The 144,179-nt window shown below is 42.8% G+C and overlaps 2 protein-coding genes and 1 pseudogene across 2 annotated transcripts; 1 reads left to right on the top strand and 2 right to left on the bottom strand.

Annotated features, from left to right (window-relative positions):
- Positions 1-7,218: 7,218 nt before the first annotated feature.
- Positions 7,219-8,544, bottom strand: LOC147455329 (mavicyanin-like). Its single transcript, XM_086515235.1, has 2 exons — positions 8,237-8,544; positions 7,219-7,843 (listed from the first exon to the last, which is right to left on the bottom strand). Exons 1-2 carry the CDS (start codon positions 8,421-8,423, stop codon positions 7,422-7,424), a joined length of 609 nt encoding a protein of 202 aa, XP_086371361.1. The 5' UTR covers positions 8,424-8,544; the 3' UTR covers positions 7,219-7,421.
- A 9,581-nt stretch (positions 8,545-18,125) lies between these two features.
- LOC147455328 (uncharacterized) lies at positions 18,126-18,794 on the bottom strand (annotated as a pseudogene).
- Positions 18,795-78,915: 60,121 nt separating this feature from the next.
- Positions 78,916-130,595, top strand: LOC147455327 (Profilin family protein). Its single transcript, XM_086514134.1, has 5 exons — positions 78,916-79,130; positions 79,244-79,313; positions 129,820-129,929; positions 130,017-130,131; positions 130,280-130,595. The coding sequence occupies exons 1-5, from the start codon at positions 79,010-79,012 to the stop codon at positions 130,359-130,361; spliced, it is 498 nt and encodes a 165-aa protein (XP_086370260.1). The 5' UTR covers positions 78,916-79,009; the 3' UTR covers positions 130,362-130,595.
- The last annotated feature ends 13,584 nt before the right edge of the window (positions 130,596-144,179 follow it).

The following is a 144,179-nucleotide window of genomic DNA, read 5'->3' as shown; positions in this document are numbered from 1 at the left end:
ATCCTTTGCAATGAGCATCCTCTTTTGGAGCTTCGATGGTGGAAGCTCTACTGGAGTCTCATTACAGGCATTTCTCTTGGGCAAGAATGATAGCTATGTCCTTGCTCCCCACACTTAAAACATTTATGGTCCTTGCAAAACGCTTCAAGCTCTTTAGGAAAGAATTTGTTTTTGCCTTTGTAAACTCCCTTCTCCTTGGACCAATTGTTGTTGTTATTGTTATTGGAATTGCCTTGGGAAGAATTTTGGGCATTGGTTTTACCTTTGCATCACTTTTGTCTTTGTTTTCCATGGGCTTGACATTCTATCTAGCCCCTTGTTGAAAATTGGTACAGGAGGCAACCATAGTGTGGTGGATTACTTTGGTGATAGAACCAGGCCATTGGGAGTTGACATACTCGGCCATTTCTTCAGGTAATCTCGCACAAAATTGTGCTTTTGCTCGGTGGTCTATCTTTTGGAAGACAGTAGCCTTGAGATGTAAATCCCAAAACATGTCCACATATTTGTGAATAGAATCATGGGAGAGAAGCTTCAAACTACACCATTTGGTAAGTACTTTGTCCTTTGCATCGCTTGCAAGGAATTGTTTCATGATGGAAACTAGTAGAGTTTTCCATGTCTTTGGGGCTTCACCATTGCCACGAAGGTTAGCCCACCATTGGCGAGCTGGTTTTTGGAAGTGCATTGCTACATGGCATAGTTTGGAGGACTCCATGAAGCCCTCATCTCGAAAGGCCGTATCGAATTGCTGGATGAAGGCCAATACTTTGTGAGTGACACCAAAGGTGCCATCATAGGTAAGAAAAGAGATACTCTTTCTTGCCTCTTTGAACTTCTTGAGCTTTTGTGACCTTCGCCATGCATGGTATGATTTGTGATGTCCTCCCATCTTATATTCTCTAGGAGAATAGCCATAGCTTTCGTCGGAAGAGGAGGAAGGTGAAGAAGAAGGAGAAGAGGGTGACCTCTTTCTTTACCTTTTCTACCTTTGTTTCCTCTCTTCCCTTTTGGAGTGAGGAGGAGAGGAGCCACATCTTTAGAGGAACTTAGGGATTCAATACGTTCTTGTTCTTTGTATATATGGGAGAGAGTCTTATTTTGGGGGGTCTCATCAAGAGGCCTCCTAAACTCTCTCTCCTCTTGGACAGGAAGGGAAATCCCGTAAGCACGAAGTTATTGAGTAACTTCGGCTTGCAAAGCAGGGTTGCCCATATCTTGCTGCAACCTAGTAACAAGATAATTGACAAACATAAGGGCATCATCATTAGCACCTTTATGTGAAATCAAAGTTATCAATGTTCATTCTACTCTCTTGGTTATTGTTAGCCATGCTAATTATACTTATGTGTTTACTTAGTGTATTCTTTGGCAATTCAAAACCTTAGTTGCTACTCCTCTTACCCTTTGAAAATAAGCACTTAAGTATCTACACCCATGGATCGAATTGATTAATTATAGAGAGTAGTGGAGTGGGTCTAATATTACAAAATTGTTGAGGGCTAGCTCCTTTCGGACTTCTTATGGCTTAATAATGGTAAAGCTATAGGCAAGTCTAAAAAGATCCCATTATTAAGACCAAAGGTCTCGAGGTGTGTACTATGTCCCACATAGTGGCCTCAACAAAACTGATAATAGATCCCAATCCCACTTAACCTAATATAATTAACAAAATCAACCATTAATAAACTACTTAAGGACTTCTCTTCTTAAGCAAGAAAAGAGAAACCAATTGGTCTGATACCAATGTAATAGAAATGGCCTATGAACTTTTAGAATGGTGGAATTAAGAGAATTAGAGTGAGCATTTTTGTGAGATTACTTTGAGAACATAGAGGGTGAACTTAATTGATGGTAGCAACATAAACATAGTACTTTAATTAACTTGGCATGAACAATACTTCTGCAAGAGAGAGTATTAGAGAACATGACAATATTTGAGGATCAAATTTACTTGGAGCCGGTCCCCTCTCCAAAAGGCGTTTGTATTATAGATTCTCCCATCACGAGAAACTTGATACAATACAATCTTTGTGTTCCTTTTGTGACCTAGGTGATACAATGAAGATGGAAAGCTTCAGGCATCATGAGAATAACATAAACTTTGCAAAAAACATTAACTATCCCAAGCCTCAGTCCCAAGGCCTCAAACACCTTCAAAGGTGGAGAGAGCTAGCGGGGAATGAGGGTACGGAAGAGGAAAAATTATTCATAGGAGAAAGAAATATTTCCTCACTTATCATCACTCTTCTTGCTTAGCATAACATAATAGCATAGTAATGAAGATGAAGAAGATGGCAAGCTTAAGCATTGAAGCATGGCTCTTGGTTGGATTTGCATTCCATAGCCAAGAGTGTTGGTGTAGGCTCTCAACTTCTCAACAAGCTTGGAGAAGGAATCTCTTGCACTTTGTACTTCACACCATGAGAGAGTGTGTGTGTGTGTGGGAGAGTATACCCCCTCTCATGCTTGGTCCACCCCTCTCTCTCTCTTTTGTATTATTTAATTATATCATTTGGACATGTGTCCTTTTTTTTCTTTTTGAGAGAAAGAACTTAATTATTTATTTTTATGCATCTAAATTCTCATTGGTTCCCTTTTAAGCCTATCCAATAGGATTCAAGCACATCATGAGGGCCAAATGGGAAGAATCTTGCCATGTGTCTTTTATGCTTCTTAAGATATCATGTTTGAATTGAACACTTCAAAAACCTTAGTTATTTAAGCATGAAAATCTTTTATGTCTCTTGAGAGATCATGTTCGAATTAAACACTTCAAGAACCTTAGTCATTTCACGATGAGAAGCACCTCAATCTTGGGCAAGGTTCCCACAAACACCTTAAGCAACTTAGTTAGCAAGCACGACAAGCACCTCATGCTTGGGTAGGATTCCCATCTCAAGGTCAACCCTAGCTTACCTAAGGTCAAAGGACTTTTTAACACTAACTTTTGGAGGTCTTTAATGAAGATAACCCTAAGGTCTTTAAGCTTCATTAGGTAGCATTGCTCTATAGTAGACCATCTATCATTTGGACCTCTTTAACCTTGGCCCCATGTTGAGACAGATCCTTAAGCACATGTCTATATTTTAACCCTCGTTCCCATTAAATGATCAATTTAATATGAGAAAATCATTTGGGTTGGTTAGATATTAGATTTTATGACAACCGTCAATATATCTATATATTCCTTCACTCTCATGATCTGTAATCCAAACTCTCTCAACAAAATTGGTCTTTATCAACTGCAAGTTTGGAAGATCCTTTATGGATGGATGCTCATCTATCGTTGGGATCTCGAAGCTTCTATAAGCTAAGTATGAATCTAAAGTAGACATGATTTTTGGGCTTAATAGATCTAGCTCGATGTAAGAAGACTTATTCCAATGTGTTGAAGTTCTTTGGTTGGAAAAAAAGTCAAAACTATGTCCAAAACCACAATCGTTTTTTGACAATTCTGTCAAATTGTCACTTTTAGACACCACTAATTTTCGATGCATTTTTAAGTCTTAAACAACGTTTTTTTGAACGTTGACTAACAAGGATTGGTGCAAAGGGTCCTTAATTGTTCAAGGGTTGCACTAAACTTTGTAGAGCTACTCTAGAGCTTCGTTTTGTCAATCTGTTTTTCTAAATCCGATACAAGGAGCTCAGGTTATGGGCCAAAACAGTCTTCTATTGCATTCAACCTTCCTGTGGGTGAATTCTGGCTTTGGTCCACTTACACATGTTCAAATTGGTTTTGGAATGATATTTGGGATTCTAGGGTCAAAAGGAAGGCCTCTGACTGGTCAAAGTTCTTGTATGTCCTCAACCTGTGCTTGGAGACTTCATACGCATATGATGTCTCTTGACTTAGAATTCCTCCAAACTTTAAATGTAGACTATCCTTGATATACTCTAACCAGTCCAAGTCTCAGTTTATGATTCTGACACTTTTAGTCAGGTCTATCACTTCTTTTTCTACTTGGTTGCTTGCAACTTCCCAAGGTTAGCTAAGACAAAAGTGATCCAAGTTGAATGAAATTTGGTCTCTATGCCTATTTGATGATGGCAAATGCTTCTGTAAGCTCAAATGTAATTTTTGGCTTCTAATTTGGTACTTGAGACATCATATGCGTGTGATGTTTTTTGTGGCAAAATGAAGTAACTTTTATCCAAAGACTCTTTTTACTTAAGCAACTATCAACAACTTTCAGAATTCAATTTCAACACTTTTTGTGCAAGTTATGGTCAATATAAGCTCAAATGTGCTCCAAATGCAATGAAATTTGGGCTAGGGACTTCTTTGATGCTCTAGGACACTAGGGTACACTTAGATGTCTAATTTGACACAGATTTGGTCTCTAAGACATCATACGTGCATGATGTCTTTTGGTTCATATTTCACTTCTACTTCTTCCCAAGGTGCTCCTTGATGCATACAACAAGAATATGTGCTCACAAAAAATTTTGGATGTCAAAATTACTCAAAATCACAAATTTTCACCTTTACGTTCTTGAATTTGCAAAAATCTCCTTAAATTCAAAGATATGTATCCAAATGAGATGAAATTTTGCAGACAAGCTTAACACATCATTTTCAAACCTCTTGTGTGGTCAAAAATGCAATTGGACTTTCAAATCTTGACATGAGACATCATACGCTTATGATGTCTATGCCCAAACTTTGGTCTCTAGGCCTGTTTTGTGGTGCTAAATGCCCTGGTATGCTATGATGTCAGATTTGGTCCCTAAATTGCCATTAAGTTATCATACGTGTATGATGTCTAACTTGCCAAATTGAAGTGAAACTCACTCTAGAGGTCTCCCACCTCACAAGCAACTCACAATAGCTTTTAGGATTCAATTCCAACACTTTTTGTTCTAGATATGATCAATTCAAGCACTGACAAAGCTAACAATAACTTCTCTGCTTTCCATTCACAAAATTGACCATGGAATTGTGGAATAGATTGTTGTCTAAAAGACAAATTAGCCACTACAATAGAGTTTTCTATCAACGACTGTGAGAAAACATGTAATAAAAGATCACAAAATCTACAGATCATATTCAAGAAGATGTTAAATGCCATCAATGATGAGTGTATATAATATGAGTCAAGAAAAGCATGACTCCAAAAGTGCACCATTTCAAATTGTGATGTCTATTATCAATTTGAAATGGACATATATGGTTGTACCAAGCATGATATCCAAAATGTTAGCTTCAATTATCAATTAACTTATTTGCTTTCCATCCACAAAATTGGCCATGAAACTATGGAATAGATTGTTGTCTGGAAGAAACATTAATCACTATACTAGAGTTTTCTGTCAGAGATTGTGAGAAAACATGTAATAAAAGATCACAAAATCTACATATTATATTCAAAAAGATGGTAAATGCCATCAATTATAAGTGTATAATATGAGTCAAGAAAAGCATAGCTCCAAAACTGGACCATTCAAATTGTGATGCCTATAAAAATTTTGAAATGGACATATGTTGTACCAACCATGATATCCAAAAATTGTTAGCTATAGTTATCAATAACTGTTTTGCTTTCTATCCACAAAATTGATCGTGGCACTGTGGAATAGATTGTTGTCATTATAATAGAGGTTTGTTTTTATCAGATATTGTGAGAAAACATGTAAGAAAGTACACACGCAAAGAGTCTTTCACACACTCTTTGGTGGCTAATAAGCAAAGTAGTTCCCTTTGAATTCATAAACATAAGCTTCCGTTACCTTCCATGATAGAGTATCAAGCATGTCAACTATAGCTACTATATTGATCCTTTCTATCAATACCATAGACTAATCTCATCTAGCTCCTCATCGCCACTAAGTGACACAGAGCATTTATTTTGTGGTGTGGGGGGGGGATCAATGGCCACGGTTTGTGGATGAGATCTCGGAGCAGACTAAACCCTGACGATGCAAAAATCAAGGCAATACAGAGACTCTGGCGCCCCCATGACCTGTGATTCGAATCCACCACCTCGTGCCTTGGCTTTGTGATGCATGGTTAACCACCTCACCCATACACACGCTATGTAATTTCACCCGTTTTCATGAGGTGGTATTCTCAGTTAACATGCACTGTCTGAGTTTTTGGCGTTTGATTCGTGTCCAGGTTTATTTTTTAACTTACACCTATGGCTGCGATCTCCTCTGCTTTCATGTGTGGACTTCCGTAGATCCCTCATTCGCCTTCAACTAATGCTAGATGTTACTTAGTGATCCTTAATGTCTTATCTGGTTACAGATCGATTACTCTAGAAATTCTAGTTCTCAATCTTCCTAACCTACGTCATTTGGGGTTTTGGAGCACTTGAATGCTAGAGATCTTAAACATCTATGTGGGATTTTTAATTTTGTTTTGGTTCTAGCAAGATGTGAATGATTCACATCCCAAGAGACCTCAACGGTCTATGTGAGTTTGTTGCAAGTAACACAAGGTCTTCAATGAAGCCTCGGCCATGGGATCCACAGTGGGTATGCACGTAGACGCCAACAGCCTCTTAAGGTGGTTTGAGACGCTTGGCCGCAATCCGAGACACACTTTTTTTCGGACCGCCCATTCGCCTCGAGATTCCCACCGAGGACTCACATCGCACACACAGCGCCGACGAGCGGCCGCCATGGCCTTGCTTAAGGAAGACCTCCCTCACGCCTTCATATGCCTAATGGGGCTCATGATCCGCGTCATATACCTCAGTAGCTGCTTGCAAGACCCCGCATGTGGGGTTTCTTTGTGCCACGTGGCAGCCCGAAGCCCCTTGAGCCTCGAAGGCATTTGAAAAATTTGAAAAACATCTCCCTAAAAAACCCAACTTCCAGCCTCTTTGAACCTGTAGCACTTCCCTGCTCACATGCTCAATGAGCAGTCTCTTGAGCTTAGTGGGAAGAACTCCTTGCGGCTCCGGATCCCACCACTCAGACCCCGTGTTAGATAGTGCTTTGGGGGGGGGGGGGGGGGGGGCTAAGAAAGCAACTAAGAATTAATATGTGTTCCACTATCCCATAAATTATATTATAATAGTAATAATACTGCTTTCTTCAAGAAAGAATTCAGGGAATTTGACTATACATTTGGGAAAGGGAAAGCATCGAGCACAAGTTTACAAGAGGTGTTCAACTTTCAAGACATTACAGTACCCGATCAATAGGCGCAGACTCCAGAGAGAGAGAGAGAGAGAGAGAGAGAGAGAGTCTAGAGACCAACTTCACTAGGAAAGAAATAATTGCATGAAATTAATTAGAGGGGGCTCCTGAATGTATGGCTGTACAAGCTGTCAGCCGCCTTCTTGATCAGCTTCAAAAAATGACCAACAAAGTTTAATGTATAATGGATGTATCGCATGCTCTTCACACAAGAGAAAGTTCAGCAGATGCTTGTAAAATGGAGTGCGGGCTAGTGAACTTAACTATGATCATAGCAAAGAAGATAGAGAGATGAAAAAAGTGATCACAGCATAAGCTACATTGGATGCAAAGGTGGTGGATGGTGGTGCTGATGCGATTGCTGGTGGGATCGCCCCTGCCGGACTTGGCGCAGGCTGTAGGGAGGGGGACAATGTGGATGGTGCCAATGTGGGTGCAAATCCTCCAGAAGAAGGGGAGCTAGAGATGGAGCCACTAGGACTGGATTGCACCTTGGCTTGAAACTTTTGGCCCTCCTCACAATGTTCCCCTACTCCATCAATGAAGTAGTAATTTCCTACCTTTGCGAGCTCGATTGCGGTCGTCCCACTTGGATCCTCGTATTTGACCAATGGATTGCTCTTGTTGCAATATCTGAAATCACTCCTTGTCACCTCCAATACAGTGTGGGCCTTGGGCACATAGTTGAACTCTGCATTGAAAGGGTGGAAGTTAGCTCAAAGAGCATCAAGTGCAAGAAGAAGCAAGCAAAGTCACAATTTTGGACAAAATCCCCACAATGTGACTTACCTCAACTTGTGTGAGGGAGGCGCCGCATACCTAGCTAGGTACGATTGGCAAGGGGGGCGGGGGGGGGGGGGCCGTAGTCCCCTGCCGCCAATCGTACCTAGCTAGGTATGCAGTGCCTTTCGAGCAGAAGCTCATGATGTTATGCATTGTATGAAAAACACTGAGAAAGACTCCGTTTTCCTACATGAGAAAATTTCTAAATCTTCTTGTGAGTGTGTGTGTGTGTGTGTGTGTGTGTGTGTGTGAGAGAGAGAGAGAGAGAGGTGAATGCATGTATGCACAAAACCTCAGTTACCTAGCGTGTCTCCAACCTTGAAGAGAGTGTTGGCAGCCCAGTCGGTGTAGTTAACCTTGGCACGAGAAGGGGTAGTCCAGCCAGCAGGGCCGCCCACTGTGTAGACGGTAGCAAATGACAGCGGCACACAAGACAGGAAAGAGATGGAGAGCAGAGAGAGCAGCAGCAAGGAGGCCATTGTCGCCATAGCCCCCAAGAAATGCTTACAATAAACACATACAGCTGAAGAAGGCTTAATTAATAATTAATTAGATTAAGGTTCCACCCTCACCAATCTCATCTCATCATGAAAGAAAACTGAGCAGTGACCAGAGCTCAGAGAGGTAGCAATATATGTACCAATAGCCTGTTGGCTGCGCTACAGGACCGTTGCACCTGCTGTCCCTGAGGTAGCGCACCATAATGCTTACCTGTCAGGCCACGTCAATCGACTAGCCCATGAGCTGGAATCCCACTTTGGCACCTGGCTCCTTACGTGTCCCCTTCGGGGAATTCCCGGTTCCCGTTGCTGTCCACTGTCGCGCGGCATGACCGTTAGTTTTGTGATAGGTAGCTCACTGTCGCCCGTGCTCTTCTGTCGACAGTCGTATGTGCGATTCCACGTGCCCCATCTTTTCTGTTTCCAAATTCCATGATTCATCGCCTCCAAGAATGAGTGTTCCGGAGAAATGATTTTTGCAACCATATATAATCACTTTTTGGTTTGCCCAAAGGGCTGAGGGGCTTCAGGCTTTAGAGGCGACTTGTCTTTTTTGCTGGCTAAAAATATAATTTATTTTATTTTTGGGTGTCCATGAGTGAAAGTGAAAGGTTTTTGAGTGAAAGTAGGTAGTGGCTACGTTCAAAGTTGACTCCACCTCCAGGATGTCCTTAGTTCTCTGTCGGGAAGTAGCCGGGTATGATCGTAAAGGGATAATGGAAGACTGCTCTAATTTTTGCATCTAATGGTCATTGTAATCTCTCATGGAAAAGCAGGTTTAGCCTGTCCCCATCTCCCCAGATACATGTAATGTTGTTTCTTTTTTAATACAAACCTCCTATCGTCTTTTATGAAAAAAGAACAAGGTGATGGATCACGGGGGCTGCCAATCGAAGGATTTGTGGAGGTGATTTTAGGATGTAAGAGGAGGGGAGGATTGGAATGTGTTTTTGGAGTTTAGTGGGAGTAGTAAGTAAATAATGGAGTGGTCTGATTAGAATGAAAAGTTAGTGCCTGTTGTTATGTTAGTGAAGGAATTTGTAGTCCAAATGTGATCCAAAGTTGAATCGTAGATTGTTGTGGTCTGAGTTATATGTTGTGTCATGTTGTGTGTGGAGAGAAGGTTAGAAAGTGCAAGGTATTCAGGTGTTTGGTATTTAGCATTGATGTTGAAGTCACCGAGTAAAATGGTAGGGGTGTGTTGGAGGTGAGGTGTGAGTAGTGTGGTCAATGTTTGTAGGAGCAAAGGAAGTGGAGTTGAGGGTCTGCGGTACAATGTTATCAGGATTATTGGTGGATTATGTGGCGTGCTGAGGAGTGCTGTAATGCATTCTATTTCGTTCGTGGAAATGATGGTGTGGTGTTATAGATGTATGTTTTTGTTTGATGTGAAGAGGGATACTCCCATGGGGCCAGTTGTTTCAGTGTGTGTGTGTGTAACCGTTTATGGCCACTGTGTTGGGATGTCGTAGTTTTGTTTCTTGGAGACAAAGAATGTGGGAGGCCATTAAGCTATTATCATGAATAAGGTTGTTGTAGTGTTTCTTTAGGGACACAATGTTAAGAGATTGTAATATCAAGTGATTGTTGGGCAAAGAGTGGAGGTTAAGCTGTGTAGGTTTCCAAGTGGCATGTGTTTTGAGGTGGTACGTAACTCAGTTAGAACTGTTTGGTCTACTTTAATATGGTTGGAAGTTAATTCTGCTAGGAGGTAAAGGTTGTTGGGATCTCTTATGCGGGAGAGGGCAGTGTACACAAGGCCGTGACTTCGAATGCTGGTTGGATCGAAAGCCAAGGTGTCTAGCGTCAAGCCTTGTGCACGGTGTATGGTTCTAGCAGTTGACAGGTTGAATTGGGAATTGTGTTCTAGTAATAGTGTTCAGGGAGTTCTTTCCTATTTGAAACTCACGTGTTATTTTTTGGATTGGTGTCCATTGCCTATCTATTGATGCAATGTATAGTTGCTAGTTTTCATACCTAGTTTTTTGGCCTACTTTAGTGGTTTGAAAGTGAATCCATATGGTTTGTGTCGTGGAGGTTTGTGTTATCGCTTTGAATATACCGTCAGCTCCATTGACTAGGCCATCTAGAATGTCAATATTTCCTGCACAAAGTTCTACAATTAGGCCTGGTTTCAAGTGAAGTTTTGTGTGAAGACCTGTTGTCAATTTTGGATCTATTGGTATTTGAATAGTTTTGCTACAATTTTTGGCCCTTGTGTCTTGTGCTTCAATAATGACTAAAACATGACTTGAAAAATGTAAGTATAACGTTATGGACATATTTAAGCAAGAATTGTACCATGATTTGAAAATCGTAAACATAACACAAGAAGAGTGTAAAACCATAAATGTAACATGATTTAATAACTCTAACCATATTCACAACATAAGTGCAAAACCATAACCATAGCCTGATTGCCATACCATAACCATAACATGCACTACAAGAGGTACTTCACATTAGCGACGCTCGCAGTGCGACGCTTAAAAGTGAAAACCCACGACGTCGCTATGGTCGTCGCTATGAGCGTCGCTAGTTTACTTGTAACTTAGCGACACTCATAGCGGTGCCAACAGGGGTTAAAAAATAATTGAGAGCGTCCGAAAACTCAGATCTCAGTTTTTAGCACTCAATCAAGCAAAGGCAACCCGCGCTCTCCCTCTCTCTCTCTCTTTCTTCTCCACACACACACACACATACATGAGGAGAGGAAGGAGAGCCAGGTATGCTCCTTCCCTCTCCTCTCTCTCATGTTCCCTTCCCCTCTTTCTCTCTCTCTCCCTCTCTCACTCTCACACACACACACACACACACACACATGCATAAACAAAGAATGCATACACACACATTGAGAGAGGAAAAGAGAGAGAGAGAGAGAGAGAGAGAGAGGAAGAAGAAGAAGAAGAGAGTTTTAACATCGTAGGAAACTATCCCAAGAGACCTTAAAGATCTAGTCGATGAGGAGTTGAACTCGAGACCTATTATTCAAGAGGGAAATGGCATAACCAATCTACCACACTTGGGTGATAGAAATGTTATACCATTTTCCTCTTTTTATTGGCGCACACATGCACCCACACACACATACACCCAAGAAGAAGAGAGTTTTAACGTTGTAGGAAACTATCCCAAGAGACCTTAAAGATCTAGCAACAAGGAGTTGAACTCAAGACCTATTATTCAAGAGGGAAATGGCATAACCAATCTACCACACTTGGGTGATAGAAAGGTTATACCATTTTCCTCTTTTTATTGGCACACACACAAACACCCACACACACACACACCCGAGAAGAAGAAAATTTTAACGTCGTAGGAAACTATCCCAAGAGACCTTAAAGATCTAGCCGACGAGGAGTTGAACTCAAGACCTATTATTCAAGAGGGAAATGGCATAACCAATCTACCACTTGTACCACCATAGTCCCGCTTTATAGTGGCACACCGAGAAAATCCTGTGCAAACATGTGTTCTTTGAACTCCTTGCGTATCTTTGGCAATGGATGATCATGTAAACTATCTTTGTTCCTATCATGGTCAACACATATATTCAAGAATTGAACCACTTTTTTACCAATTCGGCTCCGAACCCTGGCATAGGCCAAGCCATAATCTAGAACCTTGGTTTCCATCCACATAGTCATAACGTAGGGTTGTCCCAAAATCAATGGGGAGGAGAAATGCTCCTGTATAAAGAAATTTTTGCTCATCACAGACAATTCTCATGTTCATGTTTGCAAAAAAAACTTCTCATGTTTTTGAAGTATTATTTGAGAAATTTTATGAGGGATAGTGGTTTATGATTGGCCGCTTCCTTAGCACTCTCACTAGACAAGAAGCATGGAGTGACCAAGATTATAAGAGGATCAGGAAAAAGGCCTATAGCTATTTTCTAAGGATGGACATCTATGGAAACATCCTAAGTGTATAGGAGGAGTGCCATAGCGGGTTGTGTGCGACAAGGCAACTCAACAACAAATGATAAAAGAGTTTCATGGAAGCTTATGAGTTGGACACAGAGGAGTGTGGGCAACCTTTGTTAAGATCAAAGATCGATATTGGTGGAAAGGTATGTATAAATATGTGGCTCAATTTGTGGAGACATGATTGATATGCCAACAATATTCTAAAGTGCGACATCGGTTTGGATTGCATCCCACCTATCAACTAGATATGCACTACAAGTGGGTGGTGGATCTGATTACGATGCCAATAGGTGTGTGGCAAATGAGGCACATTGTTCTTGCCATGGAAGATCTTACTAACCAGATTAAAGGCGGAGCTTTGTGTACCAAAGCTACCAGTTCAGTATGCAAGTTCTTGTTTAAAGATGCTATTTCCAGGTATGGATCTGCTGGTAGAATTACTGATGATAGAGGAGAGTTCGATGAAGATGAAACTCGAGAGTTTTTTTGCTCGTATGGGCATTAAACTGGCTCTCACTAAAGCATACAATCCAGAAGGTAATGGGAAAAGTGAAAGAGGAAATCCGCCTATTGCTAAAACTTTAGCAAAAAAGTGTCAAGGGAATATTGGTGATTGGCTTAAACTCTTATCATTTGCTTTGTAAGTTGATCGCACTACACACAGTTTTGTGACAGGTTTTATGCCATTTGAGCTGATGTACGGGCCAAAACCCATTATGCCTACAAAGGAAGTGGTTATGATTTGGACCATAATGACATGGGAAGAGGGTATGTCTACAGAAGATTTGCTTGCTCTACATATTCGCCAACTTGAGAGGCGTCAAGAAGATATCAAACATGCTAAAGAGAAGCTTAAGGAGTCAAAGTTGAAGAATAAAGCAACATTTGATGGAAAGCACAGACTACGGCCTCATGCTATCAAAGATGGCAATTGAGTACTTGTTTATGATAGTAGCTTGGAGAATCAATAATCCAAACTTGATGGGACTGTGCTCAAGGTGCCTATTATAGGAAAACAGATCAAGTTGTTCGAGAAGCGAGAAGGCAAGATTGTTCTTGGTGATCTTGATTCAAATCAATCTCCAGAAGATAATGTTATGTATGCAATGGACAATGTGTCTGATGATGCTAATTAAGTGCAAATCGCACAACCTGAAGGTTGTGCAGGTTCAGAGGGGGTGGATCTTGTGCAGCTCTGCTTCCATGGAGAGAAAGTGAGCAGAGGGGTACATATTAAGCTTCTTTGAAGGCTATGTATTTAGTGATCAGTGGTCAGGGTCTGATAACAAGCCAATTTTAAGTTAAAAGAATGCCAATGCGACTTTAAAAGGCCAAAAGTTGTCTTGTGAATTCTAAGAGAGAGTATGCTTGAAGTAATCACAAATGTAATTTTATAGACTAGCATTGCAATATTTGAGGTGCTCTACACGCTTCTCTTTACGACTCCTCAATTGGAGCTACGGATAGAAAGTTATGCAAGTTTTAAGTTTGAGAGGTTTGCAGATCTGTACCGGATTGGGCAACTCCAAATGAGGGACCAGAGATGAAGAGAATGTGTGGGCTTGAAGTGTTTGTCTTATGGAGTGCATTGGCCTTTTTAGATCGGCAATCAGAGTTTTGGTTGCCAAGATACTGCGAGTTTAACTTTTATCGGGGCCAGTTCTGTACCAGATTGGTCACCTTGGTTAATGTGTTGTATGAAAGATTTGAAGCCCTGCCATTGTTTGTATGTGTTCTATGCGGTATGAGAATGCCACAAGAATTTACGGTTTGTCAATTGGAGGTCGAAAAGGTGAAATATTGCAGTTCAAAGTCTGCGACAGCAGCAAGTCAGTTAATGCCATATGATTTTTCCCAAAAAAAATTCACCTCAATTGGAGGGCTCGATAATGTCCAAGAGAAATAGGATCGGCATGGTTTGAAAGCGGGATAACCGAGCTTGTATTAAGAGTTTGCGATCGGGTCAGTGGAGTTCTGTGTGACAGGAGGAACAGGCAACAAAAGAAATTTTTTTAAAAGTGAATCTGAGGGTTTTGTGAGGCCTTGAAACTAGGGGTGCCATACTACTGCCACCGTGGTGAAGCTTTAACCCACATGTGAGGTGCTTAGCACGGATCCCATGGTATATATGTGCCAAGAAGCACTTCATTAGCCATCACCAAGCGGGCATGGAGCCTTGAGAGCCCTCGCTATGGAGGTTGCGCCCGTGGCAATACTGCCCGGTGGAATGATTGTTGTACTTGTCGATGATGATGCACGCGATAGTTGTTTGCACTGCCATGAGCTTAATTCCCGCTATTTTTGCAACAATGCCAGGATGGAGAATTTGATGACGTGGCAACCACCAGGGTTTTATCCCACGCCCTAAGAGGTTTTGATTCTTTTGAGGGCAATGTCCCCTCCCACCACAAGCGATATCGCTAGTGGTTGAGGAGAGGAGCAATCCACAGAGAGAGAGAGAGAGAGAGAGAGAGAGAGAGAGAGAGAGAGAGAGAGAGAGAGAGAGGATTCCACCCCTCCCTATAAGGGGCAGTTCCACATGCAATAACTTGGGTTGAAACGACAAGTGCCCCGTGCTTCTGGGGTTTACTAAAAAACGAGTAGATGGGCTATAAAACAAATTTTTTTGCCATTTTTCAAGGTTGTTGTTGAAGGTTTATTGAGCAGAGAGTTTTTTTCCCTTAGAGAGAGCAAGATTAGAGAGCTTTGGAAGGGAAAGAAGATCAGGAGGAGGAAGTTTTTGGGACATTGATACGGCGGCATTCCATATAGTCATTGAGATTGCATCGGCCCAATCGGCTTACACTTCTTCTACATATTTCCCTTGGATAATCTCTCTATTTATCTATAATAAACAAGGTTAACTCGTTGTAAGGGAATTTAAACTCCGTATTCTACAGCTTAATCACAGTATGGTGTTGATAACGGTGCCGCTTGGGCAACGTGCGTCTTATCTTGTTCATGTTAGTAAATCCATATGTTTTTCGTACATAATTTCATTTCAAAGTAACTATTGGTCTACTGTACGGTGTGATGCTTCTTCCTCTCCTCTCTTTTCCCACAGCTAGCAGCCCGACGCTGACCCGCGCACCTTCGAACCCTTAAGCCCCCGATACTGCTGGAGGTCTTCGGTTTTCCCACTAAAATTCTCAAAGGTTTTGGGCCTTGGAGGGTGCCCCCCCCCCTTGTCTCATCAGCATCTTGGCAAGCTTCAAGTCGACCTACTGGTGATTGGGGAAAAGGTGGCTCGACGCTCTAAACAAAATCCTCCTCCTCTGCACTAACAACCATACTCTGAAAAAGACTGAATTGGGTGACATGCACTCCTTCCTTTGCAATCTATGTCACTATGAGCTTCACCATCGGCAATTTATGTGATCATACTCTTGATCTTCTCTCACTCACAAAGAAGAGGCTCACTCCACCCTCCATTGCACAATGCACCTCGTGGCCCTATGGATTTCACAACCCCTCTCTACCATCTCAACCTGCTAGCATGAGGAGGCACTCAGAGGAGGAAAAATGTAGGCCAGCTACATAATCGCCCTTGGTCTCCCTCTCACACCGAGTCCGATGTTTTCTTGTTGCCTAATACATAGCCCGCCCCTCTCTTCCCAATGATTCTCCTATTAAAAATGGCTTCCTCCTTTTTGCTTTCAGATAGGGAGCAATAAATCTTGCTATTGTTGCCTTCCCTCCCTTACATACGTATTAAAAAAATCTTTTTTTCGGCCTCCAAGGGTACATGAAGGGGATACAAGTCCAAGCTCATAAAGCTACCTTCTTGGGACTTTTCCCATGCATTTGGACTAGATCCTCTCAGCATACAACATGAGCAGTGCCCTTACTTATAGTTGCAAATGGCTTTCAACGAGCTTCCCCAATGTAAACATTTACATGTATCCACGTCATGATGAACGCCATTCGACTCTAATGATCATGGGCTATTGAGGCATCTGAGGAAAACAAAGCCTTTTGTCAACAACTTCTTGGAGCATGAAAACAACCTAAAATAACTCGCGGTACAAGGCATGTACAATATGCACATAGGGTAATCCGGCCGGCCATAGATAGACCACCTAGATCAAAAGGATACATCCATATACTCATGACCTCTAGAAGCATCTAGTCAAAAACCTTTAGGGTTTTCTTGTTGTGATCATACCCCACATATCCTGCGATTAGTGCATTCCAAGCTATAGCATTATGAATAGATAGCTCACTGGACACCTCTTGATATTTAGCTAGCAATGGACTATTTACCATCGAGATTTGTAGAGAATCTTTTTGTGAGTCTTTATATGAGTTTCATATCCCTCTTCTAAGGCCTTTGAAGTTGCACATGCTTTCAACGCGGAAGCATATGTGTGAGCATTAGGATAAACTTTTTTAGCTCGCATCAGATTAAAACACATTGGAAATTTCATGCCAAGATCAAACTTTCAATATCTAGTAATCAATGCAGTCCAAGAGACTACATCTAGAACTTGAAGCTCGCTAAATGATCCTTGAGCATCTACAAAATAGACTCAGTTTCACATACATGTCAGCCCAAACATTACAGATGGTAGCACCTATGAACCAAAGGTTTTTCCTTCTAATCTTTGTAGGTAATTTTCAAGCTTGTTTTGTTAGTCCCAGGTTGCTACAAGCTCTCAATAGTACTTACATCTAACAACGTGCAAGCTGCCTTGATTGCGCCAGTGTTGAGCTATTGATGCTCCTTTCCTGGCTCAAAATCGTTATGGAAAACCTTTATCGTGCACAACTCACAGTTGACTGTACCATTGTAACCCTTTCTACCCTTTTGATAACTAAGTCAACAACTCTTTGGCATTCCACTGCACATTCCCTCATGAGCACCTGAAGACTCACTGTATATGATGATATGTGAGTTAATATGCCCGACTATCGTCATTCAACTATGTCATCCATATAGGCATGACCATAGACATGTTTCTTGCTTGATTTCTACAACCGTGCTTCTAGAATCATACATCTATATACATATGTACATAAGCGGCTCATCTAATTCAAGTACAGAGAGCAAAATCACTAAATTTGTGCGATAACTCACATTCTCATCCTCTTACTACCTGCTAGGATAGAATACTTGCTACGATCAAAAGGGAAACTATGATCTCCTCTCTTCAAGCCATAATTCACACAAATGCATCCACCAGAGTCAAACACAAAGGCAAGCAATCCCCTTGGCCTCAGAGCATGGTTGGGAGATCTTTATAGACCAATGATCCAAATGTTGTTTCATATGCATCAAGACCAATATCTAAATTGAGTTTCTCTATTTGCAAGCCCCGTTTATGAACATGAGAATCACATGGGTACACCCCATTTAGAAACGTCTTACCTAGTGACAAGTGATAATGACAAATATCTACCAACTCGTTTAACATTGCATCAACTTTATTCTCAAGTGCTGGCACATCCAGGGATCAGTCTTAGACGATCTCACCATATCAGAGCATGCATGATCAAATTCAGCAATCGATTCCACCTCATTGGCAAGCACGTTGCTTCTAAATTTACCATAAACTTACTAGCTAATAGATTGTCTCTTATCGTTGTCAGCACCCTTAGCTTCTTGGGGAAATAGTTCATTTGGCATCCCATAATTACATGCCTGATTAAATTTCCCTTGACGATTCAAAGTTTGGAATCTCTCAACAGCCTTGTCAAACGGCTACTCATATCTGCATCCATTTCCACAACAGGTAAAGCGTAGCCCCAATCAACATTATCATCACCAAATGTATCCATACAAGATTTTAGATGGATCTACATCATGACTATCAAAAACTTTGTATATAAGACTATGATGCCCATAACCTCGATCAAAAGCCTCCTCATCATGAGACAAAAGCTGCTCATCTACACACACCACCTGGCACTTAACGTATGCATCAGGAGCACTATCGCTTTGCTAAAAGTCATGAGCATCAATTGCAAGAAGTAAAGAACCTGTAAATTGACGAGCATTATGGAAAGAGTTCGAGACACTACACTCGACAACGGTTATTGCATCATCTTTCTTACATGAGCCTTCTTGCCAATCAAAGGACTCCAAAACCTGATTCCCTTCATTACCTTCATAAGGTTCATTTGAACATTCTAATCTGAAGTCTTTCATGTAATGAGAGAGGTCAAATATTGCAAAGTCATCACAAGAAGACTCCTCATCAGTAAATGTTCCATCAACCGAAATACAATCCATAGATTCTTCAGTGAAGAACGAGCTTGCACTACAATCATCAGATTCAAAATCATTGTAATAGCCACTCTTGAACAACTCATCGCCATCATTTGTCTGGCATGGAGCATCATCAACCATTTACAAATCCCTCTTTGCATGCAAATCTAATAGACGATGTGCATTATCATCATAGACATCCTCAAATTGGCTCTGCAACATTTTCAAGAACTCATCTTGTAGTGACAGAAAAGCATTGTCAATAGACCTTTCTACTGAATCTTGAGGCTTTGGAAACCTCCAATAATGCATCAGCAATGAAACCTTCGATGCAAACCAGCTATGCCGCCATTCCTCATAAAGCATATGCAAATGCATCATGGGACAAATACTGAGATGCATAATTTTCTTTCGCCATATTATTTCAAATTCCCAACTTCGTCATCTCCTGCTCAACCCACATTATCCATAGATTTATACATTCCTCATTTGTTCCACAAAAATATATACCATATTTTGCCAAGAACTTTGAACCCGCATAACGCTTCAACAACGCATGCTTCATCAACCCCCAACTATAATGGACATGCTCCAGAAGTTCAGCATAGAATTGTTAGGAACCCTTTCGCAATTTTTAATACATAAAATCGGCGGTCACCTCTTCATCAAAAATACCCTAATCATACATCTCATTTTCTGGAAAAAAACACCCAAGCTTGTACATTTTCATCTTCTCTTTCACAAAAAGTACATGAGCATCCTTATTCGCAACCATTCTTAACAAATTAGATCATCTTACAACTGCAAACAATTTTTGGGTGCACGGTGCACAACCAGCAAAACCTTCATCCCTAGAAGGATCGCCAAAAGATGATTGGGGAAAAGGCAGCCCAACATGAACACCCCAACATACACACCTTGAAGCTCTCTAAACAACATCCTCCTACTTACATCAACAACCATGCTCTTACAAAGATCGAACTAGGTGACATGCCCTCCTTCCTTTGCAATCTTTGTCACTATGAGCTACACACAAAGAGGCTCCCTTCACCCTCCATTGCACAACACACCTCGTGGCTCTGCCAATTTCACAACCCCTCTCTACCATCTCAACCCGCCAGCACAGGGAGGCACTCAGAGGAGGAAAAACGCAAGCCAGCTACATAACCTCCCTCATTCCGCCTCTCACACCGAGTCAGTTGTTTACCTTTGGCCAATTCATAGCCCGCCCCTCTCTTCCCGCTAAAAACGGCTTTCTCCTTTTCGTTTCAGATAGGGAGCAATAAATTTTGCTATTGTTGTTTTCTCTCCCTTACATACATATTAATAAAAACTTCTTTTGGGTTTCTAAAAGAAACCCTTAGTGTTATGTTGGGTTAGGGAGACTTTCATTGTTTTCAGTGCATGATGGAGACTTACCTTTCATTTCACACCCTGACATATCTTTACTTTTCTTGCATTCTATTGTTTTAGAATGCTAAACTGAAGCTTCACCTTGCATATTTTTAGTAAATTTTACACACACACACACACATATTTCTTTTTGCATTCTATTGTTTTAGAATGCTAAAGTGAAGCTTCACCTTGCATAATTCTAATAAATTCTATACACACACATATATTAATTAGCTCTTTTTATTTCACCTTTCATTTCACAACTTCACATGGCTTTACATTTCTTGCATTCTATAGCTTGATTCCAATCAGTGTTAACGTTCGAGAAAGTCTTTTTTATTAAGCGTTTGTTGATTGAGTTTCCTCTTCACAAAGAAAAAAATCGGAAATACAAGCAGAAATTTTGAGATTTGTAGAATTTTTGGACGAGTTTCTCACATATTTCATCAGTTTTTCTTCTGTTTACCATGGTTTGCAACTAGATAGTCTCGATTTTCAATCGGCTCAAGACTAAGCTGAGGCAATCCTTTCCCAAACACTGATACCAGTTTAATTCAACCTAACAATTTTATCACTTTCTTATTGTTTTAGAAAGCCATCGTGACCCTTTCACTTGTTCCAACCTCCAAGGGTACATGAAAGGGATACAAGTCCAAGCTAATAAAGCTACCTTCTTGGGACTTTTCTCATGCATTTGGACTAGATCCTCTCAACATACAGCATCAACAGTGCCCTTACTTATAGTGGTAGACGGCTTTTAATGAGCTTCCCTAATGTGAACATTTACCCGTACCCACATCATGATGAACGTCACTTGACTCTAATGATCATGGGCTACTAAAGCATCCGAGGAAAACAAAGCCTTCTATCACCTCACATCAAGTGCAACACCTATCCTTTACACTCTGTACACTAACTGCATGCCTTAGACATTACCCAAAAAGGCAAATTTTTATGGCGTCTTGCCAGCAAGACAAATCACCGATATACAACCACTCCTCTTGGCAACACTTCCCTGGACGCAAACAAACTTGACCAAATCATTGGCAAACTCTCCGCAAGCTATCGCATTGCCGAAATCACGGACGTAGCAGAGATTTGGTAATGACAAAATCTTGAAAGTTCAAAGACTTTCAAAGATTTTTAAGCAAGCACATATTCAAGCTTCACACGGTAGGAAGATTACGCCCCATGAAATTCAAAGCGGCGACATCTCAAGCGGAAGATTACGCTGAAAGTGGTGCATTTGTGCAATTGGGCTTGTAGATTGACAAAGTTACAGCTTTTTTTTCCAAAAATTGTTTACAACTTGAATACATAATTAGCATGGCTTACTATTGGTGTCTACGGTGCATACTACGTCTACAAGCTTTTCTGAATCAAGGTATTATTTTCTCTTACTAGCACTGTACAGAGTCACCATGGATTTCGATATCAATATGATTTTTGATTTCGAGCACCATACGCCCGATCTTCCCATTGGTGGCTCACGATCGGATACTCTCACGACGGGCACCCGCGAAGCTACAGGAGGAGATGAAGCTTACGAATTGCTTGATATGTCAAGAATTTTGAGCACTTCAAGCACGCATGTCTATGATGGAAAAGAATTTTTCATCTTCAAATGAAAATGTTAGTAAATTATCCACTTCACTGGTGCAATTTATGCAATAGCAAGACAAGGGCCCTATTTATACACACATGCATGAGCACGTAGCCGATCAGGGGCGGGGTCCTCCTGGTCAGAGACAAGGTCCCCCTCAAGATTCTCTGCAAGTCTAACTCTGAAAGGCAAGGGCTATAAATGGTGGATGTCTCTCAAGGAGAAGGACATCATACCATAGACTTGGGTAGCCTTTGAGGCTGTATTTAGAAAGGAATTTTTGCCCACAAATGAGGCATACAAAAATTGGTCGGCTTTGGACAAGTGTTCTATGCGACAACATAAATTATTGCTAGAATATATCTCACCCTATCGGGATGTTATCCTCAATTTGGAAGGTCTAGTGCGTGGATTTATCAGCAGTGTCTGACACCAGAGCTTAAGAAGAACGTCAAGACTCGAGACCCCAAAACACTCGAGGAGGCCAAAGTGCAAGCTCACATCCACGATGATCTAGATAATAAGACACCACAAAGTACTCACATGTCTGACACTCGAGGGGTGCACTATGTAATCATGTAAATGTATAACTTGAGTTTGATAGGAGGGCTTTTAAAATTCAAAAAATTTAGGCAATTTAACAGAGATACATTAAAATAAGGGGGTTTTATATTCAATTTTGGAGAAAATTCCTAAAATAAGGGGTCATTTTATTCATTCAGACGTGTTAAAAGAGGGGATTTTTTAATACTCCATGAATGCACTTATATAGGGGGGTACTGAATGGTGAACCCCCCAAGGTCTGACAGTATACATGGTAATACATGCACACAACATGGGTGCAGTAAAATAAAATTATTAGTAGCCAACTCAGAGGCGGCCAAGAAACCCAAGGGGTCTTGAGGGTCTCTCTACATAAGAATTTGAGAAGGCAAAAAAGAAAAAAATATGGTTTGAATACTTAAAAAGTGGCCATGGCAAAAAGGATCGTCCCGAGGGGAAATCTACTACCCAGGAGAAGGAGAAAGCAGTGCATGGTGCATCTATTACCTCTTGAGTCCTCCTCACATTTCTCAAAGGTGGAGGTAACACACATCGAGGTGGTGCATGAATGTTGTATAACAGCTTCCATGTGGCAGTAGACCTTCGATCTATGTGAGCTAGTGCATATGCACGGATCTATTCAAGGCCACAAGGTGGGCATCTTGGTAGATGATGATAATACTCACAATTTTACTAACTACGGGTTGGTGAAATGGCTCAAGTTGTCCAAACTCCAAGCTCCCATCATTACAAGGTAGCAATGATGAACGGCTATGATGTCAAAGTGTGGAACACTCAAGTGCAAGCTGTAAAATTGGAAATTCAAGGGTATACCACATCCTTGGATTTCTAGGTTATGAATATGGAGAGGGCAGATGTATGTGGTACTTGGTTGAGAATGGTTGCATAGAATAGGAACATCACTCAAGGGTAGGAACATCCCATTGCACACATGTGTTGTTGTTAGGAGAGAAGGATGTGCCTTCCTCACCACTGATATGTATAGTAGAGCTTATGAAGCTCACTTGTGATAATGAAATAGAAGAAGTTTCTTGTGTTACTCATTGTGTCATTTTCTTGATTTCAAATGCAATTGTTGACGCTCTTAGTCATATGCATGAGATCAACTCTCTTCTATTCATGGAAATTCAAAGTGAGTTTTTGGATTCTCTGAAGGGCAAATAGATGCGTAACAAAACATACTCCAAAGTGTGGAGCCGTGTGAAAATAAGGGATCCTTATCACTCCAATGCTGGTAGTGTTTTGTTAACATCCACACCCAGTTCTCCTCTATCACGTGATGCACTATAGAGATGGAAGAATTTTTCCATCAACAATGGGTACCTATTCCACAAGGGGAGAGTTCATGTACCAACAGACATGGACATTCGTTGCCAAATTCTTTATGAATGTCACGATATTCCAAGTGCAAGGTACCTAAGAATTAAAAAGACATGCTCTCATACGAAGATAGTTTTATTGGCAAGGTTTACATGGCTTTGTCCAAGACCATGTCTTGCATTGCCAAAAATGTCAAGTTAACAAAGCCGAGCGCCTGAAGCTAGGAGGTCTCTTACATCCATTGGAGATTCCTAATGGAAAATAGGAAAGCAACCACTGTACGAGGTCATGACTCAGTATGGGTGGTCATAGACCGGTTGACTAAACTATGCAAGTTTATTCTAGCCAAGTCAAATATTAAAGCTCAAAAATTACCTAAGTTATTTGTGGACAATCTCTACACGTTGTATGAATTGCCAAGTAACATTGCGAGTGATTGTCATCCCAAGTTTAACAGTCATTTTGGGAGGGTTGTGTTTAAGCGATTGGGTACACAAATCCCACAAACTCAATCCAAGTACAACAGATCATTCTGAAACAGATGGTCAAACTGAACAAGTTAAACAAGTGCTAGAGGATATGCTACGGGCATACAAAATCAAGAAACAATCAAATTGGAAAGAGTGTCTACCTCTTCTTGAGTTTGCTTACAATAGTGCTAAGCATGTTACGATTGGATTTAGTCCTTTCATGCTAATGTATGGTTTTCAACCCAAGTCATCGGTTAGGGTGAGTTTGGCAATTGAAAAACTTGAGCAGGTTAAGGATTTTATTCAAAACTATACAGATATGCTGAAACCCGCTCTTCAAAAAAATTTACAAGCACATGATCGTATAAGAAGTACGCTGATGAGAAACATCACAAGTTACCTTCACAAAAGGGGAAGAGGTATTTTTGTGTGTGCTAGAGCATTCAAAAAGCTTGAAGACTAGGCCAACACCTAAATTATCTTGGAGATACTGTGGGCCTTTCAAGATACTCAAGCAAGTGGGTGATAGAGCTTACAAACTCTTATTACCGCAACATTCTCATATTCATCTGATATTTCATGTATGCGGTTTACATAAATGCTTACATAGGGACGACAATGTCATTGAACAACAGAGTTTGGTTGATTTCATTGAACCTCCTACCCAATCGCATGAACTTGAATGCATTTTAGACTATCATGATTTATGTACGCATCATCATGTATGTCACCAAGCTTTAGTCAAGGGGAAAGATCGCCCTAAAGGAGGTGCCACTTGGGAAGACATTAGTTTTCTTAACTTAAAGAATTTTACCACTTTTGTTTTTAAGGACAAAAACACTTCGCTAAGGGGGGAGTAATTTCATGCCAAGGGGAATTTTGAAGGTCAAGGACAGCAAGGGCCAGCTGCCAATGTGAAGGGATCCTAGGCCAGGTGGCTATATAAAGGGAGTTTGGGTGGAGGATTCTTTTATGGTAGTTCCAAGGTCCTTATAAAGAGAATGGGCATTCATAACTTCTCCAAATTATGCAATTAATCCACTCAAAATCACTCTATTGCAAAAGAATTAATAGAGCCTAAATGTTTCTAATGTAAAAGGGGTATTACTCAACTAGGATGGATGGGGAGGTTAATTCACCTACTCTAGCATAGGAGAAACTTAGATGAAAATTCACATCTAATCCAATAAGTATCCAAAAAACTAGATTATGAATTATGTACTCTAGCACATTATGGATCTCATACCGCTTGAAAGAGTTATGGATATAAATTAGTGGAATTCATGCTTAAACATAATTCAAGATTAGATACTTGAGTAGACGTTTGATTATTCAATAGGGAGACAAAAAATCAGCTTATGGGCAAAGTGGAAATAGATTAATTCATAGCTTATTGAAAAGACAAACATAAGGCCCTTATACATAGTAAGCAGGCATTGAGAAGGTGAAGAGGAAAGGTAAGGTGTAGCCTCCAAGAGTAAAACTCATGGATACAAAGTCTGATTGTGTGTTGCATGTGAAGGAATAAGCAAGTGTTTACTCTACTAGGCAAAGGATAACAAAAAGATAGATACAATGCATTAATTCTAAGGATAGGAAGTATCCCATGGGTGTGATGAAACACAACCATAAAATACAAAACTAATTCAAAGAAGTTTTTTAGTGTCTGCTCAACTTGTATTTTCTTTGAGCTATAAAAAAGGGGGTAAAATTTCCCTCAGAGTCTTGCGTAGTATCTATAGATCATATACCTTTCTAAACATCAATGTGGTCTTACTACCTAGGAGTCTAGTGGGTGGATGCTAAAAAAGAAAGCTTCAAAAAGTGTTTTATTTATGCATTGAGGTGCCTATATATCATATATGCCTTGTGAAACCGGTTAAGAGGAGATAAGATCCCAAGATTTGATGAGTATATTACTAGTAGTGGAAGCTACTTTAACTTGGAAAGCTATACATAGCTTATCCCAAGGCAAAAGATCCCAAGATCCTTGAAAGTAAACAAAAGATAGATCCACTAGAGCCCATAAACCAAATGACCACACATTGTCTTTCAAAAACATATGCTTGATTAAGGCCATCCTCCTAACTTGGGTATCAAGATGTAGATTAAGAATGCACAAAATTCCTTAGTTCTTCAACATAGTTTTTATGGCATCCCATTCGATGAGTGTTAGGAAAAGGGCCCTAGGGGCTAAGTGTAGGAAGAGACGGCCCTAGGTTTTTACCAATGGCAAAGGGCCTATAAATAGGAGGGAGGTTTCTTCTATTGTAAGGTTTTGCTAGCATTAGGAAAAGGATGGGGTTTAGGAGGGCCTCTTTATTTTCTATGAGCTTATGGAGATGATTATCATTTTCACAAAAGTTGTACACCATGTGTGCAAGAATGGTGGATGTGTAAGAGATGTGTAAGAGTGGTCAAAGGATACACTTTCCCCCAAAAAAGGAGGTGGACAATTGTATGATTTTTGACCTTCCATAACTCCCACATATGATCTCTAATTTGAGCAAGATCATATATTTGCAATCTACGCATCGAGCTCTTTCCATAGATATGCTACATGATATGGTTTTACCCGCCATATTTTAAATTCCATTTGGGAGAAAATTTTGAATTGAAATAAACTAGTCGTTTTTCATGTTTAAATTCAAAAGCTATCCTTTGATTACTTTCTTAATACTAATGGTTTGACTTCCTTAAATTGCCAAATAACGAGGCCCTCCTAGACCCCATTCTCTTTCTAATGGTGGAGCTTAATGTGCAACCCCCCTCCGTGTAGGGTGGAGGCCTATGGAGGAAGATATGGGGAAGAGGAGTTATTGTGTTTAAGTCAATTCATGATTGTATCAAATAGAATATGAAGCCTCTTAGATACTAGTTTCTCTAAACAAGTTCCTCAAGAAAACAAGTGTTTTCATGATGTGCTACTTACACAAGGTTTTCATCTCTGTTGGTGCCTCACACTTTTTGTGGAAGCAAAAGTCACAATTGAATGTACCGAGATTAATCACAAGTCACATCACTAATAGTGCCCCATATTACTAGTTCATACACTTTTTGTGGAAGCAAAAGTCACAATTGAATGTACCAATAAATTACATTTCATTTAAGTATATCTTATTGAGAACAACAAGTTTTCGTTTTCCCATATGAAGGAGAGGAATAGAGTTCACTCACAATATTAGACACATTGTCTTTCCTAAATAAACATGATAGATCTCAGGTTTTAAGTTCATGAATGTACTTCCTTGGGAAAATGGAATTAGTGGGGAGGAACTCTTGCATGGCATACACTACAAGACATGCATAAGGCTTGTGACAGTCGTAGCGAAGAAAATACACAAAGATAATTTTATCCACGGCATCGCTAAGGCCGTCGCTATGAGCGTCGCAACAACACCATCGATATCGGCATCACTATAGGCATCTCTATTAGTGTTGCTATATAGCGATGCTTATAGCTACTGTGCAGGTTCCCAATATAGCAATGCTGGTAGCGATGCTACAAATCCCAAAATACCGACGCTCATAGTGAGCACGAGGATAAAACTTTTTGGTGGTAGGGCATTGCACAATGCCCTACCACCCAATCAATGTGCAATGTCCTGTCACCCAATCAACCATATTCAACATAATACATCCAAAAATGAGTTACAAAATTGAGAAAACTGAACAAAAGTGAATTGACGAGAGCATAGCGCAATGAGCAAATCATGGGCAAAAAAACTTGAACACGTTGATTGATTGAAAATTTTTTCAAAACTCACAATTTATGAGTGAATTGTATTGAGCACAACATAAAATTTACAGAACAACCTCAAGCTTAGGCTGAGCCTTGAGGTGCTAAAGATTACAAAATGGATGTTTATCACCTTTCATTGAGGCTAATCATATCCGCTAAACTATACTTCTAGTATTTTCCTTCTCGCAAGTTGACAACATCACCTGGGTAGCCCTAGATCAGTCTTCCAAGTCTTGCTTGCTTCCGAGCTTATATATCATCACTCTAATTTCTTGTATGATCTCTAAGAAGCTTGCTACATCAAGGTCTCCCTCAAACACACAGTAGTTCCTGGCCTGCCATATATGGTGAACGAAGAAGTACCTGACAATTTGAGTGCAAATAAGAAGAGCAAGGCTTCCCATCTTCTTGCCCCCAAGGAAAAGATCAATCTTGAAGAATCTGATCTGCCATGTCCTTTGGATCCACTTGCATATTTTCCTTGACAAGCCTCTGATTGCCCAACATTCCATGAAAAGGTGGGTCAAATCTTCACTAGCTATCCTGCAACCCAAACAACGATCGAACCCAATTCCTTTTCCTTGGATCTTTAGCCCAGCAGTAGAGCACCCCACGTAACCTTGCACAAAACATATTCATAGACTGTGGCCACTTTTGCTTCTAGACGTTCTTCATGACTTCTCCCAACGTTATTTTTGCCATTGTCTCTTCCATATTTTTGTTGAGGGGGCTAAACCACTTATTCTCTTACATTAATTCATGATAGATGCCTTTAGAATGGGGTTTCCAGAAAAGACTATTTCCGGGCCATCTCCAGATGTTCCACTCAAACCTGAATTCGCGGATTGGAACTACAACCTTATCCAACTCCTTTATCACTCTATTGACTAACAATATCTCATAGCCATTTAGTGCACAATTGCCATTATGAAAAAATGTAGAACTAAATTACATTGTTGTGAATCATTACAAAATTGACGTACACATGTTGGGGCATCCAAAGTTGGTCCGAGCTAGGAAGTGTGTTATGTGATTCTATGGGTGTATACAGGTGTATACATGTGTAGGACCAAGTGTTTAAGCAAGTGTGGAAGGCCTAGGCAGGGAAGTGATAGCGGAAGTGTATGTCTGATGGTTTTTTAAGAAAAAAAAGGCTCCACAAGGGGCCAGCTGGGTGAGCAAGTAAATATGTCCGAAGTGCTAAACTTATGCCTTGGAATGCAAAGTTCAAGATGTTGTAGAAGCCGGTCTAGACGGTTCCTCAAAGATATTGCAGTCCAAAGTTGGAGTCGTTTGCAAATCCCATACGAATAGGGAAGGTGATGAGAGGTGGCGAGAGCTAGAGTCAGTGAATAGATGCGCAGTGCTTGAATTGTGGAGCATCAAGGTCCTTTTGGATCACCAATTAGAGCTATGGAATGTAATTTACGGCTAGCTTGTTGGGGGCTAAGTGTGTGCCAAGTTTACCGTATTGGAAGTCGTGCCATCTGGTGGCTTTTGGGCCTTGCTAGAGCTTGTGAAGGTAGTACACATTATGTGGAGTTGGTGGGATTTAACAACTCATCAATTGGATGCCCGATCAATGAGATACGGCAAGTCAAAGTTGGCGACAGATGCTAGAGAAAGGGCGATGTGTGTGTTTTCCCACTTTTTGGCACCTTGGTTCGAGCTCTCAGGAGATTTGAAGTGAGGGAAGAATTAGGAAATTCTAAGTGGAAGTTGGGAGCTTTCCATTGGATATTACAGTTTGCGCACGGGGTTTCAAAGCAATAGATTGTAGAGCTTCCAAAGTGATAGTAAGAAAGCTTTTTATGTGTGTAAATTTGAGGTTGACGGGGAGCTTGGAGGGTAGATTTCTTGGGGGAGCTACGACATGGCTGTGTAATAAGCCCACATGTGTCTAAATTTGAGGTTGACAAGGAGCTTGGAGGGCATATTTCCTGGGAGCTACTATGTGGCTGCGGCCCACATGTGCATATATGAACCAAAAATTAGCCTAGAGTGGCTCCAGATAGTGGTGTACATTTGAGGGAGGGGAGCTCCCCTCGTGAGCTACGGAGCTTTGTCATTGAGCGTTGTGCACAGCACCTACAAATGGTAGCCTGGCAAAGAAGGTGGTGCCTTTTGGCATTGTGATGGTGATGAATGCCGGTGGACAGCACGTTGGCAATGGATGGCGTCCTTCGGTAGTGGCATATGGTTGATGACATGATGCCCGGTAAGCACCCATGCCCACAACCTCCTAAGGCCTTCTTTTTTGAATACACAAGGGTGAGGACACTAGCGACCTTGCTAGTGCCTCCCGCCGCTTGAAGTGTGCCAGCGAGAAGCCTCAAGAAGGGAGAAGCTGGGAGCAAAGGAGAGAGAATGTAGAGATGAGAGAGAGAGAGAGAGAGAGAGAGAATCCAGGGGATGGTCAAAGCACCATTAAAGGGGCAGTTCAAACAGGCAATAAAGGTGAGCAAAAGGCCAAATTCAAAGGTGGAAAAAGGAGGTAAAACAGGAAAACTAAAATAAATTTTGAAGATGCAAGGGGCACTAGCGACATCCCTAGTGCACCCCCCACTCAAAGCACAAGAAAAAGCACTTGAGTGAGAGCTTGCAAGCGGGAGCCGCCCTTCCAAATTTTCTCAAAGAAGATTCCAGGTGGACCAATTGAAGTGCAATTTCCAAAGTGAAGGGCCGCCCATATAAAATATCTTTATTTAATCATTTTTGGGCCTTTTTGGATGTTGTTTGAAGCCTGCAGAGAGCCAAGGGTGTGAATGAGTTTTTTCATGGGCTTCTTTGTGTAGAGGTGTGTGCCTACAAATCCAAAAGTGTGAGTTTTTTTGTTGAACGACCATGTGGGTGCTCCTTTTGATGTAGTCGAGATGTACATGGTGTCTATGAGCATGGTGAAGCTTCCATGGTATTTCTTGAGTGTTGTTTCTATTGTCCCCCTTCTCTACTTCTTCTTCTTTTGTGTGGTGTTGATGGTATAAGCAAGTGTGCTCCCGAGCCTTTTTTGTGTGCAAAATGGAAGTTGGAGAGTGGTTTTGTGTGCAGCAACAATGTACGACTTGAAATGAGCGTGAAACACATGTGGATAGCTATGGTGAGCACGTTTGTGCATCAGTGTGTGTGCAAGTAGCGGCGTATTTAGTAGAGTGTGTTCTTTTTTAGGGTGTTTTTTGAGAGGATGGGGGTGTTTTCAATGCCCTGAGCTATAGAGAGGCCTTGTCTTGCGTGTTGGGTGTGTTCCCCCACTCCCCCTCTCCAACTTCATCTCCTAATACATGCTATATAGAAGTAAGACTAGTGCTAGCTAGGGCTATTCTAACATTGGCTAATCTATCTTCTCATCGTGTGCAAACGACGTATCTAGCGCATTTTGCAAACAAGAAAATAAGAATTACTATAAGTATAAACATACAAATATAAAACAATCTAATAGCTTATTATTAAAATACAATAAATTTTAGAGTGCAATAAGTTAAGTAATTACCAAGCCGAGTCGAGAGCTTAGAATATCCATAAGGGCGTTTAAGCTCTTTCTGCCCACATACTCACGCTCATACGGTGTGGGATCGTCCAACCATTGACCACTGTTCAGGACATACAAAGAAAACGTTATGTTAAAATTTAAGATTACAAATACTCAAAACTACTAAACCTAGAGAGCAATGCAATAACAGGTACAAACGTGTCCTCAAATGTTGCCCATCTGTGACTCCCCAAGTGGTGTCAGCTCCCTACATCTACTCGCACTCTAGACTCTTGCCTTTGCTACCTCCACTTGTTGAGATTCTCACGCACTTCTCACTTTGCAATCTTCATAGTCATCCAAGCTAGCCTGCTTCACCCATGCTTTTTTGCTTTCTTCACTTCGGAGTGCTTGTGCGTATTAAGTTTTCATTGAAGTGCTCTTCCTGATTTGCCATGAGAAACTCATAAAGCATACTTATGACTCTATCTTTCAATTCATTGGGCACTTCATTCTAGGCATTTAATATGTAGTGCCAAAAAAACTGAGAGCATAGGCCGCGCATGCATGAAATCACCTTCTTGCCATCCTGAATGCTCATCCAAGATCAAGTAATCGGTGATGTCAATCGAGTACGACAAGCCCTCTTGCCTGTTGCGGCTGAACCTAGGTGTCATTGCAGGCATCTTGACAGGGTCTCGAGTGGCATCTCAATAGGAGTCACGGTGTCAGGAGTTTTTTGGAGCAAGGGATTGCGCATATGTACATATACATGCATGGTGCATCAAATAAATAATTGCCCATTTTTCAGAGCCAGGTGGTTACGTGGGGACCACATGTGTACAGGTAGGACATGGTGTACATAGTGCATCGATTTTCACTATTACCAGTACCAGTGTGTTTTTTCTACAATAAGGAGGATTTGGTAGCGCGTAAAACTTCTCGAGAAAGCTATCCGCGGGCCGACGACATGAGGTAAGCAGGTGCGTCAGATGGCATCGAGTGGCGTCAAGAGGTCGAATGGGGTCAATACTTGCACGTGGATAAGTACAGACACGACGTGGGTGTTTTCTTGTGATACTTATGCAGAAAGTTCATCATGAGGACCACTTTTTGGGGCCACTTCACATGGTTGTGGGATGCATTATTGGGAAAAACTGAGTGGCAGGTGTGCGGATGATGCAAAAAGGTGACAACTATGCACTGTGAGGTCAGTTTTTGGCCTGTTCGGGGTCCGTTTGAGGTCATCTAAAAGGCCACGGGTGCCCAACTAATAAAGCTAAGAGTGGGAACTGAAAAAACAGAGAGAAGACCAGAAAAAACGTGGAGAAGAGAGGAGGAACAGCCGCAAGTGTGTTTTTTGCTGTTTTTGGAGCATTTTTTGGCCCTAAACTGCTTATCCGATGTCGGATTTGAGCACTGTGACATTGTAGGGTGGGGTTTTTGGGCGTTCCGGACGCAATGGTGCTGTCCATTTTGCCAAATTCCTCACAGATTTTCTGCTATTTTTCTGTGTAATCTTCTCTATTGAGTGAAGCCTCTGCTTAACTTTGTGGCTGTATCTGGTGTATTTCCTCAATACTGTGTAACCTATTTGCCCCATTGGTGTTGGGCTGAGCTTCATTGAGTCTAAACAACAGCAATTTTCCTCCTTTGAGCTGAATTGAGAGTGTGTGTGTGTGTGTGTGAGTGTTGAGTGGGCAAGTGGGAAATCTCTCTCTTCTCACTCCGTCTGTGTGTTTCCTGCCTCGGCCAGGCTGGTTGTGTAAGCCGAGTGGTGCCCCATAATGTGTGTGTGTGTATCATTCCAAGAGTGTGTGTCGGGTCGTTATAGAGGCATTGTGTGTGTTTTCATCCCGCTCACATTCTTTTGGCGCCCCCACGGAGGATCTTCTTCGAGTACCTTCTGCTTCGAGCTTCAAGCTTCGAGATTCAGGCTGCAGGTTACAGGTTACAGGTTATAGGTACAGGTACAGGTGATTCACACAGGTACAGGTAGCTGGAGTACAGTGATATACTAGCAGTGATGTCACTTGCAGTTGTTGTGGGTATGCATCACGTGGCGCCTATTTGAGCGCATTGTCTGCTGGATTGTACGTTACTTGTGGAAACTGCCATTGTACGCATTTGTGGATCCATACTTGGTTGTATTTGGCAGTCCCAGCCATTTCTGAGACTTGGTCTGGAAGATAGTCATTTTTGAGACTTGGCTATACGCGATTTGCATTAGCCTTTGTGTGAGGGTCGATAGCGTGAGGTTTTTATTGAGCTGGGGGATTCTCAAATGTGGAGATCCTTTCGGTGATACAGGTAGCTGGAGCACCCTTTTCGTGACCTCACCATAGGCTATGTACTAGTGATTCCTAATTGATGCTCGGGTTCTATTGTTGACAGTTTATGCATACATATACAGTCTATATTTTGAGTTCTCACTGCTCTACTTCTGGGGAAACTCTGCCAAAATTTTTCCAAGTTATGATGGCTGGTTTTTTGGTATTTTGAGCCATTTATGCTGTTATGCTGCTGAAATTTTGGCAAAATCAGAGGTTGAGTCAGGTGTGCCTTCTTGGGAGCTTCATGGTTGGCTTTAATGGATGATCAAAATGGCCCTCAGTTCATTCCTTTTCATTTAACTCAAAGAATTCAGATTAATGTTCATGTGTCCAGGAAGATCTTTTTCCAGCAACGCATAGTCTTTATGTTCGGGCCAAGAAGATTGAGAGAGATCCTAGAATGTCCTTTGCCTGTTGTAATTCCGATGATCAACTATGAAAACTCATTTGATGTGCATGTGTTTGTCCTTATCTAAAGCTGAGCTCCATTGAAGTTTCTGGGGATTGGGTAGTGAAAAGTTTTGGGTTCTTGCACGTGTGTTCGAAGGGGTTCTCAAAGCATTAAACTTGGGTAGCCATGGCTTTCTCTTATCCGGAGTTTCATGGAAGAAGTGATGAAGATGTGGAAGACTTTTTGGAAAAGATGGAGGTTGCGTGCATTAGCAACCAGATTCATGACCCTACGCAGATGTTACGTCTTCTCCAATTTTTTTTGAAGAGTGATGCACGAGTCTGGTCCAAAACATTTGAAGAGAAGTTGTGTGCAACGGATCCACCTGTAAGATTGAGTTGGGACAATCTAAGGCATGGGTTGGAAGTGGAGTTTGTGAAGATAGAAGATCCTGACAAAGTGTGGCAAGAAGTACAAGGTTTGGTGCAAAAGGAAGGTGAGCCACTAGATGCGTACATACGTAAGTTCTCATTGGCATGGGAGCGGATGTGCAAGGCCTTAGCACCACAGGTACCCGCGCCTGACATGATGAAGAAGGACAGGTTCTTGGCTGGTCTTTGGGAGAATATACGTTGGAGAGTGGAGCTAAAGAAGCCTAGGACATATGAAGATGCACTAGAGGTAGCAAGGAACAAAGAGTGGAAGTTGAGGAAAATGAGCCAGTTAGGGGTGGAGTCTTTGCCCATGAGGTCTGAATTTCAGCCTATAGAGTCTTTACAAGGTCGCATGTCAGGGGTTCATCATGAACCAGTGGTTCCTGTTACTACTCAGGTTATGCCAGCAATGGTCACTACATCAGTGCAAGATGATGGGCTAAGGCAAGACATGAGGCAAATGGTAGATTTAATGAAGAATCTCAGCCTAAACATGCTAGGTCAAGTGGGAAATAATCGAGGTCGAGGGAGGTTTGCAAATCAGCCAGGAGGTGAAGAAAGGCCTAGAAATGGTGTTGGACAAAGCAATGGTAGGTTTTGGAGGCAGACGCCCACATGTTACAATTGTGGAGAGTTGGGTCACATCAGCCCGCAATGTGATAAGCCACCAAGGATGGGGGGAGACATGTATCCATTGCCAAAACAGGTGCTAACTAGGTCGCATAATTATGGCATCGAAATTAAGGGAGATGAAGGAACCAATGGATTAACCAAGGAGGAAAAGGAAAAGACAAAAGTGTTAAGTGTGGTTACCTTAGAGAAGGCATCAAAGCTAGAGGATACATTAGTGATGCCTATTGGGAAGAGGACAAGGAAGGAAAAAGTACCCCAGGTCCTAGTAAGAAGAAGGGAAAGAGTCATGAAGGTGAGGATGTCAAGGCCAAGAGGAAAAGGAGAGCTCGTCGAAAGTTTCATGTTTCAGATTTTCCACTAGGGGATGGGAAATTAAGCTATGACTTGAAGGAGGATCTAACAAGCAGGAAGGCAGATGTTACTTTTGGGCAACTTATAGAGATGGTGCCTAAGCTAAAGCGACAGTGGAAGAGGATGGTTAACCCAATGGAGAAAGAGCCAGAGAGAGGTTCAGTGAAGGTGTTGGCAATGGATGAGCTACCAGACATTTGCCCAATAGTAGATGAGTGGCATAAAAGGAAAAATTTGGGACAAGGTTATGTGGATGGTGGAGCCCAAATATGTGTCATTACACACTCAAGCGTTGAGAAGATGGATCTTACAGTGTCTGGGGTGTCAGGTTTTCGGATCAGATTGGCAAACCATCAGAAAGTAAAATGTTTGGGTGTTGTAAAGAGCTTAGAAGTGGAAGTATATGATGCAAAGGCAGTGGTTGATTTTCATGTGATGCCAGCAAGGTTGGGAGCATATCCTATTATACTGAGCAGACCATGGTTACATGCAGTGGGAGCTGTTCAAGATTGGCGACATGGTACGATTAGCCTCTATGGAAAGACAGGTACCAAGAAGCTTTATAATATGGACACAAGGAAACGATTAGAGGAGCTTTATGAAGATGAGGATGAGGCTAGTGATGAAGACTCTTCCACGGTGACAGATGAGGACAATGATAGTACTACCAGCAGTGATGAGGATGCTGGTGTTGCATTTCTTTTGATGGACAAAGAAATCCAAGAGTTTGTTTTAGTTGCATTTGCGAATGAGGTTGAAGATGAAAGTGAAGGGCCTTATGAAGTGATTGAAGGGTTGATCCAAACCAAGGTTGAGTTGTCAAAGAAGCAGGAATTGTTGACACAAATGATCAGTGGAGACCTCTCAGCTATGGAGAAGGATATATATTTGCACATGCTGGCTAGTTTTCCTGATTTGTTCATTACTTCATATGAAGAGATCAGAGGGTTCAAGGGCGAAGAGATGCATATAGAGCTGAAAGAAGGTGCTAAGCCAGTGCGGCAAAGGCTAAGAAGGATGGATCAAGAGCAAATGGAAGCCTTGCGAGAAGAGGTGGACAAGTTGTTGAAGGCAGGGTTCATAGTCCCTGTGGAGACCACAGAATGGGTGAGTCCAGTTGTAGTCAGTCCAAAGAAGGATGGGAAGTGGAGAATTTGTGTTGATTTTAAACCCTTAAATGCAGCCACTAAGAAGAACCCATATCCTCTTCCATTCATCGATCAGATCTTGGATTCAGTGGCAGGTTATGAGAGGTACAGTGTGTGTGATGGTTTTTCAGGCTATTTTCAATTGAAGATTGCTCTTAAAGACCGCAAAAAGACCACTTTTATTACACCATGGGGCTGCTATTGCTACACAGTATTGCCATTTGGGTTGTCAAATGGACCTTACTTCTATCAAGAGAGAGCAAATTGGGTGTTGGAACCATTCATTGGTAGTTGTGTTAAAGCTTTTATGGATGACTTTTGTGTTTATAGCAGTAGGGCTGAACACCATGAGAAGCTGCAGATGGTATTGGCTCGATATGATGAATGTGGAGGACAACTAAATCCAAAGAAATGTCATCTAGCACAGCCAAGGGTGAAGTTATTGGGCCATATGGTGTCAGAAAATGGCATTGAGGCTGATCCAGATAAGGTTAAGTCTATTATTCTTCTTCCATCACCTACGAGTACGAAGCAATTGGCAACTTTTATACACAAAGTGAAGTACATGGCACGGTTTATTCCATTGTCTTTGCAGCTTCTTTATCCATTACAGCAAGTGGAAAAGCATGATCCATTGCAATGGGATGACAAGTGTGAAGAAGTGTTTCAAGAGGTGAAAGATGTGTTAGGGGGGTTGTCAGCCATGTAGGCTCCTGATTGGGAGAAAGTGTTTTATGTAAATCCATCAGTAGGGGATGATGCCATTGGAGCCATGCTATTGCAAAAGGGGAAGGGCAGCCATTATATGAGGCCAGTGTATTGTGCAAGCCGAGTGAAGTTGGTAGCGGAGAGAAAGTTCTCGGAAGTAGAGCTAGTGATGGCCAGTGTAATATTTGCTTGTCGACGATTTCGTCATTACTTGCTACCACGGACTTTTGTTTTCTTGACGAGTTATGCCTTTTTGCCACAGTTAATTAATGGTACTAACATGTCAAATGTAGTGAAGAAATGGGTAATTGAGCTGCAAGAGTTTGAGTTCTCTTTTCTAGTGGAAGATAGTACAAGGGCTACCCTAGCTGATTTGTTGACCTACAAGGAGAATCCCTTATTGTTAAGGAAGAGGTGGTGAGAAAGGTAGTTGAAGAAGTGCCACAGATCAGCAATGCACATGTCTTGTTCTTTGATGGTTCATACAGAAAGAGCCATGATGCAGCTTCAAGGGGTATAGCACTTTATGATCCAGAGGGGAAGCTAGTATGCAAGAGACGGTTCAAATTGGATGCTCATAGTAACAATGAGGCTGAATATGCTACTCTGGAAGCCGGATTACACATTTGTTTGAAGCATGGGGTTCGAAGGTTGAGCATAAAAGGTGATGCCTTGTTAGTGGTGAAGCAAGTGCTGGGTGTGTGGAAGAGCAAGAACACCTCATTGAAGGAAATGTGCTTCAAAATTAAAGGCCTGTTAAAAAATTTTGAATCATGGAGCATTAGACACATTGAACGTGCTCTAAATGGAGAGGCACATGAAGCAGCTCAAGGCATGATTGGGGAGCTATTTGTGTTGAGGACCACTTTACCTCTTTATCATGGCCGGGAAAGTTTGGCTCAAGAAGAGGAGTTTTTGCTAACATGAATTATTCCAAAGGAGATTCAGAAGTCTAAGAAGTATGGTTTTGTGCGTAGAGCATACGAGTACAAATTGATTGGTGATGTCTTATACATGAAAGGGGTTGATCTCGTGTTGAGACGTGTACCTTGGCGAGAGGACCTTTATAGAGTGTTGGAAGAGAATCATGAAGGCGCATGTGGTGGACATTTTGCTCTAAAGATCACCTTGCATAACATTTTGCAAGAGGGGTATGTATGGCCTAGTTTGCACAAGGATGTTCACCATTGGTGTAGGTCTTGCAATAGGTGTCAAGCATTTGGGAAGAGAGTGTTGAAGCCATAGCTACGAAAAACCATTATGGCGTTTGATGTGTTTGAAAAGTGGGGGATTGATGCAATAGGCCCGTTACCTATCACAAGCAGGGGCAAAAGCTATATTTTGACGGCAGTGGACTATCTCTCTAGATGGGCAGAGGCTATAGCAGTAAAACAGATCACTGCAAAGGATGTAATTTGTGTATGATGAAATATGTTGCAAGTTTGGGGTGCCATTAGAGCTACTTTTAGATAAGGGGCCTGGCTTTAGAGCTAAACTGCTAGATTTTTTATGTGCAAAGATGAAGATTAGGCACCAGCATACCACTCCTTATTACCCACAGTGTAATGGCTTAAATGAAAGATTCAATGGTGAGTTGGTACAGATTCTTTCGAAAGTGATAGAGCACCAAGAAAATAATTGGGATTTGGAATTGCCTAGTGCATTATGGGCTTACCGTACTTCGGTGAAGACAGGTACATGGTTTACTCCATTTCATTTGGTGTATGGAAAAGAAGCACTATTGCCTGTGGAAGTAGAGTTGCCTACGGTCAAAATGTGAGAGAAGTTTTTTGGGCCGCCTAGTGATGCATTCGAAGAGAGGCTCTTACAGCTACAAGAGGTTCAGCTGGATAGGATGAGTGCATTGGAACATTATGGGCAGATGCAAGATAGGGCTTTGGCAAAGATAAATGAAAAGGTCAAAAGTAAGGGTATCAAGAAGCATGACTTGGTTTTGCACTACAGCAGTAAGCTGGACAACACCTTCCAAAAGAAGTTTCAAATTAAGTGGGAAGGCCCTTTCAAGGTAGTGGAGTGTTTTCCAAATGGCACATATCAGCTGGCTAACCTGGATGGTGTTCTACATAAGTCAAGGGTAAATGGATTGTGTCTTAAATTGTATCATGCTAGATTGATGATGGTGGAGCAAGATGAGCTATCTGTGGATCAAGCACTGTTGGTGAGGGATGAGGAGACCTATGATGCGGCGAGTCTCATATCTCTCTTTGCTGCTGCTGATCATGAATGATCTAGCAGGCTAGGGGATGGGCAAATTATGTCAGGAGTTTTTTGGAGCAAGGGATTGCGCATATGTACATATACATGCATGGTGCATCAAATAAAGAATTGCCCATTTTTCAGAGCCAGGTGGTTACGTGGGGCCCACATGTGTACAGGTAGGACAGGGTGTACATAGTGCATCGATTTTCACTATTACCAATACCAGTGTGTTTTTTCTACAATAAGGAGGAGTTGGTAGCGCATAAAACTTCTCAAGGAAGCTATCCGTGGGCCGACGACATGAGGTAAGCAGGTGCGTCAGATAGCATCGAGTGGCGTCAGGAGGTCGAATGGGGTCAATACTTGCACGTGGATAAGTACAGACACGACGTGGGTGTTTTCTTGTGATACTTATGCAGAAAGGTCATCATGAGGACCACTTTTTGGGGCCACTTCACGTGTTTGCGGGATGTATTATTGGGAAAAAACTGAGTGCCAGGTGTGCGGATGATACAAAAAGGTGACAACTATGCACTGTGAGATCAGTTTTTGGCCTGTTCGAGGTCCGTTTGAGGTCATCTAAAAGGCCACGGGTGCCCAACTAATAAAGCTAAGTGTATGGACTGAAAAATCAGAGAGAAGACCAGAAAAAATGTGGAGAAGAGAGGAGGAACAGCCGCAAGTGTGTTTTTTGCTATTTTTGGAGCATTTTTTGGCCCTAAACTACTCATCCGATGTCGGATTTGAGCACTGTGACATTGTAGGGTAGGGTTTTTGGGCGTTCCGGACGCAATGGAGCTGTCCATTTTGCCAAATTCCTCACAGATTTTTTGCTATTTTTCTGTGTAATCTTCTCCGGTGAGTGAAGCCTCTGCTTAACTTTGTGGTTGTATCTGGTGTATTTCCTCAATACTCTGTAACCTATTTGCCCCATTGGTGTTGGGCTGAGCTTCATTGAGTCTAAACAACAGCAATGTTCCTCCTTTGAGCTGAATTGAGAGTGTGTGTGTGTGAGTGTGTATGTGTGAGTGTTGAGTGGGCAAGTGGGAAATCTCTCTCTTCTCACTCCGTCTGTGTGTTTCCTGTCTCGGTCAGGCTGGTTGTGTAAGCCGAGTGGTGCCCCATAATGTGTGTGTGTATCATTCCAAGAGTGTGTGTCGGGTCATTATAGAGGCGCTGTGTGTGTTTTCATTCCGCTCACAACGGCTGCAAGTGTCTCCATGAGAGTCTTGGCTCCAAAGAGAGGACTGTCGAGTGGGGTGAGTCTTATAGGAGTAGCAAGTGATGTGTAGCCAGTAGTGGCCGGTGGGGTCGAACAAAAGCCGGAGTAGAGGGAAATGTTGTGGCCAGTGTGGGGGTGGGCAAAGAAGGGGGAGGTAAGGATCCTGGACGACTATGATGCAATGTAGAAGCGTCAGTGGAGCCTCCTCCAAAGCAGCACCACCTCCACCACTAGAGCATCGGTGCCTAGAGGAGTTTGTAGTCCGTCTACTCAACATCGAACTCTCAGAGCACGTTGATCGCTCTAAAGCAGAGAAGACTCCAAAGGAGTGGAATGACGTGCATGTGAGCCGGCGCCATGGTGAATGTCATACCACCTCCTCTGCTCGCGGTCCAAGGAAGCATAAAACTCATTTGGATCCATACCTACATTAAAAAACACATTTTGAAGTTAAAACATGTTAATGATCAAAGGAGAAGAAAATCCAAACAAGCTACAATTTGATTCACAATTTAAGTTTCACAAGTTCGGTATAGAGAAAATAGGGAAAAAAACTGCTCAAATACAATGTCTATGACAAAAGGGAATAATAATGCTCAGATACAATGTCTATGACTTTAAGAGGTCTCTCTCTCTCATCCTCGCATAACTCAACATAACTCCCTATGTCTATATAGAGCTCCTTGTCTAAGCAAATGTACTCTCTTTCATCTAGGAGGTCCTCCACATGCATCCCTCTTCAAAAGTAGTTTTGGGCTCGTCTAGCACCACATCCGTGGATTCTGCTTCTTTTTCCTCTTCAGTCTCCTCCATGGATTCCAAGGTGATTGGAAAATCGTAGCCCTTGTACACCCATGCATTGCGTGGAGCTACCTCTATAACATACCACCTGTTTGACTGCAACTTTGTAGGATGGAATATCACCTGTAAGAGCGACGTATCTTACATGAGTGGTTAAGACACACAAGTCCCCTAAAGTCAGATGGGGAAAAATTTACCAACTTACTTATTCACAATGCTCGGGTAGCACCACAAGATCTGCATCGGAGGACCATCATTGACTTGATTGTTCAAAATTTTCCATGACTCCACAATCTTGTGTAAAATGCTTTTTGTCGATTCGTTGCACCCTAAAATGCCGACCTTTACACGATGTTGTTGTGTATGCCTTATACTATAACCAACAAAGATAATGAGTGTTTGTGAATACAAAAAATATTTCACGGGTCTAAGATTATAAACATACCTTGGGGCTGCATCCTCGCGGGTACTCCTACTCCTTAGCCATCTGTTCGTTGTGCTGTTGTGTGCTTTTCAAGGCATTGTGCAACCATCTTAAGCTCATGAATGTTGGTAGGCACTCAAGACTCACTAAATAATGCACCAATGGTCATCTTCCCCGTCTCCTCTCAAGTCATGCCCTTTGTCACTCTTGCTTTGTATCCTCGTACTGTGAATCCACTTTTGCATCATTGGGTTGTGAAGCATGCAAAATCGATTAATTTGAGCCTCTAGATCCTTCATCATGTTATTTTCCCCACCAAGATTGCACATCACAATCCTAGATATGTACTCATCATTAATGGTGCACCAAAGCGTATCTCCTTCATGCTGAGAGAGCAACTCTCCAATGTACACAAGGGAATCTAAAACCAACCAACCCTCTGCTACCCTCTGGATGTGCCTTTTGACGCACATGTGTCTTGAATGTTTTCATGAATTGTTCAAAAAAGAACATCCACTTGGAATGCATTGTGCACGAGAAGATGATGTTGAATGGTCATCATGGTAGTAGAAAAGTGTGTCTCAAATATGCAAATGACCTCCGCAGCATTTTGTTTGGCGGATGGTATAGAACTTGCATCAATATCCTTCTGGGAGATCGATTGCACCAGTTTTGCAAGTTTGTAGATTGTTTGGTAGACGTCGGGGGACAAACAACCCTCAATGGCCACTGGTAAAATAAACTATAAAAGAAGTTTAGCGGTAATACTATGCACATCCTATTATGATCTATTTCACTTCAAACATACCCTAACACATTTTATGCCAGTCGTGTGACTTCAAACTAGTAAGCTTCCCTTCCTTTGTGGATGTTGTTCAGAGCGAGTGCATTACACCTGTGATCCTTTTCACTTTGTGTTTATGTTGTCCTATTAAGATCCATGGTGCTTTAAACAGCTTTTTTGATCCATCTTTTGCTGTATGCGGCCAATATTGCTCCATACACCAACATCCCTAAGGCCGATTCTGGATCCCAATGTATCTTTCTTGTCGATGAGATTGTCCACAACAGATTACCCACATTCTTGAATATGTGCATTGGATCTAGCAAGTGATTGATCTTGAATCTGGGCCAATATGGTAGCTCATACCATAGAGAGAATATCTTCATCCCTGTGGGTAGACTGTCTTCACACATCTCCTATTGCTCTAACCATGCTCGAGCAGACATCCTTGGCGGTTCTCTTCCCAAGAATCCCTCTTGTAACTCGTGATCCTCTGGAAGACGCGCTCAATGACCTTTGTAGATTTGCTTCTTGAGTGAGGGTGCCCGATGTGCATTAAGTCTGGGGCCACATGTGACACATGTGCTGTAACCGCTTGTCTAAAGCCTTGCACCCATATACACAACAATAAACTCACTAAAGCCCTGCACCCATACACATGACAATAAACCTGGCCAGAGAAGTTTGAGTTTCACCTGAGCATTCTGTTAGCCCGAGATAGTCATGCATCATCCACATTAGAATGCCTCCTCTCAAGGCATTGCGTCAACCTGCATGTCGGCTCATATCCACCACTTTTATGCACATCCACAATTGTTGTAGCTCTTCCATAGTGGACAAAGATACCCATCTATATTCTTCACTTAATATCACCCCGACATAATCAAGCTTAAATAATAGGTGTCCCTTCTTAATCATCAGCCACGCGGGAATGTTGTAGTTGACAATGACAATTGGCCATACATTGTAAGATGTCGATCTCTAACCAAATGGATTTATGACATCCATAGCCAAACCAAGGCACAAATTTCATGCTTTCCTAATAAAAGCTAGCCACGTGCCATTAATATGCTTCCATGCCGCATAATTTGTAGGGATCCGTAGCACACCATCCAAAGATCTACTCTCCTCATGCCTTGTTGCTAGCGCAGCCAGGCATTCAAAGAAATGCGTGATGTGAGGTAGCAGAGGAAAATGTTGTAGCACCTTCTAGGGCACTTTTTGTCCATGAAGATCTCTCAGAATCACATTTTGGACACTTTTGCAGGTCCATAAATTCCCCCTGCTGAAAAGAATGCAGTCATTAGGACAAACCTGAATGAAATTGTAATCTATTCCTAGGGTTTGCAAGATTTTTCTTGCATCCTCTCTAGAATGTGGCATCACATTATCAGTTGGCAATATGTGCTTCTGAGCAATCTACACAAAGAAAAACAATAAAATCCCTCATAATTTGGTACATTATACATGTGTAGTTTTTTTTGGTGAAGACACATTGCAAGAGATCACCTGAAAAGTTTTGTGATGCTAGTGTCACTCCATTCAAACTTTTCCTGCATGTTGAGAAGAACCAAGAGCGCCTTCAATCTAGACACTCGTGCTCCATCATACAATGGTGTATCAATCTCACGTTTCATGTCATCGTAGATGAGCCTTTTCAAATCCATGATTGTCTTGATCATTTCATTGATCTTGAGCTCAAACATAACTGGTTGGGGATCTGTTCTACATGGTCACCCTCTGAGCTCTGACGTAGCCAAGCTCCGTGCTTCGTCGCCACTAAGGGATCACCACCGTCGATCATCGTTGCTCTGATACCATCAGTTGAAAGAGTGTGTGGTGCACAAAATGCATGTGTGCAGGGTGTAGTGCAGGAAAGGGAAGAGGAGAAGAGTGCACTAATGTATGTGTGGAGCAAACCTCCAAGGATGTGGGGGGCTCCTTATTCTTTGGTATAGACAAGAATAAGGGTAAGTGGTTAGTGGGTGGTGGGTGGAACACTGGACATCCAGCCCCGGGCAAAGGCACAATGCCTTTACCCCAACAGGCTTGTTACCCACAGATGGTGTATAAGGCCTAGGAGACTGTGATACCGGATCCACCGCCCTACCACCCTATGTATAGACCGGCTCCTAGCCCTAGCCATAACATGGATCCCCAGTCCACACTACGAGCCCCTGGCTCACGTCCATGACCCCCTAGGCTTAGGATCCTTGTCCTGACATTACTTCCTCCTTGGAGAAGCGTTTTCGTCCTCGAAAACACAAGTGGTAATATCTTCGTAAGAACACTATTGGTTTCCGTGTTGGCATCCCATACACGAGCCAATTGATACTTGATACAGTGAGGAAGTTCAATGAAACCAAGAGCAACATCTTGATTTTCAACATTGTTGTCCTTTTGCAAGCACTTGGGTCTAAATGGTAACTCCATTTATAACTCACTTGAGTACTGTGAAGGAGGAACCACAACTAAGAGTTGTCCAAAGGCATTTGTCCAAAGGCATAACTAGTTTTCAGATCTTCTGAAGGTACTGGAATAATGCAAGAAAACCTTGGCGCAACTTTCCATGAAGTTGTGAGCCAGATTTCCAACTCGCGTGAGTATCTTAAAAAGCTCATAGCTACTAAGAAGTAGAATAGGGTGTGTCCTTATGTCAGACTTTTGAACATTTTGAAACACACAGAACTACATGTTTACCCCTAACAAAGGTTACCTGCGAACATTCTTTGTCAGTACACCTATTAAGTCCTTGACTTATGAAACTATGGAAACGGTATCCAACCCCAATGCAACAGGTGTTCAAAGTTGAAAACCTTACGTAAGCAAATTCTATAATAGGGAGAGAATTGCCCATTCAAAATGCGTTGTGCTAACGTATGCTCTTAGCAAATCCTTTAGCAAAAAATAGCAGCAATAAGAGTGAGGTGCTTTTCCCCAACCACTTACAGATAGTCTTCGTTGACTGATGATAAACTAGGACTCAACCATTGAGTATCCAACCATATATTTGATATGGAGTGGAGACAACTAACTAGGTTGAAAGTGGGTTGAACTGGAGTAAGCTCATAGAGTTTAGACCATCCAACCACAAATACCCATCCTGAGCCAATACCTTGTATGGCAAGGTGTAAACTCATACTAAATCTGCAAAGAGAGATTGCACGGGCAATGCAAAAGGGTGCAGAAGAATAAATTCCATGAGTTCGCATGCCACTCCAAATAAATTTGTGTTAACACTAGAGCCCATAACACCTAATGTGCATGCATTTAACACAAACATATCCGAACCGCAATTCCATGATGAGACTTTCCACGGTACATATGGGAAAGCCTGGCAACAAAAGTTAGACCATAATAGGATGTGACAACCTAGTCACACCTAGGTACCAACCATGAGACATTCTCATGAACGTAGCATATTTGGCTATATGTAGAAACGACCCTCCGTTAAGGTGGTTTCACAGCACTTGTAATAGGAACAAGTCTGCCCTTAGTACCCGACAATTTTTGGCCACTGAAATTGTTCCTGATATGGTGTGCTCCCAATGGTCTAATAAATGGATGCGACCAGCACGTAGGGATGTCGTCGCGACACATCATTAGGAATTAGGCACCAATGTCAATCCCAGAGACTCATATTCTCCACTTATGGAATATGTCTCAAGTAAGGATGTCTGTAAAAAGAACATCCTTCAAGTACGAGATGTACTTGTGTGTGGAGGTAACTACAAACACTCTGCAATGCGAGTGAGAGGGACCCTCATTATCATTGCTCCACATTGGCTAAACTGAACTCCTTGATTTCCTAGACCATGTTGTATCCCATGTGACAACATGTGTCAAATCGAACCCGACAAGTGGGTTCATAACAACATAATGTATATTGGACACTATGGCTCAAAATACTTTGTTCCGACATGTCCTTGGCATGGCTCAAAAATATTCAAGCAGATTTATATGACTTGAAGAAACCAAGCAAAGCATACTAAAAAATGGAGTAACACCAAATCAATAGATGCGTACCTAGAGATTTGAACTTAATGGTCACTTACCCGTATTCAAATGCAGAGGAGCACGTCGCCCACCTGAGAAAAAACCAAGCAACATTGCACTGGAAACCCTAGGTGTTGCCTTCGCAATTCAAACCCGTTGGTTAGAATCTATGTAGTCAAACCCCTTGGTAAGACCCTTTGTAGAAACTGCTCAACGAGCAAGTAATGGTAACCAACATAGTCAACCGTGTACAGAATGATTGGAATCAACTTAAAAAGTTGAATTTGTCTGCTACCCCGAGGTAGATGACGGGCTTCTTTTCTTGAAAGTAGAACTGGGATAGATCAAACTATGATCCTCAATGCCTATGGGGAGATTTAGCAATCACCCACCGGGTGTTACCCCAAAAGAGTATGTCCATAGACAATCCGTAGTTCTATAGAGGGAGTCGGAGAACCACACAAGTGAAAAGCCTAGCTCTTATGGACAACCATGCTATCTCAACTGATTGCGGCATTTATACTCCGTGGTAGAGATCAGCTAAGGGGAGTTTAAGGCTATCAAAACTCAAGCCGAGCATCGCACTGAAAACATGTAGTGCAAAATGACACTCTAAACATCCATAATGACAAGACTCTTGCTTGTCCATCAACGTCGATGTGTACTCCACTGGGTAGATCTGTTCGATCTTGAGAACATCACCCAAGGAATACCAAAAATTGGGTCTTACCCTAAATTTAACAATGGCTCTTAGCCAACGTGTGTGGCTCATAGCCCTCATGGCAATTAGTGTTCAAGTGTCGAACCGATGAAGACTAGTTTGGATGGCATCTTGCCCAATTTCTAGCTGAGAGTTAGAGCACCTTGGCGCAGGCTGACTCACCAGCGAATCATGTATCAAAAGCTTCGTAGAAAGTTTTCATTATTCTTAGAGAGAAAAAATAAAGAGAGAAAAGAAGAGCATGCTTGTTTGAGGAACTTTCCTTAAATATACATCTTGACCTACCTACCATGCAAGGGTCGTAATTGTATGAGAATGACTTAGCATTCGCACTTTGCCTATGAATGAAGTCCAAATGTTAGGTTCCTTTTAGTGTTGTTGTGTGTTGACAGCAACCAACAAGCATGTTAAACAATCCAGAACTTATCTTGTCCTTGACAAAGTGTTTGGTGTTATAGCGGAAGCATGTTTCATGGGGCGGTAGAATTGAATCCACCTAGCTAGCATGCCGTGCATACATAATTTTAAGCCCTTGGCAAAAGTGATGGTCTCAAACGTGAGAACCAAAACCAGCAATGCCTTGCACAGTCTAAACTCGTAGGGATTCAGTGAGGTGATATTCCCTATTTTGCCAGTTTTTTCAAACTTGTGTGCCACTGCCCTTGATGCCAAGTCATTGGGCAGTACCTTGGCAAAAGGGAGAAGCCGTGCTTCATGTAAAATTGTCAAAGCACATTGCTTTGCACAAAAGCAATAATTTCCAATCAAAGATGTAAACATGGAAAAATAAAAAATACGTAAAATTGGCTGACCAGGTCGGGGCCTGTAACCAGTTGGCCCGAGATTCTGTGGAAGAAAACTCGCTTAAAAATGGCGCATAGCCATATCTGTTGCACGAGTGGGAGCTGTCGTATGTACATATATGTTCCGTGTATCATATACGCTCGTTTGTCATGTAATGAAATAACTTGCAAGCATATTGCCAAGTCCATCCCAAGTTTGTATGCTCATAGCATAGGCCAAAGTGGGGAGTCGCAATGCAAGATGCATAAATAGAATCCTTGCTTCACATAAGTTCATCAAATGGATGAGACAAGAATGTAACCTGCGTGCTCATAGCTAACAGGTGCTCTTGGTGACACACATAGCAGAAAAAGATTGACCTTGTCAAAATGTCATAGGGAAACGTCTTGCCAAATTTTGCTACTGATTGAGAATCATAACATTGCCCGATAGTGAGAAAGATATCATCTACAGATGAGCTATCAAATGTCAGCGATTGTCCAATACTGCTTGTTCAAAGCAACCTTTGCTTGACAAGTTGGCATTATGAAAATTCATATGGTGGTCAACATTGCATTCAGCTCCTAGCTGTGGATGTCAATGTTTTTTCCATGATGCTTCATGTACCTATATTGCCAGCTCCCTACCAGGCTGTAGTGGCTTGGAAATGAGTATGTATCCAATGCATGGAGCCGTTCTCCCAGAAATCTTGCTTTCCTCTGGCTCGAGATAGCACAACGAGGAGAGATAAAAAATTAACAACCGACGTAAGACACAAATCGGTTTATTGGAGTGTCGCTATAGGGAGCCTTGCGCCTGAAATGTTTTTGATGGTAGACAGTTACTTGAAATAATACTTACCGATCAGCCTTGACAAATACCGTAATCGAATATGTCACAGGCCCTTCCTGAGTTGCCTTTGTATCAACATTCAACCTCCGACGAACGGGAGTTGTCGAAGTATTGTGTACTCAAGCCATGCTTGATGTTGATCCCTCAAATAAACAGTGGTTCTTTGCAAAGGAAGCAGTCAACAAGAGTTGAATGCGTATGAACTGTCACAAGTGTGCTTGTGCCTGCATGCAAGAGCTACATAGCATGTTTGAAAACGTCATCAAACCCAGAACAAAGGCTACTGCATACCTCGTTAATCATGCAATTTGACCTGTCAGTCAATGTGTCCATGGACCTCAAATTGCAGCTGAGCTGACGGAGAAGCCTTTCAGAACCTGTCGATCGATTGCAGCTCGCCCTTGACGACACCCTTGCTGAGTCTCAAGCCGTTAATGTACTATCTTGGCAAATTCAGAATTTTTTTTGCCATCATAGGAGTGTGCTACATCAGTCGTCGTTGTCTTGCCCTTATTCATTGCCTTGACAACTGCTTGCTCGCTTCGGTCCTCTGGATATGAGCTGCCGGCTGGTCTTGATTAGGTGTCGGCGTGGGCTACTGCCCTTATTTGGGGAGGGTGCACAATTTAGGGGACTCCTTATGCTTAAAATAGAAAGCCTAAATGCATGCAGCGATGGCGTTCTGGTTGCGGCAGTGTAGAGATGAAGAAAACGGTTGCAGCAGGCGCTCCTTTACATGGATGGCCACGGTGAAGAGACGTAAGTTTGTGAGCCGGTCATGGTGCTCCTCTTTGGAGCAAGCCCAAAGCCAAACTGTGCAGGCCAATCTCTCCTTATTGTGTGAGCAAGGAAAGGTTCCCACCGTCGCTGTTTCAGCCCTCCTCAAGGGACAATTCCTGTGTGACCCTCGAATCTTCCTCCTCGACTTGCTCTCCATGATGAGAGAGAGAGAGAGAGAGAGAGAGAGAGAGAGAGAGAGAGAGAGAGAGAGAGAGAGAGAGAGAGAGAGAGAGAGAGAGAATGCAAAACTCCATGCGAGACCTCCATCTCCCCTCTTACTTCTCCCACCTTGCTCTGATACCAGTGTAAGGCCTAGGAGATTGTGATATTGGATCCACCGCCCTACCACCCTATGAATAGACCGGCTCCTAGCCCTAGACATAATATGGATCCCCAGTCCACACTGGTCAAGTCCGAGCCCCTGGCTCAGGTCCCTGACCCCCTAGGCTTAGGATCCTTGTCCTGACATGGTGTCCTCATAGGACCAAATACATTGTCAAAGTGAGAACAATCTCGCACTAAAGGAAGAGCATTACTTTAGTCAAATAGGTGTAATGCCTCTAACTACTAAATTTGAGAGACAATCAACACAATGCAAAAAGTTAAAACTTTAATTAAAACCTAAATTAACCTTACACTTGAATTATCAAAAATCTAGTACATTGTCTCTATGGTCTTCGCTTGTTGAATTCAAACTACACACGCCCAAGCCTATACGTGCTCTTTCCTTGTTGCAAAATGTGACTTGTACTACCGGTACACTTGTATAATCCCTTAAATCTGATTCTAATCACAAACTCGACACATCCTTCTAATGAATCATCAACTTGTCCTCCAATTCCATCTTCCTCAAAGTCCCTACACTAAGTACTCCCTTCTCTTAGTCTCCCCTTCTGAGTTCCTTCCATTGAATGCCCCAATTACACTGTAAGTCATCTATTTACACCTCCTAAACTACCCTTCTTAATACCCTGACCTAGCTTTTCCTAGAGCGACATCCAAAAATGTACATCTTCTTTTGCTTTTAAATTCTACGTGGGAATATCAACTTGATGATGTGGAAAACAACCCTCTAACTTCATCCAAGCCACAAAACCTTGAGCTGAAAAGATGGGCCCTAGTTCCCCCATCTTTCTCATTTTTTTTCGTCTCCATACAAGCTATGTGCAACTTTTTGAGAATATTTATGCAGATGTCTTTTTTGCAAGTGGTTGAATAGATAGCATGTGAGGCTATTGGCATAGACAACACAGCAAATTAGGACCACAAATGTGATGACAACATGCATGGGCATGCATTGCCACAGATTCCTTGGTGCCAAAATAGGGAGCAAAAGTCACACTCGTGACTTTTATGGTGGTATTTTTTCTGAGAATACAGTTTTTTACTTGAAGGCCACCAATGTACCTCTCTAAAAATGGGTGTGTGTAGCCCTTGTGTGGCCTTGAGAGCAATCAAATCAATGAGCAAAATTGCGGCAAAAGACTTTATAAGATAAAGAGTGATTAAAAGCTTAATAGGATACACACACTCTACTCATGCCTTGGGTGGTTAATCTAATAAGAAGATTAATTAGCCAATAATAAGTTCTTAAATGGAAGGATGCAGAGCTTCTAAGGACAACTATGAGCACAAATACGATTAGATACGCACTCTCAAAGAGTTGATATGATGATTGTTGTAGCAATGCAAGGGCCAATTAGAGTAGTTATTATCCAAAAAAATGGACACACGCTAACTACGAACCTATTGAAAAAGTAATGGAGCTCTCAATAAGTCACTCATGAGGGTAGTGGCCCATGGACGTGCCCTCAATGAGGTACTTAAGAGCTAGTTAGAGGCCTATTAGAGGTGTGAATGATGATTGTCATGGCAAAGAGAGGATGAAAAACAATCTAGGATAGAGAGAGTCTAATTAGGATCAGTAGGGGTAATTAGGAAATGCTAATCACACTAGCATGGCTTTGATACTAGTTGAAAGGTTATGGTGGATAGCACAATGAGCCATTCACATTGGAAATGAACATTGTGATTGTGCATTCGCTTACATTGTGAATACAAAGGGTTTCTTTATACAAACTTGTCACATGGACCTTGCCTTCTACACATGCTTCACACATACACACAAGCTTCTTGTTGACACACACTTCTTGCCTTCATCAATGGCAAACACACATGGTGCACATGACTTCTAGACTAGGGGGGTTTTCCACGAGTGTGATGTGCTACAATGTCTGCACCCCAACAAATCCAAGCTTTGGAATAAAGTAGGCGCTCTAAGGCCCTCACTTTTTGTGAGGAAATCTTAAAATAGTCGTCCATGCGGGCAATGTCGCGGTTTTATCTCCAATGTCAATGCCCTAAGAGCCATTATGAAGAGAAGAAAAAATTATACTATTCTACTTTCTTAATATCTCTTATCTTATTATAATAGATCAAAGCTTTGAAATAACACCATGTTGTGCTTACCAAAATCAAAACCCATTATCACGTACTTATTATTTTCCTACTATTAATTCTTCTTTTGTATGCATTCTATTGTGCAAACCGTGTTCCTACAATCAAAATTAGAGACCACAATGAAACAAAGAAAGAAAGAAATAACTTACCTTCAAATATTGTTGCAATTCCACTCCGGTATCTATGCCATCCCTAAGGCAACCAAATCACCCAGAACGTCCCCTTCGACTTTGATACCACTGCATAAATTGGTAACGTGGTAACCTGCAAATACATGAAATAGTATATCATATGAGCAACATAATTGATCATCAGATATACCTAGCAAATCAAAGATACACAAGATTTGACGTGATACACAATTAGAGAGAGCATGAGAACCCATACATGTGCACCTCCTAGAATAAAATGCTACGCATGCACATTAGAAAAAAGAGTTGGAGGAGAGAAGAATGACACCAGATGGAGGAAAAGGCTACTCCCTCCCACATGGGTCCCTCAATGGACCCATGTGAGCCTATTTATAAGTTTATGAATTGTTACAAAAATAGAGAGAGAGAGAGAGAGAGAGTTTATAAAATAGAGGTCTCTATTAGCCTAATTTTGTGCATCTGACATCCATCGTCCGATCTTGAGACATAATCTAGGTTGGTTTCCACCTATCAGCCATACAAAAAGTGTATGTTAATGCACCATTAAAAAAAATACCATTACACAAACAATCCATTTTCCAATGTACTCATAGTGATGAGAGAGGAACCATTCTCTGAGTACAGACAATTTTTGTCCTAAAAGATTATCCGAAAACCATTTGTGGAAAAGAAGATATAGATAAATAATTCTTCTCGATCCCTAGAACATACATCTAGCAAGCATAAATCTAAACCATATGAAATGGTAACCAAAGTCTTATCAAACCTTTGATTGGATAAGAAGCATTATTTGCACATGTAACTTTGTTTCTCGCTGCTAGAGCTACATCCTCAATGAACAAAGCAAATTCTTCTTGGATACACCACTATCAAAGTACCAAATCATTTGTGTCTCATTGACACTATAAGCAAAAAATATGAACATGTTGGAATTAGGGTTGCAGAGAAACACACACAGCTTGGAGAAGACGAAGGAAGCTCAAGGCACATAATAGAGAGTTTATTACTTAGTGTGCAATGGAAAGATAGATAGCCCTAGAGTGATGGGCGTATATACAATGCACGGGGGAAAAACCTCCTAAAGAGGGAAAAAATGCCCCGGCGGTCCTAATCTGTTCACACACATCACTACCACATGTATATGGTAACAAATCCCCCCTGGAGTGATGCGGTGAACGAGAGCTGGCACATGAGTAAAGGGAAGTGCCATGCCCTGAGGACATGATCAATCCACAAAGGGGAGTAAGCCCAAAGCTTTGCGGAAAGCTTCAAGCTTCTCAAGAGACAATGCCTTTGTGAAAAGATCTGCAAGGTTATCCTGTGTTGGCACATAATCCAAGCTGATCTCTCCTGCTAAGAGCCTCTCCCTGACATAGTGGTAATGCACCTCAATGTGCTTTGTGCGAGCATGAAAAATTGGGTTCCTCGCAACTGCCAATGCGCTATGACTGTCAGTGTAGATAGTGTTGGCTGTGTCCTGTCCAACACCGAAATCAGCCATAAGGCGTCTGAGCCATACACTCTCAACCGTAGCTGTGAAGACTGCCTTGTACCCAGCCTCACAACTCGAAGTGGCCACAGTAGGTCGCTTCTTGCTCAACCATGATATACATGAACTGCCAAGCATGAAACAAAAACCACTTGTGGACACTCGCGTGTCAAAACAACCAGCCCAATCTGAGTCTAAAAAAGCATGTAAGTCTGGCGGCAATGATCCCCCCTTGGGATAAAACAAGCCAAGATGTAAAGTGCCACTAAGGTAGCGGAAAATCCTCTTCACAGCCTGCCAATGCTTAGACCCTGGGCTATGCATAAATCTGCTGACTTGTGAGACTACAAATTGAATATCTAGACTTGTGTTGCATACATAAATGAGGCAACCAACAGCAGTTTGGTAAAGAGTGACATCAGCAGGATCGCCAGCATCATGGAGACTCAACTTCAAACTTGTTTCCATGGGAGTGGCAATAGGTTTGCAATCCTCAAGTCCAAACTTACATAGCAATGTCTCTATGTAACTTTTCTGACACAAGGAAATACCACCATCACACTGCTTAAACTGTATACCCAAGTAATGATGCAACAACCCCAAATCTTTCATCTTGAAAGTAGCATTCAAATCAGCCTTAAATTCAGCAATATGTCTCTCATTTGGTCCAGTGATCAGCAAATCATCAACATAAAGAACCACAATGAGAAGGACATTACCGTCACGCTTTACATACAATGTGCTTTCTGTTGGACTGTTTATGAAAGCCTTGTTTGACCAAATGTGTGTCATCTTTCTCATACCAAGCACGAGGAGATTGCTTCAACCCATACAAAGACTTCTTACATTTGCACACTTTGTCCTCTTGTCCTTTTATGACAAAATCACGAGGCTGCGTTACATAAACTTCCTCAAATATGTCACCATTCAAGAAAGCAGTAACAATGTCTGATTGATGTACATCCCAACCAAAATGAGCTGCCAATGCACATAGAAAACGCACAGTAGTCATACAACAAGTGGGAGCAAAAGTATCTTCATAATCAATGCCTTTTTGTTGTGCATAACCTTTTGCAACAAGTCAAGCCTTATGGCGATCGATCTCACCATCCGGCTTGCGTTTCAACTTGTAAACCCACTTCGTACCAATGGCCTTTTTTCCAGGAGGCAAATCACATAAAGTCCATGTGTCATTTTCTATAAGTGCATCATATTCTGATTGCATGGCAGCCATCCAATTTTCTGAATTCTGTGCTTCATCAAAAGACAGAGGCTCCTCAACATCATGTAAGCTAGTGAGGCGGTCGGGGCGGGCAACAAGAAGAGTGGCCTCTAAGCACCCTTGTAGGCTCCCGTGCTGCTCAATTGGGTTGGGGTTGGAAAAAACAACAAACACACACACAAACCCGCAACCTAACCCTACACAAATTTGGGGCACCACCTAGTTTTGGATGCGAACTAGGACGCGTAAAGAGAGAGAGAGAGAGAGAGAGAGAGAGAGAGAGAGAGAGAGAGAGAGAGAGAGAGAGAGATAGTGCTCGGGTTGTTTTGAAATGTATCGGCAATGATCAAGCAAACACAATTATATATGTAAGAAAAAGAGAGAAGAGGGAGGGGATGCTTGTTGCATTAATACCTTCTTACAAATCTGTCATGACCGATCAAAGTGAGATTAGTATTTGTTCAACATAGCTTGAGTAAATTTCACCACGACACATCACAAGAAAAGCCACCCCAATCACTGTCTTAAGGCTAGGGGAGTCCTCTCCACCCTGTCGCCCTCTTACAATATGTGGGATTTATGGCTAAATTGATGACAACACCTAGACACAAGCTATCAAGAACTAAAAACATCACCAAGACACTTACACATCATTGTTGTCCATTACTTCACGTTGGAAGAGAGACAAAGTATCCAAGCTTAGTCCAAATCCACCCTCCTTGATTCAGCAAATGTTGGGCTTACACTAGCAGGAGGAATGATAGATTTTCCACTCTCAATTGAATGATCGCTCTCTCTCTTAGAATGGCATAGAGTTCCCATGCTAATCACACCTATTACAACACATGCACAAGCATACGACAATGAGCTTCCACTCAAGAGCTCCTTCTAGAGAGGTTGAGCTTGGCTTCTCAAGCTATAGCATAGTGCTCTTGCTTATGGCTCTCCCCTTTTTGTGCTAGCTACACCTTCCTTTTATAGCAATTTTGAGGGCTAGGGTTACTCCTCTAACCATGGTTGGGTTAGATTTTCAGCACTTATCTAATTTCTTTTGCTTGGAATTATCAAGAAGTTGGTGGGGATAGATGAAGAAGATAGAGAGGAGAGAAGTGGAGGTGATAGGAATTTTCATACTAAGTTAGTGTTAGTAAATTAGTAGAGTTAGTATTTTTATTGATTTACAAATGGAATTGGATATTTACAATGGGAGTATCCATGTAGGATACAAATAAGGAAGAAAAAACTCTTAATAGGTAAGAAACATGGATTTCTTACAATGTCGATGCTCCAAGTGTCTGGAGTAGGGTCAATTTTGACGCTTGTTGACGGTCCACTAGCTTTGACGGTACGTTTTTTCTCCACTCTTGACCTTCCTTAGGAGCCAAGGTAAGTGAACATGAGTAATCAATCACCATGATGCTGTCTTTCAAGAGAAGAGGCTGAATTTTGTGGTTTTTTTTATAAATATGGGTAATATGGAAGAGAAAAAATGAGACTAGGTGGTCAATTTTGGAATGGAAGTGTGTGTAGGAGACATAGTTCACCATGGTTTCTCTTATTCTTCAAGGCTGAGAAGAAGGTGAGTAGGGTGCAGAGAGGAGTGGTGAGAGAGGTGGGGATGATGAGTGGAGAGGTGTGTGTGAAAGAGGAAAATGGTAAAGTGGAAGAGGGAGTGTGGCTGCATAGCATGGGCAAACTGGGGTCCACCAATAAAATCCTATCTCATAGCTTGTAGCTCAAAAAAATATGAAAAAATTTGAGGTGAAAGTTCAGCTCACGAGCTACAACTTTTGTTTGTATCACCTTTCTTTTGAATACCTCCAAGAGTGAGCTCCCCATGGTGCATGCATGCATTCCACATACCCTTGACCTTATTTGGTAGGTCTATAATTGAAGATATTGTTGAGATTATGATATAAGTGAATAGTACAACTAAGAAAATCAAATATTGAGGGGTCTAAAAAAATATGTATATGTCAAATATAAATAATATAGGTGGAAAAAATATAAAGGGGTCAAAATAAATATCTCTCATTATAAGTCTACCATAAAAAGATGAATATTTTTTGTGTTCTAATTTATGAGAGTAAAAGAGAATAGATGTAGGAAGGAAAAATCACAATAGTGAAAAAATATACACATAAATAAAACTAGTTTTTTTGGATTTTTGTTGGGATGGAGTTACACCAAAAATAAGAGAAGCTTGCATGAAATTATTTTTATATGGAATAAAGAGTATGCAAAATGGTAAGAAAAAATATGGTAATGGTGAGTCAATGTACATAGCATAAATAACACACCATAGGTAGAAATATTTAAATAAATACCAAAATAATTATGAAAAATCCTTTTATTTAGGCCCTATATACAATGAAATATTTACACACAAATGGATCATAATATACTTGTTTTTTTTTTTTTTGGCTCAACTAGCCCAGTGACTAGCTAGCTGAGGGTTTTTAAGAAGATATGGGAAAAGTCCCCTAACTCACACACACCTATATACAGTGAAATGGTAGGGATAGCCACAGTGTTTGGATGATTTTGGTAGGGTGGGTTAACTCACTATGGCAATTACGGAGAGCCGAAAAACGGCTATCAATAGACACAGCCAAAGCATAACAATCTGATGCATAAGATGCATGGCGATAGCCTGAATGAGTATGACTAGACAAAGGTGCATCCAATTTACTGTCACGCAAAGTGTGCACCAGCCATTTTGACATACCTCTAGCCTGCTCATTTTCAGCCCTTTCCTCATCAAGTACACCATGTACATCTGCATCAGTAATAGGTTGATCTAAAACATTTTCTGAAACCCCCATAGGCTGTACATTTGCCTCATTGGAACTTACATTCGTATTTCCACCACTAAAAAGAGGCAACAAAGTGTCATAAATGTCCTGTGAGCTTACATTACTGTCTCTAGTACATGACAGCAAGGGCTGAACAGAATCTTCCACAAACACTACATCCCAAGAAACTAGAATACGTTTTGTTTGCGGATGATACAACCTGTAACCTTTGCTTTCAGCACTATAACCAACAAAAATACATTTGAGAGCCTTATCATCCAATTTTCTCCGCTGCACTTGTGGCACCAAAGCATATGCCAAACAGCCAAAAACACGCATGTGCTCAATAGAAGGCTTTCTATCATGCCATGCTTCATATGGAGTAATATACTGCAAAGATTTCGTAGGACACATGACAAGTACATAAGTGGCACACATGATGGCCTCAAGCCAAAAAGAATGTGGCAAAGCTTGACTTTTGACCATACATCGTGCCATTTCCGTCAGTGACCTGTTTTTTCTCTCAGCAACACCATTTTGCTGAGGTGTATAAGGCACTGTACATTGGTGTTTTATCCCACGACTAAGCAAAAATGCATTAAATTTGTGAGACATATACTCCCCCCCTCGATCGGAACGGAGGGTGCCCATAGTACATTTCGAGACATTTTCAGCCATAGCTAGAAATTGTTTGAAGCACATAAAAACTTCGGACTTCGCTTTAAGCTAAAATACCCATGCATGCCTGAAGTAATCATCAATGAAAGTCACGAAGTATAGGTAATTGCCCAAGGACAGAGTTTGCATGGGCCCACAAACATCACTATGCACAAGCTGCAACCTACATGTGGCCCGAACTGAACCATCCTTTGGAAATTTAGAACGCTGCATCTTACAGCCTTCACAAACATGTTTGACAGGTGCTTCAAGAGGCGGCAAAGAAGCAACCATATCAGATTTCTGCAAACGCAGCAAACTGGCAAAATTCAGATGACCAAAACGTGCATGCCAAAGTTTTGCATCTGAAATGGCCCTTGAATCGTAAAACACCATTTGCAAAATTTTGTCCACACTTGTCATACAAAGTGAGCTTATACAGCCCACGGCACAAAAGCCCAGATGCAACAATTTCATCACCAAAACTGAGATCATGAACTGTACATCTGTCATCCACAAATTTGACTACAAGTCCAAGTCTAGCAAGTGCGGATACAGACAAGAGATTCTTCTTGATCCCAGGTACATAAAGTGCATCAACAAGTGTGAAGGAACTGCCATTAGCAGCAGTGAGCACAATCCTTCCAACTCCCTGAACTGGATAAGAGGCGTTGTTGGCATAAGTGACTGAATTCCCATGAGGGACAGACTCGAGAGAGGTAAACAATTCACGATGTGAGGTAATGTGCTTTGTAGCACCACTATCGAAATACCACACATGTGAATCTGCAGCAACTGAAAAGCATGCATCATGGACAGCAGGATTGTAAGTGCACTCTGTGCTAAAAGCCCATTCTGCATCAACATCAGCAACACAGTCTCCTTTCACAGAAGACTCAACAATGGTTGCATTTGTAGTGGAACCAGCATTTGCAGTGGAACCACCCTCTTTCTTCTTAGCCTCTTTGGCCTTCAACTTAGGACACGACTTGATCAAGTGATCATTGGCTTTACAATAATGGCAACGCATCTTCTTTTTGCTCTTATCACCAGAATTTCCATACGAATTGTTTCCAACAGAAGCATTAGGGACAGAATTTTTGCCACTCGCAGCAGAACCATAAGAAGTGGCTGCATCGCTGTTACCACCCTTTCTTTGAGAAGCAATAAAAGCCTGTTCAACTGCACTCTATCTAGTCTTGTTTTTTCTGGAAAGTGACTCTTGCAACAACAATGTGCATAATGCATCAAACTTGACAACTTCTGGATTTCCTTGGGTCATAAGTCTCCAAGTACTAGCAAAAGTCTGGTAAGAATATGGTAAGGCATCAAGAACAGTCTGCACAAGGGAACTATCTAAAATAACTTCACCTCCAGAAATAAATTTCTCATTAATATCCTTGACACTAACAAGGAAATTGTCCATATCATCTTCCTCATGCATAATCTTCGACTCCAGCTCTTTACGTAGCAAAGCAATTTTAGCCTCATTGCGGCTTGCATAAAGACCTGCTAGAATATCCCAAGCCCGTTTTGCAGATTTTGTTGAACGGATGTGAGGAACAATGGTGCCGCTTCACAGACAACGCAATCAATGCATGAGCCTGCGCATCCTTAACATCTCAACGAGCTTGTTCTGCCGCCGTTGGCAAAACAACTCTAACAGCTGCAATCCTTGCAGCAAGACCTACAACATCCTCAACATCGCCTACATCCTCAGAACCAGGACGTACATCAATGCCCTGCACGATGTTCCAGACACCCTTTGACACAAGAACATGTTGCATCATATAAGCCCACATAGGGTAGTTGTCCCCATCCAACCTGTCCTCGGCATCAAACATCTTGAACACATCTGTGTTGTTGTTGTCAGCCATGGTAAATGTTGCACCTGATGTAAAAACTGCCCGAAAATAGGAGAAATGGAGCGGGAACAACACGTGCTATATAGCACAAACCATAGAAGACTATAAGGCACCTGTTATGCAGAAAATGGCACTAACAGAAATTCTGCACAAAATGACGAAATAGCCTGTGCAGTACTGCCTGTAGTGGAAACGGAGGCCGAAATGAGCCCAAATCAAAATTCACTTGCGAACGCTCGCCAAAGCTCACTGAAATCGGAGAAAGTGAGCAGGCGTGTACTAGAGCAGCTGGCGACTAAGCCCGGGAGGACGTGACCTTGTTAACCCTCACGGCTCACGGACACCCATCACCTACGATGGACGCGTATTATGTATTTGGTAGAGTCAGGTACCGGGCTTGTCGGTCCAATAGGGAAAGGTAGAGTGATCGCCGATGAGAGGCGCACTTTAACTTGGACATTCAAGGGATTAGTTGGTTAAGCATGGGCGCCCAAGTGTGAATGGGGTGAGCTCCTATAAAAGCCAACTAAACCTAATTTTTACTCATTCTCTCATTTGTGCAATTGAAGAGTGCTCTTGCTCCATCTCCATCTTCTTCTTCTTCACCTCCTTGTGCGTGTGTGTGAGAGAGAGAGAGAGAGGGAGAGTGTGTGTGCGATCGAGCATTACGAAGGCACGACGGCGGCGAAGCGGTTGAGCGCGGCACGACTGCAGCTTCTTCTTCATCGCGGCGAGGAATCCACCACGAAGGCGAGCGTAGAGCGGTGAGTGACACACCCTTTGTTTTCTTGAGCTTGCTAGTTTAGGCTTGTTGTGTGCTTGGAGCCGTTTGTGGCTCGCATACGGTGTATTGGCAAGTCCCTTGCTTCGACAGTGCGGCAAGGAGCGCACATTTTTGGCGCCGCTGCCGGGGATATGCCCTACACTAAGCTCGGTTAGCACTTTACGCTTCCTTGTGGTGCAATTTCTATCATAGGAAAGGCAGGGAAGGAGTGTGTGGAAGATTTCTGTTTTTTGCGTTTTCTGCAATTGCTGTCAAGTTTCAATTTCTGCTATTGTCTGCGTGTTTTCAATTTCTGCAATTTCTGCATTTTCAAGTTCGGCGTTTTTCAATTTCTGCAATTTTCTGCATTTCTGTCAATTTGCTGCAATTTCTGCGTTTTTTCTGCATTTTCTGCAATTTCTGCGTTTTTTCTGCATTTTTTGCAATTTCTGCAATTTCTGCGTTTTTCTGCTTTTTTTTCAATTTCTGCGTTTTTCTGCATCAACAAAAAAAATTTGAAAAAAAAAAGTTTTTTGAAAAAAAAAATATATATTTTGGGGAAAAAAAAAATTTAAAAGGAAAAAAAATCGAAAATTGAAAACGCGAGCGAGTGGGTGGCGATATTTTTCGAAAATAAAAAACGTGACTCTCAAAACGTACGGGTTGGTTTGTATAAAAGATAGATCGGGATCGGGATCATTTTCCCAAGCCCAAGCCCAAGCCCAAGCCCAAGCCCAGGCCCAGGCCCAGGCCTCAGTCCTCAGTTTTATGATATATACTAGACTCACTCTTATATATATACCCTACTCCCTCAAGAGAGAATGAGAGCATGTGGGACAAGTCCTCCACTCTCCTCCTTTCTCTTCCCACTTGCACCCTTAGACTTTCTAGTTTGGGCCTAGTTCCCTACTGGAAATTGACAGTTTTAAGGATTCCGAGGGCATAGAGTGACCAAACGGAGGGCTGTAAAGCACGGCACGACCCTCTGACCGATACGCTCGTTTCGAGCTATCACACGGCCCATTCCACGACACGCTCTAAAAAATCTAGCAAAAAAACAAACAAAAAACACGCTAAAAACTAGTCACAAGGCCTCCTAGAGCAGCTTTTTGACACCTTAGGGTATCAAAAGCACATGCACTTACGCTCTGGGCGGGTGCTAGAACACGAGCATATTGAGGGTGCCTCTGTTCATACGGACACCCATTACCCATCCACGATAAGCTCTAGACCCTCAGCGGGGACACAAGGTAGCACCACCCAAGACCCTAAAATAGCCACTAGTGATTCCTCCTCCGACTCAGAAATCATGGAAGCATACCCTACCCAAAACACTGAGAGAGAAGGCCATGCACCTCCCGAAGCTCCACAGCCTAGTACTAGTATGTTTAGTCGTTTCATGGAAACATTAGGTAGAGCTACTCGCTCGGAACCTGATGCAGATGAAGCACGCGAAGGGGGTGGGGAAGTGGAATCTCCTTTCACATCGCACGTGGACCCCACACCCCCAAAGAGTGTCCATGTGGATATCCTGCCAACTTCTTACCAAGAAGGCCCTGTTGAGCTGCCTCCTTCAGAAGTTCCCTCTAGAGTACCGTTGGTGGCAAGTAAAACCACGGGGAGCAACATTGCTTCTACCTCACAAGAAACCGTTAACACGTCGACTCTAGAAGGATTGTTCATTAATGATCATTGGACATACGACCTCCACACTGAGGTGTTGACGGATCTACACTCTGGCCACGCCTACCATGTAGGATGGATAGAGATTGTACAATCCGCCTCTAGTGCCACGAGCATCGAAGATCAACAGAAAATGATATGTAATGTTATCCATGGCATTATTCAATCAGAAAGGCAAAACCGAGGGGTAAATATACTCTCAACTGGCCCCATGAGATTTCTGGATACGAGCAAGGCTCAACAGCCTACTCTATCACAAATGGAGACTCCTCTAATGAGTCCCATGGACCCATCTTACGTCATTTCACCTGGGGTCTCTATGTAATCTGAGCCTCCGAGCGAAAACTTTAGCTTCCCTAACTTGGCTCAACCCTCTATCAAGGAAAACACAGTGCTCACTCCAGGGATAAGCCTGACAGAGAATGTACCGATGACATCTACGGTTAGCACAGTGCCACTACCTAGTGTTGTAGTACCTAATATGGGGCCTCGACCGTATGTGCCTCTAGCCCCTTATGCACACATGGCCCCCACACCTACAATTGTACCACTTGCTTATGCTCCTCGAGTGCCGCTCCCTAGCTCTTATCCGAGTGGACCTATGCCCGGTTATGTTCCATATCCTGCATCATCCACACATATGCCAAGACCGGTACCCGTTCCTCTCCCACATATGATTCCAAGAGTACCTCCACCGGCCCTGCCTCCTCACATAGGTGACTTGGCAGCGTTTGCTCAAACCATAGGTCGATCTATCGCGGAAAATATGCGTCATGCATCTGATAGAGAGCCTAGAAGTAAGGCAGTACAAATTGCCAAACTCACGCAAAAATTCAATGGGGACGAAGATGCTAGGAAACACATTGAAGTGTTTGAACAAGTATGTGATTCCTTAGGGGAACGCAACGAACTACATAAGTGCAATGCCTTAAGCTTGACATTAAGTGGGAAGGCTGGAGATTGGTATAGGACCCTAAGGGTGGACGAGAAAACAATCTACCCTACCCTTCGAAGGTTGTTTCTAAAGGAGTACATACGAGAAGGTGTGCTTTGGGGTGTAGCATCTCAGCTACAGAAGGCCGAACGTAAGGAAGGAGAGTCAGTATGGGACTTCATTAGTCGTCTAAAGCACTTAAACTCTCGTTGCCCTGTAAATGAGCGCTTCAACAATAACCAACTGCTTGATCGATTCATTCGAGGGTTGAGGAATGAAGGAATCTATAATGGACTAGTGATTAGAGGTATCACAACCTTGGAAGATGTCACTGCCAATGCAATCCAACTAGAGGACAACTTGATGATAGCAGGCATGAGGGTGTCTACTGACACGAGATCCACTAGCTCACAAGCCATTGAGTATGAACCCATGACTGCAAAGCCCATTGCCAATGAGCCAAAGGTATTTGAGACATTCTTGACAGACCTCACCAAGGCAATCCAAGAGTCTCTTAAGGATAATCGACCCCCTCAAAATAGTCACATGTATCCAAGAAGGGAGCAACAATGGTGTTCCATTTGCTTAGGTCCACATAGCACTAGTGAGTGCCCTACATTTAGAGTAAAATTTAATGGAACTTGCAACGCATGTGGTAGGTATGGTCACCAAGCTAAGGATTGTTTAATGATCAAACGTATGATGGCAAATAGACCACCTGTAGCCTGGACGGATGCGCCTCGAGCTCCTGTATTGATGCCTACTCCACCTGTTGAGCAACTACCGCAACACATGGTCCCTAGACCTCAAAATGTTGTACAAGCTACACCGTTACCACCTCCTGTGCTAGGACCGCAGCCCCCGCATCCAAGAGTCGCCCCTATGAACCAAGTGGGTTGCGAGCCATCAAATGCTTATGCAGATGGTTGTGAGGAGGAAATAGACACTAGTATTGCCTACGGACTTGATACATTGGAAGAATGTCCTATATACTACATGGAAGATTGTTGGGGACAAGTCAAGCCGGTTTATCAAGCTGCTGCTCTCGCATCCAGAGGTCAAAATATCAACACCCAGGCTAGGAGGCCACCTCTTCAATGCTACGAGTGTGGTGGACCACATCGAGCAGCGGAGTGCCCTATTAGGCTGCAAAAGAATGCTGCACAGATGCAAATGAATCAAGGGAGCACGTCTGCAATGCCAATACTCACATGTAATCGTTGTGGCATAGATCACTTGATTGCCCAATGCCCCTATAACCCAAATGCGCCTAAAATCACACCCCTGAATTTGGTCGAAATTGCTAGTGTGACATCACCAATACCACCCGTCGCACCCGCTTATGCGATTACACGGTCCATGCTTCAAGGGCCAGGCCATATCCTCGAAGAGAGAGATACCGCGTCAGTTATCCAAGCAAAGAAAAAGAAGACACGAAGGAAGAAGTCGCAGAATACGGAAAATTCAAAGCCAAGTTCCAAAACAAACATAGGAACAGGAGATGACCCCGTGTATATGAATGACCTCGAGGATGATTCAGATTCAGTCGAGACAATGGAGACTAGAACCAATACCACAAAGGGGAAGACCAACAAAGAAAACCGTAACATGGAACCAAATGAAAACCGAATAAGAGAAAACCATAAAGAGCCTCTGAAAACACCACAAGTGTTTCCAAATCCAATCCACGACCCCCAAGATAAATCGCAAGGGCAAAAAGGGAAAAATCGTAAAAAGAAGATTGGGACGTACCCAAACCCAGTAGATGAGATTGAGCAGGTGAAACATCTAAGAGGTTTAGTGGAGGAGACTCAAAGGAAACTAGAACCAGAACCCATGCAGGTCAAAATTCATGACACAGTGTTTCCCACGCAAGTTCATCCACCCCACATGAACCATAGACCGTTAGCCATATCTAGTATCATCCAAGAAGGGAGTGAGGACAGGACATCAGAAAGTGAGCATACACCCTTCTTGTTGGAAAGGATGTTTAACGAAGGAATACCTGATCCCATTGAGGAATATGAGATTCCATCCTCACCAGTTCCTAGTCAAGGACCTACACCCTGCAAAACGCCAATGAATGTTGCCAAACTAGTGGACTTCATGTCTTCTGAGGTCCGAACCACGATCATAGCAAAGCTGTATGGAGATCCTGAGTTATTCCTTGCACTTCGAGCATTCCTTAACGGAGAGCTACGAACGGGATTACCGCAGTTTGCGCAACCAAATAGGCCTGACTCGATTATGATTGATGAGGAAAATCATGTGCAATCACTTGACTTAGATGGACACGAGTCTGTGATCGAGGTACCCATTAACGAATTAGGGCAGTATTTTGAAGGCGACGAGTCTAATGCGACCCTACCCATCACTACCAAGGGATTAACTATAAAGGGAATTCTTGATGGTGGTGCGGGAGTTAGCATCGTTACAAAAGATTGTTGGGAATCCATGGGAAAACCCCGCCTCAGTGTTACTAACATTGTGGTAAAGATGGCAAATGGTACCATAGCCAAACCTATGGGGATGCTCAAAGATCTTAAGATCAAAGTTCTAGGACACAAGGTACGACATACGTTCATTGTAATGGATTTCTCTAAACACCTTATGTCATATGAAATGATTTTAGGACGACCATTCATGAGGGAAGCACAAATGGTTCACGATTGGTCTAAAAATCATGTCTATTTGCAATTCCAAGACTCTGTCCTTAGAGTGGATTTGGTGACTGGTAAGGTACACCCCTTAGGGAGTAAAACCATTATTGATCATCGCTCTGACACCACGGTTCACTCGGCCCCACTACAATATTGTTACACTTGTAAGAAGGATACAGACATTGGCCAAGATTCTCCTTATATGGATATCCTACCTGGGATGACGGAATCGGACAATGTGGATTGGGTCCACCTAGCATCAACCATAGACACTTGGGGAAATAGGGGGACGACCTGGGTAACACCTGAGGGGGATGAAATGCCTATACCCTTAAATATGCTACAAGCAATGCATATCGCTTCTGACAAGACTCATCCTAAGGTAACAAAGAAAACATACAAGTGGGTCCCTAAAGCTTCTTTAGTGACCATAGCTAGTGCTAAAAAACAGAAGCCTTGTAAGAAACGTACCACTCGCTCCAAGAAAAGTAAGAAAATGTTGCGATGGATCCCTAAACGACTATTGGAAGCCCAAGGATACTATGAAGGAAATGATCAAATCTGGGTGCCCAAACGTAAAGTGTACTCTTACCTGTCACCTGGCCCATGTAAACCCAATCCTGTGGCTCCAAAACAAATTGAAAATTGCGGAAAGGAAAAAATCATGGAACGTTATACACCCGTTCTAGAGCTAGTTTGGGTACCAAAGAAAGAACGATTTGTCCCACCTAGCTCAAGAACAGGGAAATCAAATGAAGCTTCTTGCTCTTCATGTAGTTCCTATACGCAAATAGAAGCTTCGACACAACCTCCACCTAACACTGTACATATCCATCCAAGCACGAAAGAGTTTGCACCTTCCGGGGTAAGTTCACCACCTACAACAACGTTGCAAATAAAATCCTGGGAGAGTACCTTACCACCCTTACAACTTGACGAGGCACCTAGGGTAATAGAAAACTACTGGCAAAAATCCTCACCTATTACCAACTGGAACAATTGGTTTCAAAGGGTGACAAGCTCATTTCAAACGGTATGATCTACCCAAGGAAGGGGGGAGTGTTTGCTGACAGTCATCATTCACTTGCTTCCCTCTCAACCTTTTTCCCTGACCTCTTAATCTCCGATCTTAGGGAATGTATATATATAGCCTTATACTCACAAAAAAACAAAAATAGTAAAGAGCAAGAGCGCCTAGCAATGAGAGAGCACCCTATCAGATCTTACATATAAGTCCAAATTCACCATGTCAATTCAAGCAACACACAAAAACAACTCTTATGTTTTAAAGGCCTAACCAAATCTATCTGTCTTGTCAGAAATGGCTACTTCACCAGAGGCATGCACTTCTATTTTTGATGAAAGGTACCCCTTGTCTTTTCAACAAGTGTTCTACGTATGCTACCCTATACTTTCTTGCGAATGGGATTTGATAGAGAGCCTTGCATGTGAGAGAAATTTTGAGGAGTTAGAATGGCTGATACGTCTATGGCTAACTAGTGATCCCTACCCAGTGGCGAATGTGTCTCCAATGGCACATGCTTATTCTTTTGCACAAGATGAGTATCCACGCATCACGAGGTTCTTGATTAGCATGCTTGCACAAGAGGATGATGAAGAGGAACTAATAGAGACCGAGGAAGACTATGGCCTCACGGACAACGATTTTATTTATCTAGATGATGAGGATAGAGGCCTAGCCTTAGGGTGGCCACCCGGTTTATATAATATCCTCTTTCCTTGATTCTAAAAGGGGTGACAAATAGGTAGGTTAGGGGTCTAGATTGTGTTTTGAGTTTGTTTTTTAGGAGTTTTAATTTTTCCCACTGATGTGCCTCCTGGAGGTATTCCTTTTGTTTCCTAGTGTGTACAGGAGCGTGTTGCTATTGATAGGATTTGGACCTTCATGGAACCTTTCTCTCGTTCACACTTCATATCAAGCGCGACCATCAACACAAACAGGTGTTTCTTGTCCATTAGCATTGCCCTTATCTTTTTTGCATCCATGTTTGTCTGCTTTGATTGTGATCGGTAGCATACTATTCAGCGCATTGGCTTAGTATCAAACATTTAATTCAATGTAATGTTTTGTCATAATCACTTGTTTAGGTGTAAAAATCAAGCAGTCCGACTAAGCTAGTTTGACCAAGCTAGGTATTAGAAATCTTCTCTTAATACCATGGGGAATGCCTTCCTAATAAGCAATGGTTACTTAGGTTCTTAATCCGATTTAGGCAGCATTGTATGAAATGTACTAGGGCTTTCTAGTGGGCTTGACCCTATTGACCTTTAGCTTAAGTATTATAAAGGGAGTTTACTAATGTGATGAGCCTGGGGAATGTAACAGTGTTATATGACCCCCCAAAGTTACAAAATTAAAATGATGAAAATGAACAAGCAAAAAATCAAAGTGCCACAATGTAAAATTTTAAGCTGGAAGAGAAATCTCAGCTTGATTTGGTACTTCACTCACATGTATCGCCTATGGTACTAGAGCCCTAGAGGTTCCCAGTGTGGGCGCTTTTCCTTGAAAAGCAAAAAACCCAAGGCATACAAAATAAGCACACACATCATAATTGAATCAATGTGAAAAGACCTTGGGGGGTCAAAGAAAAAGTAATCAGTCAGGCGATGATTTCATGAGAAATTCCTTTTATGGTAGCTTAACTACAAGGTTTTCTAGATATAGCCTCTAGTCAGCCCTTGAACATGAATACTTGGCTCTCGCGATTAAACAACTTAATTGACCACAGAAAATTAAGAAGCTTACCCATGGTATTAATATTCGATCTCTAGTGCTTTTCGACCGTCAAATTAGCGACCCCAGACTTGTTTAATTTTTTGCCTTTACATCTGTTTATGCATTTGATTACATTGCAATTTAATGTTCATTGCTACCAAATTGTTTGAAATTCTTTTACCAATCAATTTTTCTACCTAAAACTGCATATGCTTTTTAAGAGAATGCAATTACTGTGCCAATGTTGTTTGATTTTGCAGTGACTGAAGAAGGCTAAGGACATTCATCTCAAATGCTCTTCCACCTCGACGATCCAGCTTCAACTCAATAGCTTCCGAGGACGGAATCTACATCAGGAAGGGGGGCATGTTAACCCTCACGGCTCACGGACACCCATCACCTACGATGGACGCGTATTATGTATTTGGTAGAGTCAGGTACCGGGCTTGTCGGTCCAATAGGGAAAGGTAGAGTGATCGCCGATGAGAGGCGCACTTTAACTTGGACATTCAAGGGATTAGTTGGTTAAGCATGGGCGCCCAAGTGTGAATGGGGTGAGCTCCTATAAAAGCCAACTAAACCTAATTTTTACTCATTCTCTCATTTGTGCAATTGAAGAGTGCTCTTGCTCCATCTCCATCTTCTTCTTCTTCACCTCCTTGTGCGTGTGTGTGTGAGAGAGAGAGAGAGGGAGAGTGTGTGTGCGATCGAGCATTACGAAGGCACGACGGCGGCGAAGCGGTTGAGCGCGGCACGACTGCAGCTTCTTCTTCATCGCGGCGAGGAATCCACCACGAAGGCGAGCGTAGAGCGGTGAGTGACACACCCTTTGTTTTCTTGAGCTTGCTAGTTTAGGCTTGTTGTGTGCTTGGAGCCGTTTGTGGCTCGCATACGGTGTATTGGCAAGTCCCTTGCTTCGACAGTGCGGCAAGGAGCGCACAGACCTGCTCTGATACCAATTGTTGGAATTAGGGTTGCAGAGAAACACACACAGCTTGGATAAGACGAAGGAAGCTCAAGGCACACAATAGAGAGTATATTACTTAGTGTGCAATGGAAAGATAGATAGCCCTAGAGTGATGGGCGTATATACAATGCACGGGGGGAAAAACCTCCTAAAGAGGGAAAAAATGCCCTGGCGGTCCTAATGTGTTCACACACATCACTACCACATGTATATGGTAATAGAACATACTAAGAAAGCATAAGAATCATGCACAAAGTTTGCAGAGTCTTCCTTAGATGTAAAATAAGTACCACAATCCAAAACAACCCAACTTTACTTTTTCTTCTTCTCATTAGCAATCTTCTTTTTACACTCACTAATATTGTTTCTTGTTATAGTAACATCTATCTTTCTTTTAGACTTCTCCAAATTAGCTTTTGACTTCCTCGAAGACTATCTTTGAACGAGATTTGGAGTAGTGAGCTTGCCCTTGCTTTTGTTCTGTACAAAATGAGAATAATACATGTAAAGACATGTTCTTACATGATTGATCACCCTGCAATAGCAAAGCCACTGAAGTGAATTGAGTGTTTTTGAAATTATATCCTTGTCTGGAATCAGTTCATCAATGTTAAGCAATGTTGCCAAAGATCCTTGACCTTTATGAAATGCTAAACCAAATCTTCACCTTCTTCCATTTGAATCTTGTCAAGTTGATTCTTCAAATATTGTACCTTGACATCATCCTTTGCCTCAAATATAGCCTACAAAATATTCCAAGCATGTCGAGAGGCCTTACAAGATATGATATGTAAGGTCCACTGCCTCGTGCTCTCTTTGCAACCGACCTCACTCGCCTAGACACATGGCAACACTAAGTGGGCGTGGATCATCAACCACATCTTGCAAGCACCACATGTTAATATTCATCTATTTTTAGCACCATCAAGGTAAATGAAGAAGAAGACAAGGAGCATGGGAAGAACTTGGCCACAGCCGTTCTCAAGCCAACCATGGCTTGGGAATCTTAGTTTCCATCCTTGGCTGCACTATGCTTAACCACAAATTACCGAGTCAACATCGACCGAGAAGCATGGACGAGAGGTATAGCAACGACAACAACAATGAGTAATAAATGAAGAAGAAGACATGGAGTAGGGGATGTTTGTAGCAACATGAAGGGACAATGACACCTGCAAAGGATATGGGTAATTATTGGCCTCAATTCAAGGGGAGGGATCTTTAGTCTAAGTGATGTCATGATTTACTGTGATTATTTGTAGCATGTGTGGCATTAGTCTGTCTGACTAGTAATCTTTGTGACTTTCAGCCTATGTGGCAGTTGGCTCCATGTAATTGGTCACTAATCCAAATCCCAAGGGGAGGTTTTCTAGGCATGTGGTCTTTGTCCTATGCAACACCTTGTGGTGTGCAACATCCCTTGACCAATCAATAGTTTGTGTGGCATAAACCATGTGATGGTCCATGTGTAGCTTTCCACCTAGGATGATGATGTTTCACCCCATGATGTTAGCTCTATGAAGCCTATATAAGAGGCTTGTAATCTCTCTTTTCTAATGCATAGTTTAGTGATCATTTTGAGTTTACATTAAGTCTCTCTCTCTCTTTGAAAACACACACACACACACACACACACACACACAATCAATGCCACACTCCCTAGTCCATACACAAACACTCCACAGAGTATCTTCCTCTATGTTGCTCAAAATAGAATTCTGAGGGCACAAATGGCTTTGAAAAATTGAAAAAGGGGTAAAGCCTCAGGTTTCCTACTAACGATACTCTCAGAACAACGATGATGCTTCCACAAACAAATTTCCTAAAAAATTGTTTGTAATCTACGACTGAGCATGTGGACACAAAAACACAAGTAGAGGATTTGGAAATCACCTTATTGTGATACCAAATGTTGAGGATAATGAAACTAGAAATATAAGTATAACAACAAGATAGATTTAGGAGAAGATGGAGAAGGAGAAGACACAAAGCTTGAGCACTAGGACTTTGTTGTCTATCCTCTTTGGATTAAGTTAATGGTTTTTCATATCCTTAGGGCTCCATAACTTATTAGAAACCCTAAGGGATAAGGTGTCCTTTCACACCATATGTCCAAGGGTGTAAGGAGGCATTGTAGCACGACAACCCGGCTAGGGCATGGAAGCACGAGCATCTGATGAATGGAATAGAGGATTCAAGAGATCACCTCTCCATTGCAAGTAGAGATTAGCCATGGCAAGACTAACTCTAAACCTACTCTAATCACTAATCAAACAACTCCTACACACATCAAGCCCACCGAAGTCCGACTTACCATAGACTAGAAACCCCAAGCACACTAATGATAAGCACACACTAATTATCACACGTCATTCACAGCACTTCATCAATAGCTACACACACGAGGTGAATGGTGCTAGAGCTTCATAAAACCTATCTACACACAAGAAAACAAAAGGGCACACACACTAATTACAAGGTTAAGACCCAACTTAATCAACCTAATTAGTGATGCTAAATATCACAAATCGAAATGCTTATGGAAGAAGAGGAGTGGTTACTAGCAAGAAGTACATACATCTCTCAAATCTAAAATAATGAAAGTGTAAAACTACTTCATGACAAGATGAAATGTAGAGAAGAAGTAGACTAATGAGAAAATAAGGACTAGATTAATCAAGAAGAGCTTACACTAATTACAATGGTTAGCACTAGCCTCTCAAGCATAAACATTAAGCTCAAGGCTAGGCCAAAGAGTGAACACTCCAGAGAGAGGGAGCTCTCAAAAGTGGATCCTCAAGAGTGGATACTCAAGAATGAAGCCTCCTTGCCTAAAGGCTTCCTTTTAAAGCCTTTCACCACAATCCCTTCTACTATAGGTTTAAGCTTGAGCTCTCAAACTACCATATACAACTTTGGAACTCCAAGTGAGCCCAAGACTTATACAAAGTGAGTGGAAATATTATGCACAACCATAGATATCTCCTCCTTGATGCACATTCGGTGTAGCATGTGTTAGCCCGCTGCTAATATTCCCCCCTTCCTAATTTGGCGCACATCCTCGTGTGCCGGTGAAGCAAGACACGGTGATATGGTAGAAAACAAGTCCATGGAAGAAATGTTGAGCTGCAAGACATAAGAACAAGTAATGAGCATCAAAGGCCAACAAGGATACAAAACATGAAGTACAATGAGCAATCATGCAAAGTGAATTTTTTTTGCTTCTAAAAGATGGGTGAATCATAGTAAAAAACTAAACAACATAAAGCAAAAAAACACTCAAACTATCATGAAGATTAAACCACTTGAAATTTCAGTTTTATGCATGAAACACAAGCAATCAATTATGACCCTAGGCTAATGCAAGTTCATAAACTTACTATCCTAAAACCTATGTGACCAATCTTAATAAATCATTCAGATTTATCATGTCTACGGGCTATAAAAAAGCTCCTAATCTATTAGTACATTGTCAAAGCTTTTTGAAGCTCATGAAAGTTTTGGTTTTGTCATTCATTGAAAAAAGTTAAACACAATACAAGGCTACCACCCCAAGCCAAGTGTAGGTCCGACTCTCAGCTCCTTGAACCCTCAAGAAGGCATTCCAAAAGCCTACTAGCCTACCAAGGCGACGGCTAACCCTTATCAGCCCAGGGCATCGGTTTAGGGCCTTGACCAAGCGAGCCAAGGTGATTCCCCTCGCCTGCCAAGTGCCAATAAGGCGCTAGGACTCACATAGACAGAACATAACATAGAAATTTTATTTTCATATGTCTAGTATCATTTTTGATAATTTTTCTTGACACTTTTTTACTTCATTGTTTCATGATTTAGCATCTTGCAGAATTGCCGATTATGGTGCATCGAATCCACACACACACACACACACACACACACACACACACACACACACACACACACACACACACACACACACCCACACGCTGGCCAGTCTTAGAGTTTTTGAAAAACTGACACTCACCCATTCACACCTTCGTTGCCTCTCTCTGTCTCCATTGCGACTCTCCAACGAATGCAATTTTGGGTGACAGGCGGTTCGGGTCCCTTTTAGGCTCTCATAAACCTTAAAAAAAAAGGGGCCTCACATGCTCTCGAGGCTCCAGGCTTGACAACCCCATAACATAACAACCCCGCAGATCGGCTATTCATGCTGGCTCGTCAACAACGCCTACAAAGATGCACACTCTGCATGCTTAAGAGTAAACTCTTTTGTCGAGATTCGTGCATGCACACACACACACAATCGTTGGCCTGCACCCCTTTCTCATATCCCGCTGATCCCGCTTGGCTCACACAACTTGGCTCGGCCCACTAACTTGGCCCCTGAGACACACAAGACAAAAACCAACACACACACGACCATTCACACTGGGGCCCACTACCTACAGCTCGTCAAGCCCGGCTGCACCGCTGCACAAAATTATCAAATCCATGGATCCGGCAACCCGGCTAGGGCATGGAAGCACGAGCATCGGATGAATATGATAGAGGATTCAAGAGATCGTCTCTCCAATGCAAGTAGAGATTAACACACTAATGATAAGCACACACTAATTACCACATGTTAATTACAACACTTCATCAATAGCTACACACACGAGGTGAATGGTGCTAAAGCTTCATAAAACCTATCTACACACAAGCAAAGAATAGGGCACACACACAAATTACAAGATTAAGACCCAACTTAATCAACCTAATTTGTGATGCTAAATATCGCAAATCAATTGCTCGTAGAGAGATAAGAGTGGTTACTAACAAGAAGTACATACATCTCTCAAATCTAGAATAATGAAAGTGTAATACTACTTCATGACAAGATGAAATGTAGAGAAGAAGTAGACTAATGAGAAAATAAGGATTAGATTAATCAAGAAGAGCTTACACTAATTACAATGGTTAGCACTAGCATCTCAAGCATAGACATTAAGCTCAAGGCTAGGCCAAAGAGTGAACACTCCAGAGAGAGGGAGCTCTCAAAAGTGGATCCTCAAGAGTGTATTCTCAAGAATGAAGCCTCCTTGCCTAAAGGTTTCCTTTTAAGGGCTTTCACCACAATCCCTTCTACTATGGGTTTAAGCTTGAGCCCTCAAACTACCATACAACTTTGGAACTCCAAGTGAGCCCAAGACTTATACAAAGTGAATGGAAATATTATGCACAACCATAGATATCTTCCGCTTGATGCACATTCGGTGTAGCCTCTGCTAGCCGCTACTAACAAAGGGGAAAAGCCCACTAGGAGAATGATGAAGCGCGTACACACACTAACACTACTAGGCGTTGACAGCCAACAACCTTTGGATGATAAATGTCTCTTTCTCTCTCTCTCTCTCTCTCTGTGTGTTTCTCCCTCAACATATGTTTTGTGTGCATTCCGTGCTATTAAAGGTGTTTCCATTGTTGAGAACTAAAGATCCTCTTGTATCCTAACTACCAAAACTCAACACCACTCATGTGGGCAACCATAATTTTTGGGTTAATGATAAAGCATCTCTCTCTCTCTCTCTCTCTCTCTCTCTCTCTCTCTCTCTCTCTCTCTCTCTTTAAAAAAAAAAAACAACCAAGTAAATCTAGAACAAAAATTTTCTTTTTATGACTTGAACATATGGATTTCCAAAGGTATTCCAGACATGCAAACAAAGATCAATGAGGTTTGTGATGGGCTGCATTTAATTGCACAATTGACAATGGCAATAACAAGTTGAATACATGGTGGTAGTAGGTGGCCATATATTAAGGGACAAGAATGATTTCACATGTGGGTGGAGGTTGAGATTGCACTGGATCTAATGTGATAGAACTTTAGGCAAGCGAAAGAGACGTGCAAGCTCAAGAGGACTGTCAGTGGGCTAAGGTCTATGGAGGTGGTGGAGAGTTGGATTTGGCAGAAAGTATGGCAACATAGATGGTGAGACAACATGTTGGGCTTGTGGGAGAGAGAAAGAGCTCTCAAGGAGGCTTGAATTGTTGAATAGCCATGGCTACACACAGAGAGAGAGAGAGAGAGAGAGAGAGAGAGAGAGAGAGAGAGAGAGAGAGAGAGAGAGAGTTTCACACTTTCCAATACTCAATATACAAAAAAGTACAATGCAATACCTTTATAACATATCATAACTCATATACAAAAAGGAGGGGTATATACACAAAAGGTTTGACAGTCAATATCCTGTAGCTCTCATCTCAAGGTGTCTTTCAAAGTAGCCAAACACACATATATATCATGTGTCACTTCAAAGCTTGCACTAGGTGTAGAAGGATTTCCCATGACCACCCTTCACAACAACCCTAGGGCATGTAATACATAATGAAAAACCCATTTATCCACACAGGATGACGCTATCCAATAAGGATGACAAGAACTATCCACACAGGATGAAAAATAATACCTCCCCTTGAACTAGAGAAGGTAGACATTGATCTTCAAAGTATATCTGTAACAAAATAAACCTCCCCTTCTTCCCCTGCTTCTTCTTCTTCAACCACATGAACTGCTCCTTTCATTGGCTTCTTGCCTTTATTTTTGTTGCTGCTACTGCTACCTTGATCCTTTGAATGCCCTTTCTTACCACAATTGCTACAAAATTTGATTATATAATAATCCTTAGCTACACGTCCCATTTTACCACAGTCATAGCACTTTCGAACGTTGGAAGATGATGTAAAACTTATGGACGATTCGTCTCTCCTTGCCAAAAAAGCTCCGCTTGTTGATGTAGATGATTTTTTTTGCTTCTTTTCCTCTTCTTGAAGCGAGATTACCACATCTTGAAGTGCTGGAGTTGGCTCATTTTCTTCAAGAATAGTGACTATATGGTCATAGTTGGAAGGAAGTGCATTAGGAGGACTGCAACTTTGTCGTCTTCTTCTACTTCGCATTGGATGTAGGTCAATTGTGTGATCATGCTTTTAAGCATGTTGACCAAACTGGCTATGCCTTCCCCCTCGAGCATGGTGAGCTTGTAAAGTGGCCTTTTTAGGCTAACCTTACTCCGTTTGGCTCTAGCTCCAAAATTCTTCTCTAGAACTTGCCAGGCCTTCTTCACAAGAGGCAAAAAAAATTACCTTGATTTGATGTTTAGCCGTAGTTTGAGATTCACCTTATGAACTTCGATTCGTCACAAACCTTTGACGTTTCCTTGGAATGCTTGGAATTTGCAATGTCGAAAAAAGGTATGAAGCTCGAAGGATGCTCAAAGAAGCTTTGAAATTGAGTAGCTCGAAATCTTGGTCTTTTGAAGTTATGAAGCTCGGAAGCTAGGACGTCTTTGATTGCTTTGAAATTTTCGAAAGTGCTTGGCCGCTCACTTTATTGAAAACTTGAAAAAAGTCGAGAGCTTGAATTTTGAGCCTCCTTGCACGCCTTGCTAAACTCGTGTGAAAATTTGCTTAGGAAAAGAGGACAAGGTCCAAGGTAAAAAAACTCACTTTCTTTTATTATAAAGAGCGCATACCATAATGGGAAGCCTTGCCACTTTAAATAGAAGGTTTTTGTAATATGAAAGAGTTACAAAAGCTGAAAACTGTTTTTTCTAAGAAGATGTCAAAAAATTTCAGCATTAAGGAGGGTTTTCCAATGATGGGGGGTGGGGGGGGGGGGGGGGGGGGGGGGGGGGGGGGTGGGGCTGATTTGAGGAGTAGGGAGTGTATGGATAGTGTGTGGGAGGCCACCTAGGCCTAGCGAATGCATCCATAGGCTCTGATTGAGTCAAGGGTGCCCAAGTCAAGAGATTGGAGAGTTGATTTTTAGCCGTTCATGAAAAAACAATGAGAAAATTCTGTTTTGGCTGAAAACAGAGTGCCGAGAGAAGGGTAATTCGACGTTGCGAATGCATCCATGAAGCACAACTCGATCAATTTGTAGTAGAGCTTACAAATTTTGCTAATTAAGTAAGCCAATTAAAGGCACTAAACTTCCTGCAAACTTAGTGAAACTTGGGCAATTAGGGGTTGTTAGTGATGGGCTTGGAATGGCTAATCTAATTGCCGTAGGCTCTGATACCAATTGTTGGGCTTGTGGGAGAGAGAAAGAGCTCTCATGGAGGCTTGAATTGTTGAATAACCATGGCTACACATAGTAGAGAGAGAGAGGAAAGAGACAGAGAGTTTCACACTTTTCAATACTCAATATACAAAAATGTACAATGCAATACCTTTACAGCATAGCATAACTCATATAAAAAAAAGAGGGGTATATATACAAAATGTCAACTCTCATCTCTAGGTGTCTTTCAAAGTAACCAAACACACATATATATTATGTGTCACTTTAAAGATTGCACTAGGTGTAGAAGGAGTTTCCATGCCCACCTTTCACAACAACCCTAGTGGATGCTGACACTGACTTACCGAGATGGAAAGGAGAATCAAGAAGGGTAATGGTAACAAGAAACTTTTGATACTGTTATAGTATATATTGAAACATAAAAATTGCTACTACAAGGCCAACCAAACATGACTAGTTGACAATAGAAATGCCAAAGCCTTAACATAACAAACCCATTCTAGTTCAATGTAAATGTAGCGATGGAGCTAACAAATCACTATGGTTGCTTGCGATGCTCTTTAAAACAAGGGACTACCGTTTCATTGTTGGCACTGCCTTTCGGCAATAAGGGGTGCATGCTGAAGCAATTTGAAGAAGAAGAAGTGAGGCAATTTGAAGAAGAAGAAGAAGAAGAAGAAGAGTTTTAACGTCGTATGAAACTAAGGCAGAAGAGGTGCATGATAAGGTAGTTTCAAAGTAGAGCGTAGTACCCTTCAAATTTTTACATTTTTTTACATGTACGTTTTAGTTTTCTAGTCTCTCTCTCTCTCTCTCTCTCTCTCTCTCGCAGTCCTTGCGTTGTTGGCAGTGCCGTTAGCTTTAGTGTGATGTGTCGATTTGCATGCACCTGAGAGAGATGCATGCTACAAAGACGAAGAGCTGGGCTGATTTGAGCGAGACAAGCCGTGGGGAGAGGCCTTGGCTCCACAAGATCTGGGACAAATGGGCAACTGCTTCCGTTGGTCTCTCTCTCTCTCTCTCTCTCTCTCACACACACACACACACACACACACACACACACACACACACACACACACGCACATCCGTACAACTGACGTCCTTCTCTTGAATGCAGGCACTGTGCTGACAGGTGCTGCCCTTCTCAACCATTTACCTGATCGCCCTTCTCGAATGTTCTCTTTGCTGTAAGATTCGCAAGTTAGTAATCTGTCTGTGTTAATCTTTTTCCTGATGCCATCAACATGCTATGTAACTGAATGCAAAGATAAGGTCATGTGGCAGAAAGAGTATGGCTAAGTTTTGCTACTACATTGCTTTGTCCCGATTGAGTCAGTTCTATTGGAATGGCTTAGTAGGTTATGGGCCCAAGTGCCCTTGGACTTTCACGACTAAGTGTGTCAGACTATTACGTTTTGATTTTAGAAAGGAAATGTATTGCCACTTTTTCATGAGGCTCGACACCTACAATTGGCCAGTCACGTTTTCTTATGCACACCAAGGTCCCACCTAGCTCACAATAAACTGAACAATGCCAATTTCTTTTGGTCATGACGTCTCTATCTAACCATAGATCCCTCGTAAGGATGTCGTGCCATGCCGCCACAAAAATCTGTCATTTGACCTCTTGGTGTGATTGGAAAAATAAGATATTGCCTTATAAAAGTCATGAAAAGGTCATGCGAATTTTGTGAGCGATAATATTTTTGTGAATTGATTTAGTTCAGCCAATTTTCTAAATAGTCCAAACTCATTTTTATAAAAGTTGTCAACCGATTTCAAAATAACCAAATCCATAGGTTTTGATGTCAGGCCCACACGGGCTCGATGTGCCACATGGACATGCTACTATGACTTGGAGCCAGTCCATTGTCAAAGTCGACGTTGTGAAAGGAGAGAGAGAGAGAGAGAGAGAGAGAGAGAGAGAGAGAGAGAGATTTTGAATTATCATCCTCGGAGGTCAGATATGACCCATGGGACCAAAAGCAAAACATTACAACCACTTCTTCCAAGTGAGGGCAATCGATACATATCAGTTAGGGACTGAGGGTCCATCAAAAGAAAAAAGAAAAGCCTAAGGGGGGTCCTATGGGGCAGGGGCCGGTTTAGGAGTTCGAAACTCCTGGATGATAACTTCCCTCCGCGGTATACTGCCCGCTTGCCTTTGGCTCGTGCTTCATGCACTTTTTTCAACTCTTCACCTTTGTGCTTGATTTGTGTCGGGATGAGTTCTTCGGCGATCCAAAACCCGGTGTCTCTAAGGAGACGTGATTGCTGGAGTAGTCAGAGCCGTTCCTCCTTGTCTTTGAACTCAAGAATGGCATGTCCACTAGGTGTGCGCTTAGTGTTGAACTTGTTGACGATACATTCTACTGCATCGTATTCGACATGAACCGGTTTAAGAGTCTTGTTGAGGAGGTCGATTAACTTGCAGAAGTCTTGTTGGCACTCATCCCATGCTTGGGGCAGCCCTCCGATGCGAAGCTTGAGGGCATTTTCTTCTTGAAGCAGACGTTCCCACGGTTCTGTCTTCACACAAGTTTCCACTTTGGCGAGTGCGATCGTGTGAACTTGAGTGACCTTTTCTTCGACTTCCTTTACCTTGTCTGTTGTGAGGCCGATCATGGAGTCAAATCGCGCTTGGAGCGTGCTAAGGCGTGCTTTTAGATCGCGGTTTTCTTCCATGACCATGTCGAGGGCAGCTTGTAGTTGTCCGATGCGGTCTGTCTTGCTCGGAGCTGCAAGGACAACGACAAAGCTAGCCCATGCTCTCCCCAATGTGTTGGGGCTGTTGGTGAGAACATGCTCTTCAAAGCCCTAAAACTCAAATGCTAACTTCGTGAGGTCATTGCTCAGGTCGGCAAGCAGGAGAGAGAGAGAGAGAGAGAGAGAGAGAGAGAGAGAGAGAGAGAGAGAGAGAGAGAGAGAGAGAGAGAGAGAGAGAGAGAGATGCTCGAACCAACCAACCAAGGCAATGAAATATATGATTATACAATGGGAGCAGAATGTTGTGTGCACTCTTACATAAATTGCTCAACGTGGACACATGTCAAATAAGCATAGTCACAGGGGACGCCCACTTTGGGCTTCCTGTCCCCATTTTTCCGTCCCCACTTGCCGTCCCGCCCTCTTTGCTACTAAAAATCCATTTGAGCCCCGTCCCTTGTCCCCCGTTCCTCGTCCCTTGACGCGTCCCTTATGACTATGCAAATAAGTAATATAAATACCTAAAATGGCAAAATAAATAAATAGGATCGCATTGAGTATTCACATGAGATGCATAAACTTTAACAACCTCTTTGCAGCTCATAGTGGACATAAGTAGGAAGACCAAGCGGATGAAGAAGCTTGTCACTAAAAAGAATGCTATCTTGAGCACGGATTGTCTCATAGAAAGTTGAACTGAGACCACACTATGCCCAAGAATCCCATCGTGAACTGTGAACACATCATGTGTCACAAGTTAGTGATGTGGCCCTAGGGAGGTCGTATTTTTAGGGTTTGCCAGTGCAAAGCGTGAAAATGTGGAACCCTAAAAAGTGCCAACGTGTCAATTGACGCAGCCTTTAAAACGCGGAAAAGTTTGTCGACATTGCAATGTACAGATTTTCGTGAATCGTGGAACAGCCAAGAGGGCGGTAGCTTTTGGCTTTGATGCTTTTGGGGAACCAAGCTTTCCATGGTAAAATGCTTTTGGGCCAAGGGCCTTTAAATATGTGCCTAGGGGCCTCCGTTTGGCATTCCAGGTTTGTGGAAGCAGAGTTTGAGTTCCCTTGCAGTTGTACTTTTGTGATGAGCAATAAAGAAAGAAATACAAAGAGGGGCGCTGGTCTTTGGGGTAAGTGCATCTGGAAGCGGAACTCTGTAGCTTCGTGTCGATTCTCCTCTCCTCTCTCTCTTTTCAAGTTTTGTTGTTGCAGATTGTGTTTGTATGTTGCTATTGGTTTCTTGCTTGGGTATCCAAGCATGTTACAATGGTATCAAAGCTCAAACGATTCTTCTTCTACGAAGGATCCGATCCATCCTCTGCAGTGCACATGGTTCTAGCAATGAATCTGACAGAGAGGACAATGGTCCACCGACTACGCGACTTCGGGAAGACGAAGAGTACTCCAATCCCTTTACTGAAGTAGTTACTGGCTTATGTTGGTTTTGCAGGCGTAATCTCAAGGGGATCGGAGAGCACCAAAGACGGAGAGAGAGAGAGGAGACACGACACACAGATATGGGTGGGGAGACTCAAAGAGTGAGCAGCCCCCTATACACTTATGCTATGTATAAGGTATACAAGTCAGTGGGCGCCCAGACTCTGGGCGGCCGGGCAAGGCACATGCGCCTATACCCCAACAACCTCCCACTTAAAGGAGACTGTGCCTTTAAGCAAGGGAACCTAGTCTAAAGACAACAAAAGGTGAGAGAAAACCGCTCTCAACCGATGCCTACTGGCTTGCTGTGATCGGTGCATCCGGTTGTCTTGCTCCCGTGTAAGTCCATACACCACCAGACGTACCGCACACGTACTGTAAGTATGTACGCAATACCTGCATATCTCCCTCGTGCACTATGCCATCATCAGTCAACAAACGACTGACAACCCCAACTGCAAATGCTCCCACTGCAGCTGCGATATCCGGTCTCAAGATCAGCATCTCATACATGAGACCACTGAATGCCGATGCAATGCTAGCGGGCCCTGCTAGCTCTACGGAGCATGCATCAACATATATATCCCTGACAATAGGCATCTGTGACTGACAAGGCGTGTCAGCCACATGCATCTCCTGACTGTCTGCAAAAGACGCATCAACCTATCGTGCAACCTCAAAGCAAACCAGCTGCTCTAGGTGTCTGCTGAAAGACATATCCTGCACAACTATATCCCCATGCTCATTGTCGAGCATAGAAAGGAATGATTGCATAATCGTTGACGTCTCAGCCTCCTCTGCGATCATCCACTGCAAACATGACCACTCAATCTATTGTGACTCACTAGAGCTCTCATGCTCTAACTCCTTATGCATAGACTCTTGCACAACTTCCTCCTGTCGTGACTCACTAGAGCAAGACCGCTCTACCTGTCTATCCTGCATAGAAGTATCTCGCACAACTGACTCTCTGCTTTGCTCAGTCACTAGCAAAGCATGCATGTCTGACTCTGTCATCACTCTGTGTGAATTCTCAAATCGTGCCCCAACTGTGTGCACAATGAGCTCACTACTCTGCACTCCATGCAAAGCACCCTGCAACCCATGAGCAAAAGAGATTGTCCGGGTCTCTCGCTCTCTGTATGGCTGTAACAAGATTGAGATACGACCATCTCGCACCAGTACTACGTGCAAAGGGTACCATGTGCCAACTCTAGCACCTCTCGCAATCACTAGCGAACCCAAATGCAACGCAAAAGATCGCTCAAGCAGCGATACCCGACATCCACTATCCCTGAGCTGACCAACGGAGATCAAACTCATCGTCAAATCTGGCACATGACGCACATCCCTGAGCACGTACGATGCACCGCTCGGTAATGACAGTCTCACATCTCCTGAACCAGCAATCTCATATAGTGACCCATTTGCCAATCGCACACTACCATGCACTCTGCTAGAATAGCTACTGAACTAGTCACGATACGGAGTGACATGAAAAGTAGCGTCCGTGTTTAGCACCCACTGCAAAAGAGGTGCACTATCCTCAGACGTCAAAAAATCAGGAGTAGTACAGGAAGCAAATGTGACCTCACTGTCACTAGGGTACTCAGACTCTGTATCTGATCCTGCAACTGTCAAGTCAACGGAGCCTATAGCATCTACTGCATCCTTGAGACTAGCCTGTCTCCTGTGCTGTCTCATACGACGAAAGCATCGCCGTCTAATGTGCCCTGTGTGACCACAATGCCAACATCTCAAGTGTCGACACGAACGAGAACGCTATCTCTCATGAGTCAATTGTCCTAGACTCGAATATCTCACACATATTGAATACTATAAGTGAATGTCAAAAATAACCAATACTATAAGTGAATGTCAAAAATAACCAAGAGCTGTAACTCTACTCTAGGTACAGTAGCAATGAAATGCACTCAACTAATCCAAAAGAAGCAACTTGCAACGAGAAAATGCTCTCCGAAAAAGAGCTCACCAGCACCTACAATGCTTATGCGAATCCACACATAAAATCTCTCGCAGTAGTGTAACCACACTGTGCTCCACAAATGGCAATGATGCAAATCCCAAATGCCAAGTGTACGAGGCTCCTATAGAGTAAACCAAGCTTCTGTATGGCTGTAAAATATGGCTGCAAATCAGTCCCAAAACAGCCCCAAAATTCAGCTCTTAAACAACTGCATAAACAAGTCACAAACGTGTCCCAGATCAGCCTACAATTGAGCCATACATGGACACCTGCAAAGAGGAAACAATGGCTGAAAATTCAGCGCCCAAATAAGCCCTCAAACCTGCCTGTAACTTGTAAACCTGTAGTTGAAACCTACTGAAAAACCTCAAGCCATTAGTGCTTGAATCCGGCTACCTAGCTCGTAGCCACACAAGCATACATCACAATATTCACTCCTGTGAGTGTGCCAAGATAACTGTACGCCTGTCAAACCATGAGCTAATCACCAAGCCCACACTGTGCGGTATCGATGCATACACACGCACAAATCTCCCACTTGCAGAGAACACCGCACGCAAATGTTGAGTGCAACCTGCAATCTCTATCTAGATCGCATAAATATGCACATAAAACTCCTGGGAAAATTTCGCCAGAGTTTCGACGCACAATGGCTATCAACACAAAATAACCATTGTCCTGCAAGCTCAATACAATGAGCAATCAATGCGCATCAAACTACACTCAACATACATGTATAAGCTCTGCAAACCTGTGTCCAACAAATGCTCACAAAGAGTACCACAGGTGACCATACATGTCATCCACAACCAGCCTTTGCACTTGCTTACAAGATCTACTGCTCACCACATAAGCATACATAGAGCATTACCCGCTCAAAGACCATGTATGCAAGCCACAACACTGAAGGAGTACGAGCGGAAGTGCGACGCGAGAGAGAGTGCGAGAAGAAGAGCACGACGATATGGTGAACTCGCTCTACTGTAATGTGTAGAGCATAGTGAGTTCTTATTAGGTTTTTACAAAAGAATATGTGTACATACTTGGCGGCCCGCCCACTTACTTGGGCGACCACATTGGGCTTTATACCCCAACAACCTCCCACTTAAAGTCCAATGTGGTACTTTAAGTGTGAGAGAAGCTACTATACAAGCTAATATACAAGAGATGTAGAGAAGTGATGTACTACCCTACACCTAACTGCTTGCGAAAATGCACAAAGCTCTCTGAGGGAAGTCCTTTTGTAAGTAGATCAGCAGGATTTTTAGTGGTGTGAACTTTGACAAGCTGAAGTTGCTTATCCTCGAGCATTTCCCTGATGAAATGATACTTCACATCCACATGCTTTGTCTTTGAGTGATAAACTGGATTGCGAGCCAATTGTATAGCACTTTGACTATCACAATATAACACAGGCATCTCTTCTTTGATTCCCAAATCTGTTACGAGTCGATTAAGCCAAATTGATTCTTTGCATGCCTCTGATGCTGCAACATATTCAACCTCTGTAGTAGACTGAGTAACACAATCTTGTAATCTAGAACGCCATGATACTGCTCCACCAGCCAATGTAAAGACATACCCTGACGTAGACCTTCGGTTGTCTAAGTCACCTGCATAATCTGAGTCTGTAAAACCCTTTACACTTAGCTCCTGACTCCCATAGCATATACGTATACTCTTTGTAGCTTTCAGGTATCTCAATATTCCTTTCACTGCCTCCCAATGTTTCTTGCCTGGGTTTGACATGTATCGACTTACTACTCCCGCTGCAAATGCAATGTTTGGGCGAGTAGAAATCATTGCATACATCAAACTACCCACTGCAGACGCATATGGAATCTTATCCATTTCAGCCTGTTCTTCCTCAGACACAGGACAATCTTGTTTGCTAAGTTTCACATATGGTGGCAATGGAACACTCAATGCCTTTCCCTTCTCCATATTGAAACGTTGCAAAACCTTGTCAATATACTCTGTTTGAGATAACCAAATCAACTTCTTTGATCTGTCTCTCTCAATGCACATACCAAGTATATGACTTGCCTCACCCATGTCTTTCATGTCAAACGATTTTGCCATCTTTGACTTCAAAGCTGAAATTTCTTCCAAGTGCTTTCCAGCAATCAACATGTCATCCACATACAAAATAAGGATCAGCCAACTACCATCCTTAGCCTTCTTTGTATATTGACAGTGATCGAACTCACTACGTTTGTAGCCTTGAGAAAGCATAAACTTGTGGAATTTATGGTACCATGCCCTCGGTGATTGTTTTAAGCCATAAAGACTCTTTAACAACTGGCATACCCAATCTTCCTTGCCTTTCTCAACAAACCCTTCTGGCTGCTGCATGTAAATTTCCACATCTAAATCACCATGCAAGAACGCTGTCTTGACATCCATTTGGTGAAACACCAAATCTAATATGGCAACCAATGCAAGAAAGCATCTCAATGTAGTCATCTTGACCACCGGAGAGAAGACTTCATCAAAGTCAATGCCTTGTTCTTGCTTAAAGTCCTTGGCAACAAGCCTTGCTTTGTACTTTGGCTGACTATCATGAGCGGTGATCTTATACCTGTAAACCCATTTACAAGGTAGAGCCTTTTTGCCCTGTGGTAATTTAACTAGCTTCCATGTCTTGTTTTTATGCAGAGCTGTCATCTCTGACTGCATGGCCAATTGCCAATTTCCGGAGTCCTTCATTTGCACTTCTTCCTTGTAACATGAAGGCTCATTGCAATCAGTCAACATGACATAGTTCATAGATGGAACAAACCTATCAAGAGGTCGCGTGACACGTCCAGATCTACGCACAATAGGTGGCTCAGGCTCAGCCACAACCTGTGGTTCCACTCTATCCTGTCCTTGCTCCTCTTGAGCCCCGACATTTTGTCTTGCACGTGCAGGTCCATCTTCTTGGAGGACAACTCTTCTAATCTCCTCAACCCTCTCTGGTTTAGAATGATATTTGGATTCATTAAAGTGAACATCATTGCTGCGGACAACCTTTCTGGATTCGGGATCCCAAAGTCTGTACCCCATCTCACCACAATTACCATAGCCTAGAAAGATGCACTTTCTACTCTTTGGCTCAAGTTTGTTCCTAAATTCCTTTGGAACGTGAGTATATGCCTCACAGCCAAAGACTGTGAGATGCTTGTATGAGGGCATTTTGCCTGACCATACCATCTCTGGCACTGAATCCTTCTGCAAAACCTTGCTAGGAGATCTATTTACAAGATGAACAGCTGTTATACAGCTTCAGCCCAAAACCCATTTGGCAGCTGTGCATTAGACAACATACTTCTGACCTTCTCTTGTATGGTCCTATTCATCCTCTCAGCAACACCATTTTGAGGAGGATTGTAAGGAGCAGTAAGTTCACGCTTTATACCTTTTGACTCACAAAAGTCCTGAAAGGCCTTTGAAACATACTCTCCACCATTGTCAGTGCGTAAACATTTAAGCTTCTTGCCACTCTGATTCTCCACAAGTGTCACAAACGTTTTGAAAACACTTAACGCTTCATCCTTGTGCTTGAGAAAGTAAACCCATACTTTCCTTGAGTAGTCATGTATAAATGTCATAAAGTAAGAAGCTTCCCCTAGAGATAGGTTAGGCATAGGTCCACACAAATCACTATGAACAAGTGCCAACTGTGTATCTCTTCTACTGCTTCTATGCTTATGTGGATGCTGTGTTTGCTTACCATACAGACAATGTTCATAGAATTCAAAATCATTAAATGAAAAGCCAGGCAAATAACCAGAACGAGACAAGATTTCCATTCCCTTCTTGGACATATGTCCTAACCGGCTATGCCACAAAGAAACGTTCGGCTGCTCGGTTACATTGATTACATTTTTAGAGACATTTGATACATAAATCATGTAAAGTCCTCCAGACTTTACTCCATGTTGCTACTGTCATAGAACCCTTGGATATCTTTCACATGTTTTGTCCAAAAGTGGTGACGTAGCCAGCATCATCAAGTAAACCTGTGTTGATCAAGCTCTTTGTAATTGCGGGAACATGTCTCACATTCTTCGGCGTGAAAGAAGAGCCATTCTGAAACTTCAATTGAACATCTCCAACACCTAAGATCTCACATGTCTGTCCATTGCCTAGCCGAACATGATCTTTAGTGGGCACATAAGAGGTAAACCACTCCTTGTTTGGAGACACATGAAGTGATGCCCCTGAGTCTATAATCCAGTTACTCAGTGCATTTCCATCAGATGTTGTAAGAAGAGCTGAGTCCATTGTATTCTTCAAGAAGTAGATGTCTCCTGACACTAGACTGTCATCCTCTGCAACAGTGTTTGTCACATTTATTTCTTGAATCTTCACTGAGGACTTGTTCTTCTCACCATGGTCTTCAGCTTTCTCTTTGCCTTTTTCTGCTTTCCATTCTCTGCAGTCTTTTTTCATGTGACCCTTCTTTCCACAATGGTAGCATTCTATGTCACTCTTGCCTTTAGCACTGCGGGACTTGCTACGAGACTGATTCCTCTTTCCACCTTTGTACTTTTCTTTGGTCCTTCCCCTGACAACTAAGGCTATTCCTTTGCCTTTGTCCATAGTCTTTCTATTGGTTTCTTCAGTAAGCAGACTTCCTTCTACACCTGCTATGTTCAAACCATCTGGAGGTGCAGAATTACTCAAAGCTGTGCGAAAAGTGTCCCAACTTTCCGGCAATGTGATTAACAGGAACATAGCTCTAACAGGTTCATCAAACTTGACACCTTGAGCTGACAACTGACTGTAGATTGTGTTGAATTCATTCAGATGATTGGAGATAAGTGTCCCTTCTTTCATCTTCAAGTCAACAAGCTTCTTAAGCCAGTATACCTGTGAAGCTGCACTCTGCTTCTCATAAAGATCACTCAGCTTTAACCATGCTTGATAAGCCGACATCTCGTCTGCTACATTGAAGTAAACGCTTTCTACCAAAGTCAACATAATGGTAGAAAGTGCCAATTCATCCATTTCGCTCCATTCATCTTCGTCCATATCTTCTGGTTTTATCCCCTTGAGCTTTATAGGTTTTATCTGCTTCTTTTGTACCAACACGTGCCAAATCTGCTGCTTCCACAATGGGAAATTGGTTCCATCCAGCTTCTTGATATTGTAAAGAGCAGTGTCCTGTGATCCAGCCATAGCTACGCTTCACAGTAGTTTACTTTCCTGAGAAAAATTCGGCAGAGTTTCCCCTGTAAACTGACCTCTGAACCAATATCAACCTGTCAAATGAACCAAGAAAGCTTCAGATTTTGCATAAATTTCGGCAGAGTCTCCTTTGTAAAATGGCTCTGTTGTACTAAAAACAGACCAAAAAACAGCTCAAAAAACCACTGTCTCCCTGACACTGTAAGCTGCGGGTAAACCTGTCTTGCACTTGTACTGTCTCTCACTGTCCTGTCATTGTCCTGTAAGCATAGACTGTGACAATGCCTCAACGGCAGTAAAGCAAAGATGCAATCTCAACTGTCTAACTCACAGTCAATACATCCTAGCTACCTATCTAAGGGTGCTCGAGGGATCCTTCCAAGACCTGTATCAGCGAAAGGATCTCAACATTCGAGAATCCCCCAGCTCAATAAAACCTCACTCAACCCTCAACAAAGGCTGCAGTAAATCTGACAGTACATAGACTTCCCACAAAGTCATACATCCACAAATTTCCCACTATATGCTGTAACCGCTGCGGCGGTTGTTTGCTGCGTGACTCACAGCCAGCAAACCCTCAACAAACATACATCATCTCTGACAATACATCCCATGTGGAAGTACCTGCAATGTCAGGATGAAATCTGGAATATCAAGCAGCAAACACAAGCTACCTGATGAACTAGTGGATGTCGCCTACAGTCTGTGTGTAGATGCGCCCGTGTCGTATGTGACACGCCTCCAAGAACTGTGAGCCGTCCTTCGACGTGTAGACAGCCACAAATTAACACTTTGGGAGTGCCGATATCCTCAACACCTGCAGTCGTAGGCCGAAAACCGCAAATTTGCAGAGTCGGATCTGCACCCGTCGAGACCACGTAGTCGAAAATGGCCTGCGCAGACCTTTGTCGAGGCCGAACGGTGGCCGAGATTTGGGGCCGTGTCTTCGCCTGTCGAATTTCACTCCAATCTGAGTTGGTGACTCTAGCCTCCTGCAGTGCTGCCCCGAGCCTCGATCTGAGCTCTGATACCAGTTGAAGGAGTACGAGCGGAAGTGCGACGCGAGAGAGAGTGCGAGAAGAAGAGCACGACGATATGGTGAACTCGCTCTACTGTAATGTGTAGAGCATAGTGAGTTCTTATTAGGTTTATACAAAAGAATATGTGTACATACCTGGCGGCCCGCCCACTTACTTGGGCGACCACATTGGGCTTTATACCCCAACAAACACTGCAAAAGAACCACTCAACTGCAACTGGCAACCGTGTCTTCGCCTGTCGAATTTCACTCCAATCTGAGTTGGTGACTCTAGCCTCCTGCAGTGCTGCCCCGAGCCTCGATCTGAGCTCTGATACCAGTTGAAGGAGTACGAGCGGAAGTGCGACGCGAGAGAGAGTGCGAGAAGAAGAGCACGACGATATGGTGAACTCGCTCTACTGTAATGTGTAGAGCATAGTGAGTTCTTATTAGGTTTATACAAAAGAATATGTGTACATACCTGGCGGCCCGCCCACTTACTTGGGCGACCACATTGGGCTTTATACCCCAACAAACACTGCAAAAGAACCACTCAACTGCAACTGGCAACACCTGTGGGAGTACTAGACTCAACCTGTACCTGGGAGTCAAACCCGATCTTGTAACACCTCATATGTACTTGCTACCTATAGTGTGCACCGGTAAGCTGTCTGTAGCAAAGAAAACGACAGAGCCCAAAACTATCCTGAAAAACAGTCTCTGTGTTTTTAATTTTAGACCCACCTGCACTCCAAATCAGAAAATGATTCCTTCTACAAAGTCGTAGAGCTTGAAGCCGGCTCCGTTTTGAACCAAAAAGTTTTGGAATCGGAGCTTTGTAGCTCAAGTTATGAGCAAAAGAGTAGAATGTTGTCAAACTGCCAAAAACTGAACGACTTTCTTCTGTGCTTCTTTGAGCTCATAGAAAGGCTCAAACTCACTTCCCACCTCGATGCGTGAGCTGAATGCATCAATCTCACAATGCTTCCATGTCTATGGAAGCTCCAAGCTCCAATTTGTCGCCAATGTAGCCGTTGCAAAGCTTGTCGAGAAGTGGGAAAATGCTGTACATAGTGGGTTGATCTGTAGAGGAACTGTGGACTGAATTGTGAGCACTAGGAAGCTCTTGAGAGCTCTCCTGCAAGCCTCTGTATGGTTGTCCACAAGCCTCCTCTATTTCTTTGCTTAGATCTGTGACCTCTCCGCCATAGCCGACGAGTTCATCGCGAAGCCGTCCATCTATGCTCTCAAACCTGTCGCTCTGATACCAATTGAAGGGGATCGGAGAGCACCACAGATGGAGAGAGAGAGAAAAGGAGACACACGACACATAGATATGGGTGGGGAGACTCAAAGAGTGAGCAGCCCCCTATACACTTATGCTATGTATAAGATATACAAGTTAGTGGGCGCCCAGACTCTGGGCGGTCGGGCAAGGCACAAGCGCCTATACCCCAACATAATCGAGGGTGATGATATTTCTTTCAAGAGGGGGGCATGTCACAAAGTGATGATGTGGCATGACTTAAAGGACAGACTCCGGATAGAAAGAGATCAGAGGCCCGTTGAAAGATGCAGAAGCAGTTGCAGAACCAATCCGAGAGGCCAAATGTGAAAGGACACCCAATTTTATAAGTTGTACCAACTTATGAGGTACTGTTCGAAGGGGCCCTGAAGGGACAAAGGCTAAAAAGACTGGCACAAAGGATTGATGATGGGCAGCTGGACGGATTCTGCAATTCGTGTTGTTGACGTGGTTGTCGTACGGATTTTTGCGAATCGCGCTATTGCCGTGGCACCTATACGGAAATTCCATGATTTGCACCGGCTAGCTTTTTGGACCCAAATGCTTTTAGATTTGAAGCTTTTCATGTACACTGCTATGGGAAATAAATTTCCAGGGCCTCAGTCTCGGGCAGATTAGCTTGGGAGCACTGCCGAGACGAGGACCCTCGGACATTAATAATAAAGAAATAGTGAAAGGGACGCCAGTCTTTGGGGTCAATTTCTCTGGGCGCAGAACTTCGCCGTGCTGTGTCGTCTCTCTCAGTTTTGTTCTGTTGTGGTAGATTGTTAAGTGCAGCGGAATGAATGTTTGCGCTTTGCTCAAGATGAGTGCTCCGAACTGTGCTCAAGGTTCCTTTTGTTCTTATGGAAGGTAGAGCCTTCCGTTCTTAATGGAGAGTGCTATGATCACGAACAAAGTGAGTGGACACGGTGCGTGCAAGTGTATGAGACTGAGAGATAGAGAGAGAAGAGAGATACGACACCAGAGACGTTGTAAAACCCTCCTCCGAAGGCCCCACTCTTGTCGGCGAGAGTGGTCTACTTATGATTGCACAAAGGGGTACAATGACGATGCAATGGACTGATGCAACCTGTGACTATGTCGGTGACGACGACAGTGATGACGACGACGACTTTAGGGTTGAAATCTGTGGTCTTCTAACTGCTGAATTTCGGGGCTGTTTTGGCTGCGTTTTTAATGGCTGAAAATGGCTATCTTCTGCAACCAACTAGGGCTGAATTTGTTGCTAGTCCTAACTGCTGAAAACGCTGCTCCTCTGCTGCATCAATGGCTGAAAACCAAAAACGCTGGCAGATCTGGGAACTTGCTGGCGATCATGGCTGAAAATAGAAAACGCTGAAACTGATCTGCTATCGTTGGTGAAAACGCTGCCTAGTCTGATGTGCTGGTGATGAGAAATTGGAAATGCCAGGGCTTGGGGGATTGTTGGCGAGGATCTGGGCTGAAATCGCCAAGGGCCAAGGGGAGATGGTGATGAAGACTAAAAACGCTAGGGGGTACTGTTGGGGTTCTGCTGAGAAGGTGCCTGTTGAGCATGTGCTCCTGTTGCCTCTTCTGCCAGAAAGTGCTAACTTGGGTTTGCTTATATATTAACTTAGCAAAATTGCCCTACCTACTTTTGTTGGAAAGTCACTTAAAAATAATAAGTGAAAAATACCAAAAATTGGGAAAATAGGCTAAATACATTGGAAAATTCCCCTAACTGATTCTAATGGATTCTGATGGGAATTCTGATGATCATGCTGTGTGCAACTGGAGGATATGCATCTATGCTAAGTGACTGGGCATGCACGGTCTACGAATAGACTCACAAAAGTGCCAGATCACTTCTAATCTAGACTGATTGGACTGACTGAACCCTTGTCGTGTTGTAGCTTGTCCACGGACACATAGGGTTGGATGTGTCACGTGACATCCCCTCCTTTTCAAAGTGAGGTACCGGTATTGAACTGTATTGCGTCGAGGGAGATCGCCAATAGCATCTGGAATCCTGGAAGGGACTCTTCGCCGGCCCACTCTGATGTGTGGGTCGTGCGGTATTTGAACTTCATAAAAGTCTGCAACGCTTGCTTCTTTGGGCCGCGCCGAAAGCGACACAAAGTCTTCTGTGGCTCCTTCCTTGCTTCAACTTCGTTGAGAGTCATGCTTCCTTCTTCTTCTTCAAGAATCTCCATGGTTGAAAATTCCTGAAACCATTTCCAACACAAAACCATGAACATACCCATTCTATGTAAAGTGAGTGGAAAAAATCTCGTCTTCTCTAAAGTCTGTGCATGCAATGTAGATGAACAAAGAGACGGAGTGACAACCCGTTCATCAAACATACGCAAACAGTGAGATCGAATCTTTCTCTTATGATCTAAAGCAATCAACTGTGGCAATTCACAACGGAAATGCCCATGCTTGGTGCTCATGCTTTCATGTGCTCGTTCCACAACTGTGTCGTGCCAAGGAAGAGACATGGAATGTGACTTCCTTGAATGCATACTTTTCAGCTTTTCATGAAAAATCCGCATACATTTGTGCTCATACATGAGCGAAACGTGCTCAACATACAATATGTCATGCCTAGGGAAAGGGATCACATAAAGACGCTGACTAAAATACAGGAAACGCTCACGAATGAAACACTCGTACAATGCGTGATGACTAATCATGCGAACACATAATACTTCCTGTGAGGGTTCTTTGGACCCAGGCTCGAGAGCCAAGATCAGTTCTTCCTGAATGATCGAATCGTCCTGTGGGGGTTCTTTGGACCTCGACTCGAAAGCCAAGATCGGTTCTTCGTGATTGATCGAATCTACAACGAGGCTAGCTTCGCTGGAAAAAGCATCCACTAACACATCATCCTTGTGAACAATCACATCATCTTCATGCAACTCATCATGCTTGTGAGAAATCACATCTTGATCATGCAAATCATCATGCTTGTGAGAAATCACATCTTGATCATGCAAATCATCATGCTTGTCTTTATCATCCAAATCATCATGCTGATCATTGTCAATCAAATCATCATGCTTTTCACAATCATGCAAATCTTGTGTCATGCTTTGGAGAAGAAGAGACTTAGAGAGTCTCCGTCTCCTGAATCTCTTGCATCTGTGTCTGAGCTTGAGAAAAGAGTCGCAAGAGCTCTTCCCTTCTTGCTTTGATCTCGCGGATAAATTTTGCTTGTCTTGCTTTGTTCTCCGCTTGTCTTTCTGCTTTGTCTTCTACGTGTCTGCGTTCCATTTCTGCTTTTCTTTCTTTGCATTCACGATCCAATTTGGCTTGTCGTTCTTTGGCTTCCAAGCGTGTTTGCTCGCTCTCACGCGCTATGGCTGCCATTCTTTCTTGGTATTTGCGCTCTATGGCTGCTATTCTTGCGGCATTTCTTGCTTCGCGAAGGCAAGCTTTCCATTAAAGCTGTGAGCATGTGCACCCACTATTCACACACACTGTAGCACTTAATGGGCTGAAATCAGCCCATCAGGAGCCGCCATGTGTCCAGTTTGCCTCTTTTGAGTTAATTCTCTAGTACCCACCAACTTATAAATGTCGCGAGGGGCCTTAATGACTTTGAATTGAGCCTAGACACCCTTTTACTGCTTGGATTCGAGAGTCGATTAGCCCGACCAATTCGTGGTGACTTGCCCTTCCCTACTACGAGTGAAACTCTCGGCCGTCGGCCGCTTCACACCGGCCACGCAATGGCCGGTCATTTGCAACTTCAAAAAGATGGTCCCAAAAATTAAACAAAAATCATCGAAAAGAAACCAACAACTCAAGTTAGCAATTGCCACGTCCTCGTGACATACCACCCTCTTAAAATCACAAACGTCCTAGATTGCGTGCCATATATACATGCCATAGATGATCTTGTGTGGTAAGCAGCCTTTTATCATCGCATGTATCCGCAAGAAAGACTGTCAAAACATGTGTACAAATGACTTAATGAGATCTTCATACTTTTATCAAACTATACGCTGCTATTGCACTGAATCCATGAGTACATTTGATGTGCTAGCTCTATCATTACCCCTCCGTTGCAGACGTTGGGTTAGGGCATACATAGGCTGTAACCCAAAGGCCTCAAGGTAAAGCTGCAATACATTTGGTGACTCTAACAGTTCATGCTCCTCCATCCACTTCGCATCCATAGGTGGATAGTTCTTGAACTTTACCAAGTAGCATCTTTGCAACCTATCCCTTAACTTTTACGTGTGCAAGAGACTCTTGCCTCAGCAAACGAGCATAATTCCACCACCTGTGACGTACCACCCACGACCAAGTAAGCTCAAATTTCAAGATGATTTACCAATGCGTCATAGAATCCAAGCAATCGCCTCAGAGAATCGGCGAGCAACGTGTCACCTGGCAGACCCACATCACTGCCGCAGGAGATCTGGTGGCCAATCTACCACCGTGAGACCTTTCCCTATCCCATCTTGATTCATACTTGCAAACCCTAAAAACGCAGCAGAAAATCAATCCTAATTTGACCACTTTTTGGCAGGGCGAACATGCTGAATTTCCTGTTTGTTCTGTGAAGAGGAACCCTCTTCCTTGGTGTCATCTGTCCTGTCAATGATAATGTAAATCCAAGTTCATGTGCTTTGTGTCTTTACCCAAAACAACCGAGGCTCACTCTTTTGAGGAAAAAGTGATTGATGTCCCGGCAATGGAACCATGAAACCGGCCCGAGGGGCGGCAAGCTTTGTCTTTCACCCGAAATTCTTTACTTTAACTTTACGACACAAAGGAACTTCACGAAAAAGCCTGTCGATTGGAATTCGACACTTTGAGACAAACCACGGCCTCGCAGCTAGAGCGCCACCAAGCAGACAACGACACCCTCTTGGCCCCAAAGACTGGCGCCCCTTTCGGTATTTCTTTATTCTTATTATACTTGAGAAAAACCTGTAAACTTCCACAAGATGTCCAACTTTTATCGGGCTGAAATCCCTCTACTCCAACCCGATTTCGGCAACATAACCACAGTAGAAGTCTCCACGGACAAAATCCCAAGCAAACATAGATTTTCCACGCACTTTAGAGCTCTTTGCAAAACCTGGCGAGAAATTGCAGCTCGTTGAATTCTTTGTTTTGCGCTCCGATCCGCGTGCAAATCGCTTTTCTTGGTAGCCCTCGACCTGTCGCATCTGTAGGGTCACTCGCCCCTTGAATTAGATGAGATGCCTCGCGGGAAATCTCTCTAAATTGACCTGTACAAGCACCAATGCTTTCCCGAGGCTCCCCTAACACATAAACGACTCGAACCCTTGCACCTAGCCCTCACCAAGCTATCCAAACCTGTCCATGGCTGTAATTGCAGGTTTTTGACCCAATTTCGCCAGCATAACGACGCAAATATCCCTGTAGGTCAAAAGTACACGTCAAGGACACTTTCCCTTGCGGTATGGAAGCTTTCCAGTGAGCTGTAGGTCAATTTTAGTGTGCTGTAATTTTCTCTTTTGTCACTGTTAGGTGCCTACTACCCTGTACACGCATCACAAGGCCTTTTCGAGGCACCCTTGGCGATTCCGTGCAGTTTAGGTGCGAAACCCTAAACCTGTAGAAAAACACAGCAGGTTGTAATTCTCTGTTTTGGACCGTTTCAAGCGGAGCAAGCACGCCTGCGCGTGTCTTAGGTGCTCCCGCACGCAATGGGACAATTCCCCTGTAAATCGGACGAGTTTTCATGCGAGAAAACTCTCTGTTTTCGCATTCCTTCGCGATGGAACTGTGCGTACCTGAAGGGGATTAGCAATTAGCTAATCCGGTTCCTGTACAGAAGGCTCTTGCCGTGGCAAATGCGCATAAAACCCCCAGAACTGTACATGGTCATCTGAGAAGCCCAACTAGTGGGGCATTACCATATGTGCAAAGGGGAGAGAGAGATGCGCGAGAGAAAATCATCGCGCTACATAGAGCAAGGGAGAAGGCAAGCTTGCCATTAAAGCTGTGAGCACCTGCACCCACTACTCAGACACACTGTAGCACTTTAATGGGCTGAAATTAACCCCCTCTTGAAATGGGTGTCCCCTCTTGCTGATGCTTCTGGCAATTGCATCAGGAGCCGCCATGTGTCCAGTTTGCCTCTTTTGAGTTAATTCTCTAGTACCCACCAACTTATAAATGTCGCGAGGGACCTAAATGACTTTGAACTGAGCCTAGACACCCTTTTATTGCTCGGATTCCAGTGCCGATTAGCCCGACCAACTCTTGTGTGACCTGCCCTTCTCGACTACGAGTGAAACTCTTGGCCGTTGACCGTTTCACACTGGCCACGCAATGTCCGATCATTTGTAACTTCAAAAAGAGGGTCCCAAAAATTAAACAAAAATCATCTGAAAGAAACCAACAACTCAAGTTAGCAATTGCCACGTCCTCGTGACAGTCTTTCGGACAAGCTTTGGTTTATACGAATTTTTGGTGATGCATTTTGGACTTACCAATGCTCCAGCGACTTTCAACCGAATGATGGATAGGATTTTTTGAGAGTATCGATCTTTTGTGGGCACTTTCTTTGACGACATTATAGTTTTCTCCAAGGATGAAGCAGAACATCGGCACCATTTGCTACAGGTCTTTCAGGCATTGCGTGATCACAGATTAGTTATCAATGCCAAAAAGAGCGAGTTTTTCTTGCCAGTGATACACTTTCTTGGACACATCGTCTGAGCAGCGGGAGTACAAATGGACCCGGCCAAGATTGAGACTATCCACGATCGGTCAGACTTGAAGAATGTTCATGAAGTTAGAAGCTTTTTGGGCTTGTGTTCTTACTACTGGCGGTTCATTCGGAAGTTTGTTGAGGTAGCTTCCCCTTTGCACATATTGACTCAGAAAGGAGTCCCTTTCTTTTGGGGGATCGACAGAGGTGATTGCCTTTCAGACACTTGAAAGAAAACTAACTACTAGACCAGTGTTGGTTTTGCCAGACTTGCAAAAGCCATTCGAAGTTTATTGTGATGCTTGTGGTCGCAGTTTGGGAGCGGTCTTGATGCAAGAAGGCCATGTGATTGTGTATGAAAGCAAAATGTTTTCAAGGCCAGAATTGGTAGCATAGATTTATGAGAAAGAGGTATTGGCAGTGATCCATGCTCTTACTCAGTGGCGACATTACCTACTCCGAGCCGATTTCACGGTCTTTACTGATCATCAGAATTTACGCTACTTCTTGTCACTGAAGTAGCTTTCGGAAAAACAGATACTGAAACCGGCCTGTTCAATCCAAAAAGGGCGGTAGACTTTACTTTAAACCTTGATTTAGTTGTCTATTTTACCTGTACTTTCAAGACACAACAAAGGGGAGAGGGATACAGGCTGCTAGATTGCACCTGTATGAGTAGACGGACACAAGATTGGCCCCTAACTTAGGCGCCCCTTTCGGTATTTCTTTATTGTTAAAAAGAGGGAATAAACGCTGTGGTTCCTACAAGCTGCCCCGCACAAACTCGGCTGAATTTCCACTGTTCCAGCGCGATTTCGGCAGCATAACTATACTAGAACCCTTCACAGTCAGTATTCCCACGCATTGACTGACTTTCCCGACGCATACGGGCACTTTGCAAAACCTGGCGAGAATCTGCAGCACGCTGAATTCTCTGTTTTCAGCCCTGAAAATGCGCTAGATCACCTGTACAGCGGTCCCCTTGCGTCCCCGAACCTCCTGGGGGTATTAGGGTCCGTTTAGGACCAAAACCCTAAACCTGCAAAAATACACAGCAGGCTGTAATTTACTGTCTTGGGCTCCGTTTCGCGTGCCGGTCGCATCTTTAGCAAGTCCTCGAGCTCCCGCACCTGTAGGGCTACTTGCCCTTTGAATCGGACGAGATTTCTGGCGTGAAACCTCTCCGAATTCACCTGTACCTGCGGGGGGATTAGCCGCTAGCTAATCCAGTACCTGTGCAAGAGGCTCTTGCCTCGGCAATCGCGCATGAACCCACACAACTGTACATTGGTCAAATGAAGAGCCCACTAGAGGGGCATAACATACTGCCAAAGGGGAGAGAGAGGGCAGTGCGTAGCGTGCAGGGCATCACTCCTGGCACCGCACTGTGCATAAGAGGGAAAGCAAGCACTCCATAGCTCTTAACCTGTGACAAAACTGAAAATGAGGCTCTCCCCCTCCTAAATTCAGCGCCACTTCTTGTTGCATGAGGCAAGCGCACCAGAATGTGCCACTTGGCACATTTACAAGCATTTTCCCGTTTCGGGGTTGCCGCCTAAAAATCTCCCAACCGGTTGCCCAGTTGACTTCACGGCAGAGTAAGAAAATGTTCCCCTTGTCATTCCGGAGGTAATGACGTCAACACATTTTCAGGTCCCAAAATAGCAGTTCCCTAAATTTTAGGAGATGCTGCCATTGTATCTTTCTAGGTCATCCGACCCTCTTTGTACACTGCGGCCACATCCAGAACTGAAATATAGCCTCTGTAGCAAAGGATTCCACTTTGGCTAGTCAATGACCCCACTTGGCTAACCATAGTCCTTGTCCAACCTTAGTGCTCTCTTGCCCTCAGGCCTGGACTCTTTCTGGACAGTTCCACACTAGCTATGCAATGCAGGGCAGTTAGATTTCCCGAGGGGTGTTTCCAAAAAGTGAAAGTAAATAATTAATAAGAAAGAAATCAACAAAAAGGATAGATAGTAGTCACACGCTGGTGACATACCCCCCTCTTGAAATCTCAAACGTCCTCGTTTGCATCTATGTCGTACATGCTTACTGTCAACACTGATGTATTCAACACCTGTCGACACATATACGACACATACATGCTCATTGTCAAGCCTGGTGTATTCAACACCTCGTCGACTCATGTATTGCCTGCGTGTGAACCTTGTCCCAATGACATAGTGGTAGCTGCACACTCTGCCATTGCTTTGAGTCACTAACTTTCCAATGACAAAATGGTAGCTGCACATTTTGCCACTGTCTTATAGTACACGTTGGATCCCGTAACACTTTCGAGCATACCCAAACCGATAGTTTAAGAATGCAGTTACACATGTACTCTTCAATAGAAGCAATCACTGTATCCTTGACAAACTGACAAGAAATACTCACTTCTATAGCACTAACCAAACTTTTGGACATTCCATAAGAGCAATTGCCAAACTGACAATCTGTACAGCTCTAACATTCATGTAACAGGTATTTCATTTGAGCTCACTTTAAATACCATGTACATCATTTGTTTCAGAAGCCATTGTCACACTGACAATCCATGTAGCAAATCGAAGGTAGGTTGCAAATCGAAGGCTTCAAGGTAAAGTGATAACACAGTTGGTGACTCTGCAAGTTCACCTTCTTCCATCCACTTAGCATCCATTGGTGGATAGTTTCTGAACTTTACCAAGTAACGCCTAGCAACCTTGCCTTTCACTTTCCTTTCTTTGTGTGCCAACATCTGTTCCGGGACCAAGATCTCGTCAAGTTCCTCGACTTCCGGCTGATCTTCAGGTGGCATATCTTCTCGCACATCACCCACATAGGGTCTGAGAAGACTCACATGAAACGCATTGTGAATCTTCCAACTGTCAGGCAATTTCAGCCTATATGTAACATCACTGATTATGTCGCATACTTGAAAAGGCCCATAGTAACGCATGCTGAGCTTTGGAAACAGTCTTTCCTTGCCCTTCATCTTCTTTAACCTTGCCTTTTCAAAGCGTAAAAGCACCCAATCACCAAGTGAATATACCACTTCACGACGATGACGATCAGCTGCTTTCTTTTGCTTTGCCTGAGTCCTTTCTAAGGCCACTTTGACCTTCTTGTACATTTCATCCATGTCCTGAACATACTTATCTGCTTCAAATATCTTGTCCTTTGTATGCAGTATGGGAGGAACTTTCTTGCCACCTTCAACTATCTCAAAGGGTGCTTTCCAGTTGATGAATGCACTGTATTATTGTATGCATACTCCACCAATGGCAAATACTGCTCCCACTTTCCTTTATGCTCTGACACATAACACTTTAGCAGATCTAGGACAGTAGAATTTGTCTCTTTTGACTGCCCATCTTTTTGAGGATGAAATGACGAAGAGAATTTGAGCGTGGTGCCCATATTCTCAAACAAACCTCTCCAGAACAAACTTGTCATGCGTGGATCACGGTCGCTAACAATCGACTGTGGCATGCCATGATACTTGAAAATATTGCTCATAAACAAGCGTGCCATCTGATTTGGCTTTATCTTCTTCCTCACAGGAATAAAATGAGCCTGTTTGCTGAATCTGCAAATAATGGTCCAAATACCATCGTTTCCTGTCTGCGTTCCCGGAAGATCAAAGATAAAATCCATAGCAATACTTTCCCATGGTTTATCTGGAATAGGTAGTGGTTGCAATAACCCTGGTGCCTTTTGCCTGTCAAACTTGACCTTTTGGCATATTAGGCATTCTCACACAAAGGCATCCACATCCCTTCTCAATGTAGGCCAATAGAAGAATGTCCCAACCGCTTTAACTGTAGCATCGATACCACGATGCCCTGCATACGGTGGGACATGACTCTCTTCCATAACTTTGCGTCGCAATGGCTTTGTGACACACAATCTGCCATGCATCATCATGAACCCCTCTTTGAGAAGATAGTGTTCATGACGTTGTCCATCCATTAGTTGCTCGAAGACCCTTGCAAAATCTTCATCATTTGCATACTGTTCTCTCATATCATCAAGTTCATGATGATAAGGAATCGACACAGCTGAAATTTGTGGCTTCCTTGACAAGGCATCAGCCACAACGTTCTTCTTGCCTTCCACATGCACAATCTGAAAATGGAACATAGACAAGATATTTGCCCATCGCATATGCTTCTCAGATAACTTTGTGTGTGTCAAGAAGTATCGCAAGGTCTGATGGTCCGTTTGGACAACGAAATCTGCACCTAGCAGGTAGTGTTTCCAACTTAAGAGCGCATGAGTCACAGCCAGTAACTCTTTCTCATAGACCTGCATGGTCATCTCTGGCCCTTGCAAAATTCTGCTCTCATAGGCTACTACCCTGCCATCTTGCATTAGCACTGCACCAATGCTACTACCGCAGGCATCACACTGGACCACAAATGACTTCCTAAGATCTGGCAACACAATGACTGGATCCGAAGTCATCTTTTCCTTTAAGAGATTAAAAGCTGAAATCTCTTTCTGTGTCCATCTAAAGGTGACTGCCTTCTTTTGACGAGCATGTAAAGGTGAAGCAATCTCAGCGAAATTTCGGATAAACCTTCTATAATAGGAGCATAGTCCCAAAAAGCTTCGGACATCATGCACCGTCTTCAAATTTGGCCATGACTTGATCGCTTCAACTTTTGCAGGATCCATTCTGACACCATCCTTTGAGACAATGTGTCCCAGAAAGTGAATCTCTTCCAGAAAAAACTCACTTTTCTTTGCATTGATGAGCAACCTATGATTGCGTAGCTCTTTGAACACAATGGCCAAGTGATGCCTATGCTCCTCTTCATTCTTTGAGTAGACTATCATGTCATCAAAGAATGTACCAACAAACTGCTGGTGTGGACGGAAAATTCTGTCCATCATCCTATTGAACGTAGCAGGAGCATTTGTGAGACCAAAGGGCATCACTAAAAATTCGTAAAGGCCAAACGTCGTTCTAAAAGCAGTCTTGTGCACATCCTCTGATGTAATGCGGATTTGATGGTACCCACTCTTTAGATCTATCCTGCTAAACATAGCTGCTCCTTCTAATTTGTCCATAATATCATCAATTCTAGGTATAGGAAACCTATTCTTGATGGTATTCTTGTTCAGTGCACGGTAGTCGATGCACATACGCCATGAGCCATCCTTTTTCTGCACCAACAACACTGGAGAACATAATGGAGATGAACTGGTCTGAATCAGCCCCTTTTCTAACAACTCCTGTACTTGGCCCATTATCTCTTTCTGCTGAGCCGCACTAACCCTGTACAGAGGCTTATTTGGTGGGCTACTGCCTGGCACCAAATCTATCGCATGGTCCTCGGGTCTCTCTGGCGGTAATTGAGACGGTAATGAATCGGAAAAGCAGTCACTATACTGTTGTAAAAACATTGACCTTTCTTTATCTAGCACAGATAAATTTGATTCATCACAATCTGACACTTCACGTGCAAAAACCAAGTACGCAGAAAGATGCTTTTTCATTACAGGAGTAATAGCAGAAGCTGATACAGTAGGAATAGACTCCCCTTTAAGCTTTACATCCAGAATATGAGTCTTTCCCCTGCTCTGTACAGTGATCTTTTTGTTGTAGGCATCCATGATTCCCTGTACACGAAACAACCAAGGAATACCTAACAACACATCACATCCGTCCAGTGGCATGATGTAAAATTCTTCAGCATCTACATAGGACTGGATATGTAGACGCAACTTTCCAATGATGGGTGTCACAGCCTCTGTATGGCCAGGACATGCCAAACCTGCCTCTGCTGTATACCCCATCTCTTCAGGTCTGATTCCCAACTTTGAAGCCAATTCTGGGGAAATAAAGTTGGCTTTGGCACCTGGATCAAAGAAGATAAGCACTGTTTGATCCCTGACCTTTCCCCATGCTCTGCAAAGCTCACTTGCATCTGAATTTGGCTTATCGCCCACCATATCTGGCACTAGACCAGCCATGGGCTTCTTTCCTTTCCTGTCCTCCTTGTCTTCAGAATCAGCTGGCCTTTTCTTTGTAGGACAGTTGTAAGCAATGTGGCCAGGCTGCTCACATATAAAGCATTTGTTTTCTGTCCTCAGGACTTTCTTTTGCTCTTCTGACTTGCGAGGAAAACGTCTTTTCCATTTCTTTGCTGGTCCTTTTTTTGATTCAGCTGTAGCTTTGTCTTTCCCTGCGTTGGCTGACTCCCAAGTCCCTTTAGGAGCCTCATTGGGAACGTGCTTCTTGGCTGAATTTTTCTTGCCTAATCCTGCCTTGACGCCAGTGTTAAATTCACAATCTTCTCCCTTGAGCAAACCATTGCCAGTGTTTGCTACCTCGATGAGCTGCGTCAAAGTAGTGACTTTTGTCTTCGTACAGTACTTTCTCAATCCTTTGGGTACACCACAACAGTATTTTTCAATCTGTTCTGTCAATGGCACAAACCTATAGGAAGTTACTGGAAGTAGAGCTTTCCAAAACTTCCGATTGTAATCATCCAGATTTCTGCAAGTGGCAGCATTTAGCTGGTGCCATTCTGTCATGACATCTGCTTCAAAGTCATCAAATAACCATGCTGCTGCAAAAATCTGCTTGAAGTAAATCCATGTGGACGGAGCTTGCCCTTGAAGCAATAAAGTTGTCCACCATTGTCCCGCATTCCTTGTCAAGAAAGTGGCTGCCTTGCGGACCTTTGAAGCCTCTGTAAAATTTCCCCCTGCATAGGCCTTGTCAAACTGTTGGAGGAATGAAAGAGCCTTCTTCCTGTCATCAAACCCTGTAAAGGTCGTGAATGACACACCTTTGCCACCTTCTTTGTACGGAGTTGGCCTCTCCAGCGGCGTTAAATTGTCATATGGAAGTGACTGAAACATGGGAACACTATTAGGGTTCATCTGTGTTCCTTGGCCGCTATTAACTTGACCTGGAAACGCCATATTTGGCTGCTGATTTGTAATTCCAGCCATACCAAAATTTGCCTGTGGCATCCCAAATTGGCCCTGAGTGCTTTGAAACCCTGGTAGCATGCCCGTGACACCATACATGGGATTAGGCATCATCGTATGAGCACCCCCAAACACTGTTCCTGGCGTGTAAAACTGATTTCCAGGTGCATGACCAGCCATGCTCTGGAATACCGATCCACCTCCAAAATAGCCAGGGTGTACTGAAGGTGGTGGGAAGACCTGTTGCATAGCCTCTAGGTTGCTTCCCTGCCCATTAGAACCAGCTATAGGCTGCTGAAAGGTGGTGGGCTGAACTGGTACAGCTTGAAAGACTGGCATCTCAGCCACCTGTTCTTGCACCTTAGGCATAGGTTGTGGAGACTGCATGTTCTCCGTCAAGTGTACAGGTGTTTCCATTGACTGTGCGGTATGAATCACCTGTGCTCGAGCCTTAACAGGCTTTTGAATATGATCCAGTGACCCAACTTGCTGAGACGGAACAGGAGGTTGCAGAAAGGCTAAAAACCTCGGGTTCTGCATTACTTGTGTTAACATAGCCACAGCAGTAGCCAACTGGGTCCTGAATATATCGTCATCTGTTTGTGGTGGTCTTGAAGACTCAACCACTTCATGTGTCTGTTGACCCTGTGAAGAGGAAACCTCTTCAGTCACATCATCTGGTCTGTCAGCCAAAATTGCAATTCCCTGTGTCTTCAAGCCCAAAACTAACCAAGGCTCACTTCTATGGGAAAAAGTGATTTAATCTCGTCGATGGAACCATGAAACCGGCCTGTTCAATCCAAAAAGGGCGGTAGACTTTACTTTAAACCTTGATTTAGCTTTCACCCATTATTAGTCGTCTATTTTACCTGTACTTTCAAGACACAACAAAGGGGAGAGGGATACAGGCTGCTAGATTGCACCTGTATGAGTAGACGGACACCAGATTGGCCCCTAACTTAGGCGCCCCTTTCGGTATTTCTTTATTGTTAAAAAGAGGGAATAAACGCTGTGGTTCCTACAAGCTGCCCCGCACAAACTCGGCTGAATTTCCACTGTTCCAGCGCGATTTCAGCAGCATAACTGTACTAGAACCCTTCACAGTCAGTATTCCCACGCATTGACTGACTTTCCCGACGCATACGGGCACTTTGCAAAACCTGGCGAGAATCTGCAGCACGCTGAATTCTCTGTTTTCAGCCCTGAAAATGCGCTAGATCACCTGTACAGCGGTCCCCTTGCGTCCCCGAACCTCCTGGGGGTATTAGGGTCCGTTTAGGACCAAAACCCTAAACCTGCAAAAATACACAGCAGGCTGTAATTTACTGTCTCGGGCTCCGTTTCGCGTGCCGGTCGCATCCTTAGCAAGTCCTCGAGCTCCCGCACCTGTAGGGCTACTTGCCCTTTGAATCGGACGAGATTTCTGGCGTGAAACCTCTCCGAATTCACCTGTACCTGCGGGGGGATTAGCCGCTAGCTAATCCAGTACCTGTGCAAGAGGCTCTTGCCTCGGCAATCGCGCATGAACCCACACAACTGTACATTGGTCAAATGAAGAGCCCACTAGAGGGGCATAACATACTACCAAAGGGGAGAGAGAGGGCAGTGCGTAGCGTGCAGGGCATCACTCCTGGCACCGCACTGTGCATAAGAGGGAAAGCAAGCACTCCACAGCTCTTAACCTGTGACAAAACTGAAAATGAGGCTCTCCCCCTCCTAAATTCAGCGCCACTTCTTGTTGCATGAGGCAAGTGCACCAGAATGTGCCACTTGGCACATTTACAAGCATTTTCCCGTTTCGGGGTTGCCGCCTAAAAATCTCCCAACCGGTTTCCCAGTTGACTTCACGGCAGAGTAAGAAAATGTTCCCCTTGTCATTCCGGAGGTAATGACGTCAACACATTTTCAGGTCCCAAAATAGCAGTTTCCTAAATTTTAGGAGATGCTGCCATTGTATCTTTCTAGGTCATCCGACCCTCTTTGTACACTGCGGCCACATCCAGAACTGAAATGTAGCCTCTGTAGCGAAGGATTCCACTTTGGCTAGTCAATGACCCCACTTGGCTAACCATAGTCCTTGTCCAACCTTAGTGCTCTCTTGCCCTCAGGCCTGGACTCCCTCTGGACAGTTCCACACTAGCTATGCAATGCAGGGCAGTTAGATTTCCCGAGGGGTGTTTCCAAAAAGTGAAAGTAAATAGATAATAAGAAAGAAATCAACAAAAAGGATAGATAGTAGTCACACGCTGGTGACAGATACAGTGGGCTAACATCTTGTCACAGTTTCACTTCCAGATTGTCCATGTTCAGGGACATAAAAACTTAGTGGCAGATGCTTTGTCTCGGAAGCCCCTAGTCTTGGCTATTTCCGCGATTCATCATAGAAGTTTGGAGGAGAAGCAGCTTTCGGAAAAGCAGATGCGGTGGGCTAATATCTTGTCATAGTTTTACTTCCAGATTGTCGATGCTCAGGGAGATGAAAACTTAGTGGCAGATGCTTTGTCTAGTAAGCCCCTAGTCTTGGCTATTTCCGCGATTCATCATAGAAGCTTTGAGGATATGGTTGATCAGTACGCGACCGATCCGGATTTACTCGGATACAGAATGGGGAGATAGCGCTAGGGTATTCCATACGGGATGGCTACTTGATGAAGAAAACAATGTTGTGTGTTACATAGCCGTTGAGGGAAAAGGTTTTGACTGAGTGCCATTGTCCACCTTTTACGGGTAACTGCGGCATTGACACCACCTTGAAAGGTGTCGAGTGTTATTTCCTTTGGCCGAGACTCAAGAAGGATGTGGACGACTTTGTTGGAAGTTGTTTAGTATGCCAGAAGGTCAAGTTTGACAGGCATAAGGCACAAGGATTACTACAGCCTTTACCCATTCCCACTCGCCCCTGGGAAAGTATTGCAATGGATTTCATCTTTAATCTCCCGAAGACACAGAGTGGGCACGATGGCATTTGGACGGTCATTGACAGATTTAGCAAGCAAACTCACTTCATTCTAGTGAAGAAAACAGTCAAGCCGGACCATTAAGCGAGATTGTTTATTGCACAGATAGTTCGATTACATGGCATATGTGAGACAATAGTCTCCGAGAGAGAGAGATCCTCGATTCACGAGTTTGTTTTGGAGGGCTATTTGGGAGAAGATTGGCACGCGTTTGTAGTTCTTGTCATCATTCCACCCGCAGACAGATATGCAATCTGAGATTGCAAATTCAATGGATTTATTAAAGTCTTACATCTTTGATCAAAAGACTCAATGGGATTTTTTTTGCCTTAAATGGAATTTGCCTACAATAACACGGTTCACTCTTCGATGGGGAAGGCGCTATTTGAGATAATTGAAGGTGCTCCGAAGGTTTCACCCTTTCTCAGCACTAAAGACAAGATTTTTGAAGCCAACCAGTACATGAGGGACTTGGACACTGCTTTTGCCAAGGTCCGGGAGGCTTTAGAGAAATCTCAAGAACGACATAAGAAGACAGCAGATTGACATCGACGAGACTTGAAATTAAAGGAAGACGATTGGGTGCTCTTACGTTTTGAGAAGGCACGCCTAAGGAAATGAGAGGGAAAGGAGCGGCTTTTTCCAAAGCTTAGCATGATGTATTATGGCCCTTTCGAGATTAAAGAAAAGATAAACGGTGTCTCCTTTCGACTTAAGTTGCCCAATACTCGGAAGATTCACAATGCATTCCATGTAAGTCTCTTAAAACCTTTTAAAGGTGACGTGCTAGTTGATGGGGAGCCTGATGAGCAACCCGAAGTGGAGGAGAGGGGAGTCACTCCACTCCTTTGTCAACAAATTACCTCGATTGAATAAGGTCACTGATGTTCCCTTTGGGTTTCAGGGATACTGATGGGCTGACAGTATTCTGTTGTTTGACTTTATGAAATGAAATTCCCGAAATGGAATATGATTGATTTGTACTCTTTCATTTGACTTGTTTGAGTGTAGGAACTGAAAGACGAACTGACTGCAACATTTCGGTCTCATAAATCTCTATAGACATGATCGCAATAAGGATTAGTTAGTCCGGCATCAATGAGGTCCGGGATGGATCTAGATGCGGTTACTAAATACGTTGTTGGCAGTCATCAAGGTTGGATCAAACGTACGTATTGATCCGTTCCGTACCATATGGACGTTATGTAAAGATCCGTACCGTACGGAATGATCCGTATGCCCCTTTTTTGGGTTCGTTTTTTTGGTTTTTTTGGGGTGTGGGAAGCCCGTACAATGCTGATTCAAAATAAAAATCCAAATCTCTTGCAATAGTTACATAGTATATGGTTGTCTTGTAAAACGTGTCTTTGAATGTCTCTATAAGTTGTTGGCTTCTCTCTTGTTTTTTATTGGAAATGTCCTAGAAAATTTAGTACTTTGCGGTTTTTTACAAGAGTACGTATTTTTACGTACGTAAATTTTTTTCCTGTACGGAACAACGTACAGTACGTACATATATGCCACGTACAATACGTTTGGTACCACCTTGGCAATCATAGTCTGAGATTTGGAATGAATTGTTCTATGATTTGTCGTGTGATGTCCCGTGATCTCCTGTGGTGTGAGTGTCGTCTTTCTACAAGTGCTAGATGTGTCGGGTCTAGTGCGTTGGTACTTAAGAGTTAGTGTCTACTGAGACAGTTTATGACCTCTGTTTGTTTTGCAGGCATAATCGAGGGTGATTACAATCCTTTCAAGAGGATGGTATGTCACAAACTGATGATGTGGTAGCCTCTGTTGATGTGGATCGAGCTGTCCGAACAGGTTGACATGGCAGAGTGCCACGTGGTAGACAACACGGATTTTCGGGTTTTGCGTTGACAGTGTTGACGTGGCAAAGTGTACAGATTTCCGTGTTTTACGTTGGCTGCTGACGTGGCATGGTTGTACGGATTTTCGCAACTAGCGCTACTGCTTTTTGCTAGCAGATTTTGGCCAAGTTTTGCTTTTAAGTTTCAATGCTTCTGGGGCTCTGCTTTTAGCAACCCTTGTAATCTTTAAAAGTGACCCAAAGGGGCTCACTTCTCAGAGCATCTGGACGCAGAGTCTGAGAGCGAGCACCTGTGGGAAGTTGTTGTCACGTGACACATCCAACCCTATGTGTCCGTGGACAAGCTACAACATGACCAGGGTTCAGTCCAGTTCAGTCAGTCTAGAATAGGAAGTGATCTGGCACTTTTGTGAGTCTGTTCGCAGACCGTGCAAGTCCAGACCCTTAGATTAGATGCATATCCTCTGGTTGCACACAGCATGATCATCAGCATTCCCATCAGAATCCATTAGAGCCCATCAAGAGCATTTTTATAGTGCATAGACCTATTTTCCCTTGTCACGTGACACATCCCAACCCTATGTGTCCGTGGACAAGCTACATCACAGCAGGGTTCAGTCAGTTCAGTCAACTCTAGATTAGCAGTGATCTGACACTTTTGTGAGTCTATTCGTAGACCGTGCATTCCCAGTCACTTAGCATAGATGCATATCCTCCGGTTGCACACAACATGATTATCGGAATTCCCATCAGAATCCATTAGCATCAGTTAGGGGAATTTTCCAGTGCATTTAGCCTATTTTCCTATTTATTCGGATTTTCACTTATTATTTTTAAGTGACTTTCCTACAAAAGTAGGTAGGGCAATTTTGCTAAGTTAATATATAAGAAAACCCAAGTTAGCACTTTCTGGCAGAAGAGGCAGCAGGAGCACCTTGCTCAACAGGCAACTTCTCAGCAAGACCAACCCCCGCGACTACTCTGGCGTTTTCTCCACAGAAGACCTAGCGTTTTTGCATTAGATCAGCCTTGGTGATTGGTGCACAACAGATCAGCCCCGGCGTCATCACGACACAGTAGATCAGCCTAGCGTTTTTGCATTTGCAGAACCCCGGCGACAGAAGGATCAATTTCAGCCTCTGGCGTTTTTGGATTTCAGCAGCAAATTAAGACCGGCATCATTCACCTAAAGTGTAGCAGATTCAGCCCGTAAAGACCATGAGTTTTCAGCCCTAAGAAACCTCATTTTTTAGCCAAGAAAACGCAGCCAAAACAGTCATTTTCAGCCACCAAGAAGACCACGAAATTCAGCCAATAGAAGATCAAAGATTTCAGCCTAAGTCGTCGTCGTCATCACCGTCGTCGTCATCGGCATAGTCCCATTGCATCAATCCATTGCATACGCATTGTACACCTTTGTGCAATCAAAGTAGACCACTCTTGCCGACGAGAGTGGGGCCTTCGGAGGAGGGTTTTACAACCTCTCGGGTGTCGTATCTCTTCTCTCTCCTTCTCTCAGTCTCATTCACTTGCACGCACAATATCCACTCACTTTGTTCGTGACCACAGCACTCTACAAGACGGAAATCTCTCTCTTTCCCCAAAGAACTAAAAGGAACCTTGAGCAATAAAGATCACTAATCTTGAGAAAATACAACATTCATTCCGCTGCACCTAACATTGGTATCAGAGCTTTGGAAGTGTTCTGCATTACTCAAGGAAAGAACCACAAGAATTTTTTTTGCTGCTTGTGATTGCACGAACCCAAGTTTACTTGGGCGTGGCGATTCCTAATCGTGTTTTGTTGAAGAGTGACAGGAATCCCAAGAAAGAAGGCCTTGTCCAGCCTCCCCTTGTGTCTCTTTTCACTCATTAAGAGCGGACCGTGCACTTAGCGGCCGGCCAATCGACATTAGGTGGGAAAAAGCAACCTTGGTGTGAGCGCAAGGCCGCCAAGGGGTGCGCCCGCAGAAAAGGGTAGAACTCGGGTGAAGAGAAGATCCTTCTCAATGCGATTTGCAAGCGAAAGAAAACCTCAAGAACCTCAAGAACCCAAGTTCCTTGTGAACTTCAGTACCCAAGAACCCAAGACCCGCAAGAACCCAAGTTCCTCGTGAACTTAAGAACCCAAGAACCCAAGTTCCTCGTGCACTTAAGAACCCAAGAACCCACAAGAACCCACGACTTCAGAATGATCATCACTCGAAGCGGAATGGATACTTCGCTTGAAGGTGATGAGCATGAGAGAGGCGAAGAAGAATTTTCCCCACCAGGAGGTTTTTCCGACCCTCCCCCTTTTCCATCTACGACAAAGATTGCACTAACTCCTATCGAGGAGTTGGACCAAGAAAGAGAAGCAGAAAGAAAAGCCTACGAAGAAGATATGGCAGCCATTGAGCGTAAGTACCAAGAAAGAAGGGCAGCCATAGAAGCAGAATTTTATCTCGAGAACAAAGCACAAATGCAAGAGTTATTGCGACTCTTTTCTCAAGCTCAAACACAGATGCAACAGAATCGGAAAAAGGAGACTCTCAATCTCTTCTTCTCCACAGCATGACACATAGGAATTGCATGATGAGAAGCATGATGACTTGAATGATAATGATTTGCATGATGATTTGAAGCACAATGATAAGTATGATGATTTGGATGCCAATGATTTGCATAATGATTTGGATGACAATGACAAGCATGATGATTTGCATGATCAAGATGTGATGTCCCACAAGCATGATGATTTGCATGATCAAGATGTGATTTCTCACAAGCATGATGAATTGCACGAAGATGATGTGATTGTTCACAACGATGATGTGTTAGTTGATGCTTTTTCTAGCGAAGCTAACCTCATTGTAGAATCGATCAATCACCAAGAATCGATCTTGGCTTTCGAGTTGAGGTCCAAAGAACCCCCACAAGAAGATTCGATAGATCCCGAAGAAGCGATCTTGGCTCTCGAGCCTTGGTCCAAGGAACCATCACAGGAAGTATTATGTGTTCGCATGATTGATACGCACGCATTGTTCGAGTGTTTCATTCGTGAAGGTTTCCTGTATTTTAGTCAGCATCGTTATGTGATCCCTTTTCCTAGGCATGACATACTGTATGTTGAGCACCTTCTCATGGATGAGCACGAATGTATGCGGATTGTTCATGAAAAGCTGAAAAGTTTGTATGTAAGGAAGTCGCATTCCATGTCTCTTCCTTGGCATGACACAGTTTTCGAAAGAGTACATGATTGTATGAGCACCAAGCATGGGCATTTCCATTGTGATTTGCCACAGTTGATTGATTTCGATCAAACAAGAAATATTCGAGCGCATTGTTTGCATGAGTTTAATGAATGGGTTGTCACTCCGTCTCTATGTTCATCTACATTGCATACACAGTCTTTAGAGAAGACAAGATTTTTATTCCTTCACTTTACATGGAATGGGTATGTTCATGGTTTTGTCTTGGAGATGGTTTCAGGAATTTTCAGCCATGGAGATTCTTGAAGACGAAAGAAGCAGGACTCTAGACAAATTTGAAGCAAGAAAGGAGCCACAGAAGACTTTGTGTCGCTTTCGGCGCGGCCCAAAGAAGCAAGCGTTGCAGACCTTTATGAAGTTCAAGTACCGCACAACCCACACATCAGAGTGGGCCAGCGAAGAGTCCCTTCCAGGATTCCGGATGCTCTTGGCGATCTCCCTCAACGCCATACAGTTCGGTACCAGTACCTCACTTTGAAAAGGAGGGGATGTCACGTGACACATCCCAACCCTATGTGTCCGTGGACAAGCTACATCACAGCAGGGTTCAGTCAGTTCAGTCAAGTCTAGATTAGCAGTGATCTGACACTTTTGTGAGTCTATTCGTAGACCGTGCATGCCCAGTCACTTAGCATAGATGCATATCCTCCGGTTGCACACAGCATGATTATCGGAATTCCCATCAGAATCCATTAGCATCAGTTAGGGGAATTTTCCAGTGCAGTTAGCCTATTTTCCTATTTATTCGGATTTTCACTTATTATTTTTAAGTGACTTTCCTACAAAAGTAGGTAGAGCAATTTTGCTAAGTTAATATATAAGAAAACCCAAGTTAGCACTTTTTGGCAGAAGAGGCAGTAGGAGCACCTTGCTCAACAGGCACCTTCTCAGCAAGACCTACCCCTGCGACTACTCTGGCGTTTTCTCCACAGAAGACCTAGCGTTTTTGCATTAGATCAGCCTTGGCGATTTGTGCACAGCAGATCAGCCCCGGCGTCATCACGACATAGCAGATCATCCTAGCGTTTTTGCATTTGCAAAACCCCGGCGACAGAAGGATCAATTTCAGCCTCTGGCGTTTTTGGATTTCAGCAGCAAATTAAGACCGGCATCATTCACCTAAAGTGTAGCAGATTCAGCCCGTAAAGACCATGAGTTTTCAGCCCTAAGAAACCTCATTTTTCAGCCAAGAAAACGCAGCGAAAACAGTCATTTTCAGCCACCAAGAAGACCACGAAATTCAGCCAATAGAAGATCAAAGATTTCAGCCTAAGTCGTCGTCGTCATCACCGTCGTCGTCATCAGCATAGTCCCATTGCATCAATCCATTGCATATGCATTGTACACCTTTGTGCAATCAAAGTAGACCACTCTTGCCGACGAGAGTGGGGCCTTCGGAGGAGGGTTTTACAACCTCTCGGGTGTCGTTTCTCTTCTCTCTCCTTCTCTCAGTCTCATTCACTTGCACGCACAATATCCACTCACTTTGTTCGTGACCACAACACTCTACAAGACGGAAAGCTCTCTCTTTCCCCAAAGAACTAAAAGGAACCTTGAGCAATAAAGATCACTAATCTTGAGAAAATACAACATTCATTCCGCTGCACCTAACATCCCTATTTTTGACATTTTTTCACTTATTATTTTTAAGTGACTTTTGTTGGAAACTAGGTAGGGCAATTTTACTGAGTTTGTATATATAGAAACCTAGCGCTAGCACTTTCTGGCAAAAGAGGCAACAGGAACTTCGCGTTCAACAGGCACCTTCTCAGTAGGACCCCCCCAAGATGCCCTAGCGTTTTGCATCACAGAACCTGCCTTGGTGTTTTTGCATCACAGAACCAACCTTGGTGTTTTTGCATGGCAGATCAGCCTCGGCGACCACAAGACACAGCAAGCAGATCAGTCCTGGTGATAGCAGATTCGTAGTGACAGCTGATCAGCCCTAGCGTTAGCAGTTTCCTTAGCAAAGACAGATTTGAGCCCCTAGCGTTTTTGGTTTGCAGATCAACCTCAGCGTTTTTGCAGATCTTCGCGACGGAATCAGCCCTAGACTCAGCGTTTTCAGTTTTCAGCCGTCAGTTTCCGCAGTAGAACCCCAAACCTCGCATATCTCACCTTTCCGTAGCAGATCCTCGCCGCACGGTCAGATCTCACGAAGTTTGCAGATTCAGCCCGGAAAACGCAGATTTCAGCATCTGCGTTTTCAGGGCGTCGTCGTCGTACCATCGTCATCGACATCGTCACCGACATAGAGTCAGAATTCAGCAGATAAAGATTTGCAGATTTCAGCCCTCAGCATTCTCAGCTTTCAGCCCGTCTCATCGTCGTCCTCATCGTTGGCAAGTCCAAGCATTGTAGAGATTTGTGCAATCATAAGTAGACCGCTCTCGCCATAGAGGGTGGGGCCTTTGGAGGAGGGTTTTGACAACATTCTAGTGTCGTATTCTTCTCTCTCCATCTCTCAGTCTCAGCACATTCATTCACAGTGTCCATTGCACTCTCTAACTTAAGTAACCGAAGGCTCTCCCTTCTGTAAGTAGAAGGAACCCTTGAGCACAGTTCGGAGTACTCATCTTGAGCAAAGTTCAACATTCACTTCTGTTGCACCTTACAGTTCTACTTTGCTCAAAGATTAATATAAAAGAAATACGGAAGGGGCACCAGTCTTTGGGGCCAATCTCTCTTGGCACGGAACTATGCCGGTCGACACTCTCTTGAATTGTGAATTGTTTTTAAGTGAATCTCTGTTGTGTCACGATAGAAACTAGACTTGGGGTGTCCAAGTTTGTTATAGAAGACTACCCCAAGATAGGTGTATGCATCTATATACTCCACCGTCTCCTAGCCATATGTAAATGTGGGATATGACCTCCTGACCCATGGTGGTGTGGTGTTAAACACCATAACCTTGGTTTTCCCCACGTTAACAGACAATCCACTATCATGAGCAAATGTGTACAAAGCATCTAAGTGATGCTGCATCCCCTTCGGCCCTTCGGGGAGTCAGAAATCAACACAATATCATCAACATATAACCATGGTGGGATTCATGTCCTTGCCAGTTGTGCTCCTCCATCACCATCCCTCTCAATGTAGTTAGAAATCTCATCCATATACATGCCAAATAGTGTAGGAGATAGCGGGCAGCCTTGTTTCACTCTGATAGGGGACTGAACCAAATAAAAAATTCCCTCTAGAGTGTGTACATGGCCCACTACTGACGTGTATGGAGCCATGATTCCCCAAATCAACTCTACAGGTACCGCCATCTGTTGCAGTTTGCTTATCAGTCTAGCTCTGGGCACTATATCGAAGGCTTTGGGAAAATCCACAAAGCAACAATAGAGCCATCTCCCATGTAATCTCCCCTCCTCAATAATGGCTCCGAGTGTCAGAATATGTCCAAGAGTAGAGAAACCTCTCTTGAAACCTGCCTGTTCTTGAAACCGGCTTGTTAACTTCAAAAAGGGCGGTAGACTTTAGACTTAAACCTTATTTGCTTTCACCCATTTAATTTGTCGCCCACTTTACCTGTACTTTCAAGACACAACAAAGGGGAGAGGGATACAGGCTGCTAGATTGCACCTGTATGAGAAGACCGACACCAGATTGGCCCCTAACTTAAGCGCCCCTTTCTGTATTTCTTTATTGTTTAAAAGAGGGAATAAACACTGTGGTTCCCTACAAGCTGCCCCGCACAAACTTGGCTGAATTTCAATTGTTCCGGCCCGATTTCGGCAGCATAACTGTACTAGGACCCTTCACAGTCAGTATTCCCACGCATTGAATGACTTTACCGACGCATATGGACACTTTGCAAAACCTGGCGAGAATCTGCAGCACGCTGAATTCTCTGTTTTCAGCCTTGAAAATGCGCTAGATCACCTGTACAGCGGTCCCCTCGCGTCCCCGAACCTCCTGAGGGTATTAGGGACCGTTTAGGGCCAAAACCCTAAACCTGCAAAAATACACAGCAGGCTGTAATTTACTGTTTCAGGCTCCGTTTCGCGTGCCGGTCGCATCCGTAGCAAGTCCTCGAGCTCCCGTAGCTGTAGGGCTACTTGCCCTTTGAATCGGACGAGATTTCTGGCGTGAAACCTCTTCGAATTCACCTGTACCTGCAGGGATAAGCCGCTAGCTAATCCAATACCTGTGCAAGAGGCTCTTGCCTCGGCAATCGCACATGAACCCACACAACTGTACATTGGTCAATTGAAAAGCCCACTAGAGGGGCATAACATACTGCCATAGGGGAGAGAGAGGGCAGTGCGTAGCGTGCAAGGCATCACTCCTGGCACCGCACTGTACATAAGAGGGAAAGGAAGCACTCCATAGCTCTTAACCTGTGACAGGAACTTGCAGAATGAGCCTCCCAGCTATAAATTCAGCGCCACTTCTTCTTGCATGAGGAAAGTGCACAGAAATGTGCCACTTGGCACATTTACAAGCTATTTCCCGTTTCGGGGTTGCTGCCTAAAAATCTCCCAACCGGTTGCCCAGTTGACTTCACGGCAGAGTAATAAAATGTTTCCCTTGTCATTCCGTAGATAATGACGCAAACACATTTCCAGGTCTTAAAATAGCAGTTCCCTAAATTTTAGGAGATGCTGCCATTGTATCTTTCTAGGTCATCTGACCCCCTTTGTACACTGCAGCCACACCCAGAATTGAAATGTAACCTCTGTAGCAAAGGATTTCACTTTGGCTAGTCAATGACCCCACTTTGGCTAACCATAGTCCTTGTCCAACCTTAGTGCTCTCTTGCCCTCAGGCCTGGACTCCTCTGAACAGTTCCACACTAGCTATGCAATGCAGGGCAGTTAGATTTCCCGAGGGGTGTTTCCAAAAGGTGAAAGTAAATAAATAATAAGAAAGAAATCAACAAAAAGGATAGATAGTAGTCACACGCTGGTGACATACCCCCCTCTTGAAATCTCAAACGTCCTCGTTTGCATCTATGTCGGACATGCTCACAGTCAACACTGATGTATTCAACACCTGTCGACACATGTACGACACGTACATGCTCATTGTCAACCCTGGTGTATTCAACACCTCTTCAACACATGTATTGCTTGCGTGTGAACCCTGTCCCAATGACATAGTGGTAGCTGCACACTCTGCCATTGCTTTGAGTCACTAACTTTCGAATGACAAAATGGTAGCTACACATTTTGCCACTGTCTTATAGTACACGCTGGGCCCAGTAACACTTTCGAGCATACCCAAACCGAGAGCTTAAGAATGCAGTTACACATGTACCCTTTAATAGAAACAATTACTGTATCCTTGACAAACTGAGAAGAAATACTCACTTCTATAGCATTAACCAAACTTTTGGACATTCCATAAGAGCAATTGCCAAACTGACAATTTGTACAACTCTTTTAACATTCATGTAACATGTACTTGATTTGAGCTCACTTTAAATACCATGTACATCATTTGTTTCAGAAGCCATTGTCACACTGACAATCCATGTAGCTTTGAAACTCAAGGGGTCAAGGTAGGTTGTAAATCGAAGGCTTCAAGGTAAAGTGATAACACAGTTGGTGATTCTGCAAGTTCACCTTCTTCCATCCACTTAGCATCCATTGGTGGATAGTTTTTGAACTTTACCAAGTAATGCCTAGCAACCTTGCCTTTCACTTCTCTTTCTTTATGTGCCAAAATCTGTTCCGAGACCAAGATCTCGTCAAGTTCCTCGACTTCCGACTAATCTTCAGCTGGCATATCCTCTGGCACATCACCCACATAGGGTCTGAGAAGACTCACATGAAACGCATTGTGAATCTTCCAACTCTCAGGCAATTTCAACCTATATGCAACATCACTAATTATGTTGCATACTTGAAAAGGCCCATAGTAACGCCTGCTGAGCTTTGGAAACAGTCTTTCCTTGCCCTTCATCTTCTTTAACCTTGCCTTTTCAAAGCGTAGAAGCACCCAATCACCAAGTGAAAATACCACTTCACGACGGTGACGATCAACTACTTTCTTTTGCTTTGCTTGAGTCTTTTCTAAGGCCACTTTGACCTTCTTGTACATTTCATCCATGTCCTGAACATACTTATCTGCTTCAAATATCTTGTCCTTTGTATGCAGTATGGGAGGAACTTTCTTGCCACCTTCAACTATCTCAAAAGGTGCCTTGCCAGTTGATGAATGCACTGTATTATTGTATGCATACTCCACCAATGGCAAATATTGCTCCCACTTTCCTTTATGCTGTGACACATAGCACTTCAGCAAATCTAGGACAGTAGAATTTGCCTCTTCTGACTGCCCATCTGTTTGAGGATGAAACGACGAAGAGAATTTGAGCGTTGTGCCCATATTCTCAAACAAGTCTCTCCAGAACAAACTTGTCATGCGTGGATCACGGTCGCTAACAATCGACTGTGGCATGTCATGATACTTGAAAATATTGCTCATAAACAAGCGTGCCATCTGAACTGGCTTTATCTTCTTCCTGACAGGAATAAAATGAGCCTGCTTGCTGAATCTGCAAATGATGGTCCAAATACCATCGTTTCCTGTCTGCGTTCTCGGAAGATCAAAGATTAAATCCATAGCAATACTTTCCTATGGTTTATCTGGAATAGGTAGTGGTTGCAATAACCCTGGTGCCTTTTGCCTATCAAACTTGACCTTCTGGCAAATTAGGCATTCTCGCACAAAGGCATCCACATCTCTTCTCAATGTAGGCCAGTAGAAGAATGTCTCAACCGCTTTAACTGTAGCATCGATACCACGATGCCTTGCATACGGTGGGACATGACTCTCTTCCATAACTTTGCGTCGCAATGGCTTTGTGACACACAATCTGCCATGCATCATCATGAACCCATCTTTGAGAAGATAGTGTTCATGACGTTGTCCATCCATTAGCTGCTCGAAGACCCTTGCAAAATCTTCATCATTTGCATACCGTTCCCTCATATCATCAAGTTCATGATGATAAGGAATTGACACAGCTGAAATTTGTGGCTTCCGTGACAAGGCATCAGCCACAATGTTCTTCTTGCCTTCCACATGCACAATCTGAAAGTGGAACATGGACAAGATATTTGCCCACGCATATGTTTCTCAGATCACTTTGCCTGTGTCAAGAAGTATCGCAAGCTCTGATGGTTCGTTTGGACAACAAAGTCTGCACCTAGTAGGCAGTGTTTCCAACTTAAGAGTGCATGAATCACGGCCTGCAGTTCTTTTTCATAGACTTGCATAGTCTTTTCTGGCCCTTGCAAGATTCTACTCTCATAGGCTACTACCCTGCCATCTTGCATTAGCACTGCACCAATGCTACTACCGCAGGCGTCGCACTGGACCACAAATGACTTCCTAAGATCTGGCAACACAATGACTGGATCCGAAGTCATCTTTTCCTTTAAGAGATTAAAAGCTGAAATCTCCTTCTGTGTCCATCTAAAGGTGACTGTCTTCTTTTGAAGAGCATGTAAAGGTGAAGCAATCTCAGTGAAATTTCGGATAAACCTTCTGTAAATAAGAGCATAGTCCCAAGGAACTTCGGACATTGTGCACCGTCTTCAAATCCGGCCATGACTTGATCGCTTCAACTTTTGCAGGATCCATTCTGACACCATCCTTTGAGACAATGTGTCCCAGAAAGTGAATCTCTTCCAGAAAAAATTCACTTTTCTTTGCATTGATGAGCAACCTATGGCTGCGTAGCTCTTTGAACACAATGGCCAAGTGATGCCTATGCTCCTCTTCATTCTTTGAGTAGACTATCATGTCGTCAAAGAATGTACCAACAAACTGTTGGTGTGGACGGAAAATTCTGTCCATCATCCTATTGAACGTAGCAGGAGCATTTGTGAGACCAAAGGGCATCACTGGAAATTCGTAAAGGCCAAACATTGTTCTAAAAGCAGTCTTGTGCATATCCTCTGATCTAATGCGGATATGATGGTACCCACTCTTTAGATCTATCCAACTAAACATAGCTGCTCCTAATTTGTCCATAATATCATCAATTCTAGGTATAGGGAACCTATTCTTGATGGTATTCTTGCTCAGTGCACGGCAGTCGATGCACATACGCCATGAGCCATCCTTTTTCTGCACCAACAACACTGGAGAACAGAATGGAGATGAACTGGTCTGAATCAGCCCCTTTTCTAACAACTCTTGTACTTGGCCCATTATCTCTTTCTGCTGAGCCGCACTAACCCTGTACAGAGGCTTATTTGGTGGGCTACTGCCTGGCACCAAATCTATCGCATGGTCCTCGGGTCTCTCTGGCAGTAATTGAAACGGTAATGAATCGGAAAAGCAGTCACTATACTGTTGTAAAAACATTGACCTTTCTTTATCTAGCACAGATAAATTTGATTCATCACAATCTGACACTTCACGTGCAAAAACCAAGTACGCAGAAAGATGCTTTTTCATTACAGGAGTAATAGCAGAAGCTGATACAGTAGGAATAGACTCCCCTTTAAGCTTTACATCCAGAATATGAGTCTTTCCCCTGCTCTGTACAATGATCTTTTTGTTGTAGGCATCCATGATTCCCTGTACACGAAACAACCAAGGAATACCTAACAACACATCACATCCGTCCAGTGGCATGATGTAAAATTCTTCAGCATCTACATAGGACTGGATATGTAGACGCAACTTTCCAATGATGGGTGTCACAGCCTCTGTATGGCAGGACATGCCAAACCTGCCTCTGCTGTATACCCCACCTCTTCAGGTCTGATTCCCAACTTTGAAGCCAATTCTGGGGAAATAAAGTTGGCTTTGGCACCTGGATCAAAGAAGATAAGCACTGTTTGATCCCTGACCTTTCCCCATGCTCTGCAAAGCTCACTTGCATCTGAATTTGGCTTATCGCCCACCATATCTGGCACTAGACCAGCCATGGGCTTCTTTCCTTTCCTGTCCTCCTTGTCTTCAGAATCAGCTGGCCTTTTCTTTGTAGGACAGTTGTAAGCAATGTGGCCAGGCTGCTCACATATAAAGCATTTGTTTTCTGTCCTCAGGACTTTCTTTTGCTCTTCCGACTTGCGAGGAAAACGTCTTTTCCATTTCTTTGCTGGTCCTTTTTCTGATTCAGCTGTAGCTTTGTCTTTCCCTGCGTTGGCTGACTCCCGAGTCCCTTTAGGAGCCTCATTGGGAACGTGCTTCTTGGCTGAATTTTTCTTGCCTAATCCTGCCTTGACGCCAGTGTTCATAGAGATGAACTGGGCTGAATCAGCCCCTTTTCTAACAGCTCCTGTACTTGGCCCATTATCTCTTTCTACTGAGCTGCACTAACCTGTACGGAGGCTTATTTGGTGGGCTATTGCCTGACACTAAATCTATCGCATGGTCCTCGGGTCTCTCTGGCGGTAATTGAGACGGTAATGAATTGGAAAAACAGTCACTGTACTGTTGTAAAAACATTGACCTTTCTTTATCTAACACAGATAAATTTGATTCATCACAATCTGACACTTCACGTGCAAAAACCAAGTACGTAGAAAGATGCTTTTTCATTACAAAAGTAATAGCAGAAGCTAATACAATGGGAATAGACTCCCCTTTAAGCTTTACATCCAGAATGTGAGTCTTTCCCCTGCCTTGTACAGTGATCTTTTTGTTGTAGGCATCCATGATTTCCTGTACACGAAATAACCAAGGAATACCTAACAACACATCACATCCGTCCAGTGGCATGATGTAAAATTCTTCAGCATCTACATAGGACTGGATATGTAGGCGCAACTTTCCGATGATGGGTGTCACAGCCTCTGTATGGCCAGGACATTCCAACCTGCCTTTGCTGTATACCCCATCTCTTCAGGTCTGATTCCCAACTTTGAAGCCAATTCTGGGGAAATGAAGTTGGCTTTGGCACCTGGATCAAAGAAGATAAGCACTGTTTGATCCTTGACCTTTCCCCATGCTCTGCAAAGCTTACTTGCATCTGAATTTGGCTTGTCGCCCACCATATCTGGGCACTAGATCAGCCATGGGCTTCTTTCCTTTCCTGTCCTCCTTGTCTTCAGAATCAGCTGGCCTTTTCTTTGTAGGACAATTGTAAGCAATGTGGCTAGGCTGCTCACAGATGAAGCATTTGTTCTTTGTCCTCAGGACCTTCTTTTGCTCTTCCGACTTGCGAGGAAAACGTCTTTTCCACTTCTTTGCTGGTCCCTTTTCTGATTCAGCCGTAGCTTTGCCTTTCCCTGCATTGGCCGGCTCTTGAGTCCCTTTAGGAACCTCATTGGGAACATGCTTCTTCGCTGAATTTTTCTTGGCTGATCCTTCCTTTACGCCAGTATTGAATTCACAATCTTCTCCCTTGAGCAAACCATTGCCAGTGTTTGCTACCTCGATGAGCTGCGTCAAAGTAGTGACTTTGGTCTTTGTGCAGTACTTTCTCAATCCTTTCGGTAGGCCACAACAATATTTTTCAATCTATTCTGTGAATGGCACAAACCTATAGGAAGTTACTGGAAGTAGAGCTTCCAAAACTTCCGATTGTAGTCATCCAGATTCTTGCAAGTAGCAGCATTAAGTTGGTGCCATTATGTCATGACATCTGTATCAAAGTCATCAGATAACCATGCTGCTACAAAAATTTGCTCGAAGTAAATCCACGTGGATGGAGCTTACCCTTGCAGCAATAAAGTTGTCCACCATTGTCTCGCATTCCCTGTCAAGAAAGTGGCTGCCTTACGGACCTTTGAAGCCTCTGTAAAGTTTCCCCCTACATAGGCCTTGTCAAACTGCTGGAGGAATGAGAGAGCCTTTTTCCTGTCATCAAACCTTGTAAAGGTCGTGAATGTCACACCTTTGCCACCTTCTTTGTACGGAGTTGGCCTCTCCAGCGGCGTTAAATTGTCATATGGAAGTGACTGAAACATGGGAACACTGTTAGGGTTCATTTGTGTTCCTTGGCCGCAATTAAGTTGACCTGGAAATGCCATATTTGGCTGCTGATTTGTAATTCCAGCCATACCAAAATTTGCCGGTGGCATCCCAAATTGGCCCTGAGTGCTTTGAAACCTTGGTAGCATGCCTGTGACACCATACATGGGGTTAGGCATCATTGTTTGAGCACCCCCGAACACTGTTCCTGTCGTGTAAAACTGATTTCCAATTGCATGACCAGCCATGCTCTCGAATACCGATCCACCTCCAAAATAGCCAGGTTGTACGGAAGGTGGTGGGAAGACTTGTTGCATAGCCTGTAGGTTGATCCCTGCCCATTAGAACCAGCTATAGGCTGCTGAAAAGTGGCTGGCTGAACTGGTACAACTTGAAAGAGTGGCATCTCAGCCACTTGTTCTTGCACCTTAGGCATAGGTTGTGGAGACTGCATGTTCTCCGTCAAGTGTACAGGTGTTTCCATTGACTCTGCAGTATGAATCACCTGTGCTCGACTCCTTAACAGGCTTTTGAATATGATCCAGTGACTGAACTTGCTGAGACGGAAGAGAAGGTTGCAGAAAGGCTAAAAACCTCGGGTTCTGCATTACTTGTGTGAACATAGCCACAGCAGTAGCCAACTGGGTCCTGAATATATCATCATCCGTCTGTGGTGGTCTTGAAGACTCACCCACTTCATGTGTCTGTTGACCCTGCGAAGAGGAAACCTCTTCATTCACATCATCTGGTCTGTCAGCCATAATTGCAATTCCCTGCGTCTGGTCTATGATCCCCTGTGTCTTCAAGCCCAAACTAACCAAGGCTCACTTCTATGGGAAAAAGTGATTTAATCCCGGCGATGGAACCATGAAACCGGCCTGTTAACTTCAAAAAGAGAGAGAGAGAGAGAGAGAGAGAGAGAGAGAGAGAGATTTATTTAATCCCGGCGATGGAACCATGAAACCGGCTTGTTAACTTCAAAAAAGAGAGAGAGAGAGAGAGAGAGAGAGAGAGAGAGAGAGAGAGAGAGTTACTATGCACATGTAGGCTTGAGGTGAGGTATCTTTTATGGTTAGGTCAATGGCTATTTTGTGTTAGTATGTTATTGGTTAGCGTTAGTAGTTTGTCGTTAGTAGTTTATAATGGTATATTCACTCAAGGTGCATCACATGATTTATACAGTGATAAAGAGTAAGATAAGGATGAGAATATACATGATCTGGTGAAAACCACAAGGTGGAAAGGTAATTTTCCACCTATCTCCTCCAGTGAATGAAGCGGTTGTAGAACTTTGTCGGTGTAGTTTTTGTGACCATGGAAAAGTTAAATTTTCCATGATAAAACTCCTCCTTTTGCAGAGATTGAGCTTGGTTATTTGTTGATTTTTTTTCTTTTTCTAAAAGCATGAAGAGGTTATGGTAATATGAGTTGGCGGTAGACTTTAGACTTAAACCTTATTTGCTTTCACCCATTTAATTTGTCGCCCACTTTACCTGTACTTTCAAGCCACAACAAAGGGGAGAGGGATACAGGCTGCTAGATTGCACCTATATGAGAAGACCGACACCAGATTGGCCCCTAACTTAGGCACCCCTTTCGGTATTTCTTAAATGTTTAAAAGAGGGAATAAACGCTGTGGTTCCCTACAAGCTGCCCCGCACAAACTTGGCTGAATTTCAACTGTTCCGGCCCGATTTTGGCAGCATAACTGTACTAGGACCCTTCACAGTCAGTATTCCCACGCATTGAATGACTTTCCCGACGCATACGGACACTTTGCAAAACCTGGCGAGAATCTGCAGCACTCTGAATTCTCTGTTTTCAGCCCCGAAAATGCGCCAGATCACCTGTACAGCGGTCCCCTCGCGTCCCCTCGCGTCCTGGGGGTATTAGGGACCGTTTAGGGCCAAAACCCTAAACCTGCAAAAATACACAGCAGGCTGTAATTTACTGTTTCGGGCTCCGTTTCGCGTGCCGGTCGCATCCGTAGCAAGTCCTCGAGCTCCCGTAGCTGTAGGGCTACTTGCCCTTTGAATCGGACGAGATTTCTGGCGTGAAACCTCTCCGAATTCACCTTTACCTGCGGGGGATTAGCCACTAGCTAATCCAGTACCTGTGCAAGAGGCTCTTGCCTCGGCAATCGCGCATGAACCCACACAACTGTACATTGGTCAATTGAAAAGCCCATTAGAGGGGCATAACATACTGCCATAGGGGAGAGAGAGGGCAGTGCGTAGCGTGTAGGGCATCACTTCTGGCACCGCACTGTACATAAGAGGGAAAGGGAGCACTCCATAGCTCTTAACCTGTGACAGGAACTTGCAAAATGAGCCTCTCAGCTATAAATTCAGCGCCACTTCTTCTTGCATGAGGAAAGTGCACAGAAATGTGCCACTTGGCACATTTACAAGCTATTTCCCGTTTCGGGGTTGCCGCCTAAAAATCTCCCAACCGGTTGCCCAATTGACTTCACGACAGAGTAGTAAAATGTTTCCCTTGTCATTCCGTAGGTAATGACGCAAACACATATTCAGGTCCCAAAATAGCAATTCCCTAAATTTTAAGAGATGCTGCCATTGTATCTCTCTAGGTCATCTGACCCCCTTTGTCACTGCAGCCACACCTAGAATTGAAATGTAACCTCTGTAGCAAAGGATTCCACTTTGGCTAGTCAATGACCCCACTTTGGCTAACCATAGTCCTTGTCCAACCTTAGTGCTCTCTTGCCCTTAGGCGTGGACTCCTCTGAACAGTTCCACACTAGCTATGCAATGCAGGGCAGTTAGATTTCTCGAGGGGTGTTTCCAAAAAGTGAAAGTAAATAAATAATAAGAAAGAAATCAACAAAAAGGATAGATAGTAGTCACACGCTGGTGACAGTCCTACTGTCTGTACACTCTCTCTCTACCCATCTACTCAACTGAAGGATGGATGCGTACAACTGTATCAATGTGTATCCAATCATGATAGTGCGGTAGTTCCTAGGCTCCGTAGGGTCCCTTGACTTTAAGATAGGTACGATAGTAGACAAACTCCAAGTATTAGGTAGGCTCTCGCACATGGCACGGTTGTACATCACTGCTAGAAGCTTTGCAAGCAGATCTTTGGCATGTATAAAATGCTCTACTACTAGGCCATCGTGATCATATGTTCTCTTGGTTCTCATCTTGTCAATGGCCTTCTTTACCATTTTCAACGGTAAAGAAAGCACATGTGTGTGGGCATCGCTCTAGCGAATCCGGAAGAGGTGGCTGCCCCGAGACTGTGTAGAGAGATGATGCATATTGACCCCATACGTCCGTAGAAGTGATGACTGGTGGGGGAGAATGCCCATGGAAGAGTCGCCATGCCTCGCCTGAATCATGGCTTAAAAAAAGCTGGTATAAATCCTGCTCTAATTGAGCTAGAAATGCTCTAATCGAGCTAGAAATGCTAGCTCTAATTGAGCTAGAAATGCTCTCTTCTTCCGTCGCACGGAACGCGGATTGGATCCTCTGTGCATAAGCATCTGTATATACCGTCTATGTAGACAGAATCAATCTCTGAAGTAAAAGTGTATCGGGTATGCATCTGTGCAAGTTGAGCTGTGCTGAACTGGAATGAGACGGTAAAGATGAGGAGGGCATGATCTACTGCTACCCCGATAGGCTTGGGCCCCGACTTTAAAGTCCAAAATAGAGGGTATAAAATTGGGTTGAGCCAAACCATAATCCACTGTGCTAGCCCCATGTCTATGAGGAAAACAAGTGAGCCCACTTGATGCTGGAAATCTTTGGAGGCCATTCAAGATGGCCAATCCATGCGCAGTCCCCATGTTTGTCAGATATTCCCCATATCTCAGTGTGCTCATCCTGCGAACAACTGGCCAATCCCATATCATTGACATCCAATTTTCTCAACATTTCTTGTGAGGTATTGTAGAAGGCTTGTCTAAGATTGGCCAGGGTGATTGCCCCTTGGGCGATGCATAATGAGATGTGTTGGGGGCAAAATAGCATATTGCAATGTAGAGTGGCGCCCCTGTCTCCGCTCTCACTCTGACCCACATATATCTGGCCTGCTCATCTCTCCGAACAATACAAATGAGGAGCTGAAATTCCTCAGTGAATAGGACTACCACACCTCTTGATCCACGTCCTCTATGCGTTGATCTCACATCCTGTCTACAAGTTGTCTCCGAGTAAAAAATAATGTCTCTTCCCTTGAAGTTATCCTCAAATTCGCTTACGTATAACTTCATTGATCCGACAATTCCATGCTGCCATTTTAAGGTTGGTCCCATAGATCTCGCACCGTCATGTGGCGTGTCTTTCCAAAACCACTACTCTCCCTGCCCTGTAGAAACCAATTTTCCCTTTCTCCCTTGCTGCTTTGATCTCTGGCATCAACTCTTGCATGTGTGCTACTTGTTTTAGAGTGAGGTCATCACCCAAAATATATCCTAGTTTGCTTGAGTGTTGGTCTCTTCTTTAGAAATTCCTTCCTAGCTTTCAACGTAGGGAAACATATAATGAGTGCTCTTTCCTTGGAACTTCCTTTCTCATCATTTCCCTCCTTTCCCACTCTCCAAGCACCTATGCGTGTGGGTTCAGAAATGCCTAAGTGCTTCAAGAGTTCTTTCACTTCTTCTTCTACTTTTCTAGTGTCTTTGAGACCTGTAACACGCACATTAAGGGCTCTAGTCTTCCTCTTTTGCTCCTCCTCAATTGTCAGATTGATGATAGTGGATGTCAGTGTGGTTTCATGCATCTTATCTTTTCCTTTCTTTGCGTCCTCGATCCAATTTTCAGCTTCTCAACATTCTCTTGTGTTTTGAATAGGTGCTCCGTCCATGAAGAGGTTGTTCGTGCCTTCTACTCTTCCTCTTGACGTAGAATTTTCACCTACTCCTTAATACTTTTGAGCTCCTTTATACATTAAGGGTTGATTTTCTTCCTCCTTTGCGGGGGTATTTTTACAATCTGCGAGTTCTCCCTTAAGTGCTTCGATCAATGCATTCTTTTCATTCATGCGTTCTTCCATTTTTGATTTCCAGGATTCAAAAGCAGCTAGTGCATCCTCTAATCTTTTTTGCATCACGCATTTAATTACATTCACTTCTGCCCTCACTATAGTCTGCAATTCGACCTTGAATGATGTGTACATCTCGTCACGCTTACCAAACATCTCATTGTTAAGGTGACGTTCTTAGAACAAAGTGGGCGCTTCCTGTGTGGAGCACTTGCTTAAGCGTTGAATGTTTTTCCGCGGTATGGATGGACTCAAGGTGCTGGAAACCAACTCATTTCAGCGTTCCCAAGGCTGCAAAGTGCAGTTCCATGCTACTATGCCTTCCAAATAAAACAAAGGTCTTAAGATAATTCAAGGGCAGTCTTATACATGCTGCATCTATTTGGATTGTTATGGCAGACAGAAACGAGTGGTTATTGCAGCATATAATTTATTGCTGTGGGGCCTTGTCATGTGTACACTGTCTCTCTCCAGTTTTCTTGTCAAAGCAATTAAGGACCAGGTTATCAATACGATTGATGTTTTTCAACAGGGTCGCTCAGGAGGGTTTGACATTGCAGCCACCTGACTTGCGTGCTATTGTGGATGGAGTGAAGTCAAAGACACTTCAAAATGATTACTTCTGGATTTGTGACGGAAAATGTAAGGAGTACTGCACAATGTTTTTTAACATTTTTTTCATACCGTACTTATCGTGCCCATCCACCTTGGTGCTGTTTTCTGATACAGACATTGTGACAACAATAAGCGAGCAGTATTTTTGTGCGAGGCGTGTAAATTCTACGGCTCATGATGGGGAAGGGGCTATAATTGCATGCATCACAGGCTTCATTCTGATAACCACGTAAGTAACTGACAGTGGGCACGTAGTGACTTGGTGCTTGGAGAATTATGGAGTGAAGGTTCTTCAAGCCTTTGTAAGTTTCCACTCTGGTATGGCTTGCCTAGCTTTATGTATTTTACATTTTGGGGCATCTATTCTGATTCTTTAGGTATGAAGGCTCACTTGGTGCAGCAGCAAAAGCCATGGCAGTTACAGGCTTGTTAACCGAGTACCTGGGTCAGCACAGTTGACTGGGTGAAACTTCTTTCGTAGTCTTTCCGCATTCAAAGGAAATTGCTCCCTTCAACCTCAAGAGGAGCCTTATTACTGTCGCTTCTTTACCTTTTTTTAGTAAATGATTTCTACAGCAAATCTTGCAGTATGGAGTTTTTAATACTGTAGAATAGAATAGATTTTTAATACTGTTGAAACCTGTAAATCCTTAAAAATTTGATCTAAAAACCGGGAGAGGTTTACTTGCGTTCTCTCTCTCTCTCTCTCTCTCTCTCTCTCTCTCTGGTTAGAAAAAGTGTTTATGGCGAGCCTTGTTAGACAGCGGTCGTGCGAAGCATACTTTGATACTTTCCCTCCTGCATGGTTACACGTGCTCCAGTTAATTGTTTTGTTTACAATTATGCAAGTTCATTTGTAGTTATGCCTATTTTGGTATAGTTGTATCCAGTCTTCATGAAAAATCAACCTTTCGTGTGCTTTTTACGGCTTAAGTTATAGAATCTTGGCTAGATTTCAACCTCGTCTTGAAGAAAACAAACTAAATTATATAGTTTGTAGTGTTCAGACTGGCAAATCCTTCATGTTTTGAACGAAACTGGGAGGATTTTAGATGTCTCCTCCTCACTGGTTGTTTGGAAAAAAGTTTTTTCATGAGTACTTGTTACACAGGGTATATTTGACGGGTAATTAAGACCTGTGTGACCACGTCCTTCGTGTCCAAATCATTTTAGAGAAGGCTAATCAAAGTTAGGTTTGTGATTTACATGGACATCCACCTAAGATAGCATGTTGCATTACATTACACTTTGGCGATATTACTCTTAGACGAGCCGTGTTCAAATCATTGTGGAGAAGGCTAATCGAATCTAGGTTTGTGATTTACATGGACATCCACCTAAGATAGCATGCTGCATTACATCTTTGCAATGAAATATCTTCATTACAAAGATGCAATGCAGATGAAGTTATCAACAAATGTAGCTTGCTTAGCTTGAAGGACTTTATCAAGCCCAGATATTGATTGAATTGGGTTCGAGTTCGAGGTCATATAAACGAGTCACCAAATCCATTTCATCATAGTTGTCCCTCTATTTGGAATTAAACCTTTTACCTACTCTGGACCTTGGAGGATTGACTGCCCCTTTAATGTATGCTCTCCTTTTTAGGAGTGGAAAGTGGTGAGACATGATTGAAGTGGGTTTGAATTAAACTGGTAAGATAATATGATTGAACAAATGCACTTATGAAGGACTCCTTTGGGTGGGATTTGCACAACAAAAGAATCCATAGGGGCAAGCCACCCAACTAGCCTTTTGTTAACAGGTGGGCCTTGCAACATGACATGCTTATAGCTGTAGCAATTACGTGGCTTTACAATTCGCTTGCAACAGATTTTATTCTTCTCCCCCCATATATACAACCATCCTCCCTCTCCTTGCACTTGCCCACATGAATAGGACATGCGGGTGAGTGTTTGGGTGGGTAAAATTTGAGAGACCAACGAAACCTTAGGCTTTCCAAGTTACCACAATGTATTGGGTTGCTTAGATGTCCTAGTAATGCTTCTTTTTATCCATGAGATAAGTTGAGATCCGAGTAAAAAAACAATAACTTGTCAACAATCTCTTGCTATCTATGGTTCTATTACAGATCCCAATCAATGGGCGATCATCACCTCTCTAAAGCTATGCCATAGTCCAAAAACTAGTCGATTCACCTTAGGGCATGTTTCTTTTGGCTTGTCCTTTGTGAGGTACTTCAACAAGTCTTCTATTTTCTTGACTATTACTCTTGACGATAATATTGCCTTGGTCATGGCGATAGTACCTTGGTCACTATAGCCATGATTGTTGGATTGGCATGCATATCTCTCTCTCTCTCTCTCTCTCTCTCTCTCTCTCTCCATGTGCATTCATAATGAGGGATATTTTAATCTATAAAGTTTATTGTAATTTAAATTATTTTACTTACCAAGGGGATTTTTTGATTGAAAAATAGAAAAAGCCCATAAGTTTAATACGAAAAAGGGGTCATTAGAAGGAACCATTTATATCATGTGCATTAGAAGGAACCATTTTTGATACCATTTGAATGCACATGATATAAATGGTTCCTTCTAAGTGCACCTTCCCAAGGCTTAATGGAAAGAACAAAAATGGAGATGAAGGTCTAGCTCAAGTGCAATATTTAGCAATCTTAAAAGTTGTCAAAGAAGGTTAAGAAGATGAATGAGTAGACATCATGGCTAATAAGAGAATTAGAGGCTAGACATCATAGGCTGAGGAAATATCAAGAAACAAGAGCAAAGGAAAAGGAGAAACGTAAAGGTTCAATGGAAGTGGGTCAAGACACAAAGAAAAAGGATTTAAATAGAGGATTTTCAACTTGGTCTAGGACAAGCACATTAGAATTTTGAAAGATCTGAAGAAGAAGAGGGTGACATAACTTATGGTTGGCACAAGATAGCAAGTGTGTAAAGAGTGAAGTGAAGATGCCCAATGCTCGTGTGGCTCAACTTCACAAGGTAGAATACCTCTCGCTTGGTATACATGTATGGATCCATGGAAGAAAGGTACGAGAAATATATATTGATAAGAGGAGCCTAGGTATACATTAAAGCATGTTACTTAAAGGATCTTGACATTGGGATATTGTCATGTCATCAAGGCATTTGGAGGCGAGTTATGTCTCAAATTTCTCTAAGGGAATCTTGGATCGGAGCTTCCACTAAAGATATTGATGCTACAAGTCATCAACGTTCATGAATGCTCATGGATGGCCCTTGACATGTGGAGCTCTTTTGAGTTAAATTGAATAATGTACCATTGGTGATTGGACTTAGGAGGGTTGTATATGGTTGTGTTAATGAAGGAGGTCAAGCAACAAAAGCAAAGGTGGATCAACCTCTTCAATCTATTGTTTTGGATAGTAATTCAGCCATTCAATAGTTTGAGGATCACATCAAGCCAAGAATCAAGGCATTCAATGGGAATCTACAAAGTAAAGATTCGGAGGAGGGCATGCTTGTGCTGGGGTACAATACATGAGTCTCTTTCAAATGGAAGCTATTGATAGATTGTGACATACTTTCAAGTTCTTTACCATTGCGTTGGACAAAATGTGTGCAATTTTTGGTTCCAACATGGATGAAGCTATACATGCATAAGAAAAGAATACATAAATGATGAAGGTAGGAAGATTGTTTGTGTACCATTTTAGAAAACAAGTTGCACAAGCCACAAAGAGCTTTGCATCCAATTAGCTCAGTAAGAGATTTTTTTTTTTTCAATATGAATACTTTTTCTAAAAGCACATGTTGAGAGGCTTCCTAAATAAGTGAGGTACTTAATAACAAAGTGGATACATCTGTGTAAACTTAAGGACTCTTTCCAATGAGAAGCTTTGTGCAGTGAAGAAGGAGAGAGATCACTTTCTTTTGAACATTTGGTTCTTTGTGAAACATGAGTGAAACAATCTTTGAGTCTTTCGCTTCAGACGCCTTGGTGATCATCACCGAATTCGGTATGGTTATTTATTTTTGTGGTTTGAAGAGTTTATGTATAGATTTTGCTTGAACATGGCCTACATCTTCTTGGTGTTTTGATTTTGATAGTGTTGCGTGGTATAAAGGTGAGATTACACATCATGTGCAATGGTCTATTGCATCTAGTCAACAAGGTTGAGCTCAGACTATCAACCTGTGAAGACAAACCTGAATGGAGCAAATGATGAAAAAGAGCATTCACAATTATCTTTCTTGCATTAACCGCCACAATTTTCTACAATATGTCTACACGTACATGGAAGGAATTAGAACAATTTTTCAGCGTTCAAAATAAAAAATGGAAAAAACATTTTGAAAACATGATTCTTCTTTTGCTAGTAATATCGATAACATGAAAATTTCATGTCTCAAATTTAGTAGGTATGCAAGCAGAAGTTACAAAATACAATTGAAATCCTATGAAGAGTGTTCAAGATTTGCTTGTACATGATCTTGCATGGATTATCGTAAAATCTACCTTTGCATTGTAGCTTCTCTTCACAAGAAGAGGAACACAAGCATAATCAAGCACTTAATGGTGCAATCTATACATAACCTCAAGTTGCTCAACTAAAAATAACAAAATTGTAAACCACTTTGCTAGAAAGAAGAAAAATGTTCAAACCATGCACAAATCACCCACCAGAGGAAGATCTTCTATAGAAATAGAAATATAGCTAATTTCTTCGAAGAAGGTAAGTTTGTTTGAAGGTGCCCCAAATTTAGAGGCAAACTTCTTGATAAGTGATTCAATCTCTTTAATCTCATGTTAGTTCATTTTCACTTCATGTTTTTGTTGTAGAAGGAATAGACACTAACTCAATGATGGGCTAAGACCCTTCCACTTCAAAATATATTTCACTTTCTGAATAGAATAACCATTCCCACTTGTAATCCCTCAAAATTTAGTAAAGCCCACATAGAGGGATAAACTCAGAAAGTACAAAAATCACCCTAAGTGGGGGCAATTCTATTGAAAATAGAGAGAGGTAAAGAGGATAATCCAAGAGAAGCATAACACAATCACTAGATACCAATATGCTAGATGAGTAGAATCAAACTACAATGAGTGGGTGTAGAAAAGAGGTGCCTAGATAGCCTAGTGAAATGAAAAATGACAACAATGCTTGGGTTAATGAGTCCAAGCTATGCCAGAGAGGGTTTCCACACCTAGAAGAGTATATGCTAGCCACCATTCCCCCTTCAACTCATAGGTGAAGTTAACCTATGATATGCCACAAAATATAGGAAATGCAATGTCCAAAAAGGGATAATGGATGGCTAGGTAGCATGGTTACTGAATAGTTCAAAGGGAATCAACCATGCATGGCTTAGAGGTTGAACAAAATATATTCTAGTAGAAAGGAATGTAGTTCATAACTACCACCAAAAACTTGCAGTCTAATCATTTCCCCCCTCCCATGAATATATTTCGTATTGAAATAGAGAAAAAACCTCCCATTGGTTTTATCTTAGTGCTCACAAGTGCATAGAAAGGTGCAATATATGACATTCCTATGCCATGCAAAAAGCAAGTTCATACAACTTTGATTCGGGCTCATTTTGGTCTTCGCTTACACTACAAGAAGTACTCCGCATGCATTTCTTCGTTGTGTACAAGTTTTTCAATAGTGTAGATTTTTGAAAATCATGCACTTAGTCTAATATGGGTTGTGATATATAAGATAGGTTGGTTTTATGAAATTTTCCCTCTATATAGGAAACTTTTGCATGAGGTGTAGTCACCACCATGGTTGACAACAATGACGTTTTCGGCATGCTGTCTCCTAAGGACAAACTAGATGGGGATAACTACCCACTTTGCGCATACACGATGCAACATCTCCTTTTTTAAAAGGATGTATGGAGGAACATTGCATTGGGTTATGAAGTACAACTAGGTTTTGTGGATGAGGATGCAATTTCTAGGAGTTCTGCTAGTGCAGGTTCCACTAGTTCTACTGTTAGACTTGCTTTGCCTACTACTTAGCAAGCATGTTAGGATGGGAAATCTCATGCGTTGATTTCACTTTAAGTTAAGTTTTTCTCAACGAGAACATCAAAAAAAGCATGGGATAGATTGGCATCCTTGTATGTAGGTCTTAATTTGGCAAAACATTTCTTACCTACCTAATGAGCTAGAGTTTATGTGCACAAGGAGGACAATATTGATGTTTTTCTTGGGAAATTAATGATTTCAATGAGTAGTTAATTTCCATTGGTGAGGTCATTTGTGATAGTACTCTTGTGTAGACAATTCTTGATGCTTTGCTAGATTCTTATCAAAGTTTTATCTCTACATTTAGGCTTATGACAGAGAATAGACCTAATGATGTGAAGTTTGATGGACTTAACTGTGTACTAGTGCAAAAGTCCTAGTCCAAAAAAAATAGGGCTAATCAAGGTGCTACTAAACATGCATTTGTGGCAGCACAACGAGGGAAATATACCACTATTTCCAGCTCTTATGCTTTTGTAGGTAGTAGGCTTGCCCCCATAGCTGCTGCTTCTTTGAACATCAATAGGTAGGAGAAATCTAGTGATAAAGGAAAGAGTGAAATGACAATATCATAGGGTAAATGATCAATTAACTTATGTCCCTTATATATGAAGACTTGTAAGAAAGAGGGAAATACGCAGATGATTTTTCAAAAGCAGATTCAAAGATATGTAGTATTCAAGAAAGACCTCAAGTGCACAATTTTAGTATGACCCATTTGTTCACAATGCATTTATTGTATAATCTATGGATTATGTGTGGTACTTCGACCCATTTGTTCACAATGCATTTATCAATGGATTATGTGTGGTACTTTGACATTGGTGCCACTTAACACATTACATCTCATCGTGGTTTGCTCACTACTTTTGAGAATATATCTAACGGGAATACAACCATGCTTGTTGACAATACTTCTTATCTGTGTAAGGGACTTCGAAAGATTTTGCTTACTACTATAAGTGGTAGTTCTTGCACACGTTTGGATGCTTTGTATGTAACTACAATCAAGAAGAGCCTCTTGTCTATAGAGGCACTTGCAAAACTTAGTCTTGTACTCAAGTTTGTGGATGATAGATGGACTATGCATGATCTAAGCTTTGGTGCTACTATTGTGGCATTTGGCACTTTTTTTTGTGGACTATATAAGTGACATGCATGCTTTGGCCATTTGAATTTTTCAAGTTCCCTATGTGTGTAGAAATATGATATGATTGCTTCATTGCTCCCTCTCAAGGAACCATTGAAACATGTATATAAAGGTTGTATTTTGGGCAAAGATACATCGTCTTGTTTCCTAGGGATGGCTATGTGTGCTCTACTTGAAAATTGCAACTTGACCGTAGTGCTGATTGGGGTTTGATGCATACCAGTTGAAAATTGTTTGTACTTTGTGACTTCTATTGATGATTACTCCAAGCATGCATGGGTGTATCTGTAAAGACAAAGTCCGAAGTGTTTGTGACGATTGTGGACCAATGCATACTTCAGCTTTTGAAAATCATTTGTACTGTGTGACTTTTATTGAAGATTACTCCAAGCATGCACAGGTCTATCTGCTGCTGCTGAAGGCAAATTCCAAAGTGTTTGTGCTTCAAGCAATTTGTAGTTATGGCTAAAAATGTATCTGGTTGTAATTGTGGACACTATTTTTTTTGATTCAAATGGGGGACTATATGTCTAAAGAATTTAATGTAATTTTGGAGAGCATAGTGCCGTTGCATACAATCAAATTTACCTTAACTGCTATGGAATGAGCAAACCATTTATGATAGCTATTCCAGATTGGTTAGTTAGAGTTAGTCCATATTAGATGTAATGGAATTTGCCTATTCAATTTGAGAGTAGCGGAATTTAATGAGAGTACTTTCAAGAAATGATTTTGTGAGCATAGCGGGTAGACATAATTGAAGATAGTAACATAATTATAGCAATTAGTTAACTTGGCATGGACAATACTTTTGCAAGAGAGAGAATTTAGAGAACATGACAATAGTTGAGGACCGGATTTATGTGGAGCCGGTCCCCCCTCCAATAGGCATTTGTATTATGATTTCTCCCATAAAGAGAGACTTGTTACAATACATTCTTTGTGTTCCTTGTGACCTAGGTGAAGCAATGAAGATGGAAAGCTTCATGCATCACCATCATAGCATAACCTAAACTTGAAGAAAGCTTTAACTATACCAAGCCTCAGTCCCAAGACCTCAAACACCTTCGAAGGTGGAGAGAGCTAGCAGGGAATGAGGGTAGGGAAGAGGAAGAAGAAACATTTCATACGAGAAAGAGCTAGTTCCTCACTTATCATAACTCTTGTGCTAGCATACATAATAGCATAGTAATGAAGAAGAAATAGATGGCAAGCTCAAGCATTGAAGCATGGCTCTTGGATGGATTTGCACTCCATAGCCAAGAGTGTTGGTGTAGGCTCTCAACCTCTACTTGCTTGGAGAAGGAGAGGGAGTTCTTGCACTTTGCATAGTACACAATGAGAGTGTTTGTGAGTGTGTGTGGGTGAGTATACCCCCTAAGCACCCCCCTAGCTTGCTTGGGTCGACCCCCCCTTGTAGCTCATGCTTGAAGCTCATTGGACCCCTCCAGGCCTAGCCAATCACAACAAGCAACATGGGTAGCCTTGGGACAAGTGTCCCTCTTTCCCCTTTGAGAGAGAGGACTTGATAAATGCAAAATCAATTAATTAAATATCTTAAATTATCATTGGACCCCTTGGGTGGCCAACCAATAGGCTTCAGGCACACCATGAGGGCAACATGGGGAGGAACTTGACAAGTGTCCTTGCTGCCTCTTCAAGCTGGGGCTTCCCTTGTGTGTGTGTGTGTGTGTGTGTGTGTGTGTGTGTGTGTGTGTGTGTGTGTGTGTGTGTGTGTGTGTGTTCTCTCTCATCCCCCCCCCCCCCCCCCCCCCCCCCCCCCCCCCCTTGTAGGCTCGCCCCCCTCCTTGTAGGGATATTTTTGACTTTGGATGAGCAAGCCCCTTAGTCATCAAGCATGACTAAGCACTTGAAGTAGGGGGTGTTCCCACAAGCATCTCAGGCAAGCTTCTCAAGGCACCTCAAGCACCTTAATCATGCACCAAGTCAAGCACCTCAAGCATGGAGCCAGTCAAGCACCTCAAGAATCTTAATCAAGCACCTCAAGCATGACAAGCACCTCAAGCAGGACAAGCACCTCAAGCACGACAAGCACCTTGAGCTTGGGCCGGGTTCCCACCTCAAGCTCAGCCCTAGCTTACCTAAGATAAAAGGACTTTTACACACATTATTGGAGGTCTTCAATGAAGCTATGCTCCATAGGTTAGCCTTGCTCTTGATAGAACATCTCCCATTTGGGCCCCTTTACTATTGGCCCCGTGTTGAGATAGATCTATAAGCACATATCTATATCTTAACACTTGTTCCCATTTATTCTCCCACATTAAGTGATCAATTTAATATGAGAAAATCATTTGGGTTGGTTAGATATTAGATTTTATGACATTACCTCTCTCTTGAAATCATAGTCGTCCTCGACTATGAGGTAGAAGAGATAAAGCCTTAGTCATTAGTCAATCGTACTTAGCGGGTAGAGGATCCCTTTTTTACCCTACGACATCTTTCCAAGATGGATGACTAATCCATTTGGTGCTTGGGAGACATAGCTGTCGCAAGCATGTCTGCTCTTTAGTCCATTTCATTCTCCCAAAGTAGAGTGACAAATTCTACTTGGTGTTTGAGAGACGTCGTCATCACAAACATGATTCTAAGCATGCATACTAGTTAAATTTGTGCACAATTAAAAAGAGGATTAGTCTTATAAGACAAAAACATGAGTCATTTAAAAGAGAGTTGTACATTTGCTTACTCTAATGTAGCATTGTAAGCATTGACAAGGTTCATACTATCCTTAAGTTGTACTCCTTGCATCCATTTAGCATCTTCAAAAGGATAATTTTTGAACTTAATAAGATAACGTCGGATTATCTTACCATGTCGTAGTACCTTGTCTTCATGCCGAAGGACAGCTTCGGGTTGTAGCACCGCTTCTTGGTCTTCAACTTCGGGAGGGTCTTCAATAATTGGTTCAGTTGGTGGCTCTCCTTTGTAGGGCTTAAGTAGGCTTACATGAAAGGCATTGTGTATAAGCCAATGGTTGGGCAACTTGAGTTGATAAGCTGTCTCATTGATGGGCTTCAAGATTTGGAAAGGACCATAGTATCTTTTTTCTAGTTTAGCATAATACTTTTGATGGCCCGTAGGATTTTTGCCCGTCGTTTGCCTTAATCGAGCCTTAGGAAACTTGAGTAAGACCCAATCATTTTCTTTGAACATTAAGGCTCTTTTGTGCTTATCAGCAGCAGCTTTTTGCCTTTGTTGAGAGATGGCTATAGCCTCCCTAATCTTTTGAAAAGATTCTTGTAGGTCACGGCTATACTCATCGGCGGCGAAGATCTTCCGATGTACTTTGAGTAGCAAGGGACTTTTAGGTTTTCCCTCTATGATCTCGAAAGGTGCTTTCCCCGTAGAAGTATGTACATTATTATTGTAGACATACTCTACTAGAGGTAAATACTTTTCCCATTGTGAGCGTTGATCTACTTTGGTAACATAAGTCTTGAGTAGATCGAGTATCGTAAGATTGGCTCTCTTTTTGGCCATCCGTTTGTGGGTGATAGGCCGAAGAGAAATTCAATCTTGTTCCTAGATTTTCAAAGAGACCTTTCCAGAAATTACTGGTCATTCTAGGATCTCTATCTGACACGATGGATGTGGGTAATCCATGGTGCTTGAAAATCTGAGATATGAAGAGAGTTGCCATTTGATGTGCCTTAATAGTCTTTTTGACAGGAATAAAATGTGCTTGCTTGCTAAACCTGTCGACTATTGTCCATATTCCTGTATTCCCATGGATAGACTTGGGTAATCCAAAGATGAAATCCATGGATATACTCTCCCATGGTGAATTTGGAATAGGCAATGGCTGGAGTAATCCAGGTTGCTTCCCTCTATCATACCTGGTCTTTTGGCATACTACACATTTTGAAACATACTCTTGTATGTCCACTTTCATGGTAGGCCAATAGAAATACGTCTCTACTCCTCGGAGAGTAGGTTGAATACCTCTATGCCTTGCATATGGAGGAGCATGGGATTCATACATAGCCTTCTCACGAAGGGAATGGGTAACACATAGCCTATTGTCATGGAGAAGATAACCATCATGCAAGGTGAATGGTTCCTCTTTCTTCCCCAAAGCAAAGGATGACATTATGTCTCTAAAGTCAGGGTCAGTAGCATACTCATCTATCATAGAGGATAGATCATTGTGAGTAGCTATAGACACCGCATTAACTTTTGGTCGTCGTGAAAGTGCATCGACAACTTGATTGTGCTTACCAGCTATGTGAGCAATATGGAAATTAAATTGCGAAAGAAAATTTGCCCACCTCATTTGTTTGTCGGAAAGTTTGGTTTGCGTCATGAAATACTTGAGACTTTGGTGGTCGGTTCGTAGGATAAATGGAGTCCCCAATAGGTAGTGCTTCCATGTATCTAGGGCATGTAGAACAGCTAAAAGCTCTTTCTCATAAATGCCCAAGAATCGTTCATCACTATTGAGCCTTCGGCTCTCATATGCTATGGCATACCCTTCTTGAAGCAAAACCGCTCCAAGGCAATCACCACAAGCATCACATTGGACCTCAAATGGTTTTGAGAGATCTGGAAGCACGAGGACTGGTTGGGAAGTAGGCTTCTCTTTGAGTTTTTCAAAAGCATTTTTCTCCTTAGCAGTCCATACAAACTTAACGTTCTTCTTTGTTAAGTCGTGTAGTGGTCCTGCTACTTGAGAGAATTTTGCTATGAAGCGTCTATAGTATGCACACATACCAATAAAGCTTCTTAGCTCATGTAGATTCCTTGGGTTAGGCCATGATTTTATTACCTCTAACTTTGATGGATCCATACGAATACCATCGTGAGAGATAATATGACCTAGATATTGAATCTCTTGAAGGAAGAATTCACTTTTCTTTTGGTTGAGAAAAAGTTTGTTTTCCCTCAAGGCTTGAAAAATCACTTGGAGATGTTGCTTATGTTCCTCCAAAGATTTGGAGTAGATGATGATATCATCAAAGAACACTCCAGCGAATTTACGATATGGTCTAAAAATTTTCTCCATGAGACGATTGAAAGTAGCTGGTGCATTAGTCAAGCCAAAAGGCATGACTAGATATTCATAAAGACCAAATGTTGTGCGAAACGCGGTCTTTAGGATATCTTCATCCACTATCCTTATTTGATGATAGCCACTCTTAAGGTCAATCCTACTGAAGTAGGTAGAGCCTTGTAGCTTATCAAACAGATCTTCTACCCGAGGCACGGGAAATCTGTTTTTGATAGTGATATGGTTTAGTGCTCGATAGTCCACACACATACGATATGTACCATCTTTCTTTTGCACTAAAAGGACTGGAGAACAAAAGGGAGAGGAACTAGGCCTCACCATCCCTTTGTCTACCAATTCCTGTACTTGCCTCATAATCTCCTCTTGTTGAGCTTGTGAGACTCGATAAGGAGGTTTGTTAGGCGGTGAGCTTCCTGGAAGGAGCTCAATACGATGGTCATCATCCCCTCGTTTTGGAGGTAGGTCCATAGGGATATCATCAATGAACACATCTTGGAATCCTTTTAGAAAAGTAGACAAGTCTAACTCTTCTTGATTCCTATCATTTTCATTTGATGAAACATTATTAGCTAACTCGGATACCATTTTTTTGGAGCTCTCAGTGTAAAAACATTTATTATTTTGATGAATCGAGAATATTGTAACTTTTATTTTTCGGATAAACCTTGTAGTTAATAAGCCAGAGCTACAAGCTTCCAGATTGTATCAACCTGTCTTTACCTATCTTTAGTTAGAGCTCCCAGATTGTTAGTTTTGACCACCAAAAACCTTGGCTAAGGTATAAAAGCCAATTTTTGTAAGTTATTTTAAATTTTTTTGGATAATGAAATACACAACGTGAGCTAATGGCGCTCACTTCTCTCCTTTTCGCGCTTCCTACTCCCTCCCCGGTTGTCACATTGCAGTCCCGTCTATTGCGTTGCAACCGCAGGTAAGAGCTCTAGGCATTGACGTAAGCATTTCACAATATTTCGTAGCTTTTGGCGTCGTCGACTCACGACCTAATTTCATCATAAGTAGGAATTTAATCTTTTAAATAAAAAACTAAGTATAGGCGGGGTATTGGGGCTGAGCATTTAGATGCATTCTGGGTCAAAAACGAGTAGGTCAAAAATCCAATGCTGTTAATAATCGCGATTTTTGCACTTGACCTAAAGTGAGATTTTAGACCATAAACATGTGTGATTAGGTCTTATAAACATGTCCTAGAAGTTTTGTTACATTTGGATGTCATTTGATGCTGGAACGGATGTGATTTGTTTGTCGATGAGCGATTGACTTTTGATGATTTTGCATGCACATAGCAAGGGAATTATACATTGTAACCTGCACCCATGGAACATCATGTTTAATTCCACAAAGGAGGGTGTGCCTTGTGTTGGTGTCATTGATTAAGGATCAGCGCTACGAGTGGGCATTGAGAAGTGAGCAACCAGCATCACATACAAAATGGAGCATGCCCTATGCCCATGGAGGGCCCTTGAGCTTTGTAATCCAAAATTTGCATGCTTGTACACAAAACCTGCTAACACCTATACAGTGGCTTTATGCATTGAGCAAGTACGTGAATGGTGCAAAGACTTTTTAAAGCATTATAACGTGCCTTGACAAAAGCAAAAGCAGGTAGATGTTGGCATGATTTTCAATATAATGCACAAAAAATATTTGAAGCAACCACCCAAGCTTGAGTTAGATGCAAGTTGTTTTTTGTTTTCGACAAGATTGACAACCTCTTGTAGCCTCTATGCACTAGTCGAGTCAGCTTTGTCCCATGGATTGACAATTTAATCGTGGTTCTCGCTAAATCTGCAATAAGATAGGAGTGAGGTTAAACACCCGTTCCACCTTTGGGGCTGTTGCCGGGGATCGAAGAGACCTAAACTAGGAAAAAACACAAGCATTTTGTGAAGTTATCCTTTAACTTCCTCTAAATTCACCTAGACTCGAAACTTTCTTTTTAGAACCGCATAGCATAAGATTGTCGTCTTTTGCTGTGTAGAGGTAGCTTGGAAGTAATCGTACTTACTGAGTGCCTTTAGGATTGTAGAATTGTAGAACTAGATTAGGATTTTGAGAATGATTGATAGACAAGACAAGTCTTAAGATCAAT

Source organism: Adiantum capillus-veneris, chromosome 6 (genome assembly GCF_014529385.1).
Source record: "Adiantum capillus-veneris isolate H3 chromosome 6, ASM1452938v2, whole genome shotgun sequence".
NCBI classification, from domain to species: Eukaryota; Viridiplantae; Streptophyta; class Polypodiopsida; order Polypodiales; family Pteridaceae; genus Adiantum; species Adiantum capillus-veneris.
This window is presented reverse-complemented; position numbering and strand designations above follow the sequence as displayed.

Excerpts from the sequence above, each read along its gene's own strand:
- LOC147455327 (XM_086514134.1), top strand. The coding sequence starts at position 79,010 with ATGCACCTGAGAGAGATGCATGCTACAAAGACGAAGAGCTGGGCTGAT. Across the intron at positions 129,930-130,016 it reads CTGGATTTGTGACGGAAAAT|ACATTGTGACAACAATAAGC; the intron begins GTAAGGAGTACT and ends TTTCTGATACAG. Across the intron at positions 130,132-130,279 it reads GGCTTCATTCTGATAACCAC|GTATGAAGGCTCACTTGGTG; the intron begins GTAAGTAACTGA and ends CTGATTCTTTAG.
- LOC147455329 (XM_086515235.1), bottom strand. The coding sequence starts at position 8,423 with ATGGCGACAATGGCCTCCTTGCTGCTGCTCTCTCTGCTCTCCATCTCT. Across the intron at positions 7,844-8,236 it reads CAAGGTTGGAGACACGCTAG|AGTTCAACTATGTGCCCAAG; the intron begins GTAACTGAGGTT and ends CTTTCAATGCAG.